Source organism: Apteryx mantelli, chromosome 6 (genome assembly GCF_036417845.1).
Source record: "Apteryx mantelli isolate bAptMan1 chromosome 6, bAptMan1.hap1, whole genome shotgun sequence".
Taxonomy (NCBI): Eukaryota; Metazoa; Chordata; class Aves; order Apterygiformes; family Apterygidae; genus Apteryx; species Apteryx mantelli.
Window position 1 is genome coordinate 32,118,631 of NC_089983.1, and position 119,289 is coordinate 32,237,919.

Here is a 119,289-nt window from a genome sequence, read left to right on the forward strand (position 1 = left end):
GTGTCTTCCTGTCCTTTTTTGCATATACAGACTGCTTTGGAGCTGAAATTGTAAGGTTCCCCAGTGCCATTGCTTGTAAATTGTAGGAAATCAGAGTTAGTTATTTTCAATCTTATGATACTTGTAATTAAAGTATGAGATGCATCTTCTTTAAATATGATCTTCCCTTTTCATACTGTGTTAGCAAGTTACCTTATTTCTGGAAGAACTTAATTCTTGGGCTGAATTCTGCACTCAGAAGATTACAGAACTGGAAAAAAGTGTATACCAGAAAGGGATTGTAGCCCTGCTTCAGAAGAGCTGCACATTATTTTCCATTTGTGAGTGAAATTGACTTTAATACACCTATAAGTCTCTTTAATGTAGTGCAGGAAACAGGTCTGGGGAAATCAGATTCAAGACAACTATCCCATTAGTTCATAGGAAGAGCTGAGCTGTGATCCTGGCTGGAGCATGACTGTCTAGGCCAGGGCTGCCCTTGTTTTGCACAGGGTCAGATACAAAAAATGCAAGGCTATGAACAAGGTCATCTGCCTCAAAAAAGACTGGTCTAAAAACTGAAGACAAAGGATGAACAGAGGAAACAGAAGCACAGTATTTTCCCCTGGTCTCAGAAAAATGGGGTTGGGAAAAGATCCTAAGCCTCCCTAGTTTTGGAGCACAAGCTGTCCACTGGATGGTGGTAGCACTAACCAAAATTTGTACAACTCCAGCTAAACACAAGTAGGTTTTGCACTGTTACGACTCAATGTATGAATCGCAGTATCATTGGCTTATCTGCCATTATGGCAGAGCTCTTTCCTGTGGAAAGGCCCATGGCAAGTGGATGAAGAGGACTGGAGTAATACATTGTTTGTTCCTCTTCCTGAATTTTACCCAGAGTCTCTGAAGATTCCCTCATTAACCTTTCCGTGACACAGAATGGGGATCTGATCCACAGCAGACACTGGACCATCCACTATTTTTAGCTTACCCATTATTTTATTTCCTCTTTTTAGAAATAGAAAACAATCACAAGTGCTTATGCGTAAGCACTATTTAGGCCTGATGTATTTGTTGTATTTCTTACTAGTTTTCTTTTTTAACCAAACATACCATCTGCTTATTGCCCTGGACATATGTTATACATGTAAACATTTTTGAAAGAAGGAAATAAATTGCATTGCCTGACAGTGATTTTTTTGTTGTTGTAAATAATAAACAAAGACCAAACATTAGAATTTTCATTGCTGAAAGTCAGTATTACAACTTGGATCCTTTACATGTCTGTTGTTGCTGTGTCTATAGAGCACAGTGAGATATGTAACACTGAGGTTTATGAAGTCAGTGAAATTCATTCTGTTGTCAAGAAGTACATGAAACACTTACTGGCCAGACATGTTAAACAGCACAGTTTTAAGGAGAGAACTATGAGCCATAATAAAGAACTAAGCATAGGAAGAACGAGAGATTAAGTACTGGAGCAAAAAATTCAGTCATGACTGTAAAGGACTTCACCCACTTAGTTTTAAAGAATTTTTAAATGAGAGTTGACAAAGCATTAGTATTTTTTTATTGATAGGAAATTAACTTGCAAATGCTGCACAGTTGATAAAATGCCATTAACTTGTTTTTATTCCTCTACAACATTTCCACATTGGAAGTGTCTATACACCAGTAACTAACATTTTTAACAGATTCAGGATAGGGGTGGGGGGCTTTCCAGATGAGGTTTCATTCTTATTACATGGTAATGAAGCAGACTAAGTCCTTCTGGATTTGTATTTGCAATGCAAAAGGAAATATAAAGTAACTATAAACAAAACACCAATTGTTTGTTAGCTTTGCTCCTTTTTAGCATAACTAGAATAATTTACTCCAAGGCACCTTTTAAGAAAAGTGGAATTCCAGTAACACAAAATAATTACTGCAAAATGTGCTTTTGTCATTATGGTCATTGCTTTTGTGCACATTTTTTGTGAGAGCAAAGATAATTTCCTCCACACTCTATCTTAGGATACTCAAGAGTTCTATTCTTGCTTTCTATTTTTCCTTACACGTCTCTTTTCAAATGTCATGTGTCACAGTTCCCCTTTAACAGATTATAACATAGAACAGAGATTTATACAAAAAAAATTGCTGCTTGTACTCTGTAAAAACTAGCAGGGTTGCATTTTTATCCAGGTAATACTTAAAAATGGTTCAGATGTTTTCACAAATATGCATGAAAACGTGTATAATTGAATGGCATCCTCATTAGTTACTTAACTGCTAGCTCTTTCTGTCATGGAAATTTCTTTAATACATATATTATGTCTATTTAAAGAGAGTCTGGTGTCAAGCAAGAATGTGACTTATACATATGTGTGAATATGAGGGCACATTTATGCAGAGCAGTCTGGGTTTCTGAAGAAAGTTTCCATCTTTTATTAGTCTCCTGTGGGCACCATTCTACTTTTTTCCTGTTCTGTCTCATACCAATTTCACCCATATACTTCATGCATCTCTCTCCTCTGGCTCACTATGTCCTAATACTGTCTTCCCTTCCTTTCCACTAACTGACACTTGTCTTTTTACCATGCTTGGGTATAATGTGGGTATATTATTCTGGTGGTAACCTTCATATTCATATAACTCATAACCTGCAGATACAAGTACTTAAAAAAAACAAAACAACCCCCCCCACACACGTATTTTTATAAAGGTATTGGATATCTGTGGTGTGGGTTAATGTGTAAATATGAGCACTGATATAGACAGGAAGAGTCATAGAGAAATCTCAGACCTATTTGACAAATACTATTAGTGCAAGATTTGGAAATAAGCCACCCAATGAAGAGCACAACAGCACAGAGACATGAGCTGACCAGAAAGCCTTACAAAATGACACCAGCACAAGCTGCTGGGAAAGAAGGCTGGAAAGCACTGCTTGCTGAAGAATGACAGCCAGCTGATCCCAGCTGATGAGCCTGAAAGGCCAAGAAGTGCACTGCAAACAGTCCCTAACAACGGCACAGGCCACTGGTAAAGGGCCAGAACAGCCAGCAGCACTGAGACAACCACTGCTGACAGCTAGAAAGACCTACAACATGGGAACACCATGTCACAAGGCTTCAGGATATTGCTCAAGAGAAGACAGTTGCTGCAAGAGGGACTGGTGGCCTGGGACAGTGTTCCTGCTTAACTCCTCCTGCTTTCAAACTCCCAACAGCCGAGAGGCAGTAAGGAGGGATGCCCCAGCTGCAGCCAGTGTCACAAGAGGGCCCAGCTCCTGCCAGGCCCGCCCTCCACACCCACCCCTTCAACCACAACAGAGAAACCTCGTAACAGAGGGTGCAGTCACCTCCCCCCCAAAAACCTCCAATTCCAAAGCAGAGGGGGGCAGGACAAGGAATGCACCAGACTTCATTACCCATGAAGGACCCAGGTGTTCCTCATTTCTAGGAGAGACGTTCTGACTTCAGCAGAAAGAAAAGGCCATCCTTAACAAAACCAGGGTCTGAATGGCGCCTCTAACCCCTGAATTCCTTCTTCTGTCTGAGCATCTCGGTGAAGATTCCTGGGCCAAGAAGCAGTTGCCTACTGCAAACAGCTCTCCTTGTCATGCATATAGCCCCAGTAGAGGTCATCTTGTATTAGTTCCCTTCCTCTACAAGCAATAAACCTATAGTAATTAGCTGAGACTCACAACCCCTGCTTGAGCACTCACAAAGGTAAGAGAATGACAGTTTGCATCTGTTAAGAATCAATACCTTAGTTCCCCCTTCCTGCCCCAGTAGGCTTCTTCCACACCTCCCCTCAGACACTACTCCCTTCTGTGACCAACAATATTTCTCTTACTACAAAAACTCAGCACCTTTACATCATCAGTCTTACCTTGAAGGATAAACCCCACTTCTGAGTGTTGCATGGGAGGAAGCATGGGCCTTCCTCTGCTTCTCTAATTGCTTGAAGACTATCACTAACTAAGACATATCTGTCTATCTCAGCACTCCTACAGGGGCCCAGGAGCAAAATAGTTTCAACAGAGCAGGCCTCTTACTTTAAATATTCTTCTGCCCACAGTCCTTTGGGAGGGTATGGTGTGTCAGTGATGAGGCACAAATAGAGACAGCTGAGCAAGAACTAAGCCTTCTCCCACTTTGCTTAGCCTTACAGCATAGCAAGGGACTGAAATTATTTTTATATATAGATTCTATGAAAGAGGAAGCCTACTCTGTTACTGCTACATAAACCATACCCAACACATAACCAGGTGAGTGACTAAGCTACTTTATACTGACAGAGAATTGTCTTTCAATTAAGACCAATATGGTGGTTACAGTCGTTTCTTTTTACAAGAAAGAAAAGCCACAGGTTTTGTGTTCGTATTGCTGTCACTGCATTTTGGGGGGGGGGGGGGGGGTAAGGCCTGCAACATCACCCCCAAGTAGTCAGGCCACCACAGGCTGAGCACGTCAGTGTGCCAGCGGTGGGCTCCCAAAGGGCTGCACGAGGTAACAGGTTTCTGGCGCTTCTCTGGCGCTGGAGGCGGCAGGAGCATGGCTCCATCGGCCCCAGACGACAGGGAGAGAGTGCGATTTCCCCACAACACGGTTTGTGTCCCGAAATGGCGAGTGGGAAAGGCGCGAGGGCTTCTTTGCAGACATGTCTCCTGAGGCCGCCGGAGCTGCTCCCGCAGGGTCGCCCAGCCGAGGCGCGGGGCCGTGGGACTCCCACTCGATCCGCCGCGGAGTCCGCTGCCGCAGCGCCCAACATGGCGGCCGCGCCGAGGGGCGCCGCGCGCATGCGCGGTGCGCGCGGCGCGGCCGTTGGCTGAGGCGGGTCCGCCAGCGGCGGCGGCGAGCGCTCGGGGCGCGTCAGGGCGCGCCAGGGCGCGCGGGCGAGCCGGGGCCGGGACACGCGGAAGGAGGAGCCGTTAACGGACGCCGAAGCCCCGCCGCTCTGCTCTGCCGTTACCCGCAGCGCCCGGCTGGGGAACAGGCTGGCTTAGCCCAGGCCCCATGGCCTTTCTGCTCCCTCATGCTGCCGGAAAGCAGTGTCTATGAAACAATGAGAAAAATGACATTTGGCAGTAGCACTTCCCCCCCCCCCCCCACCTCGCGTCTGGGGTGATAGCTGATTTCTTTAAATGAGCAGCTGGACCCTTAAGCGGTCTTCTCAACATAGCCCCAGTATGCTAAAACGGCACCTGATGGTGGTGAGGTGAACTCAAACCAATAGGGTCTAGGAGGACGTGGTGGGGCTTTGCCTGTTGAGCCCGGGCAGGAAGGTGACGTTTTCTTTATGTACTGCAGTGTTTCAGCATTCAAGCCGGCAGGTCTGCCTTTCCTGTCTCACTTATGTGTGATGACTGGCCTGGCTTCACAGTCGGTTTATAGCTGAAGCCCGAGGTGCAGTGTGACTTACTGGGTACAACATAAGGAGGAGCTGGAGCTAGGCACAGGTTACTCAGTACAGTGGATGCTGGCGTCCCTCCTTACCAGTAAGCTGGAGACCATGGTCTGCAAAAATGTAAGGCTGTCTAAGGCATGGACAGCAGGTGGTAGCAGACATCTTGCAAGTCCTAGGAATCAGACAAAGTAATGTAGTGTTCGCTCTTGGTCGCATCCAGACCCAAACGTCAGTGCAGAGTGCAGGTAAACTGTGAGATTGAATCCTCCCACTGAGAGTTAAGTCCAGCATGCAACCATGCTTAAAGAGCAACACTTACAAGATAGGTGGAGATAAATGAATTTTACTCAAGGTCAAGTTCTCAGCTCAGCAATCACCTGTATGTTCATGGTGGCATGGGACCAACATCAAAAAGGGTACATCCAGTTGTAGCATTAGGAATTAATAATCATTAATGCCAGGTATACTTAATGGCCCACAGAATGTGGGCAAAAGTATTAACTTTAAAAAAATTGCAATCCACAGGTTTAGGAGCTTATATTTTAGAATGGGGACTTTGATTCATGTGTGAATGAGAGAGAGTTGTTTGAATGACAGTGAGAAGTGTGCCATTTTGAGGTCAAGCCACAGTGTAATAAAGGTTATACCTTGCATAAGGAAAAGATGCGTGTTATAGAACAAGGTGTAAATAAATAACTGAAGCTTATAGTCAAACTGCACTTTAAGTAGTAGATATAACTTATTACAGGCTATGATTTTCTGTGTAAACCATTTATGTTTACTGTTCAGTTGCTGATTATAAATTATATCCTATTCCAAAGCCTAACTTTAATTCCCATTGGTCTGAAACTGCTTCATATAAAAGAAAGGTTAGAACATACAAACTTGAATTAACTATTAGAACAATACTAAGGCAGAGGCCAGCAGGGACTTAATGACTGTATGTCACACTCACAATGTGATAAAGACAGTGTTAGAATGGACTGAAAAAGTGGGAGAACACTGTTAATCAGATATTGCCTTTGGGTGGTTATTCACAGCAACCAGAGTGAAAAATGAATTAGCGCGTCCTGTCATATTTATGCTGGAACTGACTGGTGCACGTGTATTGTCATGATGGTGATGTATTAGATGAGGCAAATAAAGTTTGAAATTAACAGTTGTGTACAAGAAGAGAGACTGGCTAGATATCTCCTGCCTTAATCCATGGTGACACAGGTTGGCCTCCATTTGCCACCACAAAAAAAAATTTGAGCTTCACTACTAGTTGCAGCCCAGCAGATGATGGGGGTGGGGGGGGGAACACCCCATGCCAGACCCTGATGTGATTGATAGCCACTTCATCATAAGGCTGCTATCCAGGAGAGAATTGTAAGCCAAGCAGCCTGCAGTTGGGATGAAGAAAAGTGAACATTAAAAATGTAGATTTTAATATCCCCTCCTCCATCCAAACAAGGGGTAGCTGTCTGTGTGTGACTTGAGGCTTCCTAAGCAGAAAGGAAGGAGAGACGAAGAGTCTTTGGAAAGACACAGGAATGTAACAGCTGAAAAAAGAAAAGCAACTGCTGACATAAGCAGAGGCAGTTCCAACTTCAAATCAAGAACTGGAAGGACTATACAGTTGATGAGGACAAAGAACCTGTAAATCTGAGAGCAGTTTGAAATTAAATTGCACAGACCCAGCTCCAGGGTCCCAAGGCTCTCAACGTCTGACCAAGGTATAGGTGAGGGCATGTTAATGGAGATTACCTATCTCTGCTTGGTTTCCCTACCTGTATATGGATTCAGGGAAATTTGTCTGTTAGAGGATAGCCTGTCTTTGTTGCAGACTGCTCAGCTGCCCCTTACCCAGATTTCTCTCTTTAGTGACACATGCTTGTAAGGAGCACCATCCCTGAGACATAATATTTTAATATAAGTGCAACTAGCAGTTTACTTTAGCTGGAAAAAGTTCTTTCTGATTTTTGACTTTAGAGGTGCTGACTAGTAGGGATGGAGCTGATCCTGCAGAGTGAGACTTTGGAAGTGGTTAAATCCTTGCTCTGCTTTCCCACAGTAATCCTCTCAGAACCAATCCCCTGACTGTGTAGGGGTATTTTCCCACTGACCAAAGGTGTAACTTAATTTGATACATTCTCAAACTGAGAGTGAGTAGCAGAACCTGGAAACAGACATTCTCTGTTGTTGCTGCAAACTCTTTTCCACAATTTGCCACAACGGCAAAATTTGATTCACACAGGAAGGGCTGTTGTCTCTTCATGCTGTTGACGCCTACATTACTTACAACTTCTGAGTGTTAGATCTCTGAATAAACATCTTAACACAGGTACATAATGTCTGAGAGAGAATACAGCCTGTGCAATCCAATAATTTATTAAACTTTCATCTTGTAAAGCCAGTTACAAATTAAAAAAGACAGCAGAAGGAATTCTGTAATAGAAATGAGAAAAATTACAACAAACAGTAATGGGAGTTACCTTCCCAAGTGGGTTCAAGCTGCCTGCAGCAACCCAAGAGCCAGAACACAGAAATAGTGCAGAGTTAGGGCAGGGATAATCAAGGCTATTCTTATACATAAAAGATCTAGTGAGTGTATGGACCGATACAAAGTGTTACTTTGCATGCTGCCTCTGCATTCCTGTTCATTCTCACTTATGACCTGGTCATCTTTTTATTTCAAGTGACAAAAATGGGATGTTTGCAAGATCCTTATTTAAGGCAAAACTCCAATTAAAAACATGATACAAACAGTGGATATCCTCTTAGGCTGGACTGTGTGACAAGTGGACAGAGTGTTTGCACATGCTGCAGTATAGTGGAAGTGAGAGAAAAGCACAGATTATGTACACTGCTTTTTTTTCTGTATCGTCAACTCAAAAACCAGTGTTCTCTGATATAGTATTAGTGAAACGGCACAATCTGAAGATAAATTTGAACTGAACCTATTGCATATTGACTCCTAGTTTTTGTTTTTGCAGCTAAGGCCTACTAGCCCAGCTGCAACTTCTCCAAAAAGGGAAACATCTGACTTTAAACAAATGTGCAACAAGGCCTACATTAAAGCTCCTCAGATTCATTAAGAAACTGAATGGGCCTTTGCATTCTGGGATCTTAAGACTAGAGAGGGGTCATAGAAAATGACTGGCTAGCTACAAGATTTTTTGCTCACCAATTCTTTATGATGTGACCAACGATACTGAGTATTGTTTTCAACAATGAAACCAAGTTTCTGAAGTCAAGTGACTGAAGATGACTGTCATCTTTCAACTGGGAAGAAAAAAAAAATTGCCTCTTCCTATTGCAAATAACTATAAAACCCTCCAAAAAGCAGTCATTTTGGCAATGCAATATTGTTTTCAAGATTGCTGCTGATCAGGGACCTAGAGGAGACTGGAAGGGAATTTGGAGATTCAGTGATGGGAGCAGTTCCAATTAGAATTTGGTGGGGGATGAAGGGATTGGTGTCCTTACAGACGAAGTGAAATAATTGCCTATAAAAGTTTATCTAGGCATCTATTCACTCAGTAGAAACCACTTAATTTAAAACTAAAGTTCAGGGATCCCAGACATCCTAAAATCCCATATAGAGAAAGAAGGAACTTAATGCAGGCTGCTCACTGTAAAAACCTCTGGCTTGCATCTAAAGTCTGGAGTTTGTGCACAACAGCTCTGCTTGAAATGCAACTAAATCAGTCTCACCTCCTTGGCTGTATAGGGGAAAGGCAGTCATTAATTTTTATGCAACAGGTGCTGCTTGGCATGTACCTGGCACAGCATCTGATGATACATTTCAGTGGTGCTAGTCCCCAAGATTTTCTTACATGTTGAATATTTAGTACTTTTACATAAAGTGCCACTTTTTATAGTCAAGTACCTGGAAGGTAAAGAATCACCCCAGTTGTTTGTTTGTTTGTGTTTTAATTCTCTCACATAGGGCTTGACCTGTTAGTTTGACTGTTTGGCTTTGCTAATACAGAGGTGTTTTCTTTTAAGACCGGATCAGATCATTACTATATACTGAAGAGAAAACCCCCACAGTGAATTATATTTTAGAGTTGCCTGCAAAATAAATAAAAACAAATATTCTCTTAGCATACCATACTGCGATCCCATGACCCTAGATGTTTGCATGTTGGAAATTCATAAGGAAGCTTAAGTCTGCCACCTCTGGTGCAGAAATGATTCTTGTGAATTTTTCTGCCAATATGACAAATAATTGTGAAAGCAGCAGAAGAGGATAAGCAGGAGAAGAAGGATGCTTCTGACTTTGCTTCTTTAAGGTACACTGTTCATCAAACAAGCAAGGGAAAACAAGTTTTAGGCAGTTAATATTTAACAACAGTTGTTACTGCTTAATGTCTTTGGGCAGAGGTGCAAATCCTATGGTACGGTAGATGCCACTTCAGTTTTTAAATACAGTAGTCAGTCAAGTGGAGTTTTTAAAAAACATCTTTGCTACACTCGTGCTGGCAAGTTGCAAATTCCAATTATGAAACAACTGCCTCTCTCTCATAGCAGTTCATTCATATCACCTAGTCCAGATGCTAGCGTGACTGTCCAGACTGGTGGCTGATTTGACGCTGCAGCGTTTCTTCACAATCATGTTGATATATGCTTTCATGATCTTTATTATCTCACCCACCTGGACAGAGAACACAACAACAGGGTAAGCACACTAAAAAACTATTTTGCATTGAGGTGTACCAGGAATTTTACAGAAAAAGATTCTCCACATCCAAAGTCATGGCACAGTAAATTTTGAACGTAATACTAAATGTGAACATGACAGTAAGAAAGAACTGGGTCATTACAGTACAGCTATACACAAACTGAACAGGGCTGTAAAGATCCTTAAATGAAAGCATGTTTTAAGAAATAGGGACATTTAGGAAAATGTTATTGACATTTCAATAAATATTTCCATGAAAATATCAACTTAGAGATTAACAGAGATCAGAATGTCTTAAAACAGGAACAAAGATGAAGACAAAAAAAATGCTATTACTGTAAAACAAAACAAAACAAAATCCAATCCCCTCCCTTACCCCATCTCAAACAGGATGTATAAAAACTAGGAAAGACACAGAGAATGAAAACAAGGGTAGTAACAGCTTTGTTATGGCTTCTGTACAAAGAAGTGTTGAAAATAATGTGATTTTTCAGTCTGGAAAAGAGGGGACAGAGGGATATGGCAGAGTTCTGTAAAATCCTGGGTGACCTGGAAATGATGAACTGGGAGTGACTGTTCCCATTCTTTCCCAACACAAGAATGGGAAGACATTGAATGAAATCTACCCAGTGGCAGACTAACAGAAGGGAGCAGTTTTTTCCTCGTATGTAGTTAAACAGCAGAACTCTATCACATTTGCATGCGTTTTTGAAATACTTATACTTCTCTGTGGACTACTGTAACATGCTCTTTGTTTTGCACACTGTGTGCCAAAAGACCTAAATCACCACTGAGATGCATTCAGGACAGAGAATTAATGCAACAGAGTTAAGACTGAGATTCTGTTGGGAGGGAACTATTGTCTTACAGCAGCATCTTTTTGCTTGACTAGTTTGTGTTCTGTTGTAGTAACTTAGAAGGCTTGTAGCTCAAGGAAAGGCAAATCTAATGCTACTAACCTTTTATTCCCCCCACCCCTGAGTTCACGAAGTCTCCATTCATATACTGGAAGGGAATGAAAAACAGCCCACACATGAGCGCTCAAATTTCTAATTCCACAGTAATAACATGCTTAGTGTACTAATTAAAGCTATGGTCTTTTTGAAATTCCAAGTGCCCAGGAAGACCATTCAACCTCCACTTTCTAACCAGCATCATTTTTTTTTTTCTGTTTATCCCTGTAATCAAGAACAGGTATCATGGCACTTTAGGTTTAATTACCCTTCATCTTACTCTTTGGCTGTCTAGTGTGTTCAGTAAGCTTTCACATATAAACCTGTGTAGCGCTTGGATATTAGAGCTTTACTGGAGTATTAGTAAAACTACACATACAACGCATACCTGGGATGTTTCAAAGAACATTTCTCTCTCATCCACTGTAATTTTGAAGGTGTTAGGTTGTGGTGCTCCGAAGAAAACAATATGTTCATATTGGAAAGTTTCTAGAGGTTTAGGATCTCCTCGTTTGTAGACAGACACATTTTCCGTGCTTACTCCAAGCCAAAGATCATTTGGAAATCCACCCTCCTTGCACTGCAAAAACAGAGACATGAAATTTTGCATTAATGCAGTGGAGGATCAAACCGTCTTTGATTTAAGGAAAAGCCCTTCATTTCTGGCTCCTGTAGGACATTTCAGCTGTCCACCCCAATAGAAATAGAGATGTCTGCTGAAGGAATCTTGTAGACACTCCTGCTGCAAAGATTTAGAAGTCACGTGCCTTTGAGTCTTATATTGAGAACTCTCATTTCATCTCCTCTGCTAGGAGAGATAAATACTAGGTGAATAATAAATAACGGTAGTACCTAGCACTTCTTATCAGATTTAAAATTTCACGTAGTTTGCTTAGTTCTCATTTGTTTTACTGCTGCAGAATAGGGCTGCAATTTTTGCCAGTAAGGACAATAGAGCATCATTTTACTTTCCCTTTCATCAGCCACCACGCTACTACGTTTGTAAGTCCATAAATTCGCCCAGTTTTATTGCTTTTCTAATGAGGGAAGGAATTTGTTGCGTCCCTCCATCCACCAGGACACATGAGGTTGCTTGCTCAGTACTGTCTGCTCCACACCTCATTGGGTATGCAGTACTGCATGCTTACTCTCAGCTTACAAAGGCAAAATGCAGCCTGTTCCTGAAATCCCCTTCTGCTGCTGAGCAATAAAATACACATAGCTGTGTCTGTTCTTCTTGACAGTAGTTACATGAGTTTATACATTTCTCACCTCAACATCAAAGAGGGTTGACCCATAACCTGGCCACTCCTTTACAATGGACATGTATTTCACCATGGCCTGATGCTGAGAGAGTCCCTGCAGCTTGGTCCATTTCTGTGCTATGCTTGCCCGAGCAGCTGAAAGCTCTTCCTTTACCCACATCTCCATCATCTGCTCCTCTTCTACCTTCTGCTTCTTTACAGAGCCTGTCTTGAAGCTCCGTTTTAATGTCCCTTCAAGGAAGCTGGTCCGTCTCCTCTCCAGAGTGTGACTGGTAGTGCCACTGCTCTTTGTTGAGTGAAGTATTTTGGATTTTAGTCTGTTAACTGGGTAGACGCCATCAAGGGTCCAACTTATTTTAGAATAATCTCCATGAAGGTACTGCAGCCGTAGAGCTGCTAGGCGCTGCAGAGTGTCCTCTGGTGCAGGAAAATGACCATCTATGAGGCTTTCGTGAGCCTACAGGCAAAGAGAAAATCCCCAAATCCATTAGAAATTAAAAACCCACTTCATTCACACCTGGATCTCCACATACAAATTCTTGGTATTTGCTCTAGTACAAAGCCAGTCCCAGCAGGGGACATAATTCAATAGGTCAGAGCAGACATTATAGAGGACAAAAGGAATCAGAATGAACTATAATATGAAAATTTTGCAATTGATGGATGAGCAGACTAGGAACACCTCTTCCTGCAAGCCTGGGCAGGAAAGAGTCTTCTGAGGAGCCCTTGTCCTTACAGTCTTACAAGAATGACTTGCTAGATCTGTAGCAGATGGGAGAAAGGAGAATTGAGGCAATTTCCTTTGTGCTGTACCAGCTGCAGCTCCTATGTGGAGATTATATTCAATACCAGATAGAGTCAGATGCAATAAACTTAAGGCTCTTAATCTGAGTCTCTTCCACACCAGAGCCTCCCACTTCCTCCTCTTTAACCTAGTGTTTCCCTCAATCTTCTTGCTTTCCTTCACTTTTTTTTTTCTGTGAAATTTCTTTTTTTTTTTTTAAACTACATCCATCACACATTTAAAAAAAAAAGTGAAACTAACATCTGGATAACATCTACTCTCCTGCTGTTATTTCTCTTCCATCACTCTCTGCTAGTGAAAACTGTCTAGACTGAAAGCCCTTTCAACAGGGAGTTTGGTACTACTGAGTTTTCATTGACTCCTGTGAGACCCAGTTCTTGACTGTTTCCTAGACATTGTATAGTTAAAATTACTTAATCTTCATTTCAAGAAGGCCTTCTTGTGGAACCGTTGTCTGGGTGACATACAAGCCATCATTTTAATTTTCAACCAATTTCAGTCTTCAAGACACTGATTCTTTTAACAGATAGTAATTAATTTTCAACAGATATTAATTAATTTTCTGAGGCAAGATCAAATGGTTCATGAGAAGTAACAAAGATGGGTAGAATCACACAACTGAGAGTAAAGATGCTGCATTCAGTTTAGTTTTGGATCCCTATTTGCAGGGTTATTTCATATCAGTGCGATCTCTGGTCTAACCAGCATTATTTTGCTACAGTGTATAGTGACTTAAAAAAAAAATTACTTTGTAGACAAACATTATTAACTACATTCTGTTTTCCTTTTTCTATAGTACTCTTCAGCGCTTCCCCATTAATCAGAAGAAATTGTCTAAAAGACGATTTTTTTTGTCAAGTCCTGTAACATCCTAAGGATGTACTCTTCTTCTAAGCTGATATGTTTATATCCAGATTTTCAAGTTATCTTTACACCTGTGTTCCGTGAACAGCTACTTTACAAAATCTTCCAGATTCCAAATTTCTGTATCTTTTTAAATTAAAGAAGAATTTTTAAAGGACTTCATTATTTTGGGGCTTTCAGTTTTTAGAAGCCTTTGTTCATTTTTCTTGCTTTTGTTCTAATACTCCTATTCCCTAGAAAACTTCTTAGTATCTCTGCTTGATAGATTCCAGGCAACAATTCAAGATGACAAAATCTATTCAAACCAGCACTCAATTCTAATGCAAAGGTAAGCTACTTTTCTGTGTACTCTTGTGTACTTCATGCCACCTTGGAAACCAAATCATTCTCCCATGGCCAGCCTACCTGCTCAAACATGAAAGCAAACTCCACTCCATCTTTGGGAACGTTCTCAACATCCAAGAAGCAATAAAGTTTAAAATATAGCTGCCATTGTCCTTCCTCCTCTTCGTCCTCAGAGCCAGCAAGTCTGTAAAACAGCAAAGAGAGTGAGAGCTGAAGAAACCAGTAATCCTGGTACTAAGATGTCTACAGTGCAACTGCACAATTGTAAAGGTACCCCTGGATTTCTGAAAAGAGAGAATGTATTGAAGTGCCTGAATTACCAGGACAATCTCAGTGCAGCAGACTTTTATGGTAACTTCTTTTTTTCCCCTGAGCCACATGAAATTTTGGTTCAGAAGGACACAAAGTTCTTATGAGCTAAACTTAATCATACCTGTAGATCAAGGGTTCCAGATAAATGCAAGAGTTGGAAGGCAGGACACAAAGTATTCTCCACTTTCAAGATATTGTTTTCATGTAATCTTATGACTGTGAAAAGTGTCAGTCTTGCCAGCATTTGGAACAATCTTATTTTTGTCTTCAGAACAGATATAAAATAGACAGTGGCACTGACAGCTTCCTCCACAAACTATTGCTGTGTTTGTATGCCTGGCCACAAAAATCACAGTCCACAGTAGGAAGTTCAAGCTGTGTTTATATTCTCACTCAGATCATTTCTCTGTCTTCTGATACAGCTCTTGTGATGTAAATTGACAAGATCATTATCAGAGGTAGTTGATACAAAGACATTTTCTCACAGGCCACTGGGCTGAGTTCCCTGAATCATTTATTCAAATAGCTTAATTTTCATGTGCAACGAGCAACAAGACGATGCCAATAACTTCAAAGTAAGAGGCATTGAATCTTACATCCCTGAGACAGTCCTTAAGAAGGGCATACATTCATTATGCAGTGCAAGGCAGCCACTGTTTGCAACTCAGAAAAGTCTAGACACATCAAAGCAATTTCTGAATTTTACAAGTGTATCATTCCAAAAAATCTGACAAGCAGCAACCATATCACTGCCTTAATGCTTTTATGCTCTTCCACTATCATGGTCAGGGAGCTTTACAGATAGTATTTGTCTGTGTTGCCCATATTAACCCACTACATCCATCACAATGACAAAAGTTATTATGCAAGAAATCATCTCAGTTTGATGGTGCCTAATTTTATCAGCTGTTCTGAGCTGCACATACCTCTTGGTACTTCTAAATGCATAGTCATTACAGAATAACTCATTTGTCCTACCACTCCTGCCATGGCAAACATGCCAGGAAGGCAGTATTTCCCTTTCACAGAGAAAGAATGATCAAGACAGCAAAGTGACTTAATTGGCCCTTCTCTGAGCTCTATTAGTAAACCATTACTTTTTGATAAACATACTACTAATTTTGTCCTGAGAAGCTTAATAAGGAACATGTCTGTCACTGAAATGGATGTGAGCATGTTTTTCTACAAGTAGCTTGCCAAGAGCTGGCAAAGAAAAGACCTGATATTTGTTGGAAGGCACCAGTATTACAGACTTACGGGAACAAGTAAGAGTCTGGTCACTACAAAAATAAATGAAACAATTCTAAAAGTGCTGTGTGTTAAAGTCTTGCAGCCCTTCAGTCAACCAAAATATTCAGCTGTTATTTACTAATGTGAAGACAAGATAATTGATTGTGTAAGTAGTTCTTGTCTGTTACAGTAGTATGTAACACAAATTAATGGTTTGAAGTGGCATAAACTAAATCTTTTTCTTTCCACTGTGGCAGAGTAGGAGCATTAACGTATTAATTTCTGGTTCTTAGCTATGGAGCACAGTGAGAAAGAGCACTTGAACCTTACCAAAGGGAAGGTCTCACCAAAGCAAACTCTTGAATCACTTCAGCTGCTTTGGAAAAAACTACTTGACTGTACCCTCACATAACCCAGGGCTATGTCCAGCTAGGAATGAGAGGAAGCATTCTATGAAACAATTTTTTTACCTCTCAAACTTGGCCAAGATATCAGCCACAATAACCCGACTCTCAACAGCACGGTCCACTTGCTGATTATGTTCAAAGAGAGCAAACATATTACGGCTGTCCTCCATTGCTAAACCTCGGATCAGCTTTTCAACAACCTGCAAAATCAGAGAGACAGAGAGAGAGAGATCACAGAGCGGCTATAACACACACTTTCACAAGTGAGCTCATTGGCCAAAAAAAGAAGAGAAACAAATATTTTGTGTTTGTGAGCTAGTGGAATCACTGCCTGTGCAAATGGATGAATGCCAGCACCAGCAGACAAGAACAGAATGGGGATATATTGTTGAGAGCAGGGTGGGGTGATGGAAGCCAGTTTAGCTTGACTTAGACCATAGGAGCAACCATTCCACATCAAACCACAGGTCTATTTAAGCCCAGGGTTTCGCCTTTGACATTGGTTAAATCTGATGCCCAGGAAAGAATATGTAGCAACACCTTCTCTGAACACTCTCACGGCTTCCAATAATTTGCAGTTTAGAGAGTTTCTAAGCCAGATATGGTTTATCTGTTGTCAGAAAATCCATGTGAATTTCTTTTCCATGAACTTGACCAGATTCTCCTTGAACCCCTGTAAACCTTTAGGATATACAACATATTCTAAGGATATATATATCCCCTGTATATCCTTTAGGATATACAACATAACCTCCACATCTCCTTCTGTGGAGCACAACTGTTCCACAGCTATTCTATCTTCTTGAGCAGAACCACCCTCTTTTGGTTCTTTTGTATCTGCCACTTCCCACTAGCTTCACTGAATCCTTCTAATTCTCATTTTGAACGAGGCAACAAACTATCAGTACCTCTTCAGGACACTCATGATTTCACGGACCTACATCATATTTTTCCCTCATTTGTCTCTCCTTCAAGATTAAAGAATCCCAGCTCTAATAGATCATTCCCTGTATGGAAGTTATTACATATCTTTGCTCATCCTTGCTACTATTCTCTGAATCCTTTCAACCTCCACTACCCTTTTGGAGATGGATTAGAAATCTGCACAGGATGCAGGAATATAACGGATTTAGGTGGCATGATGATATTCTCAGTTCCTTTAGTAACATTTCCACTCTTTACAACTATTATGACCTCTGCAGAGCAAAGGCATACCTACTATAACACTGGGATCTTGAGTCTGACCTTCTAATGATCAAGTTATTGGTAACATACCCCATCCAAAAGGATTATATTATGAACTGGAATTTCAACTTGTCAAGAAAGCTTTGTTTAGCAAGTCTTCAGCTTTATTAAAATTCCAGTGGGCAGAACCCCAAAGCGTATAATAAATCAAGTTTAGATTTTGCAACACAATTTTTGAGTGACAATCTACAACTGAGGGTTAGGCCTTGTATAGTTCTGAACCTGCACAATAAGCTGAGCTTTCCCTATGGACTTTGCAGATACAGCAAAGAAAATAGTAACTGAAATAAAATCCTGAAAAACTGCAGCTGAATGGGAAAAAAGTCCCCTCAACAGGACTGGTATCTAGACACAGAGGTGTCCTGACATCTGGTTAATGCTACTAATGCATTACCTCCCCAGCGCTTGTGTGAGAATTGATGGTGATTTTACAGGAGCCACCGCCATGGCAGTACACTGTTGTGGTCATTTCTTCACGGGTGAGGAGAGCCTGTATTTCCTCCTGGGAGGGCACAAACTCCCTGGTCTTTGTTCTTTTCAGGGAATCACTGATGAATTGCGCATATCTGTCTATTTCTGAGCCTGGAAAGAGGTCTTTTACCCTAATTGTAAAGAGAAGCAAAAAAGTCATTGCACAGTGAACCAGAAACCAAGCAGATTACCATATAGCTTGGACTACTGTAGGTATTCAGGGAAGATAGTGATGTCAAGTGCAATCACAGGAAGAATGAGCCCACTTGTTTCCTAAAAATAAACCATACAACCTGCTTTTACTAGTCACTCAAAAGTCACATTGGTGGCATTTCTCAATAGTGTATAAAATAAGCAGATCAAACTTTCAGGAGTTTAATACCAGCAGAAGATAGCAGGATTGACTATCCCAATTTACAGAATGGAGATGAAAAGAACTCAAATGTAATCTTTTTTCCATTTATTCCTGATTGTTTTTTAACTAGCTGGGGCTTGAGCCACTTTTACAGTATTTTTCAGAATCATGAGGGTAGAAAGTTGTTCCTTTTCATGGTCTCTTCCCTCCAAGGCCAGGAATTTAAAATAACATTATACGCAGCTCCAGTGATAAAAACATGAAATGGCAACATACAGTATTACTCATCATCTCTTAGAACCAGGCCTAGGATGTCTGAAAGTTCAGCTATTTGGAGTATTTGCATGAATTTCACCTCATTCTCTCCTAGCTTGGAAGCAATCAAATAGACTTTATTGGCCTTTCTCACCACTTATCCATGGGGTGAAGCTACAAAGCTCAGCCCCAATGCAAACTGTTCTGGAATGTTGCATTAGATGCTGAACATGAATTGAGGAGGAAATATAAATGATTTAGTTAATGAAAACTGGAGGTTAAAGCAGAATATGGCATGTAAATTATAAGCAATATGCGCTTAGTTAAGCAAACAAATTAAAACATGGTAAATTGGATTTATAGTATATCTAATACTCCACAGTACACATGCTTCACCTATGGTAGCTGCAAGGTAGCACATACTTCAATCAGTGTGAAATACAATCATCACCTTCCCTGCAGATTGAGAATGTTCATATGGACTTTAGTAAGCAGTAGGTGATAGGCTGTAAATCCACTTTAACAAGATCTTATGGTATTCTGTTTGGGTAGCCTTACTTTCCACATCCTTTTGACACAACAGATGGGTGGCAAGGGGGGAGTTTGAACAGAACAGAACAGCAGGTAGCAAGAATTGTGCATGAAGGTGAGAGGCTGCAACACCTAAGGAAGATGTTCGCCCAGGAGGAGGGCAAGACAAATAACTACAGCAGGCAGTAGGGGATAAGTAGAGAAAGGAAAACAAGCTGCAAATGAAAAGGACTTTTACCTTCTAAGGTGGAACTTGAGGTAGCGAAGGATCCCTCTACTGGGCAGAAAAGTGCAGCTCATACATGACATCAGCTGCCAGTGGTGCAGATTCCCAGTACTGTTGGGATGTGGCATGTGATTAGTTTGTTTGATGAGCTGACAATACACTTCATCGCGAAGGGGCTTTAAATCATGGCAGGTCTGCAGAATGCCTTGGATAATGGGTATGGGGTCAGATACTGTCTCAATCTCCTGAAGGGAGTTAAAGATCTTCACTGCTTCATCCTGTAAGCTGCTGTAACCCTTCTCTTGTTGCACTGGGGAATGATCACAAACAGCAGTGACAAGAGGTGAGCATTTCCTCCATTTCCTATTGACCCAGCAATAGGACTAATGACTGTACTAGATTCTGTGACAGAAGAACAACAACTTGAGGATCTGCCTTATCTCCTCTCCTGGACTTATATTTCTACTCAGAACTCATGAACATGCCCTTTAAATGTGAAAATGCACTTTTAATTAGTGTTTACCAACATTTAGCTTGTCACCACTGCAAATCCATTTTTGGATATACTGTACAAAAAAGCAGAATAGTGATTTTAAAGGAAACTAGCACTGAAGACTACTTCAGTTAGAGGAAAAAACAACAAACAAACAGGTCCCAAGTACCAATCTATTCTTAGCCATTCTAGTGTTGTTCTTCATCTCTTATGAATAGTTAAATAATGGGCAAATTTTAACATACTACACAGAACACATAAAACTCTTGCCTGATCTGTCAGGCATCATTTCTTTATATTGACTCCTTTCCCCTCCAGCCCCCAAATAAATTCCACCTATGACTTTCTGAAAGTATGCTCAGAACATGGCAAATTATTAGCAGCTTCCTCTGCCCACCAGTCCAAAGCAGAGCAACTCCAGTACTGTTTCATCCCACATGGTCAAAACCAAACCATCTGGAATCTCCTGGAGATCATAGAAACTATTATTGGCCTCTTGAAGGAGTGAGGCACTGGCCTTCATGCTTTCCTGCTGCCTGCCTTTGCCACACATTTAGGGGAGCCAACAAGAAATGCCCCTCTGCCATTGTGATTTCCACAACTGCAAATCACAACTACCACCTCCTTAAAGAAGCCAAACAGTAATGACCTCTCTCTGAGCAAGGCAGTCTCAGAAACCCTTATCTTAAGCTCTCAGCCCACGAAAGAGAGCAGGGCTACAGCTACAAAAGGATGCAGACCAGGCCTTGGTGTCAGGAACATAAAGCCATAACTGCCTTAGTGACCATCTACCTTACAGTTGTGCCCAGGTGAGGAGACAGTTTTACACCCATTTACCTGTGTCTGCAGATGAGCTGCTAAAAGTTGCCTTTTAGCACAGCTGTGCCTGTATTAGCTTTGACCACTGAGCCAACACAGAATTTTGGCAAATCTCTGTAGCACAGATGCAGCTTTTATCTATAATTTAGATCTAAAATGCCTACACTAAAACTAGTCAAGTTCTTTAGGCACCTAAATGACTACTTTTGAATTGCTTGTAAGTACATGATATCACCATACTGCTGCAGGCTACTGATACACACTTGCACTCTGGGGTTGTAGGTCCCTCTGAATTTCCTATACAGCCATTGCTTCCTCTGTGACTATGCATTAATTGTACAAAACAAATGAAAATGCTACTTGTGATTCCACAATGGGTTGGATACCTGGAAGGCACTTGCCCTTCTCAACTGATGTCCACTCAGCCAGGCTGTTTAGAGAAGACAGACTCTTCTGTAGGTCAAAAGGTGCTTTCTTTCCTTCTGTATTTCCACACATATTTACATTGTGTTTCATCTAGTCTTGCTCATTTTGTTTGTGTTCTTAAGATACTTTGGGAATCTTACAATATTGAATACATTGTACAAGATAATTCAAGACATGACTTCTAACATATATTACCAGTGTTAATTTACAGAGACCATCAAGATATTCTTCACACCTGTATTAGTATCATGTAAGAACAGCTATACTGCATATGACCAAAGGTCAAGCCAGGTGCTCATTCTCCAACTGTAGTCAACACTGGGCACAAGGGAAAGGCATATAATGCTACTTCCCCCATGTACTCTCTCAGCCTCCGTTGAAATGTGTCCTAAACTCTAAAGAGCCAGGGGTGGTTTATTAGCCCATAATGGATTTTCCGTAGGTCTTCAGCAGCAGCTTTCATTTTTAGTATGACAAACAGTCTGGAATCATCAGCAAACTTTGTCACATCACTGCTCACCCCCTTTTCTACTTCAGTTATGAATATGTCAAACAGCATCAGTGCTAGCACAGATCTCTACTGAACTCTACTGATGATGGCCCTCCGCTAGATAACTCCATTTATTCCTATTTTTTATTCATTCAAAGATGGAAATAACTGATTAAAGAGTCCTTATTATCTTGTGGAAAGTTCATTTATTTAAAAGCCTTTAAAAGCTTGCTAAAAGACTTCCTGGAAATCTAAGTGAACTACAACAGGAGGATCATCTTTACCTGTAAGCCTTGGCAATTCCTTCAGAGAGCTCTAATAAATTTCTGAGGCATGACTTCCCTCTGCAAAGCCCTTATCAACTCTTCACCTAACCCTGTTCTTCATTACAGATTCTACCTATTCTGGAAGTCAGACTTAATGATTCATAATTCTCCAGATCCCTCCTGAAGCCCTTTTGTAAGAAGAAGCATTGATTTTCTATACACCATTCCTCTGGTATCAGGACAATTTTAAGTAAGAGATTGTTTGCTATGGTTAATATTCAGCTATTGCCCTCCTAATTTTCCTTTGCCTGGGTGAACAGTTGATCCTGGCAGCTTGTTATTACTCATTCTATTGACTTGCTCCATAATCTCTCCTACTGACATTTCAGTTGGCAGAGATCCTCTGATGCATCCCTCTAAAAAAGTTTCCTAATAGAAGTTTCCCTCATAAGGTCTCTGTGTTGAATGTACATACAAAAAAGTTGTCTGTCTTCTGCTATGATTTTATTTTTCCTCAGTACTCCTGCCAGACATTCCAGCTCTCTCTTTCTGATATATTTGAAGAAAGGATTTATTTACAGTGTGGTTTTATAGCAGCTTCTGTATGAATACAACCCCATCGCCACCTGTATGATGTAATCCTGTTATAGGATTTGCACTGGAACGACTTGCAAGCTAGTTGACACTCAAGAATGACAGGCTGCGCATTCCCCAGATGGATGACAAACTCAACAGTGCCTTTTGTCCAGATAAGTTTTTGGGACAAGCTGTCTTCCCCCACCTACTTTAAGGTTCAGTTTTCCTAAGATACAAAGCTGGGGACACAGAACACATGCTGGGAAGATAAAAGAACTGCTCCCTCTCTCAGACCTCTGTGGCATGCACTGCCCCAGGTGGACTCCACTTGCACAGAGAGAGTTTAAAGACCACTTTTGCAATGCTCAGGCTCTGTACTGGTCCTCCAAAAGAGATGACAGGTTTAGTGGACTCTGTCACACAGGTAGAATACTTACAGTTGACGCTAACATCTCCATAGGGTAGTGGGAGCAATGGGGAATGCAGAGGGTGCTGGGTGTATCGCAGGATTGGGTTTCTCCTGTATGTCTGTTCCACTACTTCAAAGTTCATGCTGTTTTCCTGAAAAAAAGAATTACCATCAAATGGGGATAATCTTTCACAAGATGCCTTTATACATTTAGATTCAAGCTCAATCACCTTTATCTAAGTTTCAGCAGGTCCATAAAGGGACTAGATGAGTAAAGCATAATTCACAAATTAAAATTAATCTGTACATTATTTCTGAAAATTAAATGCAAGAATAGCTATACTGGATCATACCAAAGGTCACCAAGTCCAGGATCCTGACTCCAACTGTGGCCTGTAGCTGATGCTTAGTATAATATATAACAGGGGAGTATGGCACAATTCCTCCTTGGTATACCCTTCAAACTTCCAACAATAAATGCTTCATGGACTCTCTGACAACAGATCCATCATGTTTAGTATCTTATAATGAGCCTCTCCTCCCTGAATTTGTCTGGTTGTACTACATGTGATTAGAGAAAGGACAGCTGGAATGCACATGTTATTCAAAATGTGGGCATGACACTATTGTATACCTTGGCATGATACTTTTCTGCATTTTGTCCGATATTCCTTCCCTAACAACTGCTAATGTTCTAGTTGTCCTTGAACCCTGAGCCAATGTTTTCCAAGATTCTCCACAATCACTCTCAACTTTTTCTTCCTGAATGGTTACTATCTAGTTCTATCTATCTAGTTTAGAGCCCATCACAGTGTGTGTGTTTTATCTCATTCATATTACTTTGCGTTTATCAGCCCTGAAATTCATCTGCCATTTTACCTGTTATGCATGTCAAAAGATTCTCAGCAACTCCTCACAGCCAGCTTTGGCTCACAGCCAATTTTGACTATTTTAAGTAATTTACTTTTGCTAGCAAACTTTGTCAGCTCACTATTCAGTTTTCAAGATCACTTATGAACATGTTGAATGGCACAGCTACCAGCACACAAGCACCTGGAAATCAAACCAGTGACCCTTTTCCAACGTGAAAACAAACCATTCATGTGAACCTCTGAATCTTAATCTTTAACTAATTTTTCACCCATGAGAGGACCTTCCTCCTGTCCAGTAACAGCTTAACTTCTTGAGTGTCTTTGCTAAAGACATGTCAAAGCTTTTTGAAATTCAAGTAAACTGTATGACCAGGATCATCATCATCCACATGACTGCCAACTCCTCCAAAGAACACTGGGAGATATGCAAAGAATGACTTGTTGGTATTTTCCCAGGTCCCCCACAAATCTTTCTTAAGCTTAGTGTCATGTTTGCTACTTTCCATTTCTTTGATATTAGGACTAACCTAAGCAGTAGGTTACATACTACAGTCAATAATTCAGTAACTTCACATCTGAGTTCCTTTAGAGCTGTAGGGTTAATGCCATCTGATCCTGGTTATTTGTTACACTCCATTTTACTGATGTGTTCCACAGTCTCTCTGACTGGTATCTCAATTAGCAAGTTTTTCAAATGTTTCCCCTTTAGAGACAGGCTCTACTACTGCAGCTTCCCTGAACGCCTCTGTAGTAATCACTGACGCAGAGAATTACTCAGCTTTTCAAATACGGTCTTACCATTCTCATACATTCCTTTTTCACCTCAGTTGACTGGTCCTATCAATTCTCTGGCAAGCTTTTCTGTCTTAGATAAGCTTTCATTAGTAGTCTTTACTCACTTAGCAAGTTGCTCCTAAAATATGTTTTGGTCTGTCCTCTATTTTGATTTTGTATTTAATTTGCCAGAGTGTCTGGAAACAAGCTCTGTCCAATTTTACTCATTTGGCACAGCTTTTGTTTTTTTGGAGGATATATTTTTGCCACCTTTTACTCTACTATTCAACCACACTGGCCTAGGGTGTGAAGAGGACTTCAGGGTACAGAGAAGTCTCATGGCTGGTAGGAATGGAAATCTTTATATTTGTGCCAGGAGGATGCTTGGGGAGAGGAAAGAATGAAGCAGGGATTTGCACAGGCTTGATGGTGTAATCCTGCATGTAGTTGGTAACTCTACAGCAATTGTGGCCTGGACTCCTGCAGATCAGTTTACATGCTGAAGCGTAAGATCTGATTATTCAGTTGCACAATCATTTAGGTTTCTCCTCCATTTTCCCCCAAAGACAGCAACCCCGTTTCTTGCCACATTCTCCATAATGACTAAGGCCAGTGGTGATCTGGCTGCTCCCAACTGACTAGGGAGTTAACTTGATGCCACCTACCCTGATGTCACGAATGAGTTGCTGCGTAGGTGTTTCTATGGGAACTTTGCTGTCAATGACACCTTGAATGGCAGAGGCCCAGCGCATAGCTTCATTCAGCAGCTTTGTGTACAGTCTGTATGAATGCTTTCGCCCATGGACAATGATGTTCCAATAGCCTGTGGAGACACAAAGAAGCAGGAAGGTGAAACTTGCTTCTGCTTTATCTTCTCTTTCTGACTGTAACAAGTGGCTGAGGAAACCCATTGCTGCTTTGATAGTAACATATGGTGTGGCTGGTTAAAAGGGACTGCTGTAGGCAGTAATGTCCCCCCATTCTCAAAACAGATTTATCAGCAGGAAGGTCCCAATCCAGGTTTTGGCACAAACACAGTTTTCTAAGACCACGTGTTTCACAGGGTGACATGAATACTTCTCTGCCAACCAGGCAGTTCACTCCAGAGTCAGGGTTTTGGCTACACTATGCTATTAATCACTCAAAAACTGACCAGTCTGCACACAGCAGACAATTCAGTTGGACTGTCAAATCAATTCTCATAACTTTTAAAAATCATGTGTTTGACATAAACTGAGAGAACAGATCAGAATGATGACAATTTGCTCTATTATGGGCAGCTCCAGATCTCTGTTGAGTTCACAAGTGTGAAAGAATTACTGAAAGTGGGCAGAAGACATTTCCTGTCTTTACTGTTCTAAATGCACCTCAGTATCCTATTGCAAGCAGTTTGCTTCCAGCCCCTTTTAAAAATATCACAAGTGACTGCAGTCCTCAAATGTCCAGTATTTCTAGTTTTGTTCTAATCTTCTGCTTTGTCAGGGGGACTCCAAGACTTCACCCCCAATCCCTTAACCCCACTTCCGCCCCAAACTCATAAAGCAAGCAATGGAGAATCATACCAGGTCCTGCCTTCCCAGAACAGTGTTGCAGTGCACAGATAGCAAATGTAAGCCTATGTCACCTTTTGGTTCTAACAAGGTGAGTGAGGCTACAAAAAAGACTTATAGTGTATGTCATTGCTGTTATTTAAGAGAATAACAATGACCCCAGAGACAAATGTAGGTCATGCTAAGAAGAGAGTAATTTATGGAGATGTACTGATAATTTCAGTGTTAATATGTTTTTACATTTGAACTTTAGGACTCAGACCCCTTTTCCTATTTGGCAAGCAATTACGTAAATAGTGATATTACTCAGTGAAAAAACAGCAGAGGACCATACCACTGAGTATCTCTGTCAGGTATGAGGGAGCAACCATCACTTGCACACCATTCTCTAGCCCTTTGCATGTCTCCTGTGTTTCATGTGGGGAGAGATATTTGCAGCCAGACACAGAGCCCCAGATAATGTTAAGATTGCCTTTCAACATGACACACCATTACGTTCCTGCACGCTTGCCTCTTCAAGCAACTGCCGCAGATGGAAAGTCTTCTCAGTACTACTTTCTTCCTCTTACCTGTGTCCTTAAAGACCCTCTCATCAGGCTGCACTACTGAGCACAGGCTGTTGAGCACAAGTGTGCCGAGCTTGGCAGCGGTGCGCTCAGATGACTTGTAGTAATCGAGGGCGGTGTTTGTCAGTACAAACCAGCGTTTCTTCATCTTCAGAGAGGACATCTTGTTGCTGCTCTGGACCTCTTTATGAAGCCAGCCTAGCAGAGGAACACAAACATGTCAGTAGTTGTCTTTCACCACAACAGCAATTCTGTCCTTTCCCTGGCAGCTCTCTAGCCTTGGGACCAGAACTCCAGCTCCCTGCAAAAGGTGCATGCTGGGACCTACCAGCTCTGGCTGTAGCAGTATCTTTCACAGACACTATAAACAACCAATTACAATTTTAGATTTTCTGTGGAGCTGTTCTATCCTTCAGCCATATTTATTTTCACCAATGACCTGAGGCTCAGCTTGCCATCACCATCAGGACCCTTTCTCAAAATGAGGTTCAGTGATAAATATTGTCATGTAGAGTGCTTTTTTAGCATTACAAGCATCTTTTCCTGCCATGACCAGGAAAAATACTTAACCTCTCATTTTAGATTCCTTACAGAACAGTGCTTACAGGCATAGGCAACTCTACCATGAGTAATGAAGAACTCAAGCTTCATATAATCAAAAGACCAGGTGTACATACAGCTCAAAGTGATCAGTTACTGCCATTTCCAAGAGGTTAGAAAACCGCAACTTTTCTAATATCAACCTATTGAAAAGGCTGAATCTTTGGTTTCTCTTTCCTTGGCTAAAACCAATCTCCTGGGCACCAAAAGCAATACACCCACTTATCAATTTCCAGCTAAAAATCTGTTTGTATTTGCATCTATGAAATTGTCAATTATTTCCAAATTATTTAGCACCTGTATATTAGACTATTATAGTGTGGGTTTCAAGTGAAATATTATGCAGTTCTACATCAGACTTCCTATCTAAAACCAAGTGTTTCATATAAATAGTTGCTAATCAACTGGATCTTACAACCTCATTGACGAAAACTTGAAACTACACTTTTTTCATAGAGCTATCCTTGCTGATACTGAATCAAGGCACTGAGGCAAAACTCCTGGATATAAGTTAGCTCTATATGCCAATTTAAAAGCATTTCACATTTTTACTTGGGGCTAGCTGTGTAGCTCTGTGGTACAGAATGAAAAATATCCTTAGTGAAATGCCCATATTCAGAAGGCTTCAAAGGTGCTCCCTCTGCCACAGCTGCTTAGAGATACCACTGCCAATATGTGACCTATATTAGCCCTTAGTGACAGACGCACAAGGATGATTTCCACAGTTGGTTTTAGTTCCCAAGGATGATTCCCAGCTATGAAACTGCTGCTTAAATTTTAATATGCCAGTCTCCATATTAGAGTCACAGGAATAGCACAACTGTTTTCCCCTCTAAATCTTGTGGGGAGGTAGGGAGAGGCAAGAGAGGGAATGATCAATAATTTAATGCTAAAGCATTAGATCCTCTCAGTTGAGCCATCAGTCCTGTTGGGGTTTTAGAAGAAAATTCAATACAATAAAAGAAGAATGTTCACCTCTCCTATAGCCGTCAGTCTCTTTTGAAAGCTGTAAAAACCATGCTCACCAACAAGGCAAAAAGTTCAAAGAATATGGGACTGGGCCCAGAGGTTGCATATAGAAAAAGAAACAGACTGTCCTGAATACATGACTTTGTGGCCACATTACTGCTACACAAATCTCTTACTGTCAAGTGCAGAGCATACGTTGACTTTGCAAAGAAGTATTTGGACATTTTTTTTTCCTTTTAGCTAATGAACAATATGAGATAAAAGGATATGTTACCTTGCAGTTAAGAATTTTGAACTTAAGGTGTTCCAACTGTTGTCTGATATCTGATTTTAATCATTCAGTCTCCCTGGCAATGTTTCAGACTAGGATGGAAAGCTCATGCCACTTATTGGTGAGTTTTTTCTTTCTCCCCTTTTCTGTCCTCCTGCCTTGTCATGGCCTCAGACCTTCCCTTCATTCCCTCACAGATACTTTCTGGAAGATGTAAGGCAATTTGCTCTGCACTTGCTTTCCACAGATAGTGCCAGCAGTGTCTTTGTACATTAAAGACCACATGATGAGCTGAAAGTACTGAGGAAATTTAAGACACTATTGGAGACAAATAAGAGAATATTTTGTAATATGTATGTGATCACTACTCATGCCTCAGTTCCTCCATCTCCAGCTGAGCTCTAACTAGACATAATTTAAATCTTTTGCTCAGCTTTAGAGAATTATTCTCACCTCGCTATGTCTACCAGAATCAAGTTAGTTTGCTTTGCTGAGGACAGCAGCTACCTAACAAAGATCTCCTTCCTTCCTTCTCTGCATGACAGGTGTCAGAGAGAACAGAGCTTTCTGAAAACAAAAGATGCAGTGTCCTGTTATAGTCAATATAAGGCCAGCTGCTTGCAAAGAACAGCCATGCTCCCTCCTATCCCATGCTGACATTTGTTGGACATCATGTTGAAACAGGCTGGGGAACTAATATCAGAAAACTAAATATATAAAGAAGTGCTTCGTTTTTTCCAATTTTAGCTTCCTGAACCCACCTGACATGGAGCCAGACAAGAGCTAGTGCCAGCACAAGAAAGGAGAGGGCAAGCAGCTGACAGGAAGGTGGTGGGGGGCAGAGGATGATTGGTTTTGGGGAGCAGCTAAATGCTAGATTGGATTAGCTATAATCAGACCTTATCCTCAGATCATAAAGAGGAGATGGGTTTCATAAAGTTTAATGCATGCATTTCTTTTACCTCTTACAAGGAATTCCTGGCCATCAACCTTAGATTCGCCTTTTGGTTTCTGCAGCAGGGAGATCCAGTGATGCATCTCCTCAGGGGTGTCACTGTTGCAGTGAATCACTCGATTTGCTGTGATGATCACAAAAGAATTTGGTCTGCCAGAAAACACGAGAATTAAAACTAGTCATAACCATATAAATATCTCAAGTCACAGCAGATGCAAAGTCAGAACCATGTCCTCTACCTTTCCATAAGCAATGCAGAAAGATTCCCTGAATACAAACTGTGGAGGGGTGAAGAAGCACTCCAGAAGAGCATACCTCAGCAGATGCATGAAGAAATTCTGACTGTCTAGCTTACTACTTGTGCCCAGTGTTTTACTGGGACTCAGAATAACTATGAGGAGCCCAGCCTGAGAACGGGCTAAAACTTTCTGCTTTAAAGAATTCTTTGCTGGCTACTGAGATAGGCATTTTCTAAACTAGTATCCAAAAAGTCCCTGCAGCCTCTGAGAGGAAAAAGCAAATGATAGAAGTAAATAGCTTAATAGCTAACAATTTAATTCAGTACTGCAGTGAGAAGCTTTGCCCTGGTTGAACCTGTTAACATTATAGGAAATAATTAAATGTTAACATAACGCGATATTAAATGTCCCATAATCTTTTCTTCAAAACTAACCAATTTGTGAACTAAAGGTCTGTGCTGTGTTGCATTGCAAAGATGTCAAGAAGAGTACAGATTTCTGAATTCGTTCATTATTCTTCCACAGTGTTTTTTTTTCTCTCTAAATTTACAAGATTATCTTAAAATTACTGCATTGAAAAATGGGAATCACTACTTTTGCTGGACATTTCTGTTTAGTGGTAGGAGTAGATAAGACTAATTTCTTAGCTTTCAGATTACTCTGTTCCCAATTGTAAGATGAAAAGGAGTATCTAACCTTTCACTCAAAATAACACACTTGTAAACTTCATGCCTGTGGAGTAACATAGCTTAAAACACACCAAAGACTATGGCTGAGTTTATTTTGTCAGAGATGAGTTCTTACAACAAGTTTAAATACATGCAAAACCTCCAATGAAATCCGGACCTCTCCGCAAGAATATGTCAGAGAGCTTCTGATCTCAGAGATGGTCAAGTCACTGAAACACCACCTGTACCTACCTGTCAGGGTTGTCTGAGGCACAGACAGAGTCAATAAGCCCAACATCCAGAGTTCCCTGTACAGTGAAAGAGATACAGATTACAGCAGTTGCTTGTACTAAATTACAGACATTTTCCTTCTTGAATAGGAACTGAAAATGTTCTTCTGAATTCCAATAGCTTGAGTAGAAATGAAGAGATGAGAAAGGCATGAAGGGAGCATAAGAGAATCATCATGAGAGACTCCCTAAACAGCAGGAAAAGGTGTGCAAGGACTCCATGGGGCTGGAGGAAAAGAGCTACAGCTTTCCTCAGAGCATTGTGGAGGTCTGAGATAACCTCTGCCTCCACATCTCAGCACTAGTAAAATACATAAAATACATTGTTCTCAACTGACTCTCTTCTGTCTGGAATAACTGATCCAGACTAGTCCCATAACCCTTTAGCTGCATGAGGTAGCCCCCCCAAAGCCAAACAGAAGAGCCATGGGGTGGTCAAACTCAGTCACCCTCTTCAACCACCATGTTCCTCACTGCCTACCCTCTTTTCCATCAGCTTTGCTATTTCTTTTTAATAAACATCTAACTTTCGTATACAGCTCACAAACCACAGCACTGCATGTGCTGGAAAGACGTGCACAAAACAGTTAAACACAGATGGCTGTAAACATGCCCACAGACTGGTTGCACAGTAACTCACCACAGCATTCTTTGGATTGGCCTGTTCATCTTGCATTTCCCTCAGCTGCTGTGCTGTAGCGCTGTGTACTCGGCTCAGGACATTAAACCAACCACTGGCAATCAAAACAGACTAAAAGTTAAGATTTGGGTAGTGAAACTAGCTCTAGATGATCAAGGAACCCTGAAAGCTGCCAGGCAGTGGAAAAATTCCTTCATTCACAACTTCCTCACAATTATACTACAAAATATCTCTTGGGCACATCATACCAGACTAATGTCTTCCTTCCTCCCTATTTCTCCATGAAAATTCTATGCATGTCCTCCAACTCACTGACAGTGTTCCCACAAAATTCAGCTTTCTATTTGCTATTCAAGAAACTACAGTGGTCTCACTGGGGAGCACATGTCAGGAGATTGAGTAGAGCATACAGTGGTTGTAAAGACAGTGTCAGCTGGGATCTTCCTGGACTAGAGTCCTAGAGATTCCTAGGGTGCCTTCTTAACTAGCCTCTCTCTGATCTGCTTGTAAACTTGAAAGTCTTATGGCTCTCAATTAATCATGAGTTAATCTGGAGGGAAGAGAATGAAGTTATTTGTCTGTGAAAGAGCTTCCCATTACAGACATATCTGGAGGCTGAATCTCTTCTGCAGAACAAGCAGATTCTTATCTGCAGCTTCCAGCGAGATCAACAAACATCTAGACTTTGTGGAGGATTCACAGATCAGCTACTCTACACCATCTGGTAATCTGCCCTTTGCTAGTGCAAGTGTTGGTGCTTCTTCTCCCTCAGAACTGAGTGGTGTGGCATTGACAGAGGCCACATTTGTCCTAGCAATTCTGTAATGTTAGCTTAGGGCATGGCTATTCCAGTTGGGGAAGTTCTGGGTTAAGAAGTTACTGTCTCTTCAGCTACTGCCCCTTGAATTTGCCTGTTTCTTCTTCATGTGACTGGTCTTCATCCATTTCTGTTAATTTGTGTCCAAACTCTTTTCCTCTTCCTCCCCCTATTCCCAAAGAAATAACAAAATCCTTGAATAATTTCACAGAATCAGATTAAAGTAGATCAGACAGTTACACTTGCTGGATGGAGAGAACAGTAACCTCTGGTAGGAGTGGGAAAGACATACGCAGCTAGGGACAGTAACCTCTTAACTTGGCCAGAACAGGTTATCCAACCCGCCCTTAAACATCTGATTCTCACTGCATAGCCAGGACGCCAAGAAGGAAGGACATGAGTCATTTATTTGCTTTGCACTGGGAAGATTTTATCAGATGACACTACAGACTCTGATAAGCTGCAGCCTTTTCTCTGTCTCCTGGATAAAACCCAGCTGCTCTTGCAATCATTTACAGACAACATGAATAGATGTTTTGTTTGATTCAAGATTCCATTTAATAAATAAATCAGCTATTAGATGTTCTAGTTTATATTAAGGTTTTGCCTGTCTCCTGAAGTAACCCTTGAATTCAGTGTGCTCAGAGCCACATGCAGAAGGCGGCAGTCCTGTGACTAACTGATAGGCTGAACCGCCATCTCAGTAGCTGCAACAGTAGCTGTCCCCAAAGGAGGTGTGGTGCCTCCTAATAAGCACAAAATGACACTGAGGAATGAATCCTCTTTTCTGTCCAGCAGAAGGGAAGCAATTATGATGTTTCCCAGGCAGACACAAATCTCTCCCACGAGCGGCTGGGTCAGACTCACACTGAATGAACAAGTCTAACAAAACTCCCTCATATACCTGGCATCTTCTGGTGATTCTGCCACAATGTGATAAACTCTGTCTTCTGTCACAATGTCCAAGGCATTCTCCTTCTCGTGAATATCCACAATCTCCCTGAAACACAGCAAATCACGTGAGCCAGATACTGAAAGACTTTTGCAGGCATTAATTCCATTAGGCCAATTTTTTTCACATTGTACCACACAAAAAGGTAATGAATGGTTCAGAGGGCTTGTAACTTCAACCGAAATGCAAAAATTCCTATAACATACATAGACTTTTGGGATCTCCTTAAAAAGATTTAGCTAATCTACTGCAAATGCAAAACTTAAAGAGTTAAATGGATTTTCCTCAAGTCTCAGCAGACTGAATGGAAGAAGAGATAGCAGGGTTGTGAGTATATACAGCTATTTACAAAGTGAAATGGGCCAATCTTTTTGGCCCTTTATATGGCCACAAAATGCTAATGTATGACTAGTCTCTCCTTTCCTTCAGCAGGAGCTGAGGAATTGGCTATGGTAGCAGAAAGAACATCCAAGGCTGAGGGAGAGGCATAGTACATGCTGCCAAGATCAAATCTCACTGTGAGCTTCATACCTCCTCTGTGAACTGCCTGGAGAGGCCAAGAAAGAGATGGAAACAGGGCAAGAGAGGATACATGGGGCATGTACTGAATTAGCCCCTCCTGGTCTGGCTCCATCCGTGACTTCAAAAGAGCCTCTACTAGATTATGACATGCAAGACTGGATAAAGAATCAGTGAGCGAGCAATTCCAAACTCCCTCCAGAGTAAAACTAGAAGCTTTTATTGTGTTTTCCTTCCCTTATGTTTCTGATTCTTCCAGCACTATTGGAGATATCTAGATTGATGAAATCTATCCAGCACTGGAAACTTCATTATCAATTTAGAGAGTGAATACTAGGGATTGAAAGGATTCATTTTTCACTCACTTTGCCCTTCTAATATCAATTGTCCCCTTCAGCTTTTCCTCACTATCATTCTCAAAGTACATCAGCTTGGATTCTCGAAGCACAAACCAGCGGCGTTTCCAGTTACGGCGTGAAAGTGTTGACATGCCTCCTCCTTTTTTATATAGCCAGCCTGACTTCAGTGCCTCTTGCTTGGTTCTGAACCACATGAATGCCTCGTTCTTCAGAACACACCAGCGCCGCCTCCATGGGTTCATCAGACCTCCTGCAAAGAGAGGGACAAGACTTCATCAGACATGCAACAAGGCACAATTCTCCATTATGATCCTGCTTCTTGGACACTTAGTTACCAGTTCAGTTTCTACATGCAAAAAGGGAGCTGAGGGAGATAAACAAGACTATGATTAAGTTTGGACAGAGAAAAAACAGAAATAACTAGTGAAATAAACATGAAATATAAAAAGGTCACTGTTCCTTATGCCCTCCTTTCTACACAGTCATATAGTTAAAGGTAGTTGTACAAAGAGGCCAGATAAAACTGACTTCCAGCCATGGGCCTTTACTCTTTCTCTCTGCTAGATTATTCCAGCACCAAACTTACCAACACTATATACAGACACTACATATAACTACATACTAGACAAATTTATAGGCATATAAGTTCACATACTATATACATATACTATGTATATTTAAAAAATGTATATATGTATGTATACATAACGTTGCAAGACATTGTAGAAGCCACTGCTTTGCTAGAGGCCAGTAGGAAGAGAATTTTTTTTAAGGAGCCAGGTTCCTAGGTCCTTCAGCCTCTTCTGAAAATCCCAACATCAAATGCAAAGAATTTATCTAGCTGTCAATGACATCAGTGGTGTGACATCCTCTCCAGGGCTTCTTTCAAGCCTGCCTACAGCATTTGATATGGGACCCAGGCATCACAAGATGACTGGATACCAGACTAGATGGCCATCTGTTACAGGAAATTCTGATACATGAAAAAGAACGGACTCTTCTCTATCTCTCAGCAGCTTTGAATCTTATCCCCATTATCTCCTCACCTCAAAATCCTATAGATCACTCCTCCCCTCCTCCATGCACTACTCAAATATTTTTGAACTGTCTTCAGTGTTGTAGCTCAGAATGAGCCATTTAAATCCATACCGTGAATAAGTGGACATATATGGGTCTCAGAGCCCAAGATATTCAATCTAATTCCCTGATATCCACTGTCTGGCTGCTTGTTTTATTTGGTGGTGTGAAATAAAGGAAGACAGAAAAAGAGAGTACACAGAGAAGTAAGAGCAGTGCAGGATGATGATTCTGGAGAAACAGAAGAGGAAAGTGGGTTTCCTGGCTCCCCTTCCATGGTTTTGGCTAAAGCTGCTTACCCTTCATATAGAGATAGCTGTGAAAATAGGGTGGTCCTGAACCATTGAAGATGGTGACCCGTCCGTTACAAAATTCTTCATCTGTATCTATGTAAACATCCACTTCCTCCTCACTGTCCAGAAACTAGAAGAAAAAAAATACAGACTACTTGAGTTCTCCTAATCTCAGAACTGGAGCAAAGTAACAAGACTGCAGAAGTCATATGATCAGAAGGTGCAAAACGACACATACTCCCTTTATGAAGCAAGCTGCACAGGAAAACTAGAGGCTTGACAGCTTACCCATTAATGCCTAAAGCAAGACTGTCCAGGGACCATGGAATTTTCATGCCAGAAAGGAGAGTGACATTTGGCAGTGGATACAGCTAGAAAACTCCAGTTACCTGCAATAACAAACCTTCCTCTTCCAGGGCAGAGCCAAGAGTTCAAAATCTAATTTAATGGGATTAGGAGAGAATTTTCCATTTTGGAGGATTTTTCCAAAACTGTCTGCTAGTAATAGCCTCTGTCACTCTGCTGGCAGACAGGCCAGGATACTGGATAAGATGCAGCATTGATCTAAACCCAGCAAGGAAATGCCTACAACTTCCAATTGCTTTTGGTTTACTAGAAAAAAAGCACATTCCAGAATAACTGAACTCTAAAACAAAGATCTAAATTACTTAAATGAAATAACAATATAGTGTTCATTCATTCCTGTTCTCCAAGTAGATAATGGCCCTCAGTCAAAAGAAAGTACTTCACACTTGAAATCCCAAATTACCCTATCATTTCCTTCACCTTAAACAACTTCCTTTGATTGGTTGTATTAGTTTAATACTGACAAAGGCAGCAGTCCTTTTCCTTTCCCAAATGTATGCTACTCTTCTTCATTTTTCTCCTCCTCTGTCTTCCCTCTGCTATCCCTTTGCCATCTATCCTCTCTGCCCTCCTCTTCTGCTCATTCATTTTCCCTCTCTTGCTGTTAAGTTTCAAAAAGCAGGTACTGCTGGGTCAGCAGGTACTGATGGCATCCTGACTGAGCTGCAGTTAATTCTTTCCATGGCTTATGCCATGACTTAGTAGCAACTGAATTTTTCATGAGTCTTACTCATTGAGGAGCCTAGTAAAATCCTCTACTTCTGTTTATGTTTTAAGAAAAATGGTAGAAACTGGCCTAGACTGTGATAAGCACTGTGACAAAATGATTCTAGACTTGACGATTACTTGATCAGTGAGACCTGCACACGGAGAAGGTACCTAAGGAATGAAGATTTTTATTCAAGCAGAGCACACTGTAAAAATTCTGGTGGCTGGCAGCTGACATTAGGGAAATGCAAACAGGAAGAAATCATGGAGCTTTTTAAGAGGTTTATAATCTGCCATTGGAAAAGAATAGCAAAGGAAGAAAATTTAATTCCTTAAAACAATTCAATCTATTTTCTAAAAGATATTTGTAGTTCAAATTCAAGTCCCTGCTTTCAGGGACATCATTTATCTCAAGTATTTTTTGGGCCCCCACTGGCTTTGCATCTGAATGCCTCACAATCTTCTGTGGGCTTATTTATCATCCTGGTCTGTTAGGGGATTTATTATTGTATTATTAAGCAGTTGCTTAGTGCACTCAGAAGTCCAGGGCCTAGTTTGGGATCTAAGCCAAGATCCTTCAAGTGCCAGACTAATAGACCATCTTCACTACCCTGTCATGCCCTTTGCTGTAGGATTGCTACAGTAGGTTCAGTGATTTTGGTTGTATGCACTGGAACCCACCCAGGATCAGCACAGTGATCTCTTCTAGCCTTAGAATAGCTTAACCTGCATATGGCAGCTGAAAATAAACCCTTGACTGAACCCTTTAACAGGACAAGGACCAGAGAAATTTTTTGTGATGGAAACAAATCAAAACCCAGTCTTTCTCTTTTAGTTTCCTCTTGTGGTTGTCCTCTGGAAGCTCAGATTACTACTGTGAAATCTCTCTACAGTAGAACATATGCTAGAAGTAGATATTAGCTGCCTGACTTTTACTCTTCCTAGAGGGTGTTAAGCTAATATATAATGATGAAAACAGTCTAAAATAACCTGGGTACCTATGTGCTAGCTTGTGTGCCGGTAATGCTAGAAAGTCATATGTCCTCTGCCCTTCAGATAATTCCTATTTACCTATACATCACCCTTCTCTTTTTTCAAGCTGACCACTGATGTAAGAGAGAGTTACGTATTAGTCACAATACTTAAAGCAAGCAAGCATATTGTACATGTAGTACAGAAGGCAAGGATGCTATAAACATCAAAGTCATACTCACATTCGGAAAAGCAAAAGGAGGGATTCTTACCGAGTCCAGGCTGCCACGATTGGAGTCCATGCTGGTGCCATGGGAGTGTCTCAGGATTTCCTCACCATTCAGAGGCTCAGCTGAGGCACTACCTGCATCTCCACAGCCATCAAACTCCTCATGGTCATAGTCAGACTCCACATCCGGAGGCAAACTGTAAATTGGCTCTCCCACCTCTCCACTGTTACTCCTCAGTGTATTTGAGACAGTGCTGTAAATGCTTTCCCCTGGGTCAGATAGAGCACTCTGCTCCTTGGGGCTAGTGGTTCTTTCCACAGGTTGGCCTGGAGCAGTCACAACCTCTCCCACTTCCCTTTGGAGAAGCGACAGGTTTGTGTCCACATCTTCCTCTGAGTAGTTATCGCTGTTTCTTGTGCTGTGCTGATTCAAGACCACCAAACTGGAAGTTGGCCGTCCCTCATCATCAGCATGAAAGCCCTCATCCACTTCTTCTTCAGCCAATGGTGCCACCAGACTACAGTCTATGTTGAGCGTCCCCTCACTGGAGAGTGAGCGCTCTAAATTCTGCACGCTTTCATCCAGATTGCCAAAATCCAGCAGCTCCAAGAACTCCTGGGCAACCCTAGATGCCTCCTTTTCCAGCCTCTGGATCTCTTCTTCTCTCTGCCGATTGATTTCATTCCTGGTGTTTTCACAGATGATGGACATGTGATCCTCCTTCTGTTTCTGCAACTTCTCAATCTCCTTCTCCAGTCTTAAGATCTCCTCCATTTGATGTCTTTCTTCTTCTTGCAGGGGAATATCTGCCTCCTCAGTCTTTACTAGTTCCACCTTAAAGAATTTGTCACAATGTTAAAGTTAAAGCTGTTTCTTAACCTACAGGTGGTCCTTGCCTGAACCTTCTATTCTTCCTATCTCCCATGCTTGTCTTGCACTTCCTTTCTGCAAAAAGATGACCCTAAGTATCCTCTCCTTTTCTGACTAGCAACTGCAATCATCCATGGTGTAAAAGTTAAAGGTAGACCTGCTGGATCTTCAGCTACCTTCTTTCTTCCAGCAACCTACTTCCTTTCTGAATGGCGCAAAATAGCTGACTGGGATCAGTGAATTTTTAGAAGAGTCTGTCAGCTGCTCTGTACATTAGAATTTGGATAGAAGCATCCTGAAAGTGCTTCCTCCCTTTTTGGACCATCTCACACACACACACTTAGACATATAGGGGAGAGCAACTATATATGAACACATATATGCATAACCTGTTTAAGAGACTTCCTATGCCACCAGTGAGCTGAGTATCTCCCAGGTATATCATGAAAAAATTTGGAGATTTTGTTGCTTGCCGAGTTGGGGGTCTGACCATCAGAGTCTGGGTCTGGAAGGGATATTGCAGTGAAGTGGGACAGTATCCTCCCTGACCCCACCCCACCAAAACACTATCTTGAATTTCTTGGCGTTAGTCAGCATCTCTGATTGATGCTGGATGGCAGGATGCTGAAGATTCTGCCTGTTCCTCTATTCACCACACTAAAGGAACTGAAGAGATTTCTAGTAACTGCACAATAATTTGAAGACAGAAGATACTGGTAACTGTCATTGAGGTTTAGCTATAACATAAAGCCACCCTCCCCGTCCACTGAAGATGCTGAAAACAAACACACAGAAAAAAGCAAAAATAGGTTCTGAAGGATTCCATGTACTTCCACACAGGAATGTGACAGTGCAGCCAATGAATTGGTTCCTTTCAGCCACAACCATTGTTTTCTTTATGATTTACCTCGTTGCTTGTTTTCTACTTGACTCTTACTTATGCATAAATAAATTGTTATATTCTAATGTTTCATCTCTTCTGAACAGAACTGGCCCAAAACTGGGGAATGAATGGTATGGGAAAACAAATCAGAAGATATACAGCTGTTTTCACACACCTCAGGTTAGGTGGTCTGTTCTTCTAAAATATCAAGTACCAACAATTAGATCAGTTACAAGGGGTTTATTTTAGCCATGGCAACAGCCTTGTACACTCTTTATTTTGGCTGTTACAGGCAACAGTCCAGCAAAACAGACTGTCACAGTGCAGCACATCACAAGGTCATGTAATAAGCTCAAGCAGTAGAGAGAAAAGAAGGATGTTGCATTTTCAGTACTGAAATATTCAAATAGGAACTATGCAAGCTGGTACACGAGTTGCGGGAAAAAAAAGCTTGCTAGCTCTATGCACTTTTGCCAAAGCCAAACACCTGCAAGTTGTGAGGGAACAAAGCCCATTTTCTAAACAGTGTTGCCACAGTAAAGTAGAGGTATTAGCTCCAGGGGAAAGCGTAGGCAATGGAGGACCCTTCATAGATCCTCAGAGGAGCCATATGGAAAGAATAAACTACTAAACTTACCTGAGCCACCTGGAGTAGAGCATTCAGTTGCTCCTTTTCTCTGTTAAAAACAAGAAATGATAGTCAGAGATACATGCAGCTCTCCTGGATGAAGCTTTAAGAAATACAAGGACACATCATCTGTCCGTGGTTAGGGTTACAACAAGGTAGTTTTTTCAGAGTTTTTGTAATTTAGTAAAACTTGAATTTCTCTGTGGTTGGCATGACCTTTGTTGATACAGCACATTTTCCCCATGCACTTAACTTTCAGATCAATCAGGAAGTTGGATTAACTGGAACACGGGAGGAAGGACATTGGAAACAGTAACAGAAAGACAGATCAGTTAGATTCATGATAAATGTGCACTGAAGCCACTGAGCATAGTAGGAAGTGCTGTAAGTCTATGGATATTAAATGAGCCACTACATGTATAACTGACAGATTTCAGGAAGTTCTGTGTTTGTTTTGTTAAAAAAGAACTATTATAATACAAGTGCTGAGACTGTGTTTTGTTTTGCATCCAATATACTATTTAAACCCAAGAAGAATTTACCAAATTTTTGTACTCTGTGAAATGGCTAAGTGGAAGGCTTTCTATCCTGAAGACCTCGGTCCTCCAGCTTACATAACTTCTCAGTTTACAAATAAAGGCTGTAAGAGTCAGAATTTGTTAGTAAACATGACTAGAGGAAGAAATTATCCCATGGTGCTGCATCTCCGCCCAGACTAAAAAGGTAGTACTTTAAGGGAAGGCTGTCACCATGACCACTTTGTCTATGGTCAGCATGCTACAAGCAACTGAACTAGTAGACAGACAAATGCCAGGGTCATGCATATGCAGTAGTGATAGGATGTGGCTGGATGGCAGAAGCTTCCCATAGCAACCAGTGCATAGCTAAATTCAGACAGGCAGTGGTAACTTTCAAACCTATAATTCAATCTTGCTCAGAACAGGAGGGCAACAACAGTTATTTCCCAGGCCCTACAGCTTTTCCCAGCGAAATTCTAATTTGCAGCTGCAAGTCACAATGTTCTTAGACCTCTCACTTTTTCTTTCTCAAAAACAAACAAACAAACAAAAAAAAACAGGACATGTTTATAATGAAAATGACGTAAGTGGGACCGAGATGGTTCCATCTCTACTGGTAACAGCAGGTTAAACAACTGCCTAAAATGATATGAGGGTGCAAGAAGAGCCATTTCAAAGCGAATCAGACATACCACCTACAACCTGCACACTGATTAGTTCAACTGTTCCTCACATTTTCTAGACCTCTGATACTTCTTGCTGGTCTCCATCCATCCTCACACTCTTTCTGAAATGTGATACCTAAAACTAGGGACAGTACTCCAACTGAGGCCTTATCAATGCCAAGCAGAGCAAAAGAAACACTCCGCATCTTACAAAAACAATCTTGTTTATATATGGCATTTGCTTTCTCTCACTACGGCACGAACTGGTGACTAATACTCGGCTTAAAGCCTCCAGACCATCTTCCTGATGTTGAACTAGTTGTTCCTCCTCTTCTCTTTGTGCATTTGATTATTCCTAACTGTAGATCTGCATACTTGCCTGTAGTGAATGTTAATCTATGTTTTCCAGACCACTTCTTCAATTTGCCAAAATTATTTTGAATTGTAATCCTGTCTGGCTATATACTTGCAGACCTTCACCAGATGGTATTATCTGCAAATTTAATAAGCATACTCATATTTCATCATCCAACTTATTATGAAAAAATTGCATTAATATCACATCCAGCACAGTCCTGAAGAATCCCATCCAGCATTTCTCTTTTACTTATCAGATAAGTACTATTGTTTACTAATACAAATGTGCTTTTTTCATCAGTTAAACCACCAACCCTACTCTGATTTTACCTAGTTTTATTGAAACCACATTCCTTATAGTGTTTTACAAGTATTGTCAGAATATGCCAAAGCCCTTACTAAAGTCAAGATACCTATCCTCTTACAGCTTTTCCTTATTCACAAGGCATGTCATAAGCTATCACAGAAAGAAGTAGATAACTTTGATATTGTTTGTTCTTCAAAAATCCATGTTGGCTCTTACCTCCTTATCATCAAGTACTTATAACTGCTTGTTTGATTATTTGGCTCAATATTTTCCTGAAATTGAGGTTTAGCTGACTGGTCCAGAATTCCTGGTTCTTCCTTTTCTCCATTTTAAAAGGGGATCAGTTATGTTTATGTTTTTCCAGTTTTATGGAACCTCCACTGCTATCCACAGAGGAGAAAGATAATAGCTGCTTCAGCCAGTTCTCAGAGTACCCAAACATTAATTTCACCAAGTTCAGATGACTTCTTTTTAAACTGATTTATCTGAGCATTCTCTAACATTTTCTTTCCCTGCTGGGTTCTGAATTCTTGCACATCTGTATTGTGCTTAGTGTCCAATAGCTAATCTTTTTGGGGAAGACAAATAAAAATATCATTAGGCACTTTAGCTTTTTCAGTATTATACTTTGTTCTTCCTATTGAACAGTAGACCAAATTGCCCCTTGTCTCTCTTTTACTATGAGGGTACATAAAATAATTGCTTGTTAAAATTTATTTTCCTAGTTAGTTTATCTTAGTTTGCACCTTAGTCCTTCTGATTTTGTCTCTGCATGGGTGTGTTGTTTTTTTTTTTTCCCGCTTGTTCTCATTAGATTAGCCAATTTCCAATTTCTATGGACTTCTGTCTCATTTCTGAGGTTAAATACTGAACTTGTAATAAAAGTCCAAAATAAGAAACATAAAACAGCTATTTACAAAGTGCTTAAATTGTCACAGGATTTATTTGTTCAAACGTGTATAACTTTCCTGTAGTTGAAGTTTTACGCTTCTTGAAACAAAAGATTATCTGGAGACACCCAGTTCGGATAGGATGCAGGTAACCAAGGAGAGAACAGCAACTGATATGTGATGTGCAGCAGTCTCAATCAGTGCACTATCACTGTTCACAGACTGCTCTCTTCCTTTTGCCAGGTTAGCCTTTCCTTTCCCCTCCCTAACTCTTGACACACCTATTTCCCTGAAGAGAGCTACTGCAGCAGGAACAGGGGGACCACGTGTATTCGCCAGAGTGTAGGAACTGCCATACCAGTACAGATGCACTGCCCATCTTGCTTTCTGACTTGGCTTTTTGGGCAAACCAGAGAGCTGTGAAGTCTGGTACCATCTCACAGTGCTAAGTCTCCATGTTTTGGAGGACTGCATAAACCTTCCTCTACCACTGTGAAGGCAAGGAAAAAAATATGCATCTCTTTCCAATCAACAAAATCAACTCCTTCCTTCACATGTACCTTTCAAAGGAGGAAAAAACACTAACAGAGGTAAAAATACCCCAGAATTAGCTTTCCTAAAGGACGCAGGACACTCCTTTTCCATCCTGCTTTTCCATTCTGAGCCATCTGCATCCCACCCCACCTCTGCCCCAGCACTGGGACACTGTCTCAGGGAATTGCTGTCCCATGTTATTGTCATGCCAAAGCCGCAGACCCTCTCTTACACCTTGGCAGTTTCAGTGCTAGGGATCTATGAGTGCAAGATTCCAGGTTGTACCTTTCCTTCACCTCTTCCTCTTCCTGTTTCCTCCTACACGCCTCCTCTTCTTGCCATTGTCTTTCCTCTTCCTCTCTTCTGATCAGTTCTTCCTCTTCTTGCCTCCTCCTCTCCTCCACTTCCAGTTTCCGCTGCTGTTCCTGCTGCAGCAGGTGCTGGTAGAGGCTGCGAGCCAGGTGGCCACGCCAGTGCTTCTGCAGAATGACTGCAGCGGCCTTCAGTTGCAGCAAGGTCTTCTTCCAGAAGTATGCTCGGTAGTTCTTTTGTATTATAACGACACTGGCTAGCACCTTTTGATACTTCTTCCTAAAAACAGAACCAGACACTTAACAGGACATGAAGCAGGGCATGAAACCACACCGCATTTTCCACGCCAGGGTATATCAATCAACCTTATCAAATCCACAAATAATTGGACTTGGAATAATATTGCTCAGGAGTGACATAATTTCTTTTCCTCTGCTGCTGTTACTCATAAATCTTTTTCTCCCCTCTGTCCTCACTCCTACATCTATCACTGATTTCTGTTTCCATAGGCATCTACTTTTGTGAAGACTACCTGAGAAAGAAGGACAGATATTTGGAACACAGAAAGAGAAGGTCCGTGGGCCCAAAGCCTACTTGCATTGCATGCACATGCACACACTGCATAAGTAGCATGATCACTCAGTGTGGATTTATTATATAAAAACATACAAATGACCTTACTGTATGAGAACAAATCCTGCCCTACCTTGCCCAATATCTCATCTTTTAAGCAGTCAAAAGGAACTCCAGGAAAAATGAGTATAAAATGGGGCAAAAATAGATCTTGCCACTAATCTGGTATTATTTGGGGGAGAACAGAGTGATACAAGTTTGATTGCTGAATGTAAACCTGTTGACATAACAGGCTTCCATAAAGCATGTACTTATATTGAACAACATTTTGCTTAAACAATAATAAAATCAAAATCAGCTTGGTACCTTAAACAAACCCCAAACATGGTTAGGGCTCGAAATAAAAGAATCATCATTCACTATGTTTCTAGTCTAGTGCAGTCCTAGCAGAGTCAGTTCTTGCCTCTGCATTACTGAATACTTTTACCAAGAACCTGAAATATTAATAAAAAAAATCACTGGTGGAAGTCTGTACATGATACACAAACTGGGCAAGTAATAAAAGAGTTACTGTTACACAGTAATCTGGATCAATTTGTAAGCTAGATTCAAGCAAACATTAAACTATTAGAAAGAGCCAAACATAAGGTCTTGTATCAAGGAACCAAAGGCCAAACACACCTGATGCGAGATTCTGTATTAGGAATTAGAAAGTTAGGCCACAGGGATCACCAGCTGAAGGCAAACTCCTAACACAATGCTATAGAAAAAAAGCTACTGGGATTTTTGTACTTGCAAGCAAGAATACAGTGTAGGAGGGGACTGCACTGCTACTTTTATCTTGTGTTCAGTGCTAACACTCTGTTTCAAGAGCAATGTTAGAATCTCAAGTGATTTCTGAGAAAACAAAACCAGAACCGGAAATCCTGGCTTATAGAAAAAGAGATTTCAGGAGCTTGTTCCTTTACCTTAGAAAAGAGAAGGTTAAGGAATGGCTTGATCCCGGTCAAAGTACCCACATGAGAACTGTTTGGGGGGCATTTCTATTTATCTATAGGGGAAATAAGATTCAATTGACTTGAAGCTGAAGTCTATTCAGACTGGAAACAAACTGCATATTTTTAAAGCAACTGAAGAGATTTATACACCTTAATATACACCTTGCTGTAGTGAAATTATCACTGGTATTATTTGAATCAAAATCTACCCTACTCCAAGCCAGAATTTGCACAGGAAAATCCTATGGCCTGTGTTACACAGGAGCTTAGACCAGCAGGCTGCAGTAATCCTGTGAGGTTTTATAGTCCTAGAAAGCATGCTGGAAATAGCACAGCATTCTCACATATCCTTCACACAGACCTTCTGCAACCCCCCAAGGAGAAGACACACTTCAAAATCCCCTTCCTGGCAATCAAACCCTCTTCAAATGGCAAACAGGGGCCCATGTTGACAACTTGCCACCTCCTTGCACATCAGATACATCAGCCTCGTCAATAAAATCAGGGGAGGGTTGCAAATAGCTGTAGTGTGCAGAGGTCGCTCTTTTTTCTATAAGGATCAAGTCAAAGGAAGGAAACACAATGAAAAGAAAAGGGAAGAGGTGATAAGAATTGGGAGGTTTTTGATGAATTGCTCTTGGGCTGTAGTTCCCTCACCCCTACTCCTGCTGTCCTCCCTGCCCCCTGCACATGGGGTGTGAACAGCTGCACATGCACCCTCTGCTAAGGCAGATATAAGTGCATCAAAAAGGGCACTCTAACTTCTACATAATGCATCTGCCAGAAACTCTGTTGAGTGCAACGTGTGCCAAGCCCTGCCCAGCTACAGGCTGGCTCTGCCTGCTAATCTTCCAGACTGAAGTGCCCCCTCCTTCCTCATGACCACAGCAGAGCTCACAGGCGCCATTCAGCTGGAGCTGCTGCACACAGCCCAAGTTTCACTCCCCATGTTCAGCCTTCCACTCTCCCTCTTGCATTGCCCAAACAAATTCAGCCTTAAATCCGCGTAGAGGAGTTGGGAGACATCCTGACCATGTATCACAAGAGAGAGCAGCATGACTATGAGCTCCAGTGCTGCCTTTGGAATTTAATTAATTATTCTGTTGATGAACTGTAGTTGGCAGTTATGTCTCCAAGGACCAGAGACCACATGGCTATCGAGTAATTTCCTATCGCCTTATTACCCTGAGCAATAAAGTCCAGCAGGATCCAGAGACACTGCCAAATTTATACCAAATATTCTTCATGGACCCTGCAAGCCTAGGAACATTTTTCTGCATTTTAGCTGGTGAAGCTGTTACCTGCAGCTGATCTCCATGGTTTTGCTACAGATAACAGGGTCATTTGCATGAGCTAGATTTTCTTATCTTTCACTTTAGTGACCATTCAGAGACACGAGGCTGCTGGGAGAGAGAGCAAAGCAAACCATCCATCCCTAAGGGCTGCTTCCTCAGGCTCTCTGAACAAGTTCGCAAAGGAGAAACCAGTACTGTAAAATCCTTCTTGTGGCACATGTACCCTTCTTTGCTAGCCTACTTTGCATGAGACCAAACAAATTTAAACACACTTGTCCTTGCAAAACTAACAGAAAAGGTATCAAGCTCAAGGCAGCACTTGCTGATACCCCTTACCTCTGCCCAGCTCTGCACAGACCATTCGCCACTTGCACAAATGAACTCCCTCCTGATGGACCTTCTCCAATACAGGTGCAGTGCAACTGGAAACTCTTCACAGAAAAGTTCCAATCTCTCTCCCTTGCTCTTTTCTCACTCCCTACTCTCCTCCCCTGCAAAGCCCAGTTGCCTCCAGCTGCTCTGTGAGGATTTCCACTCTGGCTGTACAAACACGGCTTGTTCTGAAGATGAGACTTGGAAGAACAACATGTGGGACAGGGAATCCAGATCTGCAGACTGGAGGGCCACAGGATTTCTAGCCAAGAGGAACGCTGCTGCAACACTATCTCCGTCACAGCCCTGCAGGCCAGCAGTTACCTTCCCAGGAACTCAGAAAAGCAATAATCCAGTTTGCCTGCAGTGATGTTTCCCAGAAAAATCAATCTTTCTGTGCATGTTAATCCTTACCCCTCTCTCCAAATGCTAGACACAAAGTAAAATAGAGCAGAGGCCCTGACACAAAGAACTTGCAATCTCATGTACAAACATTAGAGCTAGCTCATTTGTCCTCCTAAGGGGAAATAAATAAATGAATAAAAGCCCCCAAGACCAGTGTGTATTTTGCTGATATGCCACATGGGCAAGGCAGGGTAAAACCTTTGCACACATTTCCCAAAGCAAAATGAGCTACCTGGTGTAACTGGAGCTCTAATAAGAGTGCCTGCTGAAACAGCTCTGCTGGCCAGGGATTTCACCTCCTCACACCCCTGACTGACAGGTGTCTGGAGCAGAGACCAGCCAGGAAAGAGCATCTTACTGGGATTAAGCGTGCATGCCACAGCCATTAAGGAGTCAGCTGTTACACTGACTGCAAGGGGCAGAGGAGGGGCAGTTTGTCTGCAGTTGGTTCTCCCAGCCCTCCCCTGGTCAGGTGCAAAAGGGAGCGGCTGAGAGGAGATTACTGGTGCAAAGCTGGCCAAAAACCAATTTTGAAGAGTTAATTAAAAGGAGAGGGAGATCACGAGGCAAACAGGCAGGGCAAGGAAAGAGTGTGAGCAAAGGCAGAGCTGGGAGCGAAGAAGCAGCGATACGCAGGGGGAGCAGTAAATAGAGTTGACAGGCATAAGGGAAAGGAGGGGACCCAAAGCATAGGTGGAGCCCAGCCTGGAGAGCCCTGAAGGCAAGGAAAAGGTGCCTTCAGAGGCAGGCAATGGGTACAGAGGTCCCCGCAGAAGCCTGTTGAGCAGAGCATGAGAGAAGGTGCAAGTGTGTGCAGAATTCAAGAAGAGGTGGCAAAGGTACAGCAAGGGTTTGGCAGAACTGGTACCAGTGGAGGAGAGGGCAGATGCTGCAGCTCGCCCTTGCAATAAAGGGGGGGAGGAGGGAAGCGATGGCGAGGAGACCAGAGAGCAAAGTAAGGGGTCAAGGTGATCCCAGGCACGCAAGCAAAGGGATGGTGGGGCAGCCCACAGCACTGACCTTGCCATGTAGCCCAAGATGTGGGCCCGGATGACTATAGCTGCTTTCCTCAACTCCTCTTCCCGATCCTTCTCCAGCTTCTGCTCAAGAGCTTCCTTCAGGAAAACCTGACGCCAAGGGGAGGAGTTTCAATAAACACAAAGAGAGGAAAGAAGTCAGTCCCCGGGAGAGCCGGGAGATTTCATCCCCTGGTGACCAGCACAGAGTGTGCTCTATGCGCTGGCGCCTGCAAGCTCTGCTGCAGGCGCTCCAGCACTAGCCTCGGCGCTTTGCCCCCTTGGGTGCCTTTACTCATAGCACCGGGAAAAAGTTTTGCAGCGACATGAGTCGAACTCTGTGCCCAACCCCCGCCTCCTTTCACTCTGTGGTCAAGACTTAAAAGAGAGAGAGGGAGGGAGCAGAGGAAGGAGGGAAAAAGGAGGGAGGAGGAGGAGAGCCTGTGCTTGTGCCTGCTATTAACTCTTTCCCAGCTGACAGCTTTCCCTGCACAATCTGGTACCTCCCTGAAGCAGGCACTGAGACCAACTTTGATGATTAAATTTTTTGCAAAGAAACTGGTCCACATTTCAAGAAAAAGGAGGAACATCTTGATTTCTAGACTCCAGGGAGCAATCTGATCAGCAGTCTTAATGCAAGGCAGCAGGAAAGCTAAAAGTCCTGCCATGGTGCAACACTGAGCATACTACATCCCACCCTGCTCTGCACAGGAGCTGAAGCACCCCACGAACCTCCAGGAACTCTGAGCTGAAGAGTTAAGCAGTAGAGCATGCACTAGAGGGAACTGACCCCCAGCAGGAGAGGTCTCCAAGTTACTGTATTAGTGGTTGTACTTCAGGATCTAATATTTTCTCTAGCATCCTCCATCACCTGTATTTCAAACCTCTCCTCAGTGCTTATAGCTTGGATGAGGGAAGGCAGTGCTATCTTAGGGACAAAGGGACTCAGATACAAGCAAGATAAGGGTATGTTTACATGAATTGTGCTGACATATCCAAGCTACTTTAAATCAGCTGCCTTGCCTGATGTTAGCACGGAGTTCTGCTTGCTGAAATACATACTTAGCCGTTTGAGAAGGTCTGCAGCCTGCACAGAGCTCTGTAGCACTGTGGGTACACTGTTAGCTGTACCCAGGCTAGATTAAAGTTGGCTGAGCTATGTCCATACAAGCTGCAGTCACAGCCGCAACTGCCATATGGCCATGCTCATGTGACCTGCCTGACATTGGCTAAGTCACTGCTGGGGCCAGCAAGAGATCCAACTCCCCTAGGAAAGTGCTGCTGCACTTGTTAAAGCACTGCCACGAACACAGGCTGTGAACTCGCACTCACCAGTCTGCAGAACTACCTTAATGAGTGAAAACTCCTTACAAATTTACTGGTTCTATGTGGCTATGCTGAGGGGCCATAGGATGTTCAGAGATTTGAACGGTCATTTAGTCCAATGCTCTGCATAAAGTCTTCCCCTCTCCACTGACCTCCCCTTACGCCTCTGTATATCTTCCCTTCCACCACTGATTTTAGCCTCATCACTTATTTAGGCTCCTTTCTCTCCCCCCCAATAACCATCAGGTACTGAAGCCTCTCCCTGAGTTAGTGTCCCTTGCCACTGGCTTCCTTGGACTCAGCTTTCTCCTGGGGCGCAGTTTGCATTAAGATGGTCTTAAGAAATTGTCTGTTTTGAAATGACTAAGTAACCATCTACCAAGTAACTTTAAAAGAAAGTTCACTATCAAGGTACCGCCAACCATGAAGTTGGCATCCATCCCTGCATGTGTACATCCACTTCCCCTGTCAGCCTTTTAAAGGCTTCTTTGAGACAGGGATTGCTCTTTCCATTACATTTGGATGTGGTCTTGAACACTGTGAACATTTAAAGAACCAAGCAGCAGTCACCCTTTTCAAGAATGCAACTAGCAAAGCACTGGACACTCAATCCATTATTGTCACCATGTTGCAAAAATATTTAGTCCATCAGTGTTTCACTAGCAAGCATAGACTTTGTTGTGCCAGTGAGGAGGAAAAAAAACAAAAAAAATTTTTGAGGTTTGCAGAGTTCAACAAGACCCACTTATTATGACAAGGTTTTCTATATATGCTTGGGGGTGAAGGGTTAATCTCAAATGAGATGAGGCTTGAAAGCAATACCTAGCTATAACCTACTGGCATTTTGTTGGTTTTTTTTAACCTTCTGTAGATGACAAGGAAGAGTAAAATGAATTCAAATCCAGAAATATTTTTGACATGCTGTGAAGGTAACTTGGCTGTTTCTCTGTTGTAATTCATGGTCACTTTCTGAAAACATGAGATCATTTTCACCTGAGGAAGGAATGATTAGACAAAACATATAGGCTACTTCTATCATATTCACTCATACTAGATACTGACCAAGATTTAAACCACAGTGCGGCAGCACACAAAACGACTATATTCTTCACAATCTAAATGCCCGCATGCACTGTCAGTGCAGCTGTGGACATGTGCAAAGGTTGTGTGTGGATCAGCAGACACAAATGTAACTCTGTGTGTACCCATGTATAGAGGTATATAGGTGTGATCCTGTGATTCCCTAGGGGATGACACTGGGAAAGGAAGAAGTGGATCACTGTGACCTGGAAGTCACATAGTCACATACAGAATCCTCCTCCAACAAACAGGCCCTGCAAAATAGCAGTTAAATGCTTTCAAACAGCAAGAATTACTGCATTAAACAGCCTTAGGAAATCCGTGTCATGGGTATGGGTGAGTACGGCAGAAGGTCCAGGAGCATGGAGGGAAAGGCATGAACCTGTGAGCCTCAGTGCTGCTGCTTCATCCAAGCACATCCCCAGTGAAGACCAGGGTCCTTAGCCCAGCTCTTCTGTTATCACACTGCCCATCTGAATCTAAGCCCTCACCTCTACCACGCCACTGGATAAAACCTGCCTTACATACATCAGTACCTCTTATAAACATTAATTTGACAATTGCCAGCCCAGCAGCTGCTCTATTCTTAATGAAAAACACAAAGATCATCCTGCCCTTCCTCCCCTATTTCCTTTCCCAAGCTTCACAATCCCCTGAACTAATTCACAGAGTCTTTTCCTTCCTCTTCCAAACAATTGCTAGGGATATAATTATCCTTCCATTCATTCTGCAGGAAGTATTCCCCCTTCTATAAGCCTTACTCCTCATCCACCCTCTGTACTTCTTCCCAGGTTACATCCCCTGTTGGCTTGTCACACCTTTCTCAGTTGCCACTTCTGGCTCCATGAGTCAAGATCAGTTCTCAGCTGGTGGCAGACACTGCTGCCTGGTACCAGAGCTGCACCTGCAGCAGCAGCAGGGGCAGCAAGAGCACATCGGGGCACTGTCTGTCCGGGACAGTGACCGATGCTCTGTGCGCTTTGGCTGGTAACTTTACTTCACCCTCACCCAAAAACCTCTGCAAAACCAGGGCTCTTTTCTTCATCAGCCCAAGTATCCCAGCCCTGTGTTATCTAGCACTGGCTAAAATATGAATGCAAAGCACTTTGTAATCCAAAGACGAGACACAACAGCTGGATCCAGGCAGCGGGGAAGGGACTACCAGGAAACAGCACTGCTCCGCGAGGCTGGCAGCAGCCTCCCCTGCCAGCCGCCTTTGTACAGCCAGGCTTCCTGGAGGCACTGCCACGAAGGTGGGCCTGCAAGGGAACAGTGGAATGGCTTTGCACCTGAGCATGCTGGAGGATAGGAAGCAACTTGTCCAACAAATGAAATGGCAAAGCAACAGCAACAGCACCTTGAGCAGCAGGGGGCTGGCCAGCCTTCAGCATGCTGAGAGATGGCACCAAGGGTGGAACAGGGCAGGACAGGTTTGCAGTGATAAATTCCTTAGAAATAAGAAAAAGCGCTCCCCTCTACCAGGGTACATACCTCAAATCCAAACCGTGCAGAAAATAAAATAACTTCTACAACCATATAAGACAGCCCAACTGCTCCCTAACTGATTCCAACTTTCCTTCTGAATCATAAAGGAATAAAGAGATCCAAGGACTGTCATTTTTAATCATTTCTTTCTTCCCACAATAGTTGGACCCAATAGTGACCAGTGCCCTGGCAGAGAGACTGGTGTTCACCAAAAATGCTCCATACAGGCCGTTAGCCAATTTTTAGTCTCTAGGACAGAAGCATTCAAAAATATTAAATGAGCGTATATCCAGTGTTTTGGTAAAATCCAAACACATTTTATTTGCTACAACCTACTATCAGTTTTGTTTTTCCAGAAGGATTGTTTGTGCATGTCAAGGAGTGAGTAAAAACAGTCAGATGGACTCAGGCCTTCAGGATGCACAACAGGGAATGAAGAGAAAAAGGATCCTATTGCTGCCCGTGGCTCAAGGCAGCCTGGATGTCCTGCTTGTCATCAGTCTGTTGTAATCCCTGGACTCCAGCTACACTTATAAATAACCTTGTATATTCTAAATGTTGGTCCTCGCATGCATTTCTCTGCTGCCCTTGCTGTAGCCCAGCAATCTCCCATCTCCTGTCACGCTAGGAAGAAAATTCAAACTGCCTGTTTATGAGCTCTAACCAGTCCTTTCTAAAGCTGCCCAGGCACAAGCAGCTCTGCAGCACACATGCACGCACGCACACACTCCCCATCAGCTGTAACACTAAAATTCTGGGACAGTGGCAGCCACCCAAGCAGTGTGGGTTACCTGGAGAGAAAAATGACTGAAATGCTTGTTGGTTTGCAGTGACCCGTGAGGATAGACCAGATTCCCTAATCAAAGGTGGGGGACACTTGAATCCCAGACCGGAAATGTGGCTAAGTGATAAGACCTTCTTTCTTGGACATCAGTGCAGTCATGCAAAGGAAGGTTTTAGAAAATGCAGGCTAACCTATCCCCTTCCCATAACAATGGCCAGAGGTTTCCTTGGTTGCCACATGGCTCATAGCCCTGTCTGCCGACTGGGCTTCCACCACTCTTCTAAGGGGAGAGGGATCTCACCCCCTAAGAAACATCACAGTCTATCCACTTATTATGAAATGATTGCTCAAAGCAGCAAGTCTCATCATCTGATCTGCACAAATTAAATGTAATATCCACTGGAAGCACTTTCAATTCCATTGTGACCCTGGAAATATTCTGGACTACTCTTTTAAAGCAAAAGTGCTGGTTGCTTTGATGGACCATTGTCTGCTGTCTCTGAATACAGACTGCATACTTACCACTTAGAAACGCTGTCTGCACTGCACATGCATTTTGGAATATTTTGGGAAGAATTTATTGGAATATGCAGAAAGTTGTGATTCAGACTCAATTCCCCCTGCCAGATTTCTCACTGGTCAGACTCTGCAGTGATCTACCTTGCAACACTCACATCTATTCCTGTGTGAAGCTGTCTCAAAGCCTGAAAAAATTCAGTCTGAAACACCCAGCTCTCTCTCTGCTACATGAAAGATAAAAGATAATGGCACACTTCCAGCTGAGTGAAAAAAAAAGGTGTGTGGGGGGACTTCCCCAGATGAGAGATAAGTGTTAAACATTCACCAATATAGAAACAAAACCTGAGTTGCGCAAGTAGGGAGAAGCATTGGGATACCTTTTCATAGAAAATATATGCTAATATCTGTGCTAAATGCACAAACCATCAGCTAAGCATCCACAGCAGAAAGCTGTCACACATCTGGCCATCTAGCTACCTGTTCACAGTTTAGATATCTACCAAACAGCAGCTCACTGCCTCCTAGAAGAATTTCAGTTAGCCAAATACAGTGAAATATTTGGCAGAAGAGGCCACAGTTAACGGCACACACTGTAGGTGCTTACAATAACCCCCAAGCTTGCTCTCCTCAGTTCTTTTAAAATCTCATTAGACAAAACAAAATTGATCTGTGTTGGTGAATGAGAAAGATTTTAGACAAAAACCTTTAGGTACATAATATGGAAAACATTTGAGATGCTACAGGTCAGCGGTATAGTCCAAAGCATTTACTGGGTCATCACTACTTTGCCACTTCTACTGACTCCCAGATGCAATTGCATGCCCTTGCAGCAGGAACTGAGCCATTCCTCGTCTACCCTGCCCCATGCTGATGAAGTACCTTGGTTTTACCCAGCTGCCATTGTTTCTTGCTGCTGTCATAGGTCTGAAGAAGGCCTGCACATACAGCTTTGCTGTTGTCTAAGGCACTTGGCCCCTTCACAAGCATCTTGTACCTAAGAACCAAACAAAATGTCATGAGATTATGCATGAAAGTACCCTCTTTATCTTTTAACATGGTACCAGTTACCCTCCTTCCACTAGTCCTTCCCCCCCTCTCAGAGACAGGTTCCAGCTGGGACCTCCCTTCTTCACGTCTGCCTTCCAATTTGGAAACCTCTATCCCCCAAGCTTCATTTGTTCCTACCACATTGGCAATTACTGTTGCAATCCCAGTAATAAAATTCAAATTCATCAGCATTTTTCAGAGAAGAACAACTGTCCTTCTGAAACATATGCCAGCATCAGACACAAGTTATTTTGTTCGGTGTAGGGGTGGCATATACTGCTACTAGAGGCAAAGAGAGTGATGTTCAATGGTCCCTTCTAGCTATAAACTTTAAGAAATCCTTTTGATGCAGATAATTAAAAAAGAAATAATCTTACTCTCCAACATTAATCATCAGCTATATTTCCCATTAAAATTTGCTTCAGCCTGACAGATTAAAAGGTTTTACCATAATATTTTCCCTTTAATATAGTATGACCAGCTGGGTTTCTTTCTGAAGGACTGCCTAGCTAGAACCCTTTTGTCTGGTCTCCCTCTGCAAAGCAGATTCTAAAGTACTGAGATAACTGAGTACTTGCAGCTGTACAGTTTCTCTGTTTTTTTGTCTTTTTATTTAACATTTTTCTTAAAGCGTTGAACCAAATGTAGAAAAACTATTCCAGCAGGGATCCCATGGATGTCATGCAGAGAAAGCACAGATCCGTCATAGAAAAGGTATCTATCAAGATGTTTTGAATGTGGTAACCACTTTTGTCTCATGAGCACTAGCTGCAATGAGGCCCTGGACTACAACCCCCACCTTAAGAACAAACACAGTGCAATGGCTTTTTCAAAATCACACAAGCAAATCTATGACAAAGGTAGAAAAAAAATGGACTGCTTGGCTATTTTTCCATTCTTATTCTTATTCTAAAGGCAAGCAGCCTCCAAAAGGACATCCAGATCAATGTATGATATTGGCAATAAGGGCATGGTTAGAAAAACATCCCACAAATGATCCATATCAGTAGCAGTAGTTACAGAGACAACGAACATATAAAATTGTATAGCTTGGGGCTGGTACAGCATGTGGTGCAATGACAGCAATTACCTGCTGAGAAAGTCCAGGAAAAGGCGCCGTATAGGGAAACCTGCTCTTCGAACTTTCACCGTCTCCAGCATCCCTGAGTATCGGAGCTGATTTAGAACGACATCTGGATTGAAGAGGTTCGGTGCCTATGCAATGATCCAGATTCAAAAACAGACCAGAAGAGAGAAGGAATAAGTATTGATCTTGGCATTACTTTGCTGACTGGAATGGCAACTGTTTATCTGAGCACAGACAATCACATGTTGTACATCCATTTATCTGTAGAAAGTCAACCCAGCATATCCGGGCATCCCAGCTGAAAAAGGGGAAGTCTGGCTCAAGGGGAAAAGCAACCTCACAACACTGCATGGTGCAGGATAAGGGATGAAAGGAACACGGACAGAGTCTGGAAAAAAGCAGTCTGAAGACTGCTGCCATTTGGATCACGGCAGCAGAGCAATGATATAATATGCTAACACATACAAAAGGCAGAACCCTGGCTCCAGTCTCTCTGCAGTCATGCAGAAGACCCCCTTAGCCTTCTACTGCCAAAACTAGAGACAAACTGCAGAAATTTTTTCTGGCATAAAGCCCCCAGCAGGCTTTCCTCTGCCCATGTCATACACAGTTTCAAAACACACAAAGAAAATGATCTGTTCCTAGCTCCCTACCCAGTCTAGTTAGCAGTGTACCCTCCTGCCATGGCTCACAGTACTGGCAGGAGACTCATTCCCAGGCCAGCTCGTCTCTAAGCACTCTGACTTGTTCATGAAGCAGCCACCTCCTCTGCCTCAGAGCCAGGGATCTGCAGGAGACGCTTCCTACTGCACCAGCCCTGCATTCCAGAGCAAATTGTCTGCAGGCACTATAAAGCGGAGCAATCGCCACTTTTACCAGACCTGCGGGCTCTGCACAAGCCTGGCTCAGCATCCAGGCTCTGTCAGCACACAGAGAGATGGGACTGGGTACATACTCAGCATGCAGCCTTTTCATCCGATTACAAAGAGGAGGCTGCATTTTTCCACAACCATAAAACAACCAGAAGGAAAAAGGGAAGGGGAGGGGGAGCTGCACTTATCCCCAGTTTGGACCCTTGCAGAGGCATTCATCAGTTAGCCGTCTGTGCAAGTGAGTGTTCACGGGGGCCTGTGTTGCATGCATGCATATTTCTGGAAGAAAGACTTGCCTTTTCTGTATTTGGTTTAATGCAGCGGATGAAGAATGGGTTGGAAGTACTAAGTGTGGCCATCAAGGAATGGAGTGAATCCTGAAAAACACCAAGACAAAACCCAAGGGATCAGTCACTACAGAAGGGAACAGGGGCTGCATTTGATGCAGTAGGGTCTTCATGCAGCTCTCCCATTCCTGATACCTTCCTTTGATTCTGCCTACCAAAATCCATCTTTTCTTATCCCATTTTCTTCTTCAAGTAACAGGGCAAAATGATGCTAAATTAAAAATAATGAAAGCATAGATCATGCCTCTGTCTGAAAAGTGTTCCTCAGCAGCTGAAACAAGGAGTATACAATCACCTCTCTTTTCAACAATTTAACTTGTTTTAAAAACAAATGAGGGTAGATTCATCTACATATAATATTGTGGGTTTCAATGCTGTGACAGAGGGCCTGCCCTCAGTAACGCTGGAAAGATCCTTTCCTGTCCAAAACATACCCACATAGTTACTTTACTGTAATAACATTAAGTGTACATGGCCATCCTTGTTCTCCAAGCTATATAGCTAATTTGAATTATTGTTACAAGTCTTTCAAACTTTAGACATTGGAAACGAAATCTCTGAAACTAACAAAAGTCTGCAGACAGGCTCGGGGGCAAGATTCACACCTGCGGGGTTCGCCCTACAAAGCCTTCCTGGAATTGTTGCTATGCCCATAAAAGACGTGGACTAAACAGGACACGTACACTTAGCTGAAACACCAAACCAACGCGAAGGGTCAGAAAACCTCAAGAGCTTTAGATACTTAGCAAAGTATTCTTGCTATTCTTTTCCTCTGCCATCCTGCTCGTTCTCAGCATCTTGCGTTTTACACCAGTCAGAGAAATCCTTGGGGCAGTGGCACTGTCTTTTTTTAGCTCTACAACATTCCTGCACATTTTCAGTGCTGGACAAGAAATGAGAATGAATGACTCCTCTTGGCTGCAGGCCTCCCTTTACCCATCTGCTCCTCCCAGCAGCCTGCTGCTCTCTTGGAAAACATCCTACCCTGAACTGGGAACTGACAGTCGGTCTGCGCCGCTGGGTGCCCATCTTCAGTGTCTCTTCGCTGCAACGGCTGCAGACTCTTTCAAAAAGATCATAGATAAAGTCCAGCCTGAGGGCGAAGAAAAGAATTAAAGAAGTTGAAGGACACCTATGAGCTGTGAGATGATGACTCTCATTCTTAATTATCACCTGTCCCAGTGCGAAACACCCCATTTTTACCCCTGCTGTGCCACAGAGTGGCCACAGGAGGCAGTTTGGCTGGGCACTTCAGTGAGGAATTTAATCCTTTCCAAACGGCCACCCAGATCCCACAGACGGCCCTCTGTGCTGGAAGCCGGAAACCCCATCTCACCCCGTCAAACACCAGCAAAGATGTCCATCTGCACTGGCCAGCACACTTCCCTCTAGCTGTATGCCCCCAAGCAGAAGCTACCTTGAAGGTACTCCAGCTAGACTGCATGCTTCCTCCTGCCACCCCCTCCTGACTGAGCTCTTGTGGCTCACACCTGTGGTGCCCCAACCACACTCACACAGCTGCAACCACAGCCCTCCTGTAGCCAGAGGACTGCTAGAGCTACACTTGGTGTAGGCCAGCTCTGTGGGATCTTCTGCCACCTTGCCTCTCCTTAGGCAGAGGTGCTGGTTCTTACAAAAGGCCATGAAGTTCTTCAGCACCGCTTGTGCCAGTTTATTGTTATGACTATTTCTAGCAGAATTTCCCTTTCTGGCTTGCTGAAAAACCCTGAGCTCTTCTGTAATGCTGGATAATGACAGCCACAATTCTAGCTCCAAGCCCTATGCGAAGTGCTCCCCAGATGCCACTGTCTGAGTAAGGCAGCTAAGAGAGCAGCTTGTACTCAGCTCCCATGGGCTATGGCAAGGCTGCTCATGGTGCAAACTCTGCAGCAGACTTCAGGACAGATGCAGCACTGAAACAGTCTCATCAGCCTGGGGCCCAAATGCAATACATGCACCATGACTTACCATGTGGCATGTGGTGGAGCCTCTACTCAGAAACTTCTGGGGTCCACCACAGTAATTAATGCCTCTCTCCTTCTGCTACACCCCACTTCTGCCTTCCAGACATTGCTCAAGGTCAAAGTCAGCTCATTTCTCTAGGGTCACTTTGTGGCACTGGGGTTAAATACTGTGGACGGTGCGCAGTCCCACAGCGAGGGCTCAGTCTGTCTCAGGATTAGGATGAGGCACATCATGGCAGCTCTCCACTACACAAACAGGTTGTGCGTTGGAAAAATATGGAAAATAAGCAGCCTCTGTACAAAGGCAGGCATTTGACAACATGGCAAAGAGCCTTGACTCACTCAGGGACAAATTTGCCATTGTTAGGACAGGGAGGCAGGAGGAAGAAGAAAAGGAAAGGGGGAAGAGAGGAGAGAGAAACTCAGCATTGCCTGTAGCGGTTTCTGTCATGTTTTCAAAGCTCTTTTCAAAATTGGGACAACAAGACTACCGATTAAGCTATTCATCTGTGCCTCACCTGACTTCTCCAGCTCTCCTTTCTTTTTCCAGAACCTCAAGCACAAAGAAAAGAACTGATGCTCAGAAAAAACAACTGCTTTTCCTGATCTGGTTATTATGTGAACGTGGCTTAGTCCAACCCACCAGACACTTGTCCGTCCTGGCTTCCTCACAAGCATAAGAGGGACTTGCCTGCTGTCTTTTAGCATGTTTAAAATGTCATCTCGAAAGGTGTCCCTGTTCTTCTCCAGAAAGCCTCTCACATCATATAGCACCTGCAAAACAGAAAGAGCAGCTGGAACAGAGCAGTACAAGCCATTAAGCACATCTACATTAACATGCCAATGTACAAGACCCCCAGCAGAGCTACACTCTAGTGCTGCAGGCATGTGCCAAGATCCTAGCTTTTGGGGTCAAGGAAGGGGCTCCAGAGCTCAGCATTCATTAACAAGAAAGTGGCTTTTACCCATCAGTTTCAGGGAAAAAAAATCAAAAACAGGAGCCAAGTGAAACAGCTGCAGAGATTTGCCTGGGGTGTATGCGGGGAAACCCTCTGCAATGTCTGAGCTACCAAGCTACTCCAACCACTTTAGGAAATACTAATTGTGCCACCCAGCGCCCTGACCTCCCTACCAGTAATGCTCAGCAGAAGAGATTCCAGGAGGAAATTATCCTTTCTTTGGTGCACTGGTGCCCTCCCTTGACACACCTCCATCTGCTCCACAGTCTTCCACAACAGAGAGCATCATTTAACCCTGAAGGCTTGGAGCCCTTTTCCTTTCTGAAGTAGGCATGTAGCCTCTCCAAAAGTGAAATCTTCCTTGTAAATTTTATGCTGGACTTCGTTTGTTTGTGAATGGCCAAGAAAGAGAACATTAATAGCAAAATAAGGAGAAGTTTCTTCCACAAACAAAAAGTTACCTGAGAAACTCAAACAAATATCGAAGCAGTAGAATGTAGTTAGGTACATGACATGTCAATTTGGGCCCATTACACCCCCTGTGCTCTGGTATGGGGCACAGAGATCCGAATACACAGCTCAGAGATATGTCTTGATTTTGGATTCTAAATACACCAGGATCACAAACCCAGGTGCAAGCATCTCACAAATACACCATGAACACCTACCTCCCCAGCATAATGTCTTATCCCAAACTGATGGTCTGTTACTCGAGGCTTCACATAGTAGTGGTTGCTCTGAAATGAAAGAAAAAAGGCTTCTTGTAATGCCAGTGTCAGAACGAATAGGTTCAGTCAGGAACTCTGCCATGACAAAGCTGGGATGGGGAAGGACCTCAGCTGTTGCAGAGCGTGACCCCATGTGCTCCAGTTATCTGCATCTATATTGCAAATATATTATTTCAATAAGATGGAAAAATCCAGTCCTTCAAGGCATTCCTCATGTGAGCAAGGGCTTGCAGAATCAAGGCTGGGCAGGCATGCCATGGATGAAATGTTAATTCTTACATGTCTGACACCTGAGGAGACTGGGATCCACACAAACCATGTGGTGCAGGACACAGGATCAGGATGCAGAGAAGATGGCAGCTTTGCAGAACGCTTACACATCTTTTTTTTTTTGTCAAAGGATCATACCAATTTCCTATCTTCCTCTATGCTGTCTTGCTTTTTACCTTTCTCCCCCTCTGTACTTTGTCTGTACCTTTCTTCCCCTTTTTCCACATTCACTTTTCCTTCTCTTAGTAAGTGTTCTAATTTTCATTTTTCTTCCTCCTGTCTTTGCTCTGTATGAAGACCCTTAACTATGTAAGAACAGCCATACCAGTTCAGACCAAGGGTCCATTCAGCCTCCAGCAGTGGTGATGCAGAGTAGAGGAAGAACAAAGCAAGTGCACGATGCTTTTCTCCTAACAGTCTCTCAAACTCTGATTATTTTCATGAGGTATGCCTAGTTAGTAACCCCAAATGGATCTCTCTCCCAAATATTTGTCCAGTGTTCCCTTGAACCAATGCAAACTTCTCACATTCAGAGCATCCCTTGGCAGGGAGCTCTCGACTGACTGCACAGGGAACCACAGTTGGTTTTGAGCCTGGCTCTCACTGACACCATGTGCCCTCTCCAGACTATGCATGGTTTTTAAACCCATTATATCCCCCCCAAGCCATCTCTCTTCCAGGCTGCAGGGTCCCTCCAGTGTGGTTGTCCATTGCACTGCAGCTGTCCCAGATGCGTGATCTTTTTTGCTGCCCGCTGTTTTCCAGGTCTCATATAATCCCTTTTCGCATGGAGGGGCCCAGTGCTGCACACAGTGATCAAGGTGCAGGTGATCCACAGATTATATGGTGGTAAATCAATATTTTCTGCTTCCTAGGAATTTCTAATACTTGATTTGGGGTTTTGACTACTACTGAGCACTGCACCGATGTTTCCATGGAACTATCCATCATTGCCTCCAGGTCTTCCTCCTGAATTGCAGCAGTCAGCTCAGGGCCAATAATTTTGAATATGAAGCTGGGAAATGCAGGTGTGCCATTTTACATTTATCTGCACTGATTTTCACCATCATTTTACAACCCACTCAGTCTCATAACGCCCCTCACAGCCTAGCCTTTCCCTTCCACCTTGTACAGTGTATCATCACAAAAGTGCCACTTGACTGCTTGTGTTGGACAGACAGACCCTTACAAGCCTCCCTCCATCGAGATAACTGACCATTTACTGCAGTCTCTGTTTCCAGTTTGCTATCCAATTATTTATGCCTGCAAGGACCTTCTCTTTCATCCTGGGGCTGCTTATTGTGCTAGAAGACTTGGTGGAAGGATTTATCAAAAGTCTTTAGATTAACCAGATCACCTCAACTTGTGATTCTTGACTCCTTCAAAGAAAACTAAGAGATTTGTAAGGCAGGACTTCCACTTACTAAAGCCACAGCAGTCTTTAGGTGGATTGTATTTTTTCAGGTGTCCACTTATTCTGTCTAGTTTATTATAGGTTCTACTAATTTGCCTAATAGTGCCATCAGGCTTGTAGGCCTGTAATTTCCTGGAAGCTTTCTAAAAATAATATCATTTCCCACTTTCCCAGGCACAGGTACTGAGAAAATTTTAAGTAAGATGTTGCACAGTACTGTCAGTAATTCAGCCCTTTCATCTTCAGAGTCTCTTAGCAGTATGGGGTGGATGCCTTATGACCCTGACAATTTGTCAGTGTTACTAAAAATTAAACTTTTTCTTTGCCCTTTTTCCATTTCATGTTGACCCCATTTCTTTGCTCTTCCCTTTCTCCAGTCATCTTGTTCCAGCCACAAACTTTCCTCATTTCCTCTTCAAATGTAACTGTTACCATCTCTGCCATGCAGAGCAGCATCCATCTCTCCTCTTCCTCCCTCCCAAGCCTATGTGTTTCATTCATGCCCACAGCATTTCTGGTTCCTTCTCCCAGCTTCCCTATTGCTCTTCTTCTCAGACATATCAGATCTTCTGCTTTTCCTCCTTAAGCCTTTTGCAATCCACAGAAAACATAGCAAAGAGGGCTTGTTCTGCTATGAGGGCCTTCAGGCTTTCCAGCAAGAGTGGCTGGATGCCTTGAAGTGCTGCTCCAGCCTGCACCAAAGACTTCAGCTGGTACAAAGAACATTTTCACCTTCAAAAACGACGAACACTAGCACACTATCTACTTTGTCTTTCCTCCCTGCACTCCAGTTCCTCAGCCTCTTCTATTTCTCATATGCTCCTGGGGTTCCACATTAACTGCTATCCCCTCAAAGCAGACGGAGGTGACACTATGAACAGTTTAATGAAAAAGCTACTCAGTGCACAGGTATCACCAAAAACAGCAACCAAAATGTTGTAGGGCATAGAGGAATGCAAAATAATACTGACAATCTCATGCTGCTGTACAGTAAACTACAGGTACCTTCTTACCAAGGGAACTGCGCTCTGGTTTGATTATTTATCTCAGAAAAGAATAGAGAAAAGACCTAGAGGAGTTCAGAGACAAACAGCAGAAATAAGGAAGAGCTTTGAAAATTCTCCGTCTGGAGACAAGCTAAAGAGGTTGAGACAGTTCAGAAAGAAAATACACAAAAAGTGGTATATTAAAAACATACAAAATACTGACTGCAATAAAAAAGGTAAATTGGGCATCCTCATTTACCTCAATCTGTAATACAAGGGAAAGCCACAGTGGACTAAACTGAAGGCATCAGTTTAAGCCTAAGGCAAGTATTTCCACAAAACTATGCTTAAGTAGCCGACCAGAAGTCACTGCCATCGTACCCTCTTTGCACTCAGTATTATTACTAGAAGAGTTAGATATACACATAAAAATGAGAATAACTGCACCTATGCCAGTTTTTTAAAAATAAATTTTGTCTAATAAAGGATACAAATCCATATGTTTTCAGGATTGGATGAGGCCTTAATTGGGTGACTAGGAAAGATATTAGTTTACAGTGTTCTTACTAAAGTAGTAAATTATTGCACACGTGCCTTCTACAGGGTTTAATTTGCTTTGTTTTCAGCCTATTTAGAAGAATAGAGTGCAGGCCATAACAGAGTTCAAGGCTACTACAGTGATCTCACTGTGTTTTTTGTGTCTCCAGGTTAACTTTGTGACCTGAACAAAAAAAAGCCCTTCTACTCCCATGTCCAGAATACAAGAAAAAGGCGGCAAGAATTTCATTAATTAGGAACAATAGGAGAGCTTTCATTAAAAATCATGAGGCAAGAACCGTCCCCAGCCCCAGGAGACAGAGATTTGATGTGCTCTGGAGCAGCCTCCTCTGAGTCAGCTGGCAGGAGAAAGCCACCCACACCACGCAGCTACATCCTGCGCCCGCGGCGCTGCCCGGTGTCCCGGCGCCCATCACCAGCACCTGACCTCCAGCCCAGGCTGCAAACACAGACCTCTTCTACCCATAGCCTGTGGCATGCATGTTCCCTCTCTCCCTCTGTGCAAGGTTTCTTCACATATTACTTTTGTTCAATGCAGCCTTATTAAACACTTGCAGGCTTGGGCCTAGGGCATTTTACATTTCCTGCACAAAGCACATATTTCACATCAACAAAACCTTCACTTCCAGCTTTGAAATGCTGATGGGGCTAACATACTGATCATTTGCCTGCCAGGTTATTTTCTTACTTACCATATGCTGGCTGTGAAGTTTTTCCAGAAGGGTGTTGTCTGTGCCTTTGGGGAATCGACTCTCTTCATTCACCAAAGCCAGTAGACCCAGTTTCTACAGCCAAACAAGAGACAGGCTTTTACAGTCAGCAAAAGCTCTAACTACACAGCACCAAGCCAAGAATTAGAGATTTGGACAACACACTGAGCAATAACCTGTGAGTTATACCCAGCAAAGCTCAAGCCGAAAGCAGGATTCTGGCCAGCCAACACACTCAGGAAGCAGAACATAAGCAGAGATTGTTTATAAAAGAATCACATTAAGGTTCTACTTAAACCCTGCTCCCTATCTAAAACAGTGACACCCTCCCTAAGCTTATCCCCAACAATGAGCAGGGATCTGCTTTTTCGAGCAGGGACTAGGGCTAGAATAGCTCATACTCTGGCCAGGTCAGGATGGGAAGAGGGTCTAGCAGGGAACTACCTGTTTTTATCACCAGGAAACCTAAGGAAAGCCCCCAAGACAATCAGCAGTTGCTATTGCTATTCCTGAAAACTGTCCCAGATAACCACTCACCTTCTCAATGAGGTCCAGGCACTCTGCATTATCCATCCAGTCAATGGCTTCCCAGTTTATCCCTTCCCTGCCAGTCAAGAACAAACAGAACAAAGATATGAAAAGCAAGTCTCAATTCCCTGAGGCACGGGAGAACAGAGGTAGCTGAGGGTGGCTTTCCCAGGACTGAAGAGGGGTTTGTGGAAGTTAGGCTCTACCACGTCTGAGCAAAGGGAATAGGGCACACAATGCACTGCTAACATAAGGAGATGGCAGTAGGAGACAGCCCTTCTCCATCTCAGTGATTTAGACTGATGCTCATCTTGTGGTCGTTGAGCTAATTCCACACCAAGCACTAAGAAACTGTAGTTGCTCTCAGTTTCTGGCGCTTCTCCCTTTCCAGGTAACAGAAGGCTCTTCCTGCTCTTTCAGGAAATAGGGGCACCAGCTGAAGTGCTGGTGAAAAGAGGCAGTTTGCTATGCAGCCGCAAGGGCCAACTGCTGACCCCCAATCTGGAAAGCAGGCCTGAAGCTCATCTATCTGCCAGACCATACTACAATTCATATGCCCACCAGAGGAAGAGACAACAGCAACTTTTCAGGGAGATTTTCAAGAGGATGACGCAGATAAGCTTTGGCCTGACACACGGTTGACCTACGGGGTGGCTCTGTACGTTTCAGAATAGGACCTGACATAGAAAGAGCAGTGCTATAAGAGTGCTTTGAAAATTGTCCATGAAATTCTGCAAATCTGTGCCGAGAGAGTTCCTCCTGCCCCTTGCCACCTTCTTACACTCCCACAAAATAGGCTTTATTTTCAGAGAAGGAAATCTTAAATGGGAATAATTGCTGCTGGAAATAACTATTGCTCAGGAATCCAAAGGAAGACTGCAGGCTGTGTGTGAAGCTACTTATTGACACTGTGATACAGACCTTTACCTTTCAGGTAAAGGCTAAGGTTTTGAAGACAGTGAAGCCATTCCCTACAAGTCCTTCAGCCTAGGCTTCCTACTTTCTGATTCAAAGCATTCAGAAACCTGTGGGCAACTCACAGGTTGGAACCATTTCTGAAAAATGCAAAGAACTACCTATCCCACAAAGGGAACAGACTATCTTATAAACTCAGTAACACAAAAATCAGTTCGCAGCGATTCAGATCCTTGCAACAATGAGTGTCAGAGAGGCCATATATTTTTTACAAAGATACCACAGAAGCCTCTTGGATTCCTTCTGAGAGCAAGAAGTCCTTCCAGAATTGGAGAAAGCAGAGCTTTCTGAAAGAAATCAAATAAATGAGTCAAGTTGTCTCTAATGCCACATCCCCCTTGTCTAATTGAATGATGCAATACATAGGAGCTACTTACTAAACCTGAGGAAGCAGAGCTGATACTGTGAAGCACGAGATTTAATTGCATCATCCTCAGAATAACTAGAAGCATAGTCAATAACAAAATTATCTCGTCCTTTCCAAAGTTCAGCCACAGAATTTAAACTCCTATCTAATTGCCAGGAATAAATCTTTTGTCACGATGATACCATTCTTAACATGAGCTTCCTGCAGTGGTGGAATTGGCCTGAGAAGCGGGTACATAAATAGCCTTGCAGTTTTGTAATCTTTAACATTTCATGAATTGCCTATTCAGCTGGCTCCTTTTACAAGGCTGCTCTCATTTGCCCTCACTAACCCTATTCAATTGCCTCATTCACAAACATAAAGGCTTCTGTTTCAGAGCAAGAGCTGAAGTATTTCTCTAGCAGCCTTCTCTAGAAGCTGAGACACTCTAGAGCACCCCAGGTACTCTACAAGATACAATCCAATACAAAGCCCACAGAAGGCAAACAGCTGTGCAGAAGGCCCCATACTCTTTAAGCTCAGAAAATAGCCTAATTTAATTCTTCTTGCTGAAGAAAAGAGCCATCTTCACAATGCAAGAATTTCTAGGACAAAGGAAGTTGTCTGATATCTATCCATCCTACACTTTTAGGGGCTTTCCTTTTTCATACCACGAATCCACCCACATAATAATACCATTGCATTAAGTAAATCATCACTGAAGTCAGTAATAAGGTAAGTGACTGTGTTTTCTAAGGAGTCAAAGCCCAGGACCCTGTTCAGCTGAGAGAAAAAAGGGAATCTGGAGTTTTCAAGATTTTAGAAATTTCAAAAATTTCAAGGTTTGTTTGTTTTTTATTTTGCAAAACTACACTTTGTGGGGGGGGGGTAAGGTATAATAGAGGTTGATAACATCAGTAGTGGCACGGGCAGAATGGATGGAGATTAATGGTTTGCTCTCTCTTTCAACACAAGAGCTAGGAGTCATTACATGAAGCTAATAGCCATGATCAGAACAAAAAAAAGGAGGTGGGTCTTCACGCAATATATGCATGAGCTTAGGACTCCTTGCCATAGCATTTGTGGATGTTGAAAATTTAAATGGGTTTCTAGAGAGGCTAGGAAAGTTCATGGAAGAGGACACCATGGAGGGTTACTAAGTACATGAGACCACAGCCAACCAATGCACTCTGTAAGCTGAAAGTGGTAGGAAATTGGGAGAATGCTAGGAAGAAGTATTGTACATGTTTGCCTTGTTCTTATACTCTCTCTTGGGCATTCGCTTTCGGCTGCTGTTGGAGAGAGGACAGTCCTTTTGTCTGACCTTGTGCAGCTGTTCCTACACTCTTGTCTTTAGCGAGTGACAGAAGAGGCTGGGCCTGGTTCTGTGTGTAATGCACTCGGTGAAAGGGGATGAAGCAGGAACAAGATAAGGAGTGCGTGTTTGGACAGCATAGCAGGTAAGGCTTTACAGATTTGAAATGTGAACCTAGTTTGTTAAGGGTCACAACTTTTCAGGAAACGCAAACCATGCCTCAGCTGACTTTGGTTTGTGTTTCAGGCTTTAGGGAAGGTTTGCTGCTCAGACTGGAAGTCAGGCAAAATTTGCCGCTTAAGACAACTTCTTTTTGAGACTGGACTCAGATTATGGGTTAAAAATGCATGACAGCAGAGGGTTAAAAATGCTACAGGGAAGATAGTTTTTGCTTGGAGACAAATGACCTACACTGGCAAATAACACATGGGCAGTGTTTAGAGAGTCAGGGTAACACCAAGGCCCAGCTGCCCTTCCAGCTGTAGCAGTTGGGACTGGACAGCCCAAAAGAGGAATGATGTTCTCCGTTCTGCCACCCATGAAAGCCAGAGGAGTTCTCTCTGTTTGTCACCTGTTGTATTCCAGCTGCTCCAAGGAGAAGATATGCTTGTTGAAATATTCCTGGAGCTTCTCATTTGCATAGTTAATGTTAAACTGCTCAAAACGATTCACCTGTGAGAAGAAACACAGATTATAAAACATAACATTCTTGTCCCCGGTTTCTGAAAGAACTGCCTGACAACAGCAAGGGGGAAAGTATCAGGCCTGGAATAAAGCCAGAGAGCAGAGAGACAAGGGGCAGCAGATGGACATGAGAAGGACAACACAGGGAGGCCCATCAGGAGAACAGCTTTTGTAGTTCGTGAAAGGTTAATGCAGCAGGCCTAACTGCTAGTGAAGGATGCTTCAGATAGTCATGTATCTCTTCTTCTTAGGAAGAAAGAAATGTTATTCCCTAAATGTTCGGTCACTGTTTTTTCTCTTCCTGTGAAATATCTGAGCAGTCACAAAATAGCTGCTCAACATACATCCCTCATCAGTAACCATCAGAAACAGTACACACAGGATTCTCAGCGCAAGACAAAACAGATGTAGCCAAACAATGTGCATGTATAAGTCAGACATTTAATTTACACACAAGTCAAAAATTCAGTATTACCTATCACAACACATCTGCTTAGGGCTTGTGTCACAAGGCGGACCTTGAACATCAGCCTACATGAACGCAGATACCAGAAATGGACAGTTGAATATATCTTGCTGCTCCTAAAGGGAAGTGGCAGTGCAGAAGTCCTCCCAGAATGACCTATGCTAACCCACATAGGATACAAACCTACCAAACTTCCTACATCTACTGACCTCTCCAAAACAAACCCATCCTGAAAAAGACAAAATCCTGACCTGAAAGTTCTCGAAGCCAAAGATATCCAGGATGCCCACAGACTTAAAGTTTTCCTTGCCTTTGATCTTCGTATTAATCTTGCTAATGAGCCATGAGAAGCACTGGGAATACAGCGCCATAGAGAGGGAGTCCCTGGAGTCCGATGCCTGTAAATGTGCAGAGAGGAAAAAAAGAGTTATAGGGAGAAGAGGGGCAAAGGGGGCACCAAGAATGTCTGTGGGACTTCAGGTCCCTCCATTCCTCCTTAAAGGCCTCAGCCTCCTATATTGGTTATTCATTGCGCAATGTTTATGCACAGTCAACATTCAAACTTGCAAAGAGCCCAGCCGTGCACAGATGTACCAGGTCTGACATTTGGAAAACTGAACTTGAGAGGCTGAAGGAAGTAGCAAAACCACTGACATCTTTTGGAGCACGGGCTGGGGAGGGGAGGTGGCAAAATACCTCATGACTCACAGTCTGTAATAGCCATCTGCATCACCTGAGCCAACATTTGGAGTCACAGACAAGGTATCTCAGCTCAGTACTCCTGGTTGACCAGACAAGATGAATGTCAGCTCAGTTTTTCAAAAACTGGCAGGACAGGATCTAGGAGACTCCTCTGTAAGCAAGAGAGGGTTAGCCTTGAAAAACCCCTCTCCAAAACTTTTATTCAAACAGCATCATCTTACGGGAAGCCAGAGATTGAGAGACCATTCTGGAGCTGACCCTACACCCCACGCAGTGATCATAACCCAGCATCGCAGGTTAAAAAAAAGATAGTTTAAATTGTGAACAGTAACAAGTGGCAGATAATTGTATATATGTGGATGTGTGGGTGAACGTCTGAAATGCCCAATTTGGTAACTGCAAGGAGCTGCACAGCATGAACCAACACAACTTTCTACCTGATCCTCCTGGACCAGCAGTGACTTACCTGATGGAAAGGGAAGTTGAGACCTAGTGAACGTAACACTGTGGGAGCAGGGGGTGTGAGGGTAAAGCTCTAATCTCATCATTTCTTAAATAAAACCCAGTATCCAGATCTATTACAGGTTGTTGTTTACTCTGTCACACCTTTGACATCAAGGTAATTCCTTTTTAGGCCTGGGCAGCAATGACAGAGATCTAAATGCACCTTCATCTTCTCCAGTTTTGCAAGCTTGAATAATACCACTTCTCCTGTTCTGCTTTGCTATGGCACAGCCCAACTACCTCCAAAACCTCCCTCAGCTAGCTCATGAGGCACCCAGCCTGCAAGATCCTACTTTCTATCCAATCTCACTGTTTCTCTCCCTCCCTTCCATGAGGGGAGCTACCCCTATGCATACTCTGTAGCCCAGGCCTTATTAAGATGCATCCTAAAAATTCATTTCAGATTGCCTTATCCTATGTGAAACCTTCACAAAAATCAGCTCCACTAAGATTGGTCTTTACCCCAGCATCTATCTCCTCTCCAGCAACTCAAGGCCTGGGGCAAATAGCAACCTCCCTTCTCCAGAGAACAGAACATTTTAAAGCACAGGCTCACAGGCTTTTTCTGGGCATTTCTTGTCTCCATCAGATGGACTGTCTTATTGCTTCGGCATGAGGATGCCCTCAGGGCCACCCCTCTGGGAGCAGAAATGCTCTGCTAGCCAAGTCAGCATGGCTACACAGTGAGTTGGACTCATTTTCCAGGAACAGGACCTCCCCATCCAGCTGTAAACGAACAAAGCTGCTTTCCCCACAATATGGCTCAAATGAGATTCTCAAAGGCTCCTTTCATCCTCCCAGCCCTGCCCGCCTTCAGCCCAGTTCATCCATTCAAAGCACTGAAATGTCAAAGCTCCGACGGCCAACAAGCCTGTTACACAATGAGAAATTCCTGGCAGCACTCTCACCGTGTTCCTGCAATGACAAGCGGGAATAGGTGGACACAGCACTCGAGGGCTTAAGCAGGAGCAGTCTTTACACAGGAGCAGTCTTTATAGGTCCAATGTTTAGTGCAATGGGTTTAGCCAGCGATGAAGGCTCAGAAGTAGCATCCACTTGCCATAAGAGCTTTCTTTCTAGCTGTCCTAGTGCTGGGCCTCACTGGACCGTGAGAAGTCAGCGCAGGGTCTAACAAGTGGGAAGATTAGGAGTAGCTAAACCACGAAGGAAAGTTCTGTTCAGGAGACTCTTGTATGCCCTCCAACTGCGCACCGTTGCTCCGAGCTGCACAGCACATCTCCGGCATGCTTTGTTACCATCGTCGTGCACTGCTACAGCACGGGATGTCTTATTTAGGACAGACAGTCAGGGGAGAAGAGGAACTGTGGTACTGGATTTGGGGATACATAGACTGTAGGCTGAGAAACTATTGTCACAACAGCAGTATTGCAGGGAAAGGTCAGGTGGTGACAGCAGATCACAGCCTACGGCAAAACTATACTATTTCTTAAAGGCAAAGCTTAGTTTGTGATTTATTACCAGATATGTAATATCTTGTGTCCTCAGCAAGAAAAGAAGCTACTACTCTGCTGTAATGAGCACAGGTGAGGCTTCAGCTTGAATACTGTGTCCAATTACGGGCACCCTACTTCATGAAAGATGTGGAAAAACTGGAGAAAACAGCTGAAAAAGAAGAGGTTCAGAAAATTACTTGTGAGGAAACTCTGAAAGAACTGGATTGTTCAGTTTAGAATAGAGAACACCAAGTGGGATACTTCACTTAAACAGAAGCTTATTCTAAGGTGGACAGCTGGGACAGCAAAAGAAATTTAAATATGAGGATAATCTTTTCAGCTACAGAATCTACTGCCTCTGGCACTGGAGCAAGATACTTAAAGAGGCCATGAAATCCCTTCCATGGGAAATTTCAGGAAAGGTTAGACAGATATGTGTCAGAGAGAGCCCAGAAACACTGGTTTCTCCACCAAGGCAGGGGTTGGGTTGATAATCCACTGCAGGCCATGCCAGCCCAAGATTTCCATTACAGATGTTCATTTTGCTATGATATGATGCTTATTCCATCTAGTAATATTATCCCTTCTTTCCCAATGTCTTTCACTTCATTAATGACAGAAGATTTTCTACAGTGTTATCTGTGCATGGACCTAAAACACCAAGAGTGCTCTCAAGTGATCAGTGACACCATAAGCTTAAAGTTATGCTTTAAGCATAAAGCACATCACTGTAATGAACCACAGAGAAATGTAATAGATAAGCAGGACTGGCTCAAGCATGCAGTACAGACCTTCAGCAGATGAGAACTGCATATCAGTTTGTTTGGTCCTCTTCTGCTGTTGTACAGATACACAAACAAGCTGCTGTGGGGTAACAACCTACCATCTGCTAGATGTTTTGTGGTAACTGTGTGTAAGCTTTTATCTTCTAGTAAATAAAGCATAACTTGGGAGCTCTGCAGGCTAAAAACATGCACACATGCAATTACCACAAACATTTGATGAGCTCTCTGGTACACACACACAAAAGTTTTTGTGTGTGATTATGAGCATGACCAATTCCTTGAGACTGAAGATGATTTGAAACGAACATTGTGCATTGCCCTCTGCAAGTGAACTCCTGCCCTGTAAGCCTAAAAAGCAGAAGAGGCAACGGTGGGACCTGAACTACCAAATGAGGACAAAAGACTTGAGGAAACAGCTGAGCACCTAGGAGGTGTAACAGGAAATCCTGAACTTTAGTGGACAGTAGAAGAGAGAAGACAGAGGGCCTGGAGATGCAGAGGAGGCAGAAGCAGCAGTGCCCAGTAGCAGACTGGAAGAGGGCATAGTGCCAGAGCAGATGGCACTACCTAAGTGCTACCAGACTCTATTGTAGAGCTGCTCTTACATTAAAACTGTACCTTAAGGGGGACAGATAAGATTTAAGTCAGAAGTTGACATGATACCTGCGTATCACAAGTGCATTGGCCTCTAACATTTTGGGACACTTTAGTGTCAGTCACACACACAACACCCAGAGTTCAGGCCTTGTGTTGCAACACAAGGCAATGCCACCACCTGCCTGGCTCAGACACAGCTCTTGCAAGAAGACAAGTAGACCCAATCAGGCCAGCTATTTTGAGTCTCCTCTGTGGCTGGTGAAGTAGCACAAATAAGGGTGTGTATCATCATTACAGTGGGCCACCAGTAGAAGAGCCCTGTACTAGCTGCCAGCTGACTGTATCATTAGCCATATCTAAGGCAAATTGCTGCCATGACTGACTTGGAATATATCATGTATTAAAAGCTATATCCAAGTACTGACTGTATATCTTACAGAAGTGTAACAAACAACACTGAGCCAGAGATTGGTCAGGCTAAGACTGATGCAGAGCTTCCAGCAGGTTGTGTCCGCTCCTCTTCATTGCAGTCATTAAGTTTGCTCTGCCCAGCAGAAGTCAGGACCTCCGAGCTCCAACACCCAGCCCAGTCATGGCCTGGAATCCCAGTGCTTGCATATGGTGTCCAAGCTCAGCGTCGTCCTTGCCGTTTCCCCAGTTTGTGGTGCTCTGGCTTTGACAAGAATTACTCTCTCTTCACCTGCCCCTTGTACTCCCAAAGCACACACAGACATCACATCTGCCCCATGCTGATGGGGAGAGGTAGCTGCACAGAAGCAGCCCAGCACTTACCTGCTCCACGGTGAGAGGGGAGCTGATCTCTTCCCCACGCAGAATCATGGACCTCTGAGTCAGTACTTCAGAGAGCTGGAAGGCATCTAAGCCCAGGAGGTCGCTGGCAATGTTCAGCACTAGGAGAGAAGGACAGACTTTTTCTCCTGCATGGACTCTCATCACTCACGTGGCATCCACACTCTGCAGCTCAGCGAGGAAATCTCAGGGACTCCTCTAAGATAAGTGTCAAAGCCTCAGCAGAAAGAGCACTGCCCTTTACTTTAATTCTCTTTAGCATGCCCAGAGCTGTGAGCAAACACATCCAGTCCAAAGCAGGGTCAGCACCTGTTATGTGCTGCAGCTTAAGTCAGCCTTTCCGCTGACAACAGGAAGAGCAAAACACTGTCTAAAGCTCAGCACCAGCACAATATTTATTGAAAGAGATATGTTTTGCTAAAGGCACAGTAGTGCAGTCTGAGCATGGATAGCTAAGCTTGGATGCATCCAGATGATCCTGGAGGGGTACTGTATCTGAACACATTCATCCAACCACAATTTCTCACACTTAAACAGTATTTGTACTGATGGCTGGCATAAGGCAATGGTCCAGGTGCAATCTTTGGCTTAGGAAATCTCTAAACTGCTGATTGCTGGAGGCTAGCAAGACGTATCTGATCAATCTGTATGAACTCCATTTCCCACATGCTGGCAGAAACATGCTGAACTAGCTGCTATCTGGGCTGGATGAGCTTTTTGTAAAAGACAAAAGATACAAAATGAACACAGATACGGAAGTGTAAGAAAACAGCAAGACAAGACTGTTCAGCAAGGCAATAGTAATCTCATCCCTTTGTCAGATTCTTCTGTAAACAAAACCAAAAGATAGTTTAAAGGAGGAACACATAGACAAGGTGTGAACTGGAGTTTGCAAATGCTTTCAGGGAAATCTTCCCAAGAACAAAAGGTAACTTCTGTCAAAAGAGATATCATACTCATTTGACATTACACAGGACCACACTCAAGAGTATTAGCTATATACATTCATGAGATGAACCACTATATCTCATTCTTATTATTTATATTCCAGCAGTGATTATGAGACCCCAAGCAGGATGAGAACCATGCACCATAAACACATAGGGCCTCTTCTTCAAACAACTTCCAATTCAGTTTAAGATTAGACATACACAATTGCATACAAGCATGTTACAAAAAGGAAAAGGGAGAAGGCTGGAGAGGATGAGTACTAACAAGGACAGAGGCTCCCAGTCAGAGGTAAGCAATGTGCATAGCTCAAGTGCTCCAAAACTCCTCTACTACATTTTTAATTATTCCATGTACAAAAATCTATCTGCCTGATGCTACGGATTATTTCAACATCACTATATCTATAAAGTCAAACTGTATAATATGCAAAATACATAATAATCAATACCTAGCAAGTGACAGAAACATAGTGTACAGTGCCTACCTTTGATGTACTTTAGACCCACAAAAGGAAGATGAGTATTACTAGACACTTAGGCAGGTAAATTAACTGTTTGCCATTTCTACTATATTTTTCTCATATAGATTTTTGTTTTAAATAAAAGCATCTGGCTGTGTGAGAGCTGGCAGACCACTAGTTAATCCTGTCACTGAAAGAGATTTCAGTTGTGCTGAATGATCAGACCACACTGAACCACAGGCATCAGGAGACCTGGTGCAATGAGGTGATAACAGGTTTGCAAAAGGGGGTCATCAATAAGAGATGCAGTTAACTTGAGTCATGGAGCACTTGTGATAAATATTTATTGTTTCTGTTTGTTTAGAGATTCACTTTACCAGACCAGCTCAGACTGGATATCTGTAACAGAGTGGACACTATCAGATGCTTCAGAGGAAGATATATGAAAGTCTTTAATGGACTACTCTTACCTAAAACTCCTGCGTCTCCTATTTCTTCCTGCTCTTTCAATGCAAATCACAGAGAAACTGTGAATCTGTGGACTCAGACCTAGAGTATGCAGGAGAACAAACCAAGCACAGGGCCACGGCCCAGCTAAACCATGCTGGTGCTCTGGAGCCATGCATCCCGCAGCAACGCTTTTGCAGAGTTAAACTGCTGGGAATCTGCTGGCAAAGGCACTATGGGCTGGAATATCAGAGGGATAAAGGATGATAGAACGAGCTTTGCTGGGGGTTTTATGGGGCTGTGCATTGTCTACCAAGTTAGTAAGGTCCCACTTACCTGCTTTCGTTGTAATCTGGGCCCCTCCAGCTGTCATAAATTCAATGTTTCCCAGATGAAGCGTGCCAGAAAGAAGTTTGAAGATGTCTCGGATCTCTTCAGTGCTGAAGTCCATCACCTTCATGGCAGTCTGTGCAAAACCATACAGCCGGTGTTGGCTATATGTACAACCACAGTACAATGCAACCACAACATTCATGCCCAGCCCACATAAAAGGTAAAAGCCAGAACTGCGGTCACCAGGAATCAAAATTAAAAATTGGGGAGGGTGCAGCCCCTCTCTCAGCTATGCATCTGTCAATGCTCTTTACTGTCTCCCATTCTCTCCTTTCATTTGCATTATGCCCATCTAAGACAGGTGGGTATTTGCCCTGTCCTCAGGTTGGACTTTGCTGCTGTTGCTGCCTGTCCTTCACAGGAGGAATGTGTCTGTGCCTGTATGGAGCAATCATTCCTGATAGCTGGCAATACAGGTTACGGATGTCATTGGACTGTTTCCACCTTCTGTCTTATTGTCTTCCCTGAAGGACAGGTCTATATTTCACCCTTAGTTTACTTTAGCTCAGAACAGTAAAGATGTATGCAGCACAATTTAAAGTCAGGCTTTCAGTGTTAACTGCTAGAGGGTTAGAAACAGAAGGTTACCAGGTAACACACAAGTGTGGCACAAGCCTGCCTGACCAATACGTTCTCTCTGTTTTAGTGCATCTTACCCAGTTTTCTAGGGTATAAATCAACTTTGAGAGCCAGAACGTAGTTTTCATGCATTTGTTGTATCAGTGGAGCACTCTGGTGTTCTAGTTCCCTTCTTTCCCCCAGGTTTCTCCTCGGCTGAGGTATAAATGTCATGTTGCCATTGAAAACTTCTATACAGGAGACACTTCCTTCCCTTAGTTCACATTTTATAAGCGGGAGCTATTGAAATCCTAAGTTAACTGTTCTCACCTCATCAATCTCATTTTACCTACATTATTAAAACCCTCAGGGCTGTAGTACATCACTTATCAAACAAAGACGAATTGTATATTCATCCTGAAAACCCATAACCTCTGGTAAAGTGCCACATGTCTATAGAAACCCATGTGGTATTTAAGAATATATGCCATTTGCACAGCTTTACCAGAACATTTCTGGAGAACACTACCTTAAGGCCAAACTGCTCCCTTCTAAAGATCAATGTGAGGTTTCCTGGATCAAGCCGCCATGGATGGCTCCCCCTCACAGGAATTACCATGGGGAGGGGGCGAAGTTCATGCTCCCCAAATCTCCATCATTCTAAATTATTATTAATCCTTGACTACTTCCCAAACTCTTCTATTCCTGTATGTTAACAACACTCTTCAAGCCCTGCTTATACTTCAAGCCCAGATACAGTTGAATTTCAGACTCATTGCACAGCCAGAGTTTGGCTTAGAGCAAATAGATTCAAACTGTGAGATTTAGATCCTGCAACATGTTTAGCCCACGGGACTGTGCCAAAGAAGCTCAGGAGGAGCTAGGGCAGGACTCACCATGACCTTACTGAACATCTCTACGTCGTTCAGGTTCTCATCGTTCACACAGCCAGACTGGTTCAGGTAGTGATAGCTCTCCGGCTCAGAGAGGTAGAGGCTATCTACAACAGAGGATGAGGAGGTCAGGAGAGAGAAAGACAGCAATTTATTTAGCAGTCAGTCATTTTCTTCTAGGATCTTGGTCCCCCAAAACAGTGGGTACCTTCACCATAGAGGCAGTTCATCTGAACAGATTCCATATCCCTCAGTAGCCAGACCTGGACAGTGAAATGCCCTGGGGAAGGGGAGGGAGTGGGTGGGTGGTGACAGAGCCTGCAGATGGTTCACAATGGGATTCAGAACAGTCCAATTCCAAGGTGACTGTAGAGTCACAGAAGCATTTTTCAATACTGAGTTGACTCAGCAAAAAAATAGAAGATAAAATTCAGTCTTCTGAAATACACAGAAAAAGTCTTAACTGTATACACACACAGTAATGGGCTCTAAACTAGATATCACCACTTGAGAGAGAGAGAGAGAGTTCAGAGAGCCACAATATAGAGGTCTCTCAAAAAATCAGCTCAGTGCTCAGCAGCAGTCAAAAAAACAAATAATAGAAACTGCTAGGAGAAGGAACAAGGACAAAACACAAAACCAGAATTACATCAGTGTACATATCTTTGGCACACCCACATCTTGAATATTATCTGCAGGCTTGGTCTGCCATTTCAGAAAAGATAGAGAAAAACTAAAAGAGCTATGAAGAAAGAAGACAAGGATGATCAAGAGACACCAACACATTACAGATGGGGAAGCTGAAGTGGCCTAGGACACCAGCTTGGAAAGGGAGATGGGGAAGAACAGCAGAGATCTGAAGAACCACCTGCTTCCTACGCTTTCCCCAAGTACCTGCTCATCATGGTCCCCACCACCTCCCTTTGCATTAGATGGACCTTTGAACTGGCCCATGTGGTCATTTGTACACGAACTCCCTGGAGCTGAAGCCTCACTCTTCACGCTTTTCACTGTGTCAGGCCCACTGCTTCCATCTGACTATTTTAGCGCACACAGAACACAGACAATAAAAAAATCCTTAGTTCCTCAAAACCAAAATAGAACTGCAACATGTTCCTGCTGGCCTATCTGACCTCCTCAGCAGACTGTTGGTGCTCAGCAGCATCAGGTGCAGGCACACACAGTTGTTCTTAAGGGGGATGCTGTGCTGCAAAGCAGACTCCTCCAAGGCTTGCAACTGCTGCTTTCTCTGCATGCCCTTCCCCAGGCCCACCTTGCCCTTCCCCACATACAGAGCTAAATCCTTTGTGCAGGTACTAGACATGTTTCGACTCTAGTCCTGTCTCTTCATCCCTGGTCTTTCTAATTGCTATCTCTCCTGTTACCTACACTGAAGGTTTGTTGCAAAAGTATGTCTGTCAGTCCAACCTTTGAACTCCTCTACCAGCTTCCATCAGCATCTGAATCAAGACTTTATCCTTTCTTTGCCTCTAGCCCATTTCATTACCTTGTTTCTCTATATCCCCTCTTTGCTTTGCACAGACTTTTCCCTCCAACTCAGAATACCTGAAATGCCTTTTGCATGTAGTATTTTTGTCATTCTCAGCTTCTTCCCCCCCATCTTCCCTTTCTGTGTTTTCCACAAAATCACCACATGGCCGTCAAGGAAAAGCTTGATATCAAGCACCAGAAATATCCATGGTCCAGTTGACTTACACCTGCCACGGCTTCACTTGCTGGCCTGGAAAGAGGACTGAGAAAGCAATATTCCAGAAAATGAAGTTACCTTTCTGCTCCCCACTCACACCAGCTAGCAGAGCATAAAAGATGTGGTAATTCCTCTCTCCAGGGTTCTGGTGTACCACCCTGTTCTGAAACAGAATGCAGAAGTAGCCAGTAGAAAGAGATTGCACTTGCAATTGCAAAGACAAAGAGAGGACTAGGATACAGGTAAATCACTAGGGCCAAAGCACAAGGATGCTTCTTCCAGCTTAGTGATGGTGATGTCTTAGTGATGGTAAGCTCTGCAGCAGGACCCTGTTTTATGTGGCTGCACACCTAAGTGCATGTGAACTTCTCTGAACTCATTTAGAGAGTGCACAGGGAGAAAATGAACCCTGTCAGTTCTGCCCCTGTTCCTCAGTGAGCTGCTGAATCCAAAATACACTAAATCAGAGCAGGGACTGCTGCATTTGGAGTTTTCCCCTTGCAAACCTCTCACTGAGGTTTCAGGTGCCTGTTCTCGCTCCCTTTCCCCTCAGTAAACAGCCTTTTTCTTTTTGGAGTCAGTGTTTGCCCAGTGTTTATCAAAGGCAGAAGGACAAGTTTTGATATATACAGAACAAATATTGTTCCTCTACCTCCCTCCTTCCTTGGGACAGCTGCAGTAGTGACACCTAAAAAGCTAATGCAGCTCCCTGTGATGGAGGCACCATCACCCAGTAGAGGAGAGTGGGTGCTGCTCCCCCATAGCTATGGGGAGAGGGCTCACCCAGCAGACAGTGGAGATGATACCTACCTTTTCCAGCAAATCTGAACAACAGGTTAAGGAGAAAACATTGAAGTGACACACAGACAGATTTCCTGACAACTGGCAAAGAATCTTCTGCATACATTGGAATGCATCCAGTAACAGCTACAAATCATTAAATAACTCACACTTTCGAAAGGAGACAAAGAATAGTCCCAAATATCATCTCAGTTTCTCCTCTCTCCTTCTTGTCCAGGGAGCTACTATGTGCCAAAGAGATATTTAAAAGGGGAGGGTCAGATCCGGCACAGATCTACACAACAGTGGGGTAATCTAAGGAAGGATGAGCCACATCAGGGCCACCTAGAGACATTAGAGAGGCTGCTCTCATCTGAAAGTCCATATTTCACACAGCAAGTCTTGCATCAGTTCTCATTGATTCGGGAAGAGACAGCTATCTTTAATCTGCTCACAGCACAAAGAGCAGAGACCAAACAATCAAAGCCTGTTATTTACAACAGAAGTAAATTAATCTGGCTGCTGCTCCAGTGGAAATTGGTATGGTTTCAGTGATCAGCAGCTTTGAACATCAGCATCAAGCAGTGTAGCTAGGGCAGCTTTAGCTGCCTCATGTAGACAGAAGATATGTCAGAGCTTCTGAGAGAGGGGCATGTGCGCATACAGGGAAGACAATGGTTGAGGCACAACAGAATTTGACTATATCCAATCTTCCCTGTCCTTGATCAGGGTTTCAAAGTTCACTGGAGATGGGGCAGCCCAAAACAGGGAGTTGTAATTGGCCCTCTACATCCAAATATTGTGCAGGATATGTTGACTCTTAGCTTGGTCTCACTTTTCTAAATTGTGAATTCATTGACAGATCTAACATAAGGGTATGATCTGCTGGAAAAAAACCAGGATGCAATAAATACATGAGGGATCTGCCCAAGTAGCAGATTCTAGGGATTTAAGTATTAAGTGTTGTGATTGCCAAATTTAAAAGTCAAACTATGTCCCTACCTAATGCCTAGCCATGAGTTTTCCAGAGATGCAGAGGGTAGGTGCTGTAGATCCACAAAACAAAAACTTCTTCCCCCTTTAAGTAAGTTGCAAATTTGCCCACAGTTATAAACTGGCTTTGAGGAGACTGCAATGGGGGATTTCCTGACCCACTTTGAGCTCCTCCTCATCTTCAATCATTCCATCCATTTTTGGTCCACCGTAGGAAAGGATACAATCAGTGACTCGCCCTCCCTGGATGTGTCCATGCTGAGAGAAATGCAGCTGGATGAACTTGCCAAAGCGGCTGGAGTTGTTGTTATAAACTGTCTTGGCATTCCCAAAGGCCTCCAGAATAGGGCTGCAGAAACAAGACAATCACGATATGATTGATGACGTGATACCATTGCAACAAAACCAGGACCTGGCCTTTTGCCGTTTGCACAACATGCACTGCTGTGTAAGATTAATTTGTCACAGCACCAGACTGGACAAGCAGGAAGAGCTGAAGGGCAAGGAAGGATAGCAAGAGCAATTTAACACACTATTAGTCAAATTTTAAACATTTGGGATTGGAGTTAATTAAATCAGACCCTGATCAGTATGGGCAGCTGGTGTTTGCACTGTCTAGGGCATTCCCCACCAATGTGGCTTCTGGGAATTAAAGGCAGCAAGACCCATACAGGTTGTGTGCTTAGTACAGCAGCATCCAATGAAATGGGCTTTTCGTTTTTCAGGTATAAAAACATCAGGCATTTGGGGCAAACACTCTGTAGCTTTAGACCACATACTTCATTTCTGCTTCCACCTTTGAAAGTGTATAAGCCATCTCCTAAAACTGCAGGTAAACATTTCCACTTTAACAGGCAACTGTAGTAATACACTAATTTGTTTGGTACTGAAAAGATCATACCGGAACACACAAACCTTTGTTGTTACTTAAATTTTGCTTAGGTTGATACAAGCCGGATAGTTTCCAAGCAGAGGGAATACACACACACACATATCATATATTTGAAAACATCTTTCTAAGAGAGCCACATTATCCTTTCCAACTCAGGAAAAATATTATGAAAAAAAAAATCATATTAACTTCAGACTGGTAATGAGTTAAAGAACTCACTCATTATTTCATTTTTAAATTAACTTCCCCAGTCAACTTCCTGCCTTCAGCAGGTTCCTACAACATGGGAAGTAGTGAGTTAAAATGCAGTTTGGTTCTAGTTCCACAATACGACATCAAGGAAAAATCCACACCATTCAAACTGACACACTGAATTCAGGATTAAAATATTTGTTTTTGCATTTCAACAAATTTTAAAATAATCTGAAAGCCTGACAAGCAAGGATTCACAGCCATCCTACAAGAGTGGCCTGTGTGTGTCAATTTTAATTCTGTAACTATATAGAGTTTTTAACAAAAGTGAAGTTATTGCCCTGAGAAATACCATTGTTTTAAAAGTCTCCATCTATCTACTGTGCAGTTCCACTTAAGACAGAGGCAGATACAGGATTATCCAAAAGTTACCAAATAATTATAACAAATTATAACATGACATGACTAGTAACGACTACAGATACCCCTGGAGTTTGCTGAAAATATCAGGCTGGTTCCACTTTGCTTGTGTTAGCTAAGCGAGAGTGGTGGCTGTGGGAAAGGCCCAACAATCTTCTAGAAACCTCAGGCAGTACTTTCCTAATTTCTCTCCTGAAAACATCACTTTAAGCAAACAACACGTTAGAACCATAGAAAACCGAGTCACAGAAATTTGTGTGCACAGAACAGGAGATAAGTTCCTTGCCCTGGAGAAACGGAAACCCAAGATCCACACCTCTTAGGCAAGTATATAAGTAATGCCATTATGCAGGAGCATCCCGCTGAGCTCGCCAATGCCATGAAGCAGCAAAAATTAATGGGAACAACCAGGAAGAGGGAGGACAGAGTTAAGTTTTATGACCATCAGAGTTGCAGTGAGAGTGCAGTAACCAGGCAGGCAATCTTTATGGCTCCAAATAACATTAAATGAGATAACCAAAGCACAAGGAAATATCTTTACAATTTAGTTTGGCAATGGGCTCGTGCACATGACTGCAGAAGTGGTTTGGGGTTAGGGGAGAATTAGCACATAGGTGTTTGAGGCTAGCAACAACTTCAGCACGGGGGGCAGGTGAGGCAGTACAGCAGGGAGCAAGGATGGGTGCACAGACAGAACAAACCATGCCTGCAGACCCCTCACCGCGCAGCCCCTGATGCGGCGGGGAATGGCCCAAGGCTGCATCAGGAGGGTGACGCCATCTGCCACCCTCTGCCAGGGCTGGATGTGGGAAGGGAGCAGAACAAGGGGCACCAGTTTCAATGGGGCGACGGGAAGCAAATCCTGGATTTTGGAAATATTGCAGCACATGCAGCTCCCAGGACTCGGGCACAGTGCTGAAGACAAGAAAAGGTTTGAAGATTACAGGAATGAATAACAGAAAAGGTTGTTGTGCTGTCAATGGTGGCGAGAAAAAAATTTGAGAGGAAAGTTATCAGCATTTTTAATGGACTGATAGATGATGGTTTTCCTTCTTTCCAAGAAGGAAAACAGACCACATCCACAGTGCAAAGGGAGTTTGCAGAGCCTGGTTTCTGAGAAATACACCAAGCATGACCGTTACAACACACAAGTAAACGGCACAAAAGTGACATAACTCTTTGTTTATAATTCTGTCTGAAACAGAGAGAGAAGCCAGCATTGCTCCCAGACACATGCCGGGGTGCAAGGATGAAAAACTGCCATGAACTAACCCAATGAGGGCCACCAGCAGAGCAAGCCAAGCTGAACAGGAATTGTATCAGACAGACTCATTAGGAGTGGCAGCAGCTTCTGGCTCCAGACCTTCAGCTTCCCTTCTTCAGGGAAAAGGTGACATACTGTTTTTTTGCATGTGAACTGAGATACTGTGATACGTGAACTGTGGGATCTTGAAAGATGAGAAATTGTCTACCATCGTAAGCTTTCTGGATTACAGTCAAGGTATCGCTTAACCACTAAACAAGCTTGAGCTTATTAAGCCACTTGCCTTAGGTGGATTTTGCAGATCTTGACTGTATCGCTCTTAAGAGCTTTTTCCAATTCGCCAACATGCCTTGTAAAATCCACACAACTGCAAGGGATGAAGCAACCCACAGTGGTATCTCGAGCATCAGGAAACATGGCAGCAACCTTTCTGCTCAGTGCTGCTCTGCTTGTCTGGACCCTAAGAAGGGCAGTGCTCTCGCAGCTGCAGCATTACACATGCTCTGTAACGGCTTGCAGCACCACCGGAGGACAAGACACGATGCTGACATGAAACAAGTGGAGGCTGGGGGACAGTGAAGCTCAAGAGGAGGACAACAAGAGTCAAAGCGTGGCAGAGACTCACTGTGAGCACAGCCAAAACCGAGGGAGTGCTGGGAGACCGGGAGAAGTACAAATTAGGTCAATTTACCATGGGACCCACAAGAGACATGGGTCTGAGAATTTGAAAGCAGACAGCACAGTGATTTAGGAGTTAGTTCAAGGATAATACTTCGTGCAGGGCAGGCAGGGAAGAAGGATGAGTTATTGAAGGAAGGAAAAATCCAAGTCTTGGTTAGAGCATTAACCCTTCTATTGCCATGCACACCCTGTGCTGCTGCTGGAAGGAAGCAGAAGTCAAGTGCAGCCAAAAGAGCAGCCAGGTCAAAGCATCCCTGCAGGACCACAACGTTCAGGGAGCATTTCCGTGGCATGGCACCATTTAGCTACCCAAGTGTCACTTCTCAGGTTCTGCTCAACCTATGCTCAGGCTCAAGCAGCCCTGTGTGCAAACACCTTCCAGAAGTGATTGCCCCTGCAAAATGATGGCTGTGGAGGGCAGAGACCGCAGGCACCAGTTCACCAGGCCCTCCGGGAGGGGGCCTTGTGGCACTTGCGGAGGTGAACCATACCTGCTCTCCAGGATGGCTTCCTCCACACGAGTGCTCTTCTCAGATGCAGGGGCCCCCACAGAGGTCTGGCTCATGGCTGACAGAAATTTCAGCAGCAGCTTGGTGCTCTCTGTCTTTCCAGCTCCACTTTCTCCGCTGTCAAGGAAAAGAGATGCTCCATTCACTGACCCAGAGAGAGCTAATGACCATCCCACCCACTGCAGAGAAGTGACCTCCAGGAATAAACATGTGGCATCTCTGCTGTCAGAGGCAGGGCCGAGGTGAGGGGTAGGGAAGGATGGTGTGGACATTTGGGCAGGCGTCACTGCAAACGGAGCAGCAAGACAGGCAACGTGGCCCAGGCGCAGCAGGGTCCCACATTTCTGACCTGATGAGAACGCACTGGCTGTCATGGCGCTTCCACAAGCAGCAGTAGCACTCGCTGGCCGTGGCGAAGATGTGGGGTGGCAGCTCACCCAGGCAGTGCTGTCTGTACCGGTCTATGGCATCCTCATTGTACAGGCCAGGAATGAGCTTGTAGGGATTCACTGAGGCCAAGATAGACCCAATGTTTGTCTGAGCAGAGAAGACAAAATACAGCAAGAAAATAAAGCTCCAGAAAAAATAATTACAACAAATCCGGACTCTGAAACAGCTGATGGGGAAGGGAGAAAGGCTGAAGGAGGAAGTCGGGCTTCAGCAGGGAGCTCCCCAACTGGGCAAAGAGTGTCAAACCCCAGGGCACGGGCTGCATGGGTGGGTATGGATGGGCCAGTGTGACTTCCACTGTTTCACAATTAAATATTCTTAATTTGTTGTCTTTGCTGAAAGTTGTGCTTAAACAATTTAAAAACATGAAGCTATCTTCACACCCAGCTGTCTTGTACTGTGCTTGAAGCTGAAAAGCCAAGGTAGGAGCAACTGAGGCCAGGAGACACCTTTAATACCCACCATGGTCCTAAGTGGAGAGGGCTTAGCAGGGTTCGAGCAGCTCCTGAACAAAGAAGGCACACACATGGGGACACACACTTTTTCTTTGCTGAAAAATGCTGTTTGGAGCAGCTCGCATCATTTGGTAAGCCAAATCAAAATTGACAGCTGAACCCGAAACTCAGGATTTCAAGTCACACCAGTTTTACATCTTCTAAACATTTTCTTTTGAAAATGCTTCTTTTGAAAATTTCCCAATTTCAAAAAGAGCTAGTAAGATTTAAAGTAAAATATCCAAAGCCTAACATCTAATTTCAACACTTTCCTTTTGTGAAGAAGTCAGACGGAAATTCATTTTGTTTTTTGGGGCACGATTTTTTCGGTTCAGCCAGCCAGCTCAAATCCAGTTATTCTCGGAGCTGTAGTTCAGAGCAATGGTGCCACCTCACTCCTAACAACAATCCTGTAAACCAGGGTTTAAACAGGGCTGTAAAAACCCAGCTTAAATCCTGCCACTGATGCTGCAGCCTCCTCCGTAGGGCTTCCACATCATGGGCTGCACCACTCCAGGAATACCCCTGCTCAGCAGGAGTGTTAGAGGAAACACTTACAGCACTGCAATAGGTGCCACGCCTTCTGGCCAGGGACAACACCTAAAATTATTGCCAAACCATGAATTACTAGTCACCACATACATATACAAGGATTTGCATGCACTCATCAGGGAGGCTGCAAACAAAACACCTGTTAGCAAGGGAAAGACACATGCTTTCTCTCTGCTGAATGAAACCTGGGGCTATACCGCAACGCCCAGCTCTCAAGCTGGAAGCCAGGCTGATAAGATGTTATAGTCACCAAATCATTTAAGACTTATTTCTAAAAGCAGCAGCCACACATCACCATGGAAGAAACATCACCTAGGCCTAATTGCATTATCAACAGTATCCATATGAACAGGCTAGCCTGGAGCAAGTCCTGAGGACCCTCTGACATGAAGCTTTGTAGGCAGAAATAGAACTCATCAGTGATGAAAGCAATAAGCAAGCAGATGATCTGTGGCAACAAACAAGTGGGAGGAAATGGGAAAGCATAGAGAAAGAGCATGGATCAGGAAAGAGCAGTGTACAACCAGCTGAGCAACACACATCATCTCGAGACTGCAAGACAGAGATGTCCTGAAGTCCATCCAAACCTTTCTCCCAGAACTTTGGAGGACTTTTTTCCTCTCAGACATTTTATTTTGCATGCCCACTCTAGTTTTAGCTGTCCCCAGCAGCAGCGCTCCTGCCACAACCCTTCCCAGAGGTTCCTCCACTGCAGCCATCCCTTTCAAAGGTGCTTTGAGGAAACTTTTCCCTCTCCTAGCTGCAGTCTCCATCACCTGCAATTCCCAATAGACAACTTCTATCCCCAGTTTATAATGGCAGTAGCATTTGTGCATCAGCCATGCATGTATGAGTCATTCTGCTAGCAAGGAGTGATCTTCCCCCAGAAAACTTGGGCAGAGCAGGACAAGCTGTGCTCGGCATGTCTACTTCTCAAGCCAACAGGTCCCACCTGGGTACGTAGGCAGGTCAGAGCTAGGGACAGCACAAAATGTAGCGGTACATCCCCAGGTTCATCTATACATCACTCACATTATGTTGGTTCTATTTTTATAAAGGGATGCAGGAACTGTAGGGAGGAAAGAGGATGATGCACTCCTAAATCCTGCAGGCTCTTGCCATGTCCACATCATTTCCTGAAACAGCTTGGTAGAGCTTGAATAGCATTTCTTTGGAAAACAAATAGTACCATTCAGATTGTCAGCATTCTTGTAACATTAATTATGGGTACCACATCAGCCTAGATATGCTTCTCCCTGCACTCACTGATATATCTGCTCGTGGTGGGATGCCCCCAAGCACACAGCTCTGAACTGCCCTTGTTCACAGCAGTTGCCCACTCCAAATTCTCAGTGGTTTTGCTACCCTTTCTCATAACAGGGCTTATTATTATTATTATTATTATTTTAATACTGGTGCTTCCCAGGTTATCCATTCCTTTAGGTGAATTTGTTTTCCAGAAAATGGTATTATTTCTTGCCCCTGCTTTTGATCTCCCTGATTTCCTTCCAAGCATTTTTGGTCCAGACTGACAGACATAACTCTGCTCAGTACAGCTTCATCTGCATATTTAGCCTACTGTGCTCTATCTTTTCCAGACTGTTAAGGAAGATATTAAATAAGCTGAACCCCTCTAACATTCGTTTGTGGTATTCACAGTTAGATTACTGCAAGTCATTAGGTGGCACTACAGCTGACATTCTCAGCTTCTGCTTAACTGACAACTACGTGCAGCCAGGTTATGGCAAAAACTAGTATTTAGCGATGAAGTAATTACATTATTAATGTCTGCACTGCAGAAATGCAAAACAGTGCTTGAAAGGATTGGCGTCCTCCAGGGCAGAGGCTGCACAAACATACACCCGGATACGGCCCTACTCAGAGAGGGGCTGCAGCCCTGCACGGGGGGTTCCTCCCAGTGCTGCACATGTCAGGTACTGGACTCAGGTCCCTGCATAAACCTCCAAAAAATTCAGCTGAGATTCATGCAACATGCACAGGCACAGGCAAAAAATGACATTGTGTCTAAACATTAACACCTTTACACTCCAAGGGAGAAGGCATGGTGAAGAACTAATGTTGAAGAGGAGGAGTGACAGGTCGGAGCTAGAGGAAAGGTTTTGGGAGATGAGGCTGCTGCGACACTGTCACAGCGCTGGTGTGCTGGCACTTCTGGCACAAGGCACGGACTGAAAAGGGAGAAAATCCTGCCTCACATGTCAAAGTGTGAGGAAGAGGAAACGGGAGGTGCATACCCAAACGGTGAAGGGGTCATTGGCAGAGAGCTGACAAACACACAGTATTTGGCAGACGCAAGTCACGAAGGGCAGCGTGGACAAGGGCCACCAACACAGGGTGTGCATGCAGGTGTTGCCTCATAGGGCATGATCGGAAGGCTACACTGATAGGCAACAGGCAACCGAGACCGATGGCAACCAAGAAAAAGAATTCAGTCTCCTTCTCATGCCAGCGCAGGAGATGTTTCAGAAACAGGGTCACTAAATTGATCATTTCCTGGAATACAGGTGCACACAGTGCTGTTGCCCTGGTAACAGTTGCTATGCAGCACAGGCAGAGATTTACATTTTTTCTGTCATAATCCAAAAAAATCTGGGTACACATAAAGAATGGACAAGGGGAGGGAAGAGTAGGGCAGCCTGTACAGTGTCATCCACGTCCCCTCCACATCTCACCAAGGTATGTCGCCATCGCAGCGCTAGGGTGTCCAGCCCCAGGCACTCTTGCCCTCACACAGCCCTTTCCCGACATTTGCCCCCTTCCTGTGGGCCCGAGATGGGAGTCAGAAACTGCTGCTCTGTAGGAGATGCTTTGAGTATTCATCCATGCAAGGAGAGCAGAGCGACTCAAAAAAAGGCACAGCTGCACGTAAAAGCAGAATTAGGCAATAGTTTTGCTTTCCTAGTTCCGTCCAGCAGTAGCTGTCTGTCTGTACAGAGCAGCATGGGTTACTCAACAACTTTGCTGTGTTTTCCAGTCTGCTTTGCCAGACCTCTGAACTGCAACAACAGGGAATCCGGGGAATGTAAACTCTTGCCGGTAAAACAGACGCTCACCAAGACACCGAGTGGCACAAGTACCCCAAAATCTAAAGCTGAACATTCATGTTTAGGAAGTTCTTCACACACACAAGGAGGCCCCTCTTGAGGGTCTGGGATCTCACAGGAGTGATGGAGCAAGCAGGGCACAAGGCTGAGAAAACTCCCTTTTTATACCACATGAAACAATGCTCAGGAAGCAATGCTAAAATCAGTATTTCCCACACAAACTGGCAGCCCCAAAGATAAACAAAAATTGTTAACCAGAAGGGATGTGGCCCAGCTCGAGCACTTACGTAGATGTTACCCTGCTGATAGCGCTGGTGCAAGTTAAGAAGGATGGCAGCTTCATGGAGATCTCCCAGCATGGACATGTCTTCTACTCCATCAACACTGGTCTGGTGCATTGGCAGCACCTTTTCTCTGGAAAGGGAAGCCTTGGAGTACTGGAATACCTGGAAGAATGAGGAGAAGGATAAACAAAAGCATGGCAGCTGGGTGTGCAGTCGGATTCCTACCAGAAACAAGCCTCTCTCCACAGCTTTATCCTTCAGCCCTGGAAAAGGAAATGAATAAGGCACAGACCTGCTACCTGGTTTAACAATTGTTCCTCCATCCTGGTCCTACCTGGATGGACCCCACAGAGCACACTCTCTTTCATGGCTACCAAGTTGTCCTCTCACCTTCGGTATAGCCTGGGACAGCTCAGTGCAGCATTACTTGATTTTTACTCAAGTCCCCTTAGCTGGAGCAGGGCAGCACCCAGCCAGGCAGGCATTACACACTACTCTCAGGACTGGTGGCAGCTGCTCCCCGGAGACTGGGAAAGGTCTCTACCCTCTAGGGTACGGGTTTCACAGAAACACAGGTGGGATCACACCTCTGACTCTGGCTGGGACTAGGCAAAGCTTTCTAACATTCCAGGTTTGGCCCCGCACTCTCCATCCGAGCAGCCAGAGAGTGTCTGGGAAGTGTCCCAGGGAGAGGCTGTCATGTTAAGTGCAAAGGAAAGCAAAGCAGATGAGAAGCCAAACAAAGCAGTGACATCCTGCGTGCATGCAGGCGCCTATGTATGGGATGTGGCACTCCAAGTCTCTGCACAGTGACAGCTATTAACTTTTCTATCACTGCTCTGGGAAGTGCCTGCTCCTCTCTCTACACAGCTGCAACCTTCTTGACTCAATTGCCACAATCTTCCTCCTGCTAGAGCTTCACCTTCTTTGATAACCCACTGTTCAGCTATCGGGTCATCTTCTTCACTCCCTTTTGCACAGCTGAAATTTTGTTACTGCTTCCCTCTGTCCCAGCCCTCCTTTCCTCCTCCTCAAACACGATGCTGGCATTTCACACACACTATTTCAGTTGCTTCCCACTCTTGAATGCAGCCATGTGCCATCTCCCACCCATCATCCCAGGCTGTGCTAAATGGCAAAACCCAAGAAAAACAGATGGGACACTTCGTCTCAGCAGCCTGGAGAAGCAAGCAGGCCTGCAGTAACCCTTCCAAGAAAACTTGGGCTTTTCCTTTCCTTCTGGGGCTTTGGCCCCTATCCCATCTCTATCCCTCCTTGTCAGTCCTCCCTGCCAAAGAAACTAACTGATCCCACAGAGAATGAGCTAGGGGTCTACAGGGTTCATCTCACTTGGGTTACTCCTGTCCATCCCTTGCAGTCCTTGGACTGCTGTGAGGGCTAGGGAAAGGCCAGTCACACAGCTGCAGACTGAAGGCAGACCAAGGTCACCCTGTGACCTTGCAGCCAGCCACTTCACCAGAGCAGGGCTCACGGGCACTGCTCCCACACACAGGGAGCTCGCTGCAGCAGTGTGGTCCAGGCGCAGGGTGAGCACTGTGCTCAGCTCCGAGCCTGCACCCTCACCAGTACCAGAAACAAATAACCCAGCACCGGATCTCTTTGCAAGAACCCCACAATGTGGGCGAAAGCCTGCACAGTCAGAGCAGCAGCGTCGCATGCTCCGATCCTCGAGGAGCTGGGGAGGAGAAGCAGGCTCATTTCCCCAGACTTGTCTGCCCCAGGTCACAGCTAAGGTACAAAGGACTTGGTCTCCTCCAATGGGAGACCGCCCAACAGCCAGATCTCAACAGCTAGTGGGCTTTCAAAAAATACACAGCCACTGTTCATTTTTTCCCTACTTCCACATGACATTTTGCCCACTGCATCCACTTACACCCGTGACTCTTCCTGACAGATGTACTTTTTTCATCCCACTACTAGTTATAGCTAGTTAAACGAACAGTGTCGAATGAAGCTGACTCCAGCACGCAGGCTCTCTCCAGCCCTCTCTGGCTCCCTGGTCTTCTCCACACCACTTCTGCTCCTGGGTGTCAGAGAGGTACCTCTGTGTCAGCAGCAGAATCCTCCCTCTGCAAGTATGGTCCAAAAACCACATCACTCTTTGCTTTCCTTGGAGCAGATGCCTCAGGCACTCCCCACAGGAGAACTGGGGAAGCAGAAAAGGAGAATGGGAACTAAATCCAGAATAGAGTGCAAGCTGCAAATGCAAGACATGAACTGGACTCTGTCAGGAGCAAAACCACTAGAACATTTTCAAACCATGAGGCAGCAAACCTCCCTGCTTCTCTTCTCTCTGCTGACCTGGGCAAATTTTGGAAGGGGACAAGTCCAAAATGGTATGACATGATCTTTCCTTACAATTACTCATTCACTACCATACTGTCAGCACTTGTGGCCATTTGGGCCAGAAGAGAAACATTAAGAAAATGTCTAGGGAAAAAGAGCTGAGCGCACAAGTGTTCAGAGAGATACTGGGTAGTTAGCAGCACCTGCGCCAAGAGGCTGCCAAGCTCAAAAAATAACTGTGTGATGCTCAGAGCTTGTTTATTTGCTCTTGTAGACAAGACAGGAGAAAATGGGACCCCAAAAAAGAGCAACATGATCTTAAACAAAAGAGTAAATCATTGGTGGGGACTAGACCATCGTGTGTTAACTCTGTCTTGAACCTCTTAACTGGGGTTACTCAGCCATCCCTCCCCAAAAAAGCATCTTGTCCTGATTCACAAAGAGTTAAAGAGCTGGTCTGGCAGGACTGCAGCAAAGGTGGGTGAGAGGAGCATTGGCTTCAGTACCCTGCAGCCAGGAACACCACACAAGAGAATATATTCTTGGGAGGAGTGAACTGGGCACCACACAGACACCCTGGCCCAGACCAGGAGGTCACTTATCTGGGAAGTTCACTGACTACCCTTGCCCATCTTCCCCCCACCAGCAGCTCAGCCTTCCTCAGGCAGGGGCTGCGGCCTCCAGCCCTATAAGGATTGGGGAGGGGAAGTCACACATGGCATGGGGGAGAGGTTTCAGGACTTCCCTGGCGCTGGGAAAGGGTTGACTTTTGACTTGTCCTCTGCCCTCCATGGTAGGGACAGGTTTCCAGTCTCCACATCATCAACAGGTTGCAGGGATCATCTGGGGCCCAGAGACAGATATGTGAGATGTTTTCACTTCTGCTCATCCTTGTGTCAAAGGGGCTTTTCCTGAGAGGATCTTTGAGGTTTCTGAGACACCAGCCTAACCCAGACACAATGACTCCCCACCCTTAGAGCTTGCAAGGTGTTGCCCTGATTCAGGCCAGCCAGGCCCTTTCCCACCTCCAGCAAAGAGGCTCTTGCCACTCCACTGCTCATTTCTGCCCTCCCTCCAGCAATCTGCAGGAGAGCGGTTCAGAGGAGCATCACCCCTCACCCTGCTCCAGGCAAGGTGAGCCAGCCTGGCCTTGGTGGCTTGCAGGACTGAGCTAACCAACCTAGCCAGTTTTGCCTGAAGCAAGTGAGAATGCACAGGTGAACTGGTCTCTCAGCAGAGCTGGAAGAGCAAGACCTCCGAAATATCCCTTTTCCAACAACAGCTGATATTTAAGCAGAAAGTTACAGGCATTAATAAGCAGATCTTTATTGATGTGGGACGAAAAACATCAAGAACTTGCAGTCTTCTAACTACAGACAAGCTATTGAAGACCACAGAGGTACCTCACAATACAGACAAAGATTTCTACTTTCTCCCTGGTAATGAATTGATTTTGTCTCAGATGTAGCTCACTGACAGAGCAAAAATGACCAAGATTCCCTCCAAGCCCCTCCACTGGCCAGGAATTAAGTGAAACATGGCCAGCAGATAAGCCACAGACTATTTCAAGATGGGACTTGCCAACCAGGCGAAGTAGGAGGGAAAGTACTTCTTCTCAACTCCAAATCTGTCCATTAGTGCAACCCCGAGCATGAAAGCAAAGCTCCCATCCAGCATCTAAGCTTTGTTCATCCTTCAAGCATCGGGCTGGTCTACCTTGAAGGCATTTTCCAGCCTCTTGTGTTTCATAAGTGTCAGCTCCTTTTTTCCTCCCAGGAAGTCAAATTTCTGAAGGATTTGTTGCTTGAGGTGTTTCTAGGGAAGCGAAAACCTGCTGCTGATTTTTTTCCTACAGTTGCAGCCCTTTAGGTCTCTCTCTGACAGTTCTACAGTGCTAAAAGATGAGTTTGTGTTACAGCCCACAGGAAGAACTCAAGGACTTTTTTCTGATATCTTCCCCTGTGTTTTCAAAAATTTATAGGAACTTAGTACTTCTGAGACCTCTAGTCCCCTCTTGCATTTGACTGAAACTGCCCAGTCAGCTTAAAAGTAACAAAAGGGAGAAAACGTATGACCCAAAAAGACAATGCAACCATCCTCTCCCCCCCACTTTTTTTTAAGAAAATTAGGCCAGGAACTGAATGTATCGATTCATTTGTGCACCAAGGGGGAAAAGATTCCTACAGACAAATGGCAAAGGCCCTGAAGCATAAGATTGGACATCTTACCTCAGAGCTGCAAGGATGCTGGGCCAGAACAAACATGGGGACCCCAGATTTAGGGATCCTAAGAACAGGAGGGATCAACTATCCAACCCAAACAAAATGCGGATGTTTTCATCTGAGTCTTCCTCTGGGATAAGATAGCCAAACCCTCTTACAGTTATCAAGCAGTGGAGGAGGAAGGTAAGAGAAACACATAGGACAGCTCCTGTGGAGGGCACCGAGCAAAGAAAGCCCTTGAGTGATCACCATGTGCTTTTCCTGCACAAACGATAAAGTGTGTGGTCCTTCAGCCCAGTGGTTCCTTCTGACCTTAAAATTTCATGGAGGAAAAACCCAAAACTCTGCTTCTGGTTAGACTTGTGTCCCCACCCAGTCCTAAATCCCCTTCCCCTCTCCACTGTTACCAGGTAAGAGGCTGAAGAAAGATCATCCAATTTTCTGTAATGCAGATAAAGAGAGAATGACCTTCTCCTTCTAACCCTTGTCATGGTTTGTGACACAGCCAGGTCACTTTTCAGACAAAAAGTGCAGAGTTTCAATTGATACATCTCCTTTTAACATAAAAATCATGCAAAACCAAGAAGGTCATCTTGCAGCTTTTTGCATGAGGCTGTAGCCTGTGTCCAGAATTTCACTTACCATGCCATAATCCGAGGCAAAGAGCACATTTCCATCGGCACATGAGGCAATGGTGCATGGCTGCAGCTGGTCCTGCTCCCGCAGCCATACCCTGGCACCCTGCAAAAAACCAGAAAACCTCCCATTAGAGCCTGTGAGATTGGCACACTGGGTGCAAACACCTGCGAAAAGCTGGAGGAAGCTGCAGTGTTCAGAGGCTACTTCCAAACTACTGCTGCTTAAAGGTTTGAAGAAGTCACATCTATGTTTTCAGTGAAAACAGTTTGAACTTTTTTTAACATAACATGAGAGAGAGAGAAGAAATATTTTTAATCAACTTCAGGCAGAGACCAAGCTAAGGAAACATCAATTTTTGTTGACAGAGTCATGGAAAGATACAAAAGCTCAGAGTGGTGGGTTAGACTGTCTAAATATTTTCAAATTTGGAACAGCCAGTCATCAGAAGTCATGCTAGAATAACCAAAAAAACCCCCATAAATAAAGCATTTTTATGGTTTCATACACCCACACATCATTGTAGGTCAAAACGCTTCCACACATGAGCGGCAAAAGCGAAGTGGACCTCACAGAGCTTTCTGTTTGCCTCTCTTGCAAGAGTTTCCTTGGGTAAATGCCATGGCTTGAGTGCTTTCTCATATCAGGCCCTGATGTATATATACTCTCTCTCTCTCTCTCTCACACACACACACACACACACACACACACACACTACAACAGCTTAAGTTGCTCAATGTCTCCCAAGACAACCCTGAGCACAGGGCAGATTTCTGGTAACATATGTATTTGCATTGAACTGAAGTCGATTCTCAGCCTTGTGTTTCAAGACCTTGACACACAAGCTCAGGCTGTGTCAAACAGAAAAGGATGAGTGCACTTTGCTGCGAAAATCTGTGCCGGGGGAAGATTCAGGGCACAGGCAAAAGACGTGAACAGAAATCAAAGTTTGGCTTTTCACCATATCAAACACAAATTCCAGCTGCAAGGGATGTCGCAGAGGTCAGGCTGTATGAATTACATGGATCTGCAGTCAAGAAACAGATTTAAGAGTTACCATTAAGTTAGCATTTGAAACTAGGCTTGTGGATAAGAACTCCTGGGACAGAGTAACAGAAAGAAGGGGGCCAAAATGCAATTTTAATGGATGCCAACTGGTGGGGGGGGAGGTTAGGGAGGGAAGAAAGGTGCAAATTTCACTCAAGAACTTTCTAGTCACCTAAAAACACGGCCAGGTCAGCGGATCTATGCCCTAATGTTAGTCAGCAGTGCCCTGCTGCTGCAACAGGACACCTCTATCATCATGCATACGATCTTAAACTTTACCTGGTTATCTGGAAAATTAATAAAAAGGTCACACAGACCAAAATTATTTTAGCTTTTGAAAGGTTCTGGCACCACATTCCTACACTCACCTGTACTCCCTTGGTGTCAGCCTGCACCTCCAGTGGGACTGGGCACTGTAAGGACCACAGGAGCCGTTCAGTTTGCTCCTCTGCCAGCCGGCCGGCAAGAAGCCCTGGTCCTGCCTACAAAAGTCAGACCTTCCCTTCCCTCTTCTCCCAGCCACGTCACAACCACAGGACAAGTAGGATGGCAGCCAGCACCTCACCAGCTGAGAACAACCACTCTCCTCTGCTTAAATTCTTCCAAGCCAGACAAGAAGAAAAAATTAAAGAAAAGCACAAGCCCGAGGTCAGAAGTGTGTCTGAGACACTTGCCAGATGACTGCGGACCCACCTCGTGGTGGACTACAGACTGCGCCTGAACATGGTTTTGAGCAGCAGCAATTCTTTCTCATGTGCAGACAGTGTCTTGTTAAATACATGGATGGGGCTTTCCCCAGGGCCTTCCCCAAAGGGGGGTTACGCAAGCAAGCAGCCATTCAGCATCACCTAGAAAAAAGGCTGCAAAATGAAGCGGGTTTACTGAAAGGTCTGTCAACTGCAGAGTGGTGCAAATCCTCAGGAAACAACCTGACCTGCCCAACCAATGCTTTGTCCAAAAGTAAGCATTAACTGAAACTCAGCTCCTCAATTAAGTTGATAGGAGGTGCTTACTCAGCCTCACAGATGGCAAAAAAGAGAGATGCAAGTCTGTGAGCGCCAATGCGGGACCGGCTGGGGAGGAAGATTAGATCACAGCATGAGTCCTACCCCATTTTCAGTTTGCCGTGCAAAGCCGCCTCTGCCTACACCAAACACTCGCCTCCCTTGAGCGTCAGCAGCCAGTCCCCAGCGTTAGGGCTGACGACGCCTCCGCGACCACGCGAAGGGAGACAGGCTGCGTGACTGCACCGTCCGCCACGACCCGCCCGCGCGCTACGTGAGAGCCACCCTTGATGGGCCGGCAGCCCCTTCCGCACCAAACACCAGGCCCGCGGGGACTGACGGGCGATTTAGCATCGCTGCAGACCCCGCACTGCTGCAGGCTGCCACCGGAAGGGGTTAGTTATGCAGAATTAGGTGTAATGTCAAACTGCACTTCAAGTATTACAAACCAATCTGTTCTGCATCTTCTCATAGAAATCACATAAACTCTGCTTACAGAGGTATTCAAAAAAGGCTAAAGTGCTGAACCATTGAATAACGTTAAGGCCATCCTATTTTTCATCGATTTGTGAGCCTACTGTCTTCCTAATTTGTTTTCTACCCCTAAGATATTGATTATAAAAGCCCTTCCTATCCTCTTATAATCCCTTCAGCACCATTAGCTCATTGCTTATGAGGCTTACTGTGTTTGCAGAAATGTGATAGCATTTCCATATTATATTATACAGAATGTGGCACACTAAATCTATTTTTAATGTTTTATTTTAACTACTTCTTGGCTACTTTAATACCCAAGATTACCCTTAGAAATAGAAGATATCTGTTGGCCAAACTTCAGTCCTCCCAATAAAGGAACTGGTTTTAACGACAGTAAAAAAAGGCCTACATAATTCCAGCTTTGCTGCAGAGCCTTCCTCTAGTTTTCATAGCAGGCAGATTAATTTCCCTTCACTAAGTGAATGAAAAGCACCAGTGCATGCAATCACTACCCAAATGCAAGGCAGCTCAGTCCTCATGGACAGTGAACAATTGCAACAGAAAGAAACATTTTGTTAAGGACACAGATTCAAGCTTCAAGCTCCCAGAGAGCTAGAAAGCAATGCACTGAATATTTAATTTGAGAAGCTGTACTAGAGGTCTTCACAACATTCTCTGACATTTTCTGAAACTCTTGATGCTTGAAAGGTGTCCCGAGTCATCTGGATAAGACCTTGCTGTTTAGAAATCATCCATTTCCCAAATCACATTCTGACAATTCTGCACAAATATGTGAATAGCAACATGTGTTAGTTGAAGAGCTTTATGGCGTTTTCACTGACAGGTAATAGGCATCTACTAGCACAGGATCAAAGGAGAAGAGTCAGCATCAGAAAACTGGAAAGTCTCTTCTGGAGCTCCCAACAGACAGCAGGATGAAAGAAAACCTTTTCTCATACTCTTACTGTAACACTAACTCCCAACATTGCTTTTCAATGCCTTCAAATATCAGTAACCCACAAGCACATTGAGGGGAGCCTGCATGCAAGCGTAGTTTAATGGGGAGCTGAGCTCCCCTACCCTCTCCTTTGTGCTGGACCTGGGTGCCAGGACACACACGTGGGCACATGCGTGTGTCAGCAGGGACAGTGTGTCATGCTCACAGGACCCTGTGCGGTCTGTCCCCAAGGAGCAAGGGCAGGGGGTCCCAGTTACATGCACTTTCCACTCCCTGAGCCCAAAAATGAGTTTGGGTGGAGAGACAGCTGATGGCCAGACACACACACAACACACACTACTCCACAGGCATCAACATTGTGACTCTTTTATTAGGTTCCACTTGGAGGGGAGAAGAGGGAAGATGCACAACGAGACCCTCCTGGTATCTTGGACACGTAGAAGTTATCAGAAAGTCCAGACTGACACAGTCTCCTTTCCCAGCAGAAGTCCATGTGCAAAAGTACTCCCAAAAAGAAGAAGGAGACCTAGTTCTTTTGTACAGTATCGCACCATTTCCTACGCACTTATGGCAGATCATCCTATGTTCTGCCAAAGAGCACAAGGCAACAGGGTGGAAATCCCAGGCACTACTGCAGCTCAGCTGCCCAAACTCTGCTTCCGTTTACTTTGATGCTATATGTTTTTACAACACCAATTGCCTCTGCCCAGTCCAAAATCTGCATCCATCCACATTGTTCCAAAAGGAACACTGTGCTGAGATAGCCAGAACAGGAACCACAGAGCAAATAATTATTTTAACTTCTACCCAGCATAGATCCCATTTCCTGAAAGATTCAGTTTGTTTTAGTGCCTCTCCTTCCATCAGCTCTTTTTTCTAAACCTGAAATTCCCCAAGGAATCTTGACTAAATACAGAAACAGATGGTGACACCAAAGAGACTGCCCTCACATCACTCCCCTCTCCCCCAGTACCATACATTTCATTGATCTGTTGAAAGGATTAAATTGAGCAGAAAACTTCCAGGAACTGCCAGGCAGCCAGACTGAACTTCCCAGGGACAAACCAGGGCAAGGAAAGAGAGCACGCCCCCGCACCATGGGGCAGCATCCCGCAGCACTTGCGGGTCCTGGCTCCCGCGGGCAGCACAGATGACTGGAAAACCCCTGCTTTCCACGCACGAGGGTGAAGAACCTCAGTTTTCAAACTGGGATACAGAAATTCTCACCTGCATCCAGAGACAAAACAATTTAGTAAAATGAAGCAACAAGCAATCCTTGATTTGCCACCTTAGAAAACAGCTAAGGAACAGCAGAGTGATGGTTTTGTGTAATTGCTTTCAATTGAATAAATCCAGTTAAATACTGATGATATAGTTAATTTGAGCTCCTTATATACTGAGAATAGATTTTTCCCTACCACTTCCTTCTTTAAGCAAGACTATATCAATTTTTTTCAATGGAGTAACAACAGCAGCTACTGAAAGAAAGAATAATGTAGTAATGTACCTAAGCTCCTGTCTATATGGTAGGTCACTTGGATGTCAAGTAAGCTCTCAGAGACCAGAATCGTAATTCCCATGGCCTCAATGACAATCTGCCCATGACCTGGCCTTACCACAAAGCACACAGCAAAGCACAATCCTGAAAACTGATCCCGGAACAGGGAGCTATAATTTAGAAAATAAAGTTGCCGGCATACTAAGAACAGCGTTTCATACATTCTGCCTCACTCTCACACTCTCTCGTCTTACTGTCTTGGACAGTAAATGCTAGAATGTCATTTTTCTCTGTCTGCGTAACACCTGCCACTTTGGGATCCTAAACATGGAAAAAAAAAACCATTTCCTGATATCCATAATATCAAGAAATCAAATGAAGCTGCAGTTTTCTTTGGCCTTCTGTGCCTTTTGCAGAGTGATTGATTGCAGGAGTTCTCTCTTGCATCCACATGCATGTATCTGCATCGCAGCAGACTCTGTCAGCATGGAAAGGAAAAGGGAGATCTCATGCACTGTACGACCGGGAAAGGGCTTAGATGTGAACAAACAGTGCACAACCCTGACTGCAGCAGCACAACACCCAGGCGTTAATGCAGAGTGCGTAGCCACTAGCGGGTGGACCTTCCTCATCAGCTATCCTGCTGCTAAAGGCGGACTAAGTGCCAAAGGACAAAACTCAGGACTCTGTTCCTGCAGGTGCCTTCACCAGTCCACATGCCCTCCTGGCCCCGCATGGAGATGCTCTCCCCAACCGCAACTGCCCCAGCTCAGCAGCTCCCGGGGGCTTGGAAAGCGCTGGGAGCAGCATGCTTTCAGCAGGAGACATGTTCATCGGCGAGGCATTGCTCTGCAATGGTACCGCACCTGAGAAACAAGTCATGCCCTGCTCTCCTCTGACCTGTGTAGCCTGGACTGTCCTCCAACCTCCACTTCCACGCAAGAGCTCCTCTCTTCTGGAAACCCCTTCCTCTCAGGTGCAATTGAGAACAAGCTGCCCCAGCTGTGCAGGCTCCGAGCAGACAGACAGTGGTGCTGCCTCTCTACCATGCCCCATTCCTCCTCATGCATAAACCTGCACAAGTCCCAGGAGCGACATGCTTGGCAGGGGCTACAAATGGGATGGGAGCATCACTTTTCCAGGAGCTATTCAGAGGGGAAAAGCACTCTTGGTTGGAAGACACTTTCCAGGTATGAAACATGCATGCAGTTGCCCAATTTATTTCCCGTATGGAATGTTTTTGTGGGTTTATTTTGTTTGTTTGTGCATGGCTTTCTTGGCCTTCAGAGCTACCTGCAAATACAATACCGTGAGAGGCCCTTGTAGTGCCTAGGTTTGGGTAACACTCCCAGCCCACTGCTGCAGCCATTCTGCAAGAGGCAGGGAAGTCTCAGCAACATATCCCTTGCATTGGGAGTCCAGGTCAAAAATCACTGTGGGTGCAGGACTTTTCAGCTGTATATATTGCATAGGTATGTACTATTGTCCTCCTGGTACACTGAGGCTGTTCAGGGCATACGAGTTGGGCATCCAAACCTTGTGTTTTTCCTGGCGATAGATCCATATGCTTCTAGGCTTGGAAGCAGCATTGCACTAATCCAGCTTTCTTCCTGGCCTCAGTGGGCTTTGTGGTTGCAAACCATGCAGCAGAGGTTGGGCTAGAAAGGCCCTTGCAGTTCAGACAAAGCCAGGGTCAGGTTTCAATAAATGCACTTTTCAACAGATTGATCTAGATGATCATGAATAAGTGATAGGACAGATATAAAGAGACTTAGCTAATGGATGCAGAATTGGTGGGGAGGGGGGCCTGTGACACCCTAGATCCATAGGGGAAAGAATGCAATCTTGCTGTTTTTCTGAGGTCAGTCTGAAATGAAGTCACACAGCCAGTCCCTAGGACATCTCTGACCAGCAGGAGTAGTGCCTCTGGCCACCTGAGCAGCTGCTGGAAGGGCAGAGGGAGTCCAGGGGACCACAGGTGGAGAGAGGACAGAAACAGGAACAGCTGAACTGTCAGCAGCCAGCGTAGAGCAACTGGGAAAAAGGCAAATACCTGCAACAGCAGCAGGAATAACAAAAAACAAACAAACCCAACCAACCTGCCCCCTCCTCCCAGCCCCAGATACTTCTCCTAAGGCAGAATGATGACATGCTGTGGACCTAGAAGGGACTGGGCTTCACCCGGGAAGGTTCAGTGGACCCCTAACGCAATAGCCCACTGCACCTGGGCAGACCCTGCGAGCCAGCACAGCACACAGAGCTGAGTACCAGCAAGCAGCAGCCACGGATTCCCAGCTCCAGGGGTGCAGCCTGGCTGAGTCCCTGACTCAGATGAGTTCTGCCAATTAGCAGTCCTATTCTTTACTAATTAAGGAGCAAAGCCCACAGTGTGCCAACAGCTCCACAGAATAGCGGCATCAGGGAAAGGAGCTAATCTAAGAGCAGTGTGTTACTTCTGGTCACTGATGTACATGCACTGATTCCCACCCCTCTTTCACCTCCCCCTCCCATCTGTTCTGCGCCTCTCTCTTCCCCCAGCTTGGCTGCTGCAGAGCCTCTTCTCCTTCATTCCCCTGCACATCTCCCTGCCTCAGATACCCCCAGGAACAGCTTTGTCCTTGAAGGTAATGCCTCCTCTGCTCAAAGGAGCATCTGCCCCCTACAGCAGCCACACCAGCTCCTTGCCATGGGAGCAGAGGGAATGGATCCCCAACTGTTTTCATATGCTTCAAGGCTCCCCTTGGCCATCAGGGCAGCAGAGGAAAGGTGACAGACAGAAGGAAGCGGCAGGCATGCATCCTTCCAAGTTTCACAGCAAATGCTCTCCAGGCTTCATTTTGAGATGAGCTGCTCCCTGCTATTCCCCTTAGCGGCAGAAGGGCCACTGCCCTCCCCAAGGATGGGGGAGGTTCCCCATCTAAGACATGAGTTAAAAGAAGTCATTCCACAGGCCACAGTACCCAGAGCCTGGATTCCTACAGATTGTGTGTTCCCTGTCTCTGAACATCCCCAGTACCTCACAGCAATCTCATCTTTCCCATATCTTCTTTGTAGAAGCCCTGCCAGGAAGGAAACAACATGGCACATCCAAAAGCCCAGCCTAGCCACAGCAAAGCTTTCATTGGCCAACTGACTGCTCGAAATGCAGCAAGTGAAGTGTCATCCCTTCCCTCAGCTTGGACCTTACCTTAGGTCTCCTTACCACTGAACACACCCACCATAAGGTGGTTTCCTTGCAGGTCCATCCCTCTCTCAAATTTCGCCAATGGCTTCACAGCTGAGGCAGGGCTGATGGACAGCTGAGTCACAGTTTCCTGGGTGGATCACTTGTCTCTAGTCCCAGCTGTGCCCAAGGCAAACCAGGCCCTCACAGCTTTCCCTTTAAACAAGCCATGTGGCAGCACCTGCTGCATATCCAGCAAGCTGGTGGGTCCTAAGGCAAAGGGGGCACAGAATGACCATTTCTGTCAGTGGTGAAACTGTCCATGCCCAAGTGTCAACATTTCAAGCAGGAAAATCATTGTCATCTAAACCAGAGGAAGGTCAGAAGTGGGATTTCTGTCCATCCTGCTGTAGATGGTGGCAAGCTGACCATGTGCAGCAGAAGACACAGAGGGGGTCACCTTCTCTCTGTTCCCAACTCAAACCCGAAGCATTCCTGCAGAGTCCAGCGTGACATTCAGGGAACACACGTTCTCCTCCACAGAGGAGAGCTAAGGGCCTTGGGAAACCACGAGGATATAGAAGTCCACCGAAGAGCAGCCAGGGTCCAGCATCCTGCCTCCAAGCAGCTGCTATGCAATGCATTTGGTAAAAATCTCAGACGAGAGCCTTGAAACAGTACTTCTGCAATATTTGTAGTAAGTATACCTTGGGATTATGCCCACTACCTTTTCGCATCTTGCCACATCCTTGACTGCAATAATTCCCTGCCATGTGGCATTCTACCATCTAAGCACACATTATATGGAAAAGTACACTTTTTAATCAGGCTCACCCCAGTGAAGCAGAAAATCCCTTTTTTCTCACAGTCAGAGGTGGGGGAACAGAAGATTTCAGTCCACCTTCTCTGTCTCATCCATTATTTTCTGCTCTTTTACCATGCCTCATCCTATTTGTTATTTCACTAATAAAATAATCTCAGGTTTTTCAATCTCTTCACATGTGATGTTTTCCTGGTGTTTGATCATTCTCATTGTCCTTCCCTCAAACTCCTCAAAGAAAACAAGTAGAGTGCCTCTGAATGGGGATGGACTTTCAGCTGATTTGAAATAAGAGTGAAATTGGGGAAAAAGGGAGGAAGCAACCCACATAAATCAGATGGTGGGAAAGAGTAAGGACAGTAGAGTCCATGCTTCACTATTTCCTCTTCTAAAATCAGTGGAGATAAAGATATCCTGCTGATAGCACCATCCAGTTACTAGATGGGGATGACAGCATTGTGAATAACAATGGAGAAATGCAGAAGTGTTGAATAAATATCCCTGGAAAGGACCCCTCTTGCATCACATAGAGATGATGAAATACTTTCCCATACATTAGTAAATGGAAAAGACGTAAAACATTTTAAAAATCAACAGGTCCAAGATTTCCCAGAGATCTGTCCAACAAAGTTTCCCACCAGCTGATACTCATTTTTGATAATTCTGGTAATGCCGAGGAAATTCCAAGAGACTGGAAGGGTCAGAGCCTAAATGAGGGCTATAACAGGATTATACCAAGTAACCAAGGGTTGTTTAGTCTGACAACCCCAGGGAAAATAAAGAATTTTTGCCCTCAGCTTTTTCAGCTTAAAGATAATCCAGCTTTAATCATTTTCCAGTGCCAGTCAACATGTGGAAAGAAGGCTAGTCAAATAGACTTTTGGCTTCATTTTTTGATTAGCCTACAAACATAACTGATAAATGGAATAGTAGTAGGCTTTTGTGGCATTTACCATGTAAGAAGTAGTAGTCTGATAAAAGTCAGCACATGAAGAGCAAATGTGTTAAAAAGCAGCAAAGGGATCTTGAAAAAATTGTTATGAATGGGGGAAGTCATCTGAGTGAAGGAGTTTCTAACAAAACTCTGCAGACACAGGGCCAGTGCTATTTAGCATTTTCATCAAGGACCTGATATCAAAAGTAGTGCTGATAATACTGGCAGATGCCAACATTTGGTAGATCAGTAAGTGTCGGCAAAGATGAGACCAGAGCAGTGTGGGTTCCCCAATCTGCTCGTTTGAACGAAATGAGATTAAAATACAGCCAGATTGAAGGGTCAATGGGGATTGCAAGGAACACTTCAAAACAGAGGAGTATATTCTGGAAAGCCGCGTAGCCAGAGAGGATTTACAATGGCTGAACAGAAGCTCTTGGGACACACAGTTGCCACAAGAGCAAGTCTTGGATGAATGAACAGGAGTAAGGAAGTTTAGTACTGACTCACATTTTGGGGTGTGAGAAAGAAGCTCTTCAGAGAAAATCCAGAAAACAGTCTCTCTTGCTAGTCAGAAAGATTCCCTGTAATGCAAAAATACTTCTGAAAACGCTAATGTCGTTATGTAGATTTGCCAGAGCTAGGGCTACCCTATCTAGCCCAGACACTGATAGCAGTGGGCTCACAGCAGCATGTGGCCCAGCATGGGTTGCAAAACTCATCTCGGTCCCTGCATAAGTCACCTAACTATTCACCTAACTCCTACTTACTAACCCTGCTGCGGAGACTGCACTGCCAGCAGTACTGAAACCACCGCTATGCTTCTAGCTGTCTCATCTTTGACAGCAACACAGAGGCTATCTGGTGCCGAAGAATAATTTCCTGCAGAGATAGAAGATATTTGGGACTAAATAGCTCTCACAAAGCAGAAAAAAAGTAGGACCCAAGAATGGATGTAGCTGCCAGACAAATTCACTTTAGAAATGAAACAGGATTTATTTTAAAACAAGGTTGTGCAACCACTTGAAGAAACTGCAAAAAGCAGGGGATCCTCCAGAAATAAGAAGTCTTTCCAGAAAATGTGATTGAACTAAACCTCATTTTTTGGCTCAATACCTAGGTAACAGGAAACTCTCCAATAAATGGGCGTCTAATACACAGCCCTGGCCATAGCCCCAAGCCTGAATTTACATCTTCTCATAAAACATAGGGATCAGTGAATCTAAGAGAGGCAACGCCACTGGTTTATTTACTATGGTAATTATTGCAATTATAATGACAGCACCCAGGAGTCCACTGAACATTGTGCCAAACAGCGCATGGCAGAGAGGCCCTTCGCTCTAGAGACAGGCAGGTCAAAGTCGCGGCCGGGGACGACCAGCTCAGCTTGTGTCTGGTGCAACAGCAGCAGCAGGCGTAACGGTGCCAGGAGCCGTGGGAGCAAGAAGTGGATGCGGAAAGAAGGGAACAGGGTGAGGGGCCTGGAGCTGTCCGGAGACTCTTGCTGCTGTTCCTCATATCTCCAGCTTGCTCCTCTCTGCCACCTTCCCCAAAACAGGGGCCTGAGGAGGGGATGCACAGATAGGCACACCTTGGGTCCTAGCTGCAGCGATAACTCGCATGTGCAAAGCAGAACACTTTCACAACTGTTACCCATCCTGTTTAGTGGCCCTTTTACATGTGGTTTGAGCTTTGACTCTGATTCACTGTCTGTGGTGATGCCCAGGACTTTTTCAAGACAGTTGGATGATGCGAAGGGCCAGAGTAGTTTGCAGTATTTCCCTCCAACATGCATTCCCCAGCTACTTAGGTGCAACAGGGTTCATAGCTGCACTTCCTGGGACACAGCTCTACACATTACTGAACAGCATGTAATCTTAGATGAAAAGGAGGAGACAGAATAGCAGAGCTGAGGGAAACTCGAGTATAAACTCCCTGACTCACAGGCCTGCAGTTTCAATCTTAATGATCTCTTTAAATAGCTCACACATTTTCCTTAAAGTAAAATGGGAAATAAGAAATTGCACAATTTTTGCAATTATTATGAGGGGGAAAAAAAAGCGAGGCAAGAAGTGAAACCAGAGTTGTACGAGGTGGTTTTGAAGGTGGTAAGAGGGCAGCCGCAGGCTGGCCAGCAGAGAGACAGCATTGCTTCACGTGGAGGCTCCCATCCTGCAACTGAGCCACCCAGTCTCACTCGCTTATAGGATGTGACATGGGCACAGCTCACAGAAGCCTGGCTCCAGACAAATGGCCTAAGGGCAGAGCGAACAGGACTCCCTCTCTTCCACCAGACACTTCTTCCTGTCACCTTTGGTGCATGAGCTTTCTTCTTGCAATCGCTGCTCCAGAACAGGGCAAAAGGGTCCTTTCTCCCTACCTCTGGCTGCTTATCATTCTGAAGGGTTTGGGGAGATGGAGGATTCTGCATGTGGGAACGTCAGTACTACACCAGCACCATGGAAATCTTCAAGGTCAGCGACACTTCTCTTCAGCTGCACTATGCAAACTAATTAAACAGCTTTGCTTGGTATTCACTCAGTGACCCTCAAGTGTACACACACAGCATGCATGTAATGGTCAGCATTTCTCTTTCTCTTCCCAATCTCTTGAGATCCTCTTTTCCAAGAGGTCAAATATTCTTGCTAACCTAAGAGGAGGCTTTCAGGGAAAGTCAACAAAGCATGTGGTGCTCCGGGGAGGAGAGAAGCTTGGTGGGAACTCTTGGTGGAGCAGCCCCTATCTACCGTTTCTTTCCAAGATGACATTTCCAAAGCCAACATTTGTTAACACATGGGCACTCGGCTCACTGTTACCTGGAAAGGCAGCATGTCACTCATGGTCAGTGTCATCTATGTCAGCTGAACCATTTCCCTCATTCCAGACAAGAGTCTCTGGAACGGAAAGAGATGCTGGAAGGATTCTCCGGGACATCCGGCTACACTCCTTTCTCTCACAGGAACTCCACCTTCTGTGAACTGGAGGGAGCGTGGGGAAGGCAAACTAGGCCATTGAAAAACTTAATCCAGGATGTCACATATGAGCCCTCCTCGCCTAGGACAAGCTGGGCTCCCCAGAGAGACTCGTCCCTGAATGAGCCAGCTAGACAAGCATTACAGTGTAGCTTCACCGAGAGCTCAAAGTTGGTGAGACTGGCATACGCAACCAAAAATCAGATCAGTCCTGTAGCTGTTTCTCAGAGAGAAACCCCAGCAGCAGTCTGAGCACAGCACTGTTCCAGATGGGCGGCACAGTTACTGCACCAAGAATAAGGGTTGCAAAGACGCATCTGCAGACAAATCCCTTCGGTTCTTCTCCTTACCCACATCCCATTTACTTTGTCCCTAAATGTTTATGTGTATGAGTTTATCCCAGGGGTAAGGAGCCAGCAGATGCCATGCAGTCAAGCATCACATAGCTGGTAAAGGGCCACACTCTGCAAACTAGCTGATGGCCCTACAGAGTAGTCAGAGCCTTCCCACAGTCACATCGAGCAGTCATCACACCAAGCTACTTGCTTGCTGTCCCCACGATCCCTCAGTTTGGGGCTGAGAAGGTGGCTCAGACGCTTGCACAGTTGCAACTGGTGCAGCCTTTGCACTCTGGATACAGCTCCCCATGGGATCCCTGGTCTGCACGTGTCCCCAGGAGAGGTGGCTCCTCTGCCCACCTCCACGGCAGCTGCCTCAGGCCATGGGGAAGAGGCAGGCTGTGCCCGGGAGGACGGGGACAACAAGCGAAGATGAGGTTGGAGGGAGGACAGCACAGACCACCATAGCCATGCAGCACAGGATCCTCCTGCCCTTCTCTTCCCACGTCAGAAAGCTTAAGGACTTTGGGGGGTTATTTTAAAACACAGATGAAAAGCCTAGCATTTCAGCAAAAAAGCAATGAGGAAAACTGTTTAACCATTACAATGCCAGCATTTCTAGGCCAGTGGCACAGGAGCAGAAAGAGGACGGCGTCTGCGACTCCAGCGGATGCTGCTGCTCAGTTCAGACTGACTGTGGGGCTGTGCCAGCTGGTCACTCCAACGGGAGAGCAGAAAGGGGTGGGATGGGAGCAGTGTCTCCTTTAACCCCGGCCACGACATTCCTGCTCCTCAGGGGGAATTGGAGAGCGAGTCACATCCTCTGTGTCACCCCACATCCTGCCCACACTCCAGGCACGCAGGGAAACTCTCATCCATCACAGCTCACCGCAGCCATCGCCCCGGGGCCCCTCCTCCCTGTCTGGGCACAGGACTCACTGCAGCAGCCAGGAACGGAGACGGCAGAGCGCACGCACCGTCTCGGCTCCTCTGCTGCACAGCGCACCCCACTGAAGGAAGGGCACCCTCCATCACGTCTTTGAGCTATGCTGCACACAGGACCTGCGACAGCAGAGGTAGCTGCACACATCTTTGGGCTCTGCCACTTGCTGAGGATGAAGGCTTTCTAATCTGGCCCTCTCTAAAGTTGGAGCCTCCCTCTGGACATGGCAGGGAAGGAGGGAGCAGCGAGCACCCTGCCAGCTCCCCAGGGTTGGTGGCTGAAGGAGGCCATGGCACATAGGAAGCCCTTCAGCTGTGTCAAGCTGGCACCACCGGCCAAAACCACCCCCCTCCCTGGCCAGAGCCAGGACGATAGGGAGGTCAACCTCCTAACCATCAAGCCACTTATCACAGAAAAACTTCAAAGATTAAAAACTCCTTTGATCTCCACCGCACAAAGGGAGGAACCAGAGCAGCTGTGAAGACCTGCAACATCCCCATCTAACCCCAGACACTGAGCACATCTCTCAGCATGATATCTGAATGCTGTGAGCACAGGACAGGAGCCTGGTAAAGCAAGACCAGCAATGAACTGGAGTTTAAGCTATTCATTGTTAGGGATGACACACATCCCCTGGGACAAGCTTGGCTTCTGCTGCAGCAGAAAGAGGTGGAGCAACTCCCTTCTGCTCAGGCGTTGCCCTCCCACCAAGAGCCCCCCATGGAGAAAGAGGAAGAGTGGCCAGGGTGCAGAAAATGCCAAGCATTCCTGCTCCAGGGAAGCCATATTCCCCTCTCCACCCCCACTGCCTGTCCTGCAAAGCACAGAGTCTGGTGGTTTCCCACACGCGCTTGCCCTGGTTCTCCAGCCTGGGCCACCTTGCTTCACCAGGGAGGTTTTAAGCCCGTGATTTACAGAAGATGTAGTTCTGCCTGTGGAGTCCCTGGCTTCAGGATTCTCTCTTAACCCTACCCTGGCAAACCCTTTTTCTCCAGGTCACAGCAGAATTGCCTTGACAAGCGAAGCTGGACAAGTGTGTGATTCCCTGCTGGGCGCTGCTGGCTGAGACACGCGCCTCTGGGCATCCCCTCTCCAGTCTCTGATTTCCATCAGGTACTTACGGCTTCATGTTCCTCAGTGGCTACTGCTATTGCAAAGGGCCAGGAGGTTCCTCATGATAGAGGGGTGGGGAAAGAGGCTCCAGTGAAACGGCCCCTTGGGAAACCCTGGCCTCCATCTGATCAGATACAGGCAGCCCAGGCCTCCAGGAGCAGCAGGTTAATCAGTTAATGGCTGCAACAATCCTCGGTGATGTGCTGCGCAGGCCTCAGGGGCAGCCCTAGCCGCGCGCACGCCGAGGGGCAGCCACTCCTTCCCCGCTGGAGCCGGGATCTGGGAAAACATCTGTTCTGATAAAGAAAGTGCTTTATGGGGGAAGGGGCAGGCCTGAGCCCATTAGCTGCTCCATCACCCCACCGACAGTAGGCCTCTCCGTGGGGGCTGCAAGTTTCCTCGCCGTACCCAGGACAAGGCAAGGGCCAGACACTGGGTTTAATGGCCTGGAAACCAATTTAGGGGGGCGGGAAGTGTCTGATGTGAATCCAGGACAGTGGGCAGCCCGCTCAGAGGACAGGCCCCTGGCCCCAAACAGGAGCCTGCCCAAGTTCAGCCATGGACCCCGTGATGGCCCCTTCGCCCTGCAGAGCCCACCGAGCCCAGCGCCAATGTCACAGACACCCCCAGCGCCCACGGGGGCCAGCGAGGGCAGTGCTGCTCCAGCCTCGCTCGCGCCCGTGTCTGGGAGGAGACACCCCTCACAACCAAAGCCAGCGTCAGGCCAGGCTTGAAATGTGTGCGTGTTCAGGCGAGGAAAGAGGGAGAGACAATCTGGGGAGGTCTGACGTCTGCACAGCACAGGGCCTTGTGCACTAACGCTGCACCCCACTTTCCCCCTGCGAGCAGTGGGAAACGCAATGCCCCGTGCGGCTGTTGTGAAGCACCTGGGGAAGGGGCCTTGCAGGCACGCTCAGGGCCAGAGCTTGCATCTAGCAGGTACACGCCTGGCTCCAGAGGAGCCCGCTATGCCCATCAGCGTGAAGGTGACTGGGCAGAGGCATTGTCGAGGCTGAGGATTCAGACGGACGCTCCCTCACATTGCACGCTTCCTGATGCTTCACCAGCTCGGCTCTGGCCCTGTGCCACGTGCAGCGGGCTGAGCTGTGACATGCACACGCAGGCAGGAGCAGGCTCTGGACCCTTAAGTCGCTCCAGGGGATTAAAGCAGCATGCGAGCAGTCTCTGGGCAGCCATGACTATCATGCGACAAATCCTCTCTCCTCCTTGCAAGGAGCCCTCAGCCTGAATTGCTAGAACGGCACATCACTGGGGCTCCGGCTCTTGCAACACACTCAGCTCTTCACAAGGGCTCCCAAATGCCACGCTGGGCCCGGAGAGCACTCAGAAACAAAACGCTCTGCATCTGAGCACTCAAGAAAAAGTGAAACTTGGATTCATCTGGTTAAGGCAGCACTCAGGCTGGCACTGCTCAGTCACAGAAAGGGAGCACAGTGAGCCCAGAGGGGAGCAGAGCATCCCGCAAGTTCACAGAAACATCCCAGGTGGTCAGCGACCACGGCCGTTCTCTGCCGAGCCAGGGCGAGCAAAGGGCCCCGCAGAGGCGTGGGGCGCAGAGAGGTGCCACAGGCACCGCCGCCCCGACCCCCATCCCACACCGCAGAGATGCCTCGTGGGGGGGGCGGCGACCTGCCCCCGCCGGCCCCCCCAGGCACCCCCACCTCTCCCGGCGCCCCCAGGTCACCCGGCCCCACCGCGGGGCCCCGGCTCAGGCTGCCCGGGCAGGGGGCGAGCAGCCGGGCGGGCACCCCCGCCGCTGCCGGTACCGGTACCGGTGCCGGTGCCGGCGCCCTCCGGCGCCGCCGCTCCCTACCTGGCGGAGAGAGGCGTCCATCGGCGGGTCTCGCCCGGCGGGCAGGGCTGCCGGGGCGGCTCTCAGGGCCGCATCACCGGGGCGCGGCGGCGGCGCTGGGGCGCACGGCGGCTGGGGCACACCCGCGGCTGGCCGCGCACCGGGGCTGGGGCGCACGGCGGCTGGGGCGCACGGCGGCTGGCCGCGCACAGCAGCTGGGGCACACCGCGGCTGGGGCACACCGCGGCTGGCCGCGCACCGGGGCTGGGCTGGCGGCGTCCCGTTCCCGCAGGCACTACTCGCCGGCCCCGCACCGCGCCGCGCCGCGCCGCGCTGGCTCCGCCCTGCCGCCTCGCCGGGGCGCGGGGAGCGGCCGGGCCCGCCCCGCCCCGCGCCGCCCCGCGCCGCTCCGCCCCGGGGCTCGCCGGGGGCTGGGCGCGGGGCTGGGCCCCGGGGCGCGGGGAGCCGCCCCCGCGCCGCTCGGAGCCGGCGCGGTGCCGGGCGCGCCCCGCAGGCGGTGGGTGCCTGGCGGGGGTCCGCGCGGGCCTTGTCGCGGCGGCCGTGCGGGGAGAGGGTCCTGCCGAGCACGTGTGGTGGGACCCCGCGCCTCGCTCAGAAAGGGGTGTCCTCGCCGCGTGTGGCACTGTCACACGGAAGAAATGCACGGGCGCAAAAAGACGGAGGGGTGGCGAATTGTCCGTCGGTTGTGCGGGTCAAAGTGCATCTGCTAGCTCCCACGTGCCTGAACATTCGGGAACAGAGGAGCTGGCCGGAGAGGAGCCGGCATCCCCGAGAGAACAACGCTGGAAAGGTGATGGGGGTCCGGGAGATGCCAGCAGAGCCCGAGCTGCCAGTGCCACGCACGGACGTGCAGCAGGGAAGAGAGACCTCCTCCGTGTACAGCAATAGCAGTCAAGCGCACGGTTTGGTTGGACAGCTGACATAATCTGGAATAGCAAACATTTCACGTTCAGGGTCCCTTCAGCAGATTGTTATAGCACAATGTAAGTGAGCGAGACCATTAACAGGCACACTGACAGCACTTCAAAATTGTATCTCAGAGATCTGGAAAACCTGGCATAGAGCAAGAGACTGGGTGAAGTTTGTCAAAAAAATGTGTGGCCAGATCACAGTCTACAAGTACCTAGCTGGGAAGTGGGGGGATTTCTTGCAGTAGGAGCCTCTTTATTCTGAAAGAAAGAAATAAGGAGATCTAAGAAAGGGGAAAAAACAGACTAGAAGTAATTTTCTTCCTTTTTTTCTTTTTTTTTTGTGAACAATGAGCTTTTGGAACTACTTAAAAGACAAAGAGGATTCTGAGTGTTTTGTCCAACCTCTCCTACAAGACAGAGTCACACACAGGTCACTGCGACAGATGTCTGTCTAACCTGTGCTGACCACCCCTGCCAGCCTCCTACAGGCTCACTATCTGGACCTTTTGGGAAGTTTTCATAATATCTGAGTCCGTCTCAGAGTGTCCTTCCATTCTGATATCAATTCACTGAAAACTATCCTGGGCATGATTATCCAACCTCTTTTGTACTTGCCCTGGATTAGCTTAATCTACACCACTTTCCCTGTTTTATGACAGCATCATGCAAGACGGTGCCAGAAGCCTAACTACAGTCATTATCTCACATCTAATACTTCCATCCTATCCGTAAGGCCAATTACCCTGTTAGTGAAGGGGATTAGATCAACTCAGCACTGATTTGTCCTGGACAGACCCCTCCTCAGCCACACATTTATCATCAGGCTGTTTCTGCCACAGCTTTGACTGTGAAGATGGAGGAGAAGCTACCAGAGGTGCTGAGCACTGCATCCTCTTGGAGCCCTGGTGTCACTTCGGTCTGCTGAAGTAGTTCATGGCAGGGCATAAGGGTCCATGCTCATGGGCAGTAAGGGGTAACCAGCAGGGCAGTGAGTCTTGGCGACCTTCCAGCTACATCTCAGGTTTGGGGTTCTGGCTGGCAGGCCAGAGGCTGGGATGGCACCTCCAGCTGACAGACAGCTCCCTCTGTCATTCACCACCACATTCACTTCCCACCAGGGACAATATCAGCCATCCTGTTATGAGGGAAGAGGGATGGCTTCTCCTCCTCTGCTGCTGGGTTTTTTTCTCACCTGCTGCCGACAGCACCCATATTCAGGAGTTTCGCCTCCAGCATCCACCCATGTGCCTCCCTAGGAAGCCAGCAGCCAACCTTCTTCCAGCAGGGAGGGCAGTTTCTCCTCTGTTATTGCTAGTTCTGCAGACCTTTCTGGTTGTCTAGCTTCTTCCTCTTGCATGGTCACCAAGGAGTTGTAGAGCTCCTTGCAGGCATGGGAAAGCTGAGGAGCACATATCTCCCGTACCTCCTCTACGTACCTGTCAAGGGTCTCCACCTGCAGGCATCTCCAGCATTAGATGTTATCCCCTCTTGGACTTCCCTGACAGAGCAGCTTTACACCCAGGGGTCGATTCCCCCACTAGACCTGACCCTCACAGCTGCATGTTGAGGGAGCTCTAGTAATGAAACAAAATGGTAAGCTGGCAGCAAACCTGTTTCTTAGCAAACTTGCCAAACGACCCAAATGCACTCATCATGAGCTCAGAGATTTTCCCCTTATTTCTTGTGTCAGGTTCCTTCTGAGCTCTCTTTCCTTTCATGTTCATCATCTCCCAGAGAATGTGCAAGGGTGTGTTTTCTTACCCACTGTGGAAAAAAATTGTAAGCCCATGATGTTTGTTGTTTTCAGCACAGTAACAGTGATGCAACATATATATTGCTGGGCTGTAATGGAGCAGCAACTGCCACAGCTTTACCAGCCCTCCATGGATCTCTGAGGCAGTGAGTTAACAGTGGTCAGAAAGCCCAAAGTGAGGTAAGTAATCTACCTTGTAAAATACAAGATCTTTAGTATTAACTACTGCCTGATCGACACCTTCTAAGGAGCAATAAGAATGTGGCTTGAGTTGGTCCTCAGAGCAAAGTAGCTTCCTGAAAGGTCCAGGCAATGAACATCAGATTCTCCAGTTGCAGCAGCAGTACCTGATACTGCAGGCCCTGTGCTTTGTCAGCAGGGTAGGAAAGGTGGTGAGGATCTTGATAAGAAACTTTGCTCCTTTATGTTACTGGATTAAATCATTAGTGCTACAGTCATACAGCCCATCTGGAATTCAGGATGTCTGAACTGTTGCCTAACTTTTCAGGTGCTGTTCACCAGGAAGGGGTGGATGTGACCATCTGTTTATCCCCAGCTCTCACGAGCAGCTGCATGCTAACTCTCCATCACTGAGACTTGCCAGCCTCCTGGACGCTGCCTCACCGCATCGCACACGCAGAGCCGGCACGGAGGAGACGGGGTGAGGCACATGTGCTGTGCTCCTCTCCTGGCCAGGCTGAGATGTCACCTCTGACAGCTCAGGGGCTGACTGCCGTGTCAGCCGTGTGATGAACTCGAAGCAGACGGCTGGCATGGGCCCTGTTGTGCAGGATAGACCCAAGACCCTTGCCCAACCTGTCAGCCTCCCGCTTGCCCACCCCTGCACCCTGCACTGGGGCCACCTCCAACCCCGGAGCCCCCAGTAGCAACCCCACGACTCGACGAGCTCCCAGCCCTCCTGCCAGCCCAGCTAAACATGACACACCAAGCCGGACCCCACAGCTGTCCTCTTGGTCAAAATAAAAGCAAACCAGCCTGTCAGCAGAGAGCTGGACTCTGGCAGAGGGCAGCCGGGCCTGGCAGGTGCTGGGGAGGTGTCCAGGCAATGAGCTACTCCTATATCTTTAAAAAGGAGCAGATCCTCCGGTGCTGCCGGCAGCTGAGCCCCGCACCCCGCCATGGCAGCAGAGGCAGCAGACGGTGAGTCAGCTTCCTGCTGTGCTTCCCACAGCGAGGGATGGCCGGCGGGAGACTGGCAGGAACACGCAGAGGCAGGAATTCCTCCCAGACAGGAGACAATATCCTGCTTTCCTCCGCCACGGGCCTGGCACACGGCTGGGAGGCAGGCAGGCCTCATCACAGGAGGTGAGCATCTGGCAGGTCCACATGCCCTCGGTCTGCCCAGGACACCTCGGCCACGGGTGCCACCTCCCCGACGGCTCGCTGTGCTCACGGGTGTCCAGCCAGGCTGGACGAGGTGCAGGGACATGGTCTGGATTTGGGCAGCAGCCTGGAAGCCTGCAAAGCCGTGGCTGCTTTTGTACTCAGCAACTGCCAAAAATGAAGTGTGTCCCCTTGCAGGCGCCTGCCCGGCCCCACAGTGCGGAGAGGCGCATGTGAACAGAGGGCCAGACACCGAGGCGCTCTCCCGCTGCAGACCGCATGCAAGCAACGGGAAGGGGACACACACCAGGGCATGCACTGTCCCCGCAGCCCTGGCACCTTCCCAGCTCCAGTTTCGCAATTGCTTGAAATCAACTCAAATGAAGACTTTTGAAAAGGGCAGTTCCTCCCTTCTCCCTTTCCCAGCCCCGTGGTGAGCTAGGCCACGCATTAGACCCAGACACGATCCAGTCCGCCCAGCTGAGGGCTCAGACTGCCCAAGCTCAGGCACGAAACTGTGGATTTTTCTTGCAAAGAGAAAGGTCACAGGGAAAACCGCAGACGCCTGCCTCCCGCAGAGCTGCTGGCAGGCAGGGAAGCGCTCCTCTCCTGCTGGTCGAGGAGGTTAGTCCCCGCTCTGCCCTGCCGTGTCCTACTGTGGGAGGTACTTGCACAGCTAGCAAGGGTCAGCGCTGCGTGTCCACCCTACACTGACATACTGTCACCTGCACAGGGTGCCAGGCTCCAGCAATAGCTTTAACTTGCATTTTCCAGCCACTGACCCTTAGTTCCTAGACACACATAAAGCTGTTCCCACCCAGGATGGTGTCCCCATGGCGCAGATTGGCCTCTCCCCTTCCTGCCCCACTGCTAACAAGTTAGCCCATCCCCTGCAAGGTGAGGACGGTGGTGATCAAAGCCACACTGAAGCTGTCTCTGCCTAAGGCACAAGGGCTGCTCTGGGGCTCCGTGGCAAGAATTAGCACAGGCTCCTTGGGGACAGGATCGTGTTCGTACCAGATGTGTCCCTGCTCCAGAGGAATGTGATTAAGGCTGCCTGGAGAGGCTTTCACAGGGTAACATCAAGCACTGCAGCACCTGCTCCCCCTGAGAGCGTGAGCAGAGCTTCTGTCCTGGCAAGCAGGAGGCTGCCCACTCCTGGGCACCCAGGCCGACAGCAGCAAGGGACCTGCCCGAGAGGCCTCCTTGCAAGGGGGACACTCAGGGTGGGGGCGTTCGTGGGTCCTGGGCACCCTGCTGGCTCCTGCCTCATCTCAGCCACTGGTATCAGTGAGCTCTTCTGGCTGCAATGCACTGAGTGCTGCCATTGCATACATCAGCGCTCATGGCAAGGGTGGTTGTACCCCTGCCTAGTTTGATTACAGGAAGAAAAACTTTTTATCCCATCCAAGTACAGGAATGCCCTCCAGGGCTGCCTTTTTTCCATAGGTCATGAATACAGGATGTCTTCTTCAATTTTTAGTGTGCGCACAAGAGCAGAGAGCTGGAGCAGAAGGGCCCAGAGGACAGACACTGGGAACATCCATCCTCCAGTTACCATAGGCCATCCCTTGGCCTCCGAGACATCTTCCTTAGCTACATCACTGAAAAGCTTCCTGGGGCCAGCATTAGCTCTAACTTTCTACCATCTGTGCTTGCCCATGCTGGACAGACCAAATCCATAGATATTTCCAGTTTTCTCTCTCTGCAGATAGGGGCCCTGCTCTTGTTCCTCCAGCCCAGTCCTTTCCCCTCATTCCTGCCATATCCTAGGACACACTTCCAGTTCCCAGCAGTGACTCACTGAGGTTCCCTGCCTTAGCTTCCTTGGTGCAGGTTTGCTTGGGGCCAAAACATACTTGTGTGTCCTTTACAATTTGGTCATGAGAAATGCAGTCCTGGCAGCAAGCTCCTTGAAAAAGAGAGCTGAAAGAAAGCTGCACAAGGCTTTAATTGCAGTAGGAACATGCAGGGATGAGGCCAGCCAAGCACATCCACCTAATTTCCTCTCCTATTAAGCCTGCCCTGCTTTTGTTTGACCCAGACTGAGCCTTGCTATTAATGGTGTGATACTGGGGAGGTCACAGATGGTTGTGTTACAAACAGCCTTACAGATTCTGCTTAACTGAGTGTATAAGCAGGGCTTTGCTCACAGATACCATTACGGCAGGATTCGTGCTTTAGAAAGTGTGTCAGCCAGCTGTGGAGCAGACTAGGCTGTTTTACCAGACACGAATAGCTCTCTGTCTTTGTCTCTGGCTGTATGATAAACCCAGGCAAGCAAGCAAGGAGGTTAAACGGTGTCATATTGCTACCCCTGCCAGTGGCCAGGATTTGCTGACTAGAGGACTGGGTGCTGATAGCCTGAGCTCTGAACATTTCCTCTTCCTGATATCTCTTCTGCAGTTTCAGCTTGCAAAAGCATGTCTCTGCTAAAGGAGAGCATGCATCCCTGTGCACCCCACACTTTCTCTTCAGCATCTGCAGCCAAAATGATGTCAATCCCTGCCCCACTCTGGCAGAAGCATCCCTTTTAAGTATCCATGAAGCCAATGCACAAGGCTGGCTTACTGAGCATAAGCAAGACCAGGCAGCATACATGGCTCTGCTAACCCTTTCCCCTCCTCTGCACTCCCTTGGCACCCTGGCTCCAGCCTCCCTCTTTTGAAAGCAGCTGCCTCTCGTCTGCTAGTGCACCCAGTTTCAAGGTCCCTTTCAGGGCCAAAAAGAGAGTGCAACTCAGGTTCAGAGCAGCAGGAAACGGCCCCCTGCCTCTGGCCAGCTGCCCTCCCCAAAGAAGAAAGCCTGTCACAGTCCCAAATGGCACACCAGGAGCCAGCCAGCTTCCTCCCGGCATCCCCCAGGCTCTCCCGTCTCTCGTGTGACCTTGCCGTACCCTGTGTGCTGGGGGGAGGCATGAGCACCCCATCCTCCGGGGATACCGGGTGATGGATGAAGGCAACATCCAGCTGGGCTCCTGCAGCAGAGGCCCCAGGGTACTGCTCTCTGCAGGAGTTGCAAGAGGGGAATTATTCTCCCCTCTTGTTCAGCAACAAGATCAAATCTAGCAGCTTGTAGGCAAGGAGGTAGTGGAGCAATGTGATCCAAGCAATGGGGGATGCTGTGCATCCCTGGTGCCTCCTGCTTCTCTGCTCCACCTCCACATCTGATGCCCCTTTCTGCTTTGTTGTGATCAGAAGGAGGCAGGACACCCCGCCGGGTGCCAGCCTAACTCCCTGCTGCTCCCTGCAGGGGAAAAGCTTCTGCAGCGGCAATTCGGAGCTCAGATTGCGTCTGCCTTGGTGAAATGCCTTCCCCAGCTGGCCTTACGGCTCGCAGTGAAGCCAGCCTTGCCCCTCTCTGCAGGGAAACTTGTGCAAGCCGCCTCTGCCGTCCCCTAGGCAAAGAAATGCAGACTCCGTCTGCACTGCGGTTCCCTCACCATGTCCCCCCTTGTGCCGTGACCTGGTGGGTGCTGGGGCAGCGGGGGCCCAAGGAGCTAGCAGCCTTGCAGGCATCCCCGGGTCCCACCTGGCTTGTGCGATTCAGCTGTTCAGAGTGATGCAGCAGCTCATGGGTAGCTGCACCCCAACCAAACATGCACCTGGGCAGGAGGAACTTGCACAGGCCAT

The 119,289-nt window shown here is 45.3% G+C and overlaps 1 protein-coding gene across 1 annotated transcript; it reads right to left on the bottom strand.

Moving 5' to 3' along the window:
• Window positions 1–7,735: 7,735 nt before the first annotated feature.
• LOC106499095 (unconventional myosin-X-like) lies at window positions 7,736–99,614 on the bottom strand. Its single transcript, XM_067298629.1, has 41 exons — window positions 99,542–99,614; window positions 94,555–94,685; window positions 89,387–89,545; window positions 84,888–85,075; window positions 84,521–84,655; window positions 80,805–80,929; window positions 79,618–79,631; window positions 78,886–78,970; window positions 77,103–77,206; window positions 75,592–75,721; window positions 73,380–73,498; window positions 68,797–68,943; window positions 67,967–68,067; window positions 64,769–64,835; window positions 64,214–64,306; window positions 60,234–60,302; window positions 59,298–59,380; window positions 57,627–57,735; window positions 56,592–56,672; window positions 55,427–55,551; window positions 54,169–54,283; window positions 48,100–48,206; window positions 43,410–43,715; window positions 39,863–39,902; window positions 37,515–38,306; window positions 35,203–35,326; window positions 33,833–34,076; window positions 32,901–32,996; window positions 31,180–31,273; window positions 30,502–30,557; window positions 29,350–29,492; window positions 26,551–26,745; window positions 25,097–25,254; window positions 22,814–22,937; window positions 19,319–19,616; window positions 17,863–18,070; window positions 16,287–16,423; window positions 14,335–14,458; window positions 12,268–12,717; window positions 11,384–11,575; window positions 7,736–10,015 (listed from the first exon to the last, which is right to left on the bottom strand). The coding sequence occupies exons 1-41, from the start codon at window positions 99,612–99,614 to the stop codon at window positions 9,902–9,904; spliced, it is 6,255 nt and encodes a 2,084-aa protein (XP_067154730.1). The 3' UTR covers window positions 7,736–9,901.
• Window positions 99,615–119,289: the final 19,675 nt, after the last annotated feature.

Bases quoted from the DNA above. Each gene is read 5' to 3' on its own strand.
- LOC106499095 (XM_067298629.1), bottom strand. From the start codon at position 99,614: ATGGGAATTACGATTCTGGTCTCTGAGAGCTTACTTGACATCCAAGTG. The intron at 60,303-64,213 runs GTAAGTAAGAAA...CTTTCATTTCAG, and splicing joins AACTTCACAGCCAGCATATG to AGCAACCACTACTATGTGAA. The intron at 30,558-31,179 runs GTGAGTTACTGT...TTCACTGTACAG, and splicing joins CCAATCCAAAGAATGCTGTG to GGAACTCTGGATGTTGGGCT.